We start from the raw sequence: 137,998 nt of genomic DNA, 5'->3' as shown, positions 1-137,998 counted from the left end.
CCTGAGGAACCGGCTCGCAGGCAGCTGGCAGCACCGGCAGCCGAGTCAGCAGGCAGCGGGGTGCCGTGGCCACAGCGTGCCGGCCCTCCCAGCCTTCCTGCTGCCCCAGCAACCCAGCCGCATCCAGGAAGAGCATCCGAGGGATGGGGACAAGTCGTGACGGGCTGTGCATGGCGTGGAAGGCGCCCTGGCCCTCACCAATGCCTCCGTCCTGGGGCTCCGGAGGAGGAAGGAAACACCGCAGAGCTGGGAAGCGGCTCAGCATCCGTCAGAGGGGTCGCCTGGGGGGTGGCAACAGGCAGAGGAAAGCAGTGGCCAGGCACTGAGGATGTGTCCCCTGCTCTGACACGCGGCATGTGCTCCCGTCACCCTCCCCATGGAGCCTTTGCCGTGCCCCCGGCTCGGGGCTGTCTTGGCTGGACTTGGAGCAAGCTGCTCTTATCTCTGCCCCAGCTTCCCGGCGATAAGGGTGGCATGTCTGTAGGTGAACCAGGCTGACTGTCCCCCGCCCTGTCCCCAGCTCTAGCTGTCGCTGCTCTTTGTCACCAAGCAGCCGCAGCCACAATGAATTCAGCCCGGTCTCTGCAAGCAGCCCCCCCAGCCCCTCTGGTGCGCAGGGCTGGCACCCACGGGGCCAGGTAGGAGCCCACCTCCTGTGGGCAGGGCCCGGGGAGGGGATGCATGGCCAAGCAGGGCACTGCTGGCAGCAGGAAGGTGCATGGAGGTTGTCCGGAGCTGCGGGGATGGAGAGCTGTGCTGGGATGCAGGTGGCCCTGGGCCATTCATGCCAACCTCAGGGGTCCCTGCCCAGCGTGGTGGAAGATGAGCAAAGCTCCTCTGCAGTGTTCACCCCAGTGCTCCTTCCCTACCAGGGACCCCGCTCTCGATGCAGGGGGATGCTGCTCCAGCAGCGTCCACTCCCCCACCCTGCCCAGGGGGGATCTGCTGGGAGCATCCCCGCGGGCAGTCCTGGCAAAATCCACAGCTCCCTCCAGCCCTGGGAGCACGCTGGGGTGTAAGAGCCGGTTTTGCTCCAAGCTGGGGGATTTGCTCCAGGATCAAAGCCAAAGGAGGAGACGCAGGGCGTGGGGCGCTGATAGCGGCTTCCCCTCCCCAAGTCCCATCCCACCGTGCTTGGCCAGCTGTGAGCACAGGCTCTGGCAGCTGCGATGGGGCGGAGGCAGCAGGGAAGATGCACAAAGCCCTGATACCTTGTTTTTTGGGCAGGGAAGGGAGCTAGGAGGGTGTGTGAAAGCAGGAGAGGTGTGGGGTCAGCACGGCAGCTGGCAGCCCCCTGGGATGGAGGAGCCAGGGGGGCTCAGAGGGGATCCTGGGAGATCGCCAGACCTGCCGGGCTTTGGGAGGTGGCTCCTGGGGAGGGACAGAGCAGCCGAGCCAACAGCCCCTATGTTTCAGCTGGTTTTAATACTGTCAGAGACACCCCGGAGTGGGGCCGCCGCCGCCATCCCACCCGGGCTTCCTTGGCGCTTGCCAAAGCGAACCCGCCGCCGGCCCAGCTCCACGGCCACTTCGCATCCCAGCAGGCAGGGGAAGCATCGCCGCCGGCGCCGCTGCCCGGACACCCTGCCCGCACCCCCGCTTGCCGGTGCCGGGTCTCGCTCATCTCCTACTGCTAATCCCGAGGGCTCGAGCATTGCAAGAGGCTCCCCTCCACCCCACAGAAAGGGAAAAAATCAGGTTACAAAAAGGGTCATGGCACAGCTCTCTGCCTACTGCATTTGGGTGTTTTAACCACCACCTTTGCCATCTTTTCTCTGCACCCTTGTGGCTACAAACCATCTCTCCCCCACTACCAGATTGCAGCCCCCCTGGTCGCTGCTTGGCTCTGGGGACAAGGGACCTCCAGGCACCCCAAAATGCAGTAAGGTGGGGATGGCAGCAATGCTGAGACTCGGAGGACGCTGGAGCCGGCACCCCAGGAAGGGGCATGGGCAGCGCCTGCCGAGAGCGCCCAGCGGGTAGAGCCACCAGCAATGGGGACCCGGTGGCTCTTGATAGGAGCTGTCTCATCACTCTCCTCACACTATGCGGCGCTGACACCACAGGCAAGGAGACCCAGGGCCTGGCAAAACGGGCAGGGGACAACAGCCGAGTAGGTTTTTCAGAGCCCCTGCTTGCAGCCGTGCAGGGAGCAGGAGGGACATCGGAGGCTGCGAGCCCGGGGTGCCTGCCCTAAGCCCCCCAAAACTGCTGAGCTCCAAGCCCCAGTGCAGGCAGGGGACTGCTGCTGGCTGCAGCCTCTCTGCTGGAAGCAGAAGCAAAAAGGGGGAGAAAATTTGTCTCCAGGTTTAGCTGGGAGGATGCAGCCAAGCCCTGGTTGCAGGACAGGGTCCCCCAGCAAAGCCCCATTTGCAGGATGGGGTCCCCCAAGGAAGCCCCAGTTGCAGGAGAGGGTCCCCCAGCCAGGCCCTGGTTGCAGGAGGGGGTCTCACCCCTGGCTAGCGGGGCGAAAGGGCAGAAGCCGTCCCCACATCCCACCTGCAAGGGCCCCATAAAGTGCAGTGCTGTGGCCCCAGCGCCAATGCAGGGCAGGGGAGCCCTCCCGGCCACCTCCCGAGTTTGGGGACATGGAGAGGGGGGTGTGAGGTCAGAGCAGGAGTGGGCAGGGGCGGGCAGGGCGCGGGCCAGGCGGCGGGGAAGAGCAGCCCCGTCCTTCCTCCCCGGGCGCCTACTCGTCGCAACCCAGCAGCTCCACGCGCAGGGTGATGCGGTTGTGCCAGGCCACGGGCAGGATGCGGATGAAGCGGGCATAGAAGGGCACGTCGAACACGTTCTTCTTGTGTGAGTAGTTGTCGCTGTTACCGTGGAAGATCTAGGGGAGGAAAGGTGGGTGTCAGCACTGCCGGGACCTCCCCACCACCATCCTCTCCCTCCCTACAGCAGCATCCCCAAGCCCTGGGAGGTCGCTGCCCACCTTGCCTTGCCCCACACACCTTGGTGCTGTTTGTCTGGCCATCCCGGTAGAGGGTCCAAGATGTGCCGTTGTCGCTGTAGGCCACCTTGTAGGCTGCCACGTATTGGATGTGCCCAAAGTCGCGGGCTCCTTGCGTGATGATGCCCGTCACCTTCTTCTGGTCCCTGAGGTCGATCTGGCACAGAAAGAAGGCTCATCAAGGCTCCTCGCAGGAGCGGTGCTCCCACCCCAGAGCATCCTGCGTGTCCCGGAGGCAGCCAGGGCATGCTGGCCCTCAGGGGTCAAGAATGGAGAAAACACTGCTCGACCCCCACCCCAATGCCAGAGTGACTAATAAAACACTACTGTGAAACATTTGACCCTTTAACACTCACAGCATCCCTTGAAGCAACCCAAAGCAGGACGCAAACCCCACCGTCTCAGCTCCCTTCCCCACCGCTGCCACCTCAACATTTTTTGCTGAAAAGGTCAATGTGGGAATGACAGCAAAAAATCTCAATTCAAAAAAAAATAAAGGATTCCCGGAGGAAAGGCATTTCCACTGGAAAGTGATTCTGGCTGAGAAAATATGCAGTTCAGCGCAGTCTGACATTTGGGTTGTAAGTGAGATGGTTTCTATTCTCTTTGCTCTGCCACACAGCGCTACTGCTGCTGGCACGCTACAGAGTAAACCAGCAGATGAGCTGAAAGTCTCCTTAATTTAGTTCCTATTTTATGCTTGTCGAGGGCAGTACTAGCTATACATATACACATATATGTGTATATATATGAGTATACACGTAAATCTATACACATGTACACAAACAGGCAGCCTGCAGTGTGACAGCCCGCAGTGTGTCATCCCGACCCCATCAGCAGACATCTTGATAAGCTGGTTTATTTAGGGCCACGAAGCAGCTGCTTTTAATCATTTCCCAAAATAAGAAGTAAGGCAAATATCTAAACTGCTTTGTCCTATTATGTCATGAAATCATGTGAAAAGTATAAAAACAGGGGAGGAAAGGAAACTGAGAAGGAAATTTCAAAACTATTTGTTCCCATTCCAGACTGGGAAGAGAAAAGCAAACCTGATTTTTTCCTGCAAAACAGAAACACAGTGTTCCGGGCAGCCAGAGGGTCGTGGGACGGTCACCCCAGGCTGGGATGGCGCTTCCCAAGGGGATGATGCAGAACTGGGGTGCTGTGGGCTCGGTGCACCCCACAAGAAGGTCTGCGGAGATGGTACCACCCTGTCCCTACAGGCACTGATGTTTCTCACCCAGAGCTCCAGCATCACTGTTAAAACCGGTGGCTGCGGCCCCATCCTGACCTGCCCCTGCGATCCCAGCTCAGCGAAAGCGCTGCCGGGCTACATGCCCCACGGGAAGGCTCCGGCCGCACCGTCCTGGCGGCTCTGCCTGGCCTCTCCCGTTGTGTCCGTCCTGCTTCCAGCCACCCCAGCACAGGAGGTGGCCCCAGGCACAGGAGGTGGCCCCGGGGCACAGCTGGAGGAGCTGGGGAGGAGAAATGAGATTACAAAGGGAGGGCACGGAGACCGACCTGCAGCCACTCGGACTGGCCGTTGTGGAGTGCTGTCCAGGCATTGGTTTTGCCCGTCTTGTCCAGGCGAGCATAATGGGGGTGCCAGGTAAAGGCGTCGATGCCCCAGGTCTTGAAGACGCTGGAGGCTGTGATCTGCTGGTCGGAGATCAGGCGGGATTTCATGCCCAGAGGCTCCGAGCAACCTGCCGTGTTGAAATACACTGTAACACAACGGTTTATACAGGCAGTGAAAAGGAAAGAGTCCACGGCACCGTCGCGAGTAAAAAACGCCACAGCCCTGGCAGGCGCCATCCCCACGTTCCCACGTTTCCACTGCCTGGAGCGGCAGTCAGGGCCAGGCAGGGAAAGGCTCAGCAGAGGCGCAGGGTCGCAGGCGGCTTGCCTTTTCCTGGGATTTTTAGCTCCCAGCTATTCCCTGGCTCACAGTGCCTCCTGCTGCAGGGACACATGGATGTCCCCGCGGCACAGCCCAGCCCCAGAAAACAGACAGCTTTGGCAGGAGGCACAGGATGCTTTCACAGGTGAAGAGAGCAATGCAAAGACATCCCCAGCTGAAAGCACAGCTGGCACCGCACCCACGCAGCAGCAGGACACGACCCAAGCCCCCACGGCGCCCCACTCTCACCCCGGCACGCAGGTCCCGCTCGGCTGCCGGGGATGTGCCGCAGGGCAGGAATGCGGGAGGCACAGGGAAAGGGCTCAGGCTAATCATCCCTCACGTTTCCCAGAGGACTTTGATCCTGCGGTGCTTTTCAAGCTCTCCAGCAGGAAAAGCAGCCGGTTCACAGCTCAGACAGGGAGGGAGCACAATAAAAAACCCCGGCTTGGGAAGAAGATGTTAGCAGCGTGAGAATCCAGCTCGAGCCCGGCTGAGCTGGTGGGATTAACGGCTTGTGCTCCCCAAAGGCACCCGTGGGTATTTCCAGGCATCACGTAGCCGGTGTGAGGAAAAACAAGCGCTGACAAATCCCCTGTCCCGGGGGATCAGAACCAGTACAAGGGGCAATGCCCTGCCCCGTGTCACCCCCCGCCGTGCGGTCCCTGGGGAGGGGAGAGCCACCGACATTTACCGTTCATCTCGCAGCCGATAAGTTCAAAGCGCAGCGTGCAGGCGCGGCGGCACATCACGGGGTAGATGCGGATGAACTGGGCGGTGATGGGAGGGTTGAACATGTTGGTCTGCATGGTGCCGTAGTCCACATTCCCCTGGAAAACCTGCAACGGCAAGCAGGCCTGAGTGCTCCAGCTCTCCCGCAGCCTTGTGCATGAAATCCCTTGCCCAGCAGACGGACGGACCTCGCCACCGCAAATGGCAAGAGCAGGGGAAGCTGGGCTCTGCTTTCATGCCCTGGTGCATGACCTTGCAGCAGCTCCAACACTCTCGATGGAGCTTTGCAACACTCCCTGCTCCATCCTCGCCCCACGGAGCTACACAGGCAGCAACACCCGCTCCCTCCCACTACGGCAACGCTCCTCAAATCGTGACAAGCAGAGAGGTGGCTCGCTTCTTTCTTTGTAACATGATAAACAGAGTCAGGTCATGTTTTCATGCATTTTTTCCACCACTGCAGAAACAAGAGAAACTTTTCTTTTTTTTAAAGCAAGGCAGACACTCCCAGCCATTCCCTGGATGCTCAAAAAACAACCAGGAGATACTTGCCATGAAAAACAGAGGGTGGAGAGCGCTGCGATCAATGAGTATTCCTGCTTTGAGAGTGAGACACACTGTCGGCTCATGCTTGGTGCAGACCTAGCACCAAGCTGCGTAAGCCGTTCACTAGCACTTCCAGACCATGCCCAGTTCCCACAGTGTGTCAGCGATAAAGATATTATCTGAATGACCTAAATAAGTCAGCGCTGCTTCTGTGGTTACGCTTATTATGGTCAATTAAACCGAGCCAGAGAGCGCTGCCCAGCGTTGGAACCACCTGTGCTGTCTCACTGCAAGGACAGTTCCCAACGTGGCTTCGACCCAGGTCAAAAGCACTTTCCCAAACATGGGGACAGTTTGGGATGCAGCTCACAGCCACCCCAGCGCCCGCAGCACCGCTGGGTGGGGGGTGCTGGCACGGCCCCTGCGTTGAGCATCGCAGCCCACCTTGTCTGTGTCCTGCTTTTCGTCCTTGCAGAAGGTGAACTCCCGCCCATCCAGGCTGTAGGCGACTTTGTAGGCGCGGACATACTCCGGCTGGCCCACGCGGCGAGCGCCTTGCGTGATGATCCCGCTCAGCCGCATCTTCCGCAGCAGGTTGGCCTGAGGGGGAGAGGACAGCGCGAGTGCGGATGAGGTGCACAGCTCCTGCGCCCACCAGCGCCGCTGAGCCTGCCTGGGAGGGTGGGCTTACGCTCAGCATCAGGACCAGGAAAGGGGCTGCCCAGAGCGCTGTGACTTCCTCGGGACGAAAGTCCTCCATCCCTCCAGCCTCGCATCCGAGGGTGGGCAGAGAAGGGGGGATTGCCTTCCTAGGTCCCCATCTTCCCCCTCAGGGACCCTGCCTTCTCCAGGCACATCACAAGATGCCCCTGGGTGGCACCCTGCTGCAGCAATTTAGCCCTGCTGTTGCCACCAGAAGCAGAGAAATCCCACGAGAGCAGCCCAGTAACACCAGCCATGGCTACCAGGGCTGCCTGCTACACCGGTGCTCCCAGTCCTGCCACGGGTACCTGGATCCAGGGGCTCTTGTCATAGTTGCTGGAGGTCCAGGCGTTGACGATGCCGTGGTTGTTGAGGCGGGCGAGCTCTGGCCCCCAGCGCTGGAGGCCAAGGAAGCCATAGTAGACGGAGGATGCAGAGAGCTGGGCATCAGAGATGGCTCCTCCTTCCATGCCCAGGAGAACAGCACAGCCTGGGGGCAGTGGGGACGTCAGCACCAAAGAGAAACAGTGACCAGGGAGCAAAACCGGGAGGTCATTTGCCTCTTGTCTGGGGACAGGGCAGGAGATGGAGGCCAGTGCTAGGACCTGCCTGTCCCTCAGGTGTTCCCCCCCTCTCCAGCCTTCAGCCTAAACCACACCCTCCATCAGCCCCTCTCACAGCATGGAGGTCTGAAGGGGGAAAGTGCTGCTCTGGGGCCCTCCTAGGGAGGAGATGGCATCTTCCCAGGGATGCTCCCTCCATCAGGACCAAGCTTGCTGGCTCCAAGGGCAGCTGGCACACAGGCACTCACTGCTGCCCTCCAGATCCCCTAAACCAGCTAGTGAGATCTCTCCGGGACACGCTGGCAATGAGGGACACGGCAGTGAGGAACAGGGAGGAAAGGGATTTCTGTACAGTTGGTGGCAGGGACTTACGGACGTGGCAGGTCTTCCCCAAGAATGGAGAAGGACACTTGCAGGCGTAGTCACCGTCCAGGTCCAGGCAGGTGCCTCCATTTTTGCAAGGCTGGGAGTAGCACTCGTTCTTGTCTAGGAGACAGAGTGGGGGAGCTCAGGAGGTGACCCCAAAGCCAGTCCCGGGGAGAAGACCCCTCATTCAGTGCAGCAATAAGAGGGAAGAGGCATCGCCTGAGTAAGGACCACGGCAGCGTTCCTGCAGATACAGTGGCACGGGTTGAAGCTCTAACCCAAGGAGCCACCTAAGCCTTGTCCCCGCTGACCGCAGCCACGCAGGTGCTTTGGGACACGCAGCCACAGCAAGGCTAGAAGCTTGTGTGGAGCAGGCTGAGCCTCGAGGCACCCCTTGTCCCATTACTCGAGGCACTGTGTCCCCTCCAGAGATGCAGAGCAAAGCTCAGACACTGCTGTGTCCCCATGCCACGGTCCTTTCCTCCACCCTGCAAGGTCCAAATCAGCTTGCAGCCCCCAACAGAGCCCAGTGCCTGACGCAGCCACAGCTGCAAACACTGCCCAGTTGTCCCCTCCAAGTGCTGCCCAGGGGATCCCCAAGCCCTTAGCAGCAGAGTAGCCCCCCCCAACCCTGCCACCCCACTGTACTCACTGTTCTGGCAGTGCACCCCATCATACCCCGCGGGGCACTTGCAGATGTAGTCGGTGAAGACGTCCCCCCGGTTCGGGACCAGCTGGCACTCACCGTTGTTGTGGCAAGGGTTGGGGTGGCAGGGGCCTGGGGAAGGGGAAGAAGGGCTGTCATATGGGCACAGGTGGAAAATAAGAGCATCCAGTTGGCTGTCACTCCCCAAAGTCATTGCATTCCCCCCAAGTGATGAAGGTCACCGCATCCCTGCTTGGATCTCTGCTCTGTGTGCCCATCAGCAGGGCTGGACCCCAGGACCAGACCCCAGGGCCAGTGGTGTAGGGCCATGACAAGGGCACGCTGCCACACTGCAAGGCTTCTGGCCTTCACGGAGCACCCATGAGGGGGTCAGCCCCTCACCTTTTTCCGTCTCATTGCAGTCAATCCCAATGTAGCCCTCAGGGCAGATGCAGAAGAAGGGGGTCTCATTAATCCCGGTCAGGCAGGTGCCCCCATTCTGACAGTGGTTCACGTCACAGAAGTCACCTGGAAGCAAAGCCGCATGTCACTGCAAGCCATCCCTAAGGTGGGCATCCACCAGAGCCCCACGGATGCACATGGAGGCATCCCGGCTCGACAGCAGGAACTGCTCCCCTGTGGATGCTGTGGGGCGGGGAGCATCCAGCAGGGACTGGCTGCCGTATCCTGCACAGGATCGCCGGCATTCAAGAGCGATGGTTGAGACCAGGAGCATGAGTGAGCGGCCAGGACCTGCCCTGCTCTGGCACATTAAAAAAGGGGTTTACCAGAGCCTGCACGTCAAACCAAAGCCAGGGGAAACCCAGGGTTTTGGTGCATCAAATGTTTCTGCCACTTGGCTGGGAAGTGGGGGTGGCCAGGCTGGGGCTCGTTCGGGCATGAGCAGGACAGGATTATTCAAGGGAATGGGGTTGGTCCCATTGCTTGGTTTTGTTAATGGAAGTTAGTACTCATAAGACCAAAAAAAAATCATCGTAGAGGGAGCCCGCATGCCTCGGTTCTCAGATGTTGGAGACATGTGAGGAGGGAGCACAGGATCCATCCCTGCACGATGCCTGCAAGACCCCCATCACTCTCCGAGCAGCCTCCCACAAGGCAGCCCCAGCCCACAGGCAGGTTCTCCCGGGGAACTGGTGGGGCTGCACCATCTTCCCTGCCTGTTCATCCACCTCCAGCATCTCCCATGGTATTGGGTTTACGTGGCGAGGTGGTGGTGGCAGGGGGCTGCAAGGATGCCTTCTGCAAGAAGACACTAGGAGCTGCCCCCACGTTGGAGACAGCCAGTCCCAGCCAACTCCAAAACAGACACACTGCTGCCCAAAGCTGAGCCCATCACCGACACTCATGTTGCCTCTGTGATAATATACATAAGATAAGGTAAAAAAAGCTGTGCAGCCGCTGTGGGAGAGGAGCGAGAAAAATGTGAGAGAAACAGCCCTGCAGACACCCTGGGCAGAGAAGAAGGAGGGGGAGGAGGTGCTCCAGGCTCCGGAGCAGGGATTCCCCTGCAGCCCCTGGTGAATACCATGGTGAAGCAGGTTGTCCCCCTGCAACCTGTGGAGAAGACCATGGTGAAGCAGGTTGTCTCCCTGGAGCCTGTGGAGGATCACACCGGAGCAGATATCCACACTGCAGTCCATGGAGGACTCCACACCAGAGCAGTCTGTTCCTGATGGGCTGTACCCCACGGAAAGGACCCACACTGGAGCAGTTCATGAAGAACTGCAGCCCATGGGAAGGACTCATGCTGGAGCTTTTTCATCTTCTTTTCTCCCCCCTGTCCTGCTGAGAGGCAGGAGTGAGGGAGCGTCTGGGTGGGCACCTGACAACCAGCTGAGGTCAACCCACCACATCCATCAACCTTCTGCTCCCCACTGCAGTGCTGAATCAGATTGCAAGAGCCGGGCTGCAATTCCTCCCACCCTCAATTTATTCTGCCCCAAGAGCTGCAAGACGGCAACACTCTCCATAAACCTAGAACAGATTCCCACAGATGTGGCTGAAAGCCTCAATAACTCCTCACCAAGTGCTGGGACAGCACATCCCTCAATGCCAGGCTCTTCTCTGCCATGCTGCAGGAGTCAGAACAAGGGCGGAACTCAGGTGGAGACCCAGGAATAACCCCCCATTACCTGCATGCCCTGGAGAAGGTGGAAGTTAATAAGCTGAGGGCTCGCTGCCAGACCCACACCAAACAGCACGGCTCTCATTAGCCTAAGCTACTACGTAGAGAGCTCCTACTCATTAGTCTTTTAATAGCAGGGCTCCTTTGAGTTAATCCTACTCTTCCTGACACTCCACATCTGTAGGGTACACACTGGTGGCAGACAGGCCAATGTTATATGAAGGTTTCTGAAAAGATGCTGTAGCTCCCTTAGCCCAGCCTCAGGAGGCACAAAAACTTGGGCACCAGTTCAAGTTGCTGCCTGCGCTGCCGAGCCTGTTCTGCATGACCTCATGCTCCATCAATGCACTGCCATGAGCTACAGCATGGGAGGAGAGAGCTCGTACTGATACGCGGGGATGCCTTTGCCCCACGCCCCTCCGCAGGTCTCGGGCACATCCAGCCGCCCCATCCCGAGGATCTCTCCCGGCAGCTGGCCAAGGCCCTGTGGACAGAGCTGCTTCTGTTCAGCAGCGGGAGCCGGCTGCTTCCCCAGGCACGGAGCGCCAACGAACGTGTACTCCCCAGCATCCGCGCTTCCTCTGACGCAGGAGTTTCTGGGGTGGGACACAGCAGCAAAGGAGCAAGGGCTCCTCCCACAGTTGGGACAGAAGGGGTCCCAGTTTTATACTTTAATTATCCCAAGTAACTGGACTCCCTTTTATCCCCTCCCAGGAATAATCCCTTACATGGTGGGTCTCGCTAGCCAGCCCCCTGCTTGGCAGGGAGGCACACGGGTCACATTTTCCACTGTGGCAATTAGTTTTGGATGCTCCTATTTCTTGGCTGTTTCAGGCCTGGTTTCGGAGCAGTTCAGCATCTCCATCCTCCCCACACGCATTTTTCTCCGGTCAGGGACAGAGCTGTCACAGGCTGGACAGTCAGGAACCAAGGCAACAAAGATCAGCCACCGCTTTTGGAAATGTTTGCTTATATGAACCCACAGGCTGGCTGGAAGGCAAAAATAACATCCTCCGAAAACTGGGACGGCTCATCCCAGCGAGGCTGGGGGAGGTCGGGTCAAGCCTGTCTCACGAGGGCAAAATGGGCACCTCTGCCCAGGGAGAGCGCGCACAAACAAGGCCTTCCTCACAGCACACCTTCCTGCTGCCCTTCGTCCCCTGGCCCAGAGCCCGCGCTTGGGCTTTGCTTCCCTTTTCCCTGGTCTCGCCCATCCCTTTTGGAGTCAACCACCCCAGGCATGACCCACAGGGCAACGATGGAGCTGCTTCTCCCTCCAGTTCCCCTGGCCAGGCCTGCCAGGCGCGCTGTGCCAGGCGGTCCCGGGGAAGCTGTTTACATCGCAGGCACGGTTATCTAAGCCTGAAAGCACGGGAAAGCACGGGACAGCCCGGCTGAGCTATTCCCGGCTCGGGAGCAAGGACGGGGCTGTGGACCTGAGCTCCTCTGCTCCTGCAGCAGCAGCCCTGGGGGCTGTGCACCCTCTCACTCGCCACCCCTGCACCCCGCACACGGCAGCCCGGACCCTCTCACCCTGCACCCCAGATCCTCTCACTCCGCACCCCGGATCCCCTGCACCCCAGATCCCCTGCACCTCGGGCTCCCCTGCACCCCGGATCCCCTGCACACCGGACAACCCTGCGCCCTGGATCCCCTGCACGCTGGATCCCTTGCACTCCGGATGCCCAGCACCCCGGGCTCCCTGGCACCCTGGATCCCCCGCACTCCGGATCCCCTGCACCCCGGGCTCCCCTGCACCGCGGATCCCCTGCACCCCGGCTCCCCGTCACCCCGGACTCGCTGGCACCCCTGATCCCCGGCACCCCGGGCTCCCTGGCCCCCCTGATCCCCGGCTCCCCGGCACCCTGGCACTCACCGGCCACGACCAGGAGCAGCGAGAGCCCCAGCCCCAGGCAGAGCAGCACCCGCCACCACCTCGCCACCTTCATGCTGCGCCCCGTGGAGCCGTGCCGCGGAGCCGTGCCGAGCCGCGCCGAGCCGCTCCGCTCCGCTCCGCCGCGGCGCTCGGGGCGGGGAGTGACTCAGCCCGGCCCGGCGCGGCCCCACGTGCTCCGCCGCCCGCCCCCGGGGCGGGGACCGGCCCCGCCGCGCCGGGCAGAGGGTGACCCGCGGGTCGCCCCCCCCCCCCCCGGAGAGCCCCCGCCGGGGAGCGGGAGGGGGCTGCGGGCTGGGGAGGCGGGGGATGCCGGCAGCAAGGGAGGTGCAGGCAGCCGGGGGGGAGGTGTGCAGGTAGCAGAGGGGGGCGCAGGCAGCAAAGGGAGTAGCCCAGCCACCCCGGGGTGCAGGCAGGCGGCAGGAGGGCGAGAGGCAGCGTTGGGAGACTGGCCTCACAGCCAAAGGTGTTAAAATTAGCGGCCTGGAAGCGAGAGCAACCACGGCACACTGATGGTGCTCTGGGTGCGGGAGGTTCGCCGGCTCGCCCCACGCCAGACCTTGGCCCTCGGGTGGCCGCTGGGGACTTCCTGAGCCTGGCAGTGCCCGTGGCTCCCGGCCCTGGCTGGCAGGCAGAGGGGTGCAGAGCTGGACCGGGATTCACTGGGGGCTGCCAGCACTTGGCAGGAGGAAGAGCTGTTTTGCAGCAGAAACCCCACTTTTCTCTCCCTGGGTGGGGTGAAAGGTGGAGAGGGCTTCCCCTCTGCCGGGACAGGGCACGCATGAGCGCCCCGTGCCACCCTCGGCACCCAGCATGCCAGCGGCACAAGGTTTTCCCAAGCTCCTCCTAACCAGCATCAAGGTAAACAGCTTGCAGCCAGGTCGCATGGGCACTGGAAAGGGATTGGGGAGGGACAACAGCTCTCTGCCCAAAGCACCATGCCACAAGTCTGGTGGTTCAGCCACAAACAAGCTCCTCTTTGAGCTGTGCCCGGCTGCCAAGGGCTGGAAAAGCCCAGCTGTGCTCTCAAGAGGCGCTGGTGCCATGTGGGGAGCTCTGCCCTGGAAGGCAGAAACCATTGGGCTAAAGCATATTCAGGCTAAATTCATATTCAGGCTAAATTCATATTCAGCAGCAAATGCTTTGGAAAAGAGAACGGCACAGTACGGGAATGCTGGATCATTTGACCCTGCACTGGAAATCCACTCCAAGCCCTCCTCCTAAACATGAAGCTGATTTTATCTCTTCTTGCAAAACCCTCCATTTCAGCATTAACTAACCCACCTCAGACACTTTGGCTGCTCATATTTACATGTTGACTCTGCCCAAGTGTTGCTACATTTCTGGCTTTGGCAATGCGGCCACCTCAGCCAGCAGCAAGCTGGGCAGCCCAGCCGCACGCCATGCACTTTGACCAGTCTTTCCACCTCCTGTTCGATCTCCACTCCAGCGTCCAGCTAATGCTTTTCTTGGATGCGGTCAACCAGTGCCCATGAGAGCACCCAGACTGGGAGCAACACCCCAGGGACAGACCTGCCGGCAGGTCCAGCTGCCTTGGTGCGCCGGCAATTTGGCTGTTGGTGGCATTGCCGGAGCACCAGGGCATGAGGAACACAGGGAGCTGGACACGTATTCTCACCCAGACCCACCACCCTTGCTGGTGGTGTTTCCTTCAATTAATAGCAACACAAAGGAAACTCCAGGCAGAGTTTAACTCCAGCGTAGGGAGAAACAGCGGCTGGAAAGGAGGGAGCAGACAAGACACAGTACTTGCTTTCGAATAACCCTGCAACCTCAGGGTAATTACTGCTGTGGTGTTCAGAGGAAAACAAGGTCAGGAGGAGGAGAGCGCAGGGCAAGATTCCCAGGCCTGTGCACAAGCAACTAGGACAAGGTTGTTTGTTCGGCCTCTTGAGGGGCTGCTGCCTGGATTGGTCTCAGAGAGGATGCAAGATCCAGAGGGAGCTGCAGAAAAATCATCAGCCTCTCTACAAACAGAAAGCAAAGTGTTTTCCTTCTGTCCCCGGGGGCACGAATGCCGATGTCCCAAGGAATGTGCATGGGAAAGGATATTCAAAAGCGAGTGGTGGAGGCCAGGCGGAGCTATGCTCTCCGTAGGGACAGCGCTTCCTGGAGGCACCAGTGGCTTTTTGAATGGAGACCTGCGATGGAGCAGGGGATCCCAATGAGAAACCGGGGTTGGGAAGAGCCCGTGCTGTCCCAGCTGGAAGAGGGAAGCTCTGGCTATGGGAGACAAGAGAAGAGAGAGGAGCAACCTGTCAAGGACAGGGAAGCGGCGAGGAATGGAGACAGCCCCCACAGGCAAACACCACACCCCAGGTTCATAGCCGCCAAGTTTTCGCAAGGGATGGCTCTACTTGAAAGAGTTGGGTAGGTCGAAGGTCAGGCATAATTTCACTCCCTTCTGCAGGGACTACTTAGGCCTTGTTATAGCAGGATTTACCACTGGGTTTGGTTTCTTCTGCATGGAGATCTGCCAGGCTTTGCTGTGCCGTAACCCTTTCTGAGCTGTGCAGATAGCCGATATCCTGGTTCCTGTAGCTGGGCTGATAAAGAGGAAAATAGGTGATGGGGCTGCGCATTTCTCTGATGCAATCCTCTTTATTTCCAAGCTTATACAAAGGTATTTTCCCATGAACAGGGGAGGCAAACAATACACGGCCTGCCCCTTGCTTAAGCATAAAGCCCCCATCTGCCATAAAACTGGCCAGGGTGCGTCTCACGGCTGATGAGTTTGCAGTGATGGCTCGGGTATCACCATGGTTTCGTGTTCCTTCTCTCCACTCCCTCCCAGACACTCACCTCTGACCCACGGGACCTCTCCCCCTGCCATCAGATAGCAATGACACCCCCCCAATCCCAGAAAAGTCCCGCTCAGCCCTTGCATGGATCATTTTTGGGTGGCAGCCCCTATTGTTTCAGCTATCTGTTCTATAAAGGAGTTCGCTGGCTTAGATTTATCTCAAAAGAAAGGCAGCCGTTACACCCCAGAGGGATTCCCCACCCGAAACGCTCCCACAATCCTCCCTGCAACATGGTTTTCCTCCCTCACCCCAGCATTGAGGGCCCAAAAAAACCCCTGGCAGAGGTAGCCAGCCCCATCCCTCAGAGGTACAGCTCTTTCCTAGAGCCTGAGGTTGTGGTTCAGGCCACAACACAGGTCCTGGGAAGGCTTCCTGCCCCATGGGATCAAGCCTCCCGTCCTGCCACACGTGTCAGCCACTCCAAGCGGGAAGGAGAAGCAATCTGCGGCACCGTCGCAGAGGATTAAGCCCCAGTCTGCTCCTAATCCCTCTAACAGGATAACCAAGTGCTCGGTGCCAGCATCTCTAACCTCCTGCAGCCCCAGCCAGCGTCATTGCCCGCTGGCATGCCAGCGCGTGGTTTCTAACAGCTGCAGAATACATCCACTGGCCAGGACAATCCTTGCATGTAGCTGGACTTCTCTGTTTCTTTTCTAGAGAAAAAAAAGCTTTCCACATTCTCTGCCCTTTCCACCAAAAGGGCAACAGTTTCTTTAAAACTCAGGCTTTACATTTAGGGATGCTAATGTTTAGGTAACAGGAACTTCAGGACGATCTGAAGAAACCTAGATACTGAATATCCTCAGGGCATGGAAAACTCAGTTCAGCTACCGAGTGCCCTTCAGGGTACATAAAACTTTGTCATTTAAAAGGATGAAGGCAAAGGGCAGCACGATCCCCCAGTTTTGCTCCATTCCCACTGCTGATCATGTCAGAGCTCAGATGAGATCCCAGCCTGTTTAACTTCAAGTCCTTTGCTCTAACCTCAATAACAAGATTATATCCAGCTTAGAGCTGGTGTGTCTGTGTAAGGTGCTTAATGTAAGCACCTTTATATAACCCCCTTCTCTGAATTGGAGTGCTTTGCAGTCTTTAAGGGTTTATCCATGCATATCTCCAACAGAAAAGGTGTTGCCTTCATCTTCATTTGACAGATGGGAAACCAAGGGCTGGAGAGGCTCGAGGGAAGGACATGTCTCCCTTTATTTTGTCCACCTAAAAGGTAGGCACGTGGGCACACACTTCCTCAGCAGCCAGTGGTAACAGCAGCATTTCCAAAGGTCATTCATATCTGCTACAGGAGGAATCACCCTGGGAAATAGCTGTCTCCCCACTGACGATGGATCAGCACCGACCACTAGGCAGGACTAAACCCCTGCGTTGTGGTGGTGGTGGTTCCCTGCGGTGCCCGTCTCAGAGGACTGCCCAGGATAGATGGAGCAGAGCCTACCTCCCAGACTCGCCTTGTCCCTCTCTAGCCTGTTGGTTGAAAGCACCCATCCGGTAACACGAATTGACACTCCGTGGTACGCCGTGATGCACAATCAAAACTGCTGTGGATCAGCAGCGGCAAGCGGCCTGACCGTGCCTGAGCACCGAGCAGATGCCGCAGGCAGATAAGCCGTGGCTCTTTTGTTCTTTTTCAGGAAGTTCTTGGCAAGCTCCTGCCTTGACACAAAGCACTAAATTGTGTACTTGATAACTTTATCATCGAGGTTCCTCTGATAAACCAGGTTTCTGTGGCAAGGGACGGATCCTCGTCCTGTTATCACACTCACAAGACCCCTCCTTACTCAAGCCATCAATTTGGTGTGTGTGCTTCTGGCGTACACTTGATGGAAGGTCCTCCAAGACTTGTAGGGCTCAAGGCAAGCTTGCAGCTTGATTAAACACCACGGGCCTGATGGCGCTAATGCTATATGAATATGTAACAACACTAATGAACTCTAACGAGCTGGGCCACGGGGTTTGCAAGGAGCCCAGAACCTGTCTTACCGGCTGGTGAAGAAGAGGCAGTTTGCTCATTACGGCACGCTCCCCTCCCGCCCATCCGTGCCGGGGAGAGGCTCTGCCCAGGCGGAGGCCTTATTAATTTGTGAAGTTGCCTTTTGATCTCTGTATCTCGGAGCATAATGAGAAGGTTTGAACTCTGCCCATCCCACCCTCTCTGTGTCTCCCATTTACTCTGATCCCCCAGAGCCTGGCAGGCAAGCGGAGATCTGCCACAGCTCTGGGATTCGTTTCTTCCTGAAGAGAGGCATATTTGGGGCCTTTTAAGACACACTTCAGTAGCCACATCTGTGGCTGGTTGTAGCAGGAAAGCAGAGGTCCCTGCACACCTCCCTCTCTCTCGCACAGATGCCTGACCCTGTGAGGGCATCCAGGGTGATCGCACCTCAAAGACGGCTCCTTATTCCCTTGGTTCCTGCAGCCCAAAGTGGCTCTCAGAGGCCACCTGGAGCCAGTTGTGCCCCTGTGTGGGGTGGCCGGTGACCATCAATGCAGGACGTTGGCTCCTGTAGGACCTCTGCTCTGGGAGGAAGCTCCTGGTGCCCAGTGCCTTCAGCTGAAGCTGCTGCAGGAGCTCCTGTGCTGGCAAAGAGCCATACATCCCCGCCACCCCGAGACCCATCAGAGCCCTCCCCCTTGTGATTTAAACTCTCTCCCATCCTGGATGGATCCTGCACCGCTGGCACACCAGTTGAAGCTCCTTCTCCACCGCTTCCTGCCCCTTGGGCTGCAGCCTCCAGAGCCGCAGCGGAAACCGCAGCAGGAGCTCGTTTGGCACCGCGGTCCGTGTCCAGGAGAGCCGGCTCAGCCGCTCAGTTACTCCTCTCCCATGACTCCTCCTTTCCTCAAAAGGAAATGAAAACAAGCTCCAAGCCAGACATGTGTCCTCAATGAAACCCATCTGTGAGAGCCACGGCCACGGCCCAACCAGGGCTGTTGCCTGGTCAAGGCATCCAGACCCGCCATGGAGGAGCGCACGTAGCCAGCCCCAGGAGCAGCATGCACCCCAGGGGACAGGAGGCCGGAGCAGGGGACGGTGCGGGACTGCCGGGGCAGCTGCGTCCTCCCTGAGCGCTCTGCCTGGGGCTGTGCTACCTCCTGTCTCGGCAGCAACAACAGCTCCCGGGCAAGAAGCCAGCTGATGATAGCTCTGCACATCCACAGACCTCTCCATACAGTTTCCATACACACCATTGGGAGCGGTGAAGACCTTAGCAGGCACAAGAGTGTCCTGAGGGGCAGGGGTATCCACCCATCCCCTGGCTGCTTCACAAATTTCCTCCAAAGGAGATTTCCTACAGCTTAGTTTTGTATCAGACCCTTGTAAAGTCTCCCAAGTTTTTCTCCCTCCCTGCCGGGAAGTTTATACTAATGTGTTTTTAAGGCATCAATTCTGTTAGTCATACCCCATATGTCCTCTGCAATCACCCCTCCTTCTCGGCGGGATCTCCCGCCACACCAACTACCTTGTCCAGCCTCAGCCAGAGCCTTTATTACAGCATGAACCGATTTGCCTTCTGCCATCAAACTCCCTCCAGGCACTTTCACATTTCACTGTTCCCTGTCACCTCCTTGTCCTGCACCACGGCCCAGTTGACACTGGATGCAAATCCCACCTATTCTGCATCCTCCCAGTGGTTCCTGGAGAGTTAAACAGCCCTGGCTCCAGTGCTGAGTCTCCACTTGTCCCCAGCTGGCAATGGGCTGCTGCCCTGACAGCCCCAGCAGTAAAACCAGTGGCTCTCACTGGAGACATCCAGAGTAGATACAGTGAGTGAAAACCTGTGGGTTTCACAGCCCCTCTTAACTCCTAATGGGGCTTTGCATCCTCCCGGAGCATTCCCTTCGGTCCATGTTCTGGGCCGGATTTGTTTATGCCTCCTGGAGATGTTCCCTAGGGACCTACAGACACAGCCCCAGCACCTCCTTCAGCACGCATGGTGGGGCCAGGGCAGCTATTAGGGGCTTGTGTGGTAACCCATGTCCAGTTTAGGATGCTCCCTTCCAGTCCCTACTATCCCTCCTTAGGCTCAAGGTGGAAAACAGAAGGGAGGTCACCTACATCAAGACCTGATGTGGCTCATTTCTGTGAGCAGGACTGGTTTCACGGGCACACCACACTGTACAGACACTGCTCACCTAAAAGAACCTCCAGAACACCAGAACCTCCCTGTGACCCAGAGGTAGGTGCGGTCCCTTTACGGTAGCTGTGAAATGGGGCTCCTTTGCAGTCTTCCTCCTCCTTTGTCACGTCTGCATCTTCTCACTTTTGGTAGGTTGTCTTCTGCAAGACTTAGGAATGTAAGAAAACATCTGCCTGTGCTTCCTCCTCTTCTAGCTACGCCTGCACATTTGCCTCGCCTGCTGCAGGCAGCCAGAGCAGATTTGCCAGCAGTGAGGACAGTGACCCCACAACTGCAGCTTCAGGGTGGCAGGGCTGTGTTTTGCAGAGCACGTGCAGCCCCACACAGGAGGCACGTTCGCTCTGGCTGCCTGTGGTTAGCTGGCAGGCTTTCCAGGGAGCCGTGATCTGCTCAGAGAGCTGCTTGTTTGGGAGCATGTCGTGTTTTTGCCTGGTCTTGCAGCTGCCTGTCAGCCACTGTACAAACACAGCCCTGTCTCCTGTGCACCCCCTTGCCTGTTGTGCTTCTCCTCAGCTCTGCTCTTTGCTGGGCTCAGGATTAGGCACACCTCAGCTGGGTAAACAGGCAGGAGCTGATCCTGCCCCATCAGCCGAGGGCATTTCAGCCTCAGCCACCATGAGCAAGAAGTGCTCCTTGATTTTTCTCCCAAGCAAATCTCCCTTTTCATCATTCAGCAGGTCTAAAGCCCTTAATTGGACACAGCAGCTGATGTGATCCTCTGCATTGGTTTCATCTTCTATTTTCTTTATTCTCCTATTCTCTGGGTTTGTTCCACTCAGCTTCCTTATCTTCTGATCTGTTCCTCATTTTCTCACTCCTTTTCCCCACTCCTGTCTCTGTCCCCTCCTTTTTGCTTTTTCACCCATCCGAGGAAAGCCACCCTTTCTGTATGTCACCTTCTGGGTGCTAACTAATGAGCTAGATGGGGCTGATATTTTAGTCTGAAAAAGCATTGGAAGTTGTTAGTAACTACAGCCAGCACCTTGGTCTTCGTCTCAGCTCAAAGGCAGTGTTTCCTGCAAATTTTTACCTGCCTTTGAAAGGATGCTGAGCAGGGAGAGAGGAGGACACCCATTCCCTGCAGCACAGCACCCTCTAGCCTCCGCCTGGGCAGCAGCTCTTTGCTGATCTGGAAGGAGGACCTCCACCACCATCATTCAGCCATCCATCCTCCCAGCCCTGCAACGCTCCCTCCATGTCCAGCCCTGCGTAACTCCAGCAAAATCCTCCTGCGGCATTACTGCCAAATCCAAGGATGGATTTCATGGGAACTTCGGGGATCAGGATCTTAAAGCTGGTCTGTTCTGAGCAGACGTGTGGTAAATCAGACATCATTTCCAAAAGGCTGAGACACCAGCTTTGCAAGGTGGAGCCTGCAGTGAGCCAAGGTGGTGTCAGCCCGGAGAAGTGATCATTACACAGCATCAGCAGCACTGTTTATTTCCTCCAGCCCATGCAATAATTTAACTTGGTGGCAGTACAGGCAGGTTTTCAAAAGGGTAGTGCTGCTCCTGCGAAGCCAGGTGAGGTCAGCTGGAGGAGTGGCGTGGGGTCAGTGACGGCTATAGCTCTGCAGTTGCTGTGTTTTCTTGGGAGGTTGTTCTGCAACCTGCCAGGTCCCTGTGTGTGGAAGAGGGCGGTCACCCCCAGCTCGCCTCTGGATGTGGCAGCAGACCTTCCCCACTTGGCTGTGATTGCCAGTGCATTTCCAGAAAAGCATCTGGCAGATGGGGATGGTCTGGATTATCCCTTCATCCCAGCCATCCCACTGCTCCTTGCTGCCTCCTCCCTACCTGCCTACCCCCCAAACCATACTCCCGTGGTCCCCACCAGCCTCACCCACAACCCACCTCCCCGCACCAGCATCAAGCCTGTTTCCTCTCAGCCTTGCTTTCCTTCTACACCTTGTAAGGGACTGAAAGAGCACATGCTCAGTAGATAAAGAACCATCTGGAACACTACGGTGTGTGTGTGTGTGTGTGTAACTGAAGACTGAGGACCAACGGGACGTCGCTGGATCCATGGTGGTGACTATCCTTTGCTTATCTGCCTGAACACGTGCTTCCTCCTGTCACTTCCTGCCTCTCCTGTCACTCCGTTTCTCTGTGCTTGTTCAATAAACAGCCTGATTGGCAGCGTTTGACCTCGTTTGCGTCTTATTCTCACTCTTGCGATCAGCACGAACTTTCCCCGGTTCCGAAATCTAAACCGGAACCTGACACACCTCCAGGAAACAGAGCTCTGGCTCTCCGCACCGTAACACCATCACCCTTTCCCCCAAATCACAACCGTAACCGGTTCCTTCGCACTCACTCTCATCCAAACACAGCTGTGTGCTCCCTACCTCCCAGACCTATCCCGATTCCCACTGTTTTGGCATGAGGCAGTAGCTTCCGCCTTCGCTCACTTTGTTTCCACAAATATTGCTCTCTAGGAAGAGTCTCTTCCCCATTCCTTAAGCAATACTAAAATTTGCATTTTTACAGGGGGCTGATAATCCCACTGTTTGGTTCACTAAGCATTTCAGTTTGCAGGATTGCAACCCTCCTCATGCACCACTACTTCTATGGCAACTTTTCCAGAGAAAGTATTTCACAAGCAGCCACTGAAAAAAATGTGGCTTTAGCAGTCTCCCTCGCTGGCTTTCTGAGGCTGGATAATCATAGTCTTTCCAAACTCCAACCTCAGGAACACAGTATAATGGCAAATGTCAGACAGACCACTCAGAATTAACGGAAGACAAATAGTTTCCTTTATTCAGTATGACATCTTGGAAACACTCCAGGAGCAGCTCATACATCCTTCTGGCTTTACAACATTCATTTGTTCCAATCCATCCTGCTTTCCACCAGAGATAGGTCCTCTCCCTGCTCTCGCTGCCTGCCGGATACCCGCTGCTCCCACACAGCCTCCCCTGCACAAAACCCCCCTGCTTGTGCAGATGGCTTTAGGGACAGGTGCCACACCAAAGCACCGCTTGGCTCCTGCAGCTGTGTCTTGATTTACCAAAATGTGGGATAAAGGGGCAGAAATGGCTGCGAGCAAACAAGAAGTGGCATTGGAGGGAACAGGTCTGCTCAGCCTGGCAACTTTTGGTGCAGGAGGTAGGAATTTCACCTAACTGGACTCCCTGGAAAATTCAGGAGTGTTGTGGTACAGATTCATCTCAGGGAGACACAGACGGATCCTTCCCCTAGAGCACTGAGTCTGCTTGTGGAGCAAGGCAGTGTTCAAGTGCCACGGAGCATCCAGAAGCAGGACCAGCAGCGCTGCTGATGCCGGGGCGTGTTTTTCAAAACCTCTTCCTCCAGCCAGCAGCTGTGGCTGGACGTGGGGTAAAAGGAGTGAGCTGGCTGCCGGGAATTTGTGGACAGAAGCGGCGGAGCACAGCCTGGTAAAATGCTCAGCTCAGTGGCATTTCTCTTTTGGCCTAAAGAATTTGGGAATGCAATAGCCCATCTGCTCTGAAATAATCAGTGAAGCTCCCTGTATAAGCAGTCAGAGCCCTCTTGGGTTTGGTAGAAAAACAAAAAAAAGAGAGTCAGAAAGTCTCTAGCAACCGCCTTCAGCCATAAGAAGAGACCAGAGCCTCTGGTCTACAGGGGACAGAAAGGTGGACAGCAGTAACCCAGTAGGGCTGAGATTAGTCAGTTAAGTTCTATAATTAGGAAATAAATAGCGTGCTAAATAAACCCAGAGCAGAAGCTTTTGAGGAGGGTGACAGAGCTGGAAGTTGGCAAGGAGCAGCTGAATGAGAATGTGATGGAAAAATACTGAGCAGGTGGGCCACGTGCCACCTCCCCGGCTGGTTTGTATGATGCAGCCGTTCTCCCATGCCTGGCACTTGTCTCCTTACGTTGTCAGCTCCTCAGGACAGAGGCTGGTCTATTTAGAGATCTGCAAAGTGCCCATTACGCTTTTAGACACCACTTTCAGAAAATACGTAAGAGTCCAAAGAGCACTGTGCATCCAGATCCAACAGGCTCTCAAACAGCACGGCTCTGCAGCCTGCAAGCCAATGCCTTGCTGGCACTGCAGGGAAGGTAGAGCAGGCGAAGAGGAAAAAGCATTGACTTTATTTCCATCTGCAAAGCTTTTTTGTGCTCACATGTCACTGACAGGCACTTCACTTCTTTTCAGCTGGCAATCAAACCTTGTCGTAAGAGATGTTTTCCCTTTTGCTCCTGCTACACTGGCAGAGATCAACACCCCGATGTTTCCGCCAGCAAAAAGGTTTCCTCAGAGGTGCAAAGTCCCCAAGAGACCTTCAGCACACGGCGAGTTTGCTGAGCAGGAGAAAAGCTGGGCCAGGGGAAATGAAGCAGAAAAAGAGTTTGAGTTCCTTGTGGCAGCAACAGCCAAAAGAGAGAGGGATGTGAAGAACAAAAGGTGACTGTCACCACGGTGTTGCATGGGGGTGTCTCAGGCTGGCTCAGCACCACATCGAGTTCTCTCTGCCTGGTACCTTTCCAATTGCTGAGTTTAAAAAGGTGAAATTATCATCAGCCTTTTTTTGGCCTCATTGTACAGAGGTAAGCGCCTGCCCAAAGCACAAGGCAAAGCTGTGTGTTCTTCCTGTGCCTACAGTTTCCAGCACATACATTTGGCCTCTTTTGCAGTAGCCACACTACTCAAAGAGGGATCCTCCTGTCTCCGAAGCATTAGGGTGTTCCTGGACACCCTCATCCCACTTCTCTGCAGTAACATCAGACAGAAGCATCTGCTGGGCTGGAGCTGCCAAATCCCTCCCTATGAGGCTGGGAATGAAGCTCGGCTCTTCCCAGCACCCTTCCTTTACGGCATGGTTTGGGCTACTGCTCAGATGGCATTTCCTGAGCATGAGCTGTTTGCTGCGAGAGGTACAGCCTCCCTCCTGGCTCCAGGCCAGAGCACTCCACCTACTGCACACACCACTGCTCCCAACACCAACCAGCCCTGTGTTGCTCATCATCACACCGGCTCGGCCGTAGCAACCTCAGCTCCCCGCACACTCAGAGGAAGGGCAGCTTCCTTTACAAGCCACAGCTCGCAAGCTGTTTTAATAGCCCAAAGCCAGATTTGTATTCACAAAACACGCTTGCTCCCTTCCAGCCATCTCTGCTCCCGCACCAGAAGGTGCAGCTGGAACCCCCCAACATTGTCCGGAGCAAAATGCCAACTGACTTGCAGCGGTTCCTCCTTCCCTTTCTGGAGACGCAGCACCTTTTCCACCACATCCCTTCTTCTTGCAATAAGCAGACAGCTCGGGAGTTGGCCTCCCACTGCCACAGCCACCTGTGAATTTGTGCTGCCACCTCTTCAATGTTAGCCCCCTCCGGTTCTCAGCTCTCATTCCTCACCGATGTATCTGACCACCCCTGGTATAAAAAACCACCCTATGTTTCACTTCTCAGCAAGAAGTGGGCAGCTAAGAGTTTGGTTTGCTTTGCTTTGTGACGGTGTGCTTAAGAAAGCTCTCTTCTAATAGCTGAGCTTCTCTCAGGTCAGAAAAATCTCCAACAGCCTCAAGGATTTGAAATAAAAGCCTTGCCTGGAGGCTCAGCTCCGGTTTGTGGCGTTTTCCTGCCTGGATCTGTGTTTTCCTGCCTGGACTGATGGTGAGGAGCCAAGGTACACCTGGAATCAATTGGACTGCAATTTTCTGTAATCAAATTCAAACACATTCTTCAGATACTTAGTTAAGAGGCTGATACCGGAAGTTTATCTACTAAGCTTATCTCGTAGCTTGATCACCAGCATAACTCAGCTGCCTTCAGACATAGGAAACCTCAGCCCAGCTGAGTAGCCAACGGATTTAGCAACCACCATAAACCCTGAGTATTTTCCACAAGGTTAATTAAAAGCTGAAGATAAGGAACCCAGCTCTTGTTTCACTGAGTGGTGCAGGATCACATCTGTAGCAAGCGAGGAGAAGAGGAGCGCTCACCGTGGGGCTGCTGTTGTTTCTGTTCTGCCACCCTCATTTCAGCAGTCCCCTCTCTGCCCTTCCTCAGAGCTCCCTTCTTTACCGTGACTCAGTCTACAGCAGTTAGTCATCTCTCCAGATACATAACTCTCTGGAAAATGTGACTTGCTCCTTGAGAGCCTTCTCTACGTAGGAAGCTCCAACTCCCAGTAAACAGAGGAAACAAAATGTCTGAAATCAGGGAAAGGATTTTTCCATCCAGTTATATAAAGCAACCATTAACATAGCTAGAACAGTTGATGTTACTAGCAATGTATCATGTGGCTCTTTTGGGAGGCTACAAGAAAAGCAAGTTTATAAACATCGCATTGCAGACATTTTTTATTTTATTATTTGTTTTCCTCCAGTGCCTTCCAGATGTGGCAGGCTCCGTCTACCTCCGGGCAGGTTTCACTGTCCCTGTCACACACCCCACTTGGTGGGAGGAAACCGGGCAGGCACTCCTGTGCCTCCAAGGGGCCAGGGGAAGACCCCTTCCCTCCTGCTGGTGAGGCCCAAGAGTTGATCCCAGCTTGCACCCCAGTGCCAGGTTTGCCACGCAGAGGTGGCCTGGGGGCCCATGGGAAACAAAACCCGCGTGTTGAATGCCAGCCACCATTTTGAAGGCCCTACGATATAATTCCTATATTATTTTTGATTGCAACGTGGCATCATGCAATCAGTACTCAGCACCTGCGCACACTCAGATGGATTATCAGCAGCTTTTGCCACACTAGAGAGGTTTTTGGCCCTCAGGATCACCGAGCCCCATCTCACTGAGGGCTGAACATGCACCTCAGCTGGAGCCGCTCCCCAGGCTGCCTCGCCCCCGCGGCACGGGTGTTGGCTGCGGCAGCAGGAAGCGGCCAGCGGCGAGGCTGGTACTTCACCCCCGCGTCACCGCTCCTCCCGCCGCTCCCCACTGCCCACCACGCCGTCCCGTCCCCGCTCTGTCATGGCGGCGGCAGCCACGGCTTCCCCACAGGCGCCGGCAGCCCCGCCCCGCCCGCCAATCACCGCCCTCCGCCTGACTGAGACGCGCCCAAGCCAACAGAACCGCAGTGTCCCGCCCCGCTGCGTCTCCACCAGCCAGTAGCGCCCGTGCAGCCCGGCTGGAGCGCGCTCCCACCCCCACCTCGCCACCCGGCCAATCCGCGCGCGGGCTTGGGCGGGAGCGGCAGGGCGGCGCAGCCAATGGAAGGGCGAGGGCGGTTGCTAAGGGGCCGCGCGTAGCGGGGCTGGTGCAGACGGGTGGGAGTTGCCGCGGGAGCTGCCGGCGGTCGGGCGCCTGAGCCGGGCCTGCAGGTGAGGCGGCGGCGTTCCAGGAGCTCCTTCCCCGCAGGGCTGAGGGGGCAGCGGCCGGGCCTCTCCCTCCCTCCCCCTCCTTCCCTCTCTCTCAGCGGTACGGCGCCTGAGGGGGCGCGGGGCGTCCGCTGGCCGTCCGGGCGCTGCCCCGCGACCGGGTCTGTCAGGCGCTGGGCGGTCAGCGATGCTCCTCTCGCTCCGGCCTCAGGCTGCCCGTGCCCGCCCGGCCGCCTTTTTTCTGTTTATTTTCTGCAGCAGGCTTGCCTTACGTGTTTGCTTCCCCGGGTGGAGGTGAGGGTAGCCCTGCGGTGGGGTTTGGCCTGGCTGTGGTGACCTGTGGTCTGGTCCCCTCCCGGTGCCTCTCCTTTCGGTTCTTGCCGGGGTTGGAAGGTCTGTGCAGCTTGAGGTACGATGATGGCCTTCCCCATTGCTTTGTGGAGGTGTGAGGTTGTGCAGGGCAAGAAAAACAGCAGTGTGAGCAACCTGTGCTCGGAGGGAGTGAAGGCTGAGGTGGGAAGCAATTATAAGCTGCTTGGGAGCTGAGCATGGAGCGGAGGTCCTGAGGGGTGATACTTGTGTGAGTTAGAGTAGGGTGAGTTCTGGCTGATGTCCATCAGGTCACACTGCTCCCCCTAAATGAGGCTCTTCTCTGTTACTCATGCTCCTAGGTCCTGACACTGCTACTAGCATTTTGCAACAACTTTAGATTTCCTTTTGTTGATGTGTACTATATACCTGCTTGTTAGCCTGTGTGACAGGGCTCTGTCCGCTCCATTCTACAACTTCATGTATAACTTGTGATTTACTCTGGCACAGGATGAGTAGATATATCTGTCGCAGTTGATGTATTACAGCTGGTGAAATCTCCCACCTGACACTAACTTCTTTTAAAGAGGTATGTTAGCAGTAGCTTTATTCCCACAGTTGTGGCTGGAGGGATTGCATTCTGTAGTTGCATTCTCATGCAGGTCTCTTCAGAGAATTCATAACAGCTTCCTCTTACTGTTGATGTACAGTTGTCACTGGTGTGGTAAGTACTAAAGATTCCTGTCTGCCTCTTGTAGATTGCTGTTTGGCTTCTACAGCACTGGTGCCTCCATCTGTAACAAATGTTTGTGTCTTATTAATCAGCTAACTGGTACAGTGTGGTCATCTTGTGTGTCTTGTTTGTCAATGATTATCATGCTCAGCAATGTTTGTAATATTGCTTAGGTTGGCATGTTCTAGTCCTCACTGATATGGTGTTCATAGAACACACAGTTCAGCTGTTTCCATTTGTGGTATCTCATTTTCAGACCTTCTTTGATAATGTTTATTTCCTGTGCAGGGAGTCTTGTTATTGACAACTAGTCTTTGGTTGTTCTGTTGTTATCTTTTCTTGGTTCATGTACTTCACCTTCTCTCCTAGATGCTTGCTTAGTTCTCATATCACAAGAGAAGTTTGAATAAATTCTCTTGTCTCTTCATGATGAGTGGACATGCAGCCTTTCTTATTATTCTAGCCATTGTTTCAGTCTCAAAGTCAAGAGTAAGAACAGGAAGGATATTAAAAAAGAACTAAGAGCTAATGTTTGGATTCTTCTATTCTCCTGCCTTATTCTTAAAAATAGTTGTATTTTGCTTTTGCATGGGAGGTCCTCTGTGTTACTGAGCGATTCTAGCTGCATAGAGGATGAGGCTGACCTAAGATTGTGCCAGACTGTCTTTTCTAGGGGTGGAAAAGATGCGGAGGTTGGGAATAAAACCTTCCATCTTGCAAAACTGTTTCTGAAGAAGTTAAACTTAAAAATTAATCTGTTCTACTCTTCTTGTAAAAGCTATATTTTTCTATTCAGGGAATGAATAGCAGCTTATGATCTTAGTATTTCATAAAGCTGCATTATTAAACTTGTCATGTGAAAACCCAGAGATTAACACGCTGAAATAGTCACTGTTCTGGGATGTGGTATTGGGAAGGAAAGATAGCAGAATAACATTATTTGCCCTTGACATAGGCATATGGAGAGGTTATCCAAATCTACTAAGTTCCAACTGTACTTTTAGATGTAATTTGATGTGCTATAGAAAATGGTGGCTTTAAAGCAGTGATTCAAACCTTCTGTAGTTGTAGTTTAGCCTCACTCGATAATGGAAGTGTCCTGGGTGCTGCTGGATTCACATTGCCCTGTTACCCGCCTTTCTTGCTCTCTATCTCCAGCATCTTCATCCGTACTTCCATGCTGCCAGCTCTGGCAGTGCCAGAACTTGGATTAAGCTAACAAAGAACAGGATTTAGTGAAGGCTCTAGTAGGGGTGTACGTGCTGGGGTCTTTGGTGCTTGTAATTCCTGTTGAAAGGTGCAGACTCCAGCCTGAAACTGGTGTTTTGGACTCTTCAGCAAAAGCCTAAGTCATCATAGTTCTGATAGTATATTGGAGTCTTCATCTACACTTTTGAGTTTCTCTGGAATGTCATATTTCATGATGTGTTATAGCTCTGAATTGCTATTCTTAACGTGTACTATAGATCAACTAAACTTCGGTGCAAGTATTTGCCCTTCTTCAGCCTAAATAGCTTGTGAAGATTAAGCTTATATGCAGTTAAAAATCTGATCGAACTCAACTGATTGAGTTCAGTACCAAACAGTTGATTTAATTTCAATGTGCAAGGGCAGTCTGTCCTTACGGAGAAGCAAAGTCCCACTTGCCCAACATATGTGGGTGGCAAAGATGCTAACCTAGTCAGGCAGCTATCCTAGCCTCTTTTAGCTCTAGGAAGGCTTGTGTGCCCAAGGGCTTCTCTCTTTTCTAGCTGTATCAGTTGACTTGATAATAAAGATTGTCTCTGACTGCCAGCCTTACTCTGCCAGCATCAGGCAGCAGTAATTCAAAATGCTTTGCAAAGCAGTTCGTACAAACCAAGTGCTTGAAACATCTTTGTGCCTGTGCTCTGTTAGAGGTAATGGCAGTGGAAGGAAGTGTCATACTTTGCAATGTACAGAAGATTTTCACCTGTATCTCTAGATTGACCAAGAAGTGCAGTTTCCTAGCACTTGCTCTACTGTTGAGAAATACTTGAGTTTCTCATCATCATGGGTTCAGTCTGACTAAAAGAAATGGCAATGACAACTTCCTCTACTAATATGGACAGAGCTCCTGCAAACACCAAACTCTTCTGAAACTTCTGATATACTAGTTGCTAATAATTGAGCTACAGCCCTATTCAGGGCATTGAGTACTCAGTGTAATATGGGCTCCTCATGGAAAGGGTCAGCTAGGACAAGTGACTGGCTGCTAATGAGGGTTCACTGTTCAACAGTTAGTCCTGTTTCTAAACTTATTTACATCTTCAGAGATGCTTTTGCGTAGAGATGCAGGTTCCAGAAAGACTATGCTGAGGGTATTCAAGCCTGGCTGTCCCTTAACTGGAACACCCAGTTCTGTCAAGTGTTGGTTGAGCCTAGGTGAGTATGAAAGATTGTACTAAGTGAAATAAGCAGATGCACAGTCGTTTACAGTGAACATCCTTGTAAGAGGTAAGGAGAAAACGTCCTAAGATGTGTACCTGTAATATCCCTAACCTCCCACTCAGATTCAGCAGGAGAGTGGGCAATGTAGCTCCTCAAACTTTGAGTTGCTGGTGACTGCTGTAGTGCTCCAAAACCTGTTTGTTTTAATTGGCATTCTGATAACACTTGAGTATTCTGCAGTAGTGGTAGCTTTGTGTTGGTCAGGCCCTGTCTCTTTGTATTTGGTTCTTTTGTCCTGAAATGTTGTTGCTTCATTTTTTAATGTAATTATGTGAATTAAGCTTCTCTAGTGTGAGCCTTCTATCTGTCATGGACAGACTGAGAATGACTCTGCAAATCTTCTGTACTGCTGTGGAGCAGAGCTGCTTATCAGAGGAAAAAAAAATAAGCAGGATGTTCGAAGACCTCAGAGTGAAGTGGCACCTCAGCTTTTGATCATGTTCAGATATAGGTGTTTTCAGACTGCTTGAACTGGACCAGTCTTGAATAAAGTTCTCTTAGCTGTCTTAACTTGTGGTTTTGGTGATAGATGGTCTTTCCCTGCTGTGCAGCTGGTCTGGTGGGGAGCATGTTCCCCACTTACTCAGCTGTGCACCCTGTAGCTGAGCCAACAGCTGTGATGCGCTTGGACTTTGGGCTGCTCCTCTGATATGTACATCTGAGCTCTGTGACAGTGTGGGGATGGAGGAGTTGGAGTCTGAGGGTGAATGAGGCTTTAATAGTATGATGCTGCGTTTCAAAATATAGTGAAGGAATAGAGCATGCTTGGGGGGGGGGGCCATAATGCAGTTTGTATTAGCTCACTTAGCTATCTGTGGCTTGATGCTAGTAGCATTCGCTCAACTACTGAGCATGGATTGTCAGGTTCTCTGCAGTGTGTTTATTCCACTTCTTCCCTTGAGCTTAGTGCTGCCCACTGACACAGGGTTATGTGGTAAGCAAGTGACACCTGCTAATGCTGTAACACTGTGGAAAAGCATTAGCCAGTATTTCTTCTCCCTCAGTACCTAGAAGTAAGCTTGACCTCTTCTACAAGGAGCTGAAGCTGTGCCCTGTAGTTCCATAAGGCAGCGGTTAGGGTGTGACAAAGTCCTAAGTCTCTGCAGTAATTGAATAATTATGTTTGCTTAAATAACATGAGCCTTTCCTTTAAGATAAGATGCAATTAATCGATTTCTGTGGAGTAATCAGAGCCTTGTCTTGTCTTAGTTTAATCTTGTACATCAGGTGTGTGCAATAAAAGCTAACGTAGTGTTTTTCAATCCATCTGTGACAAGCAGGAACCAGATAAGGTGACATACAGGGAGTCTACATAGCAACCTTCTTGGATAGTATGCAACAGCTGCCTGTCATGCAGTAGAACCATTTTGATCAGTTAAAATGATATTGTGAAGAAACAAAAGCAGTTCCTGTAGTTGGAAGGAAGTGAAATTCAAGGCTCATCTGACTAAATTAGCCTTTTTAGGGAAGTGAAAGACCTAAGAGTCTTTGGCCATGTTGGCTATAGAGTTATTCTCAGGTACTTTCTTAAGCAAGCTGCCTTGGCACATACACCCAGCCCTTTTAGGTGCTTGGCTTCTGCTCTGAAGATGTAGGACTTCTTGCAGTCAAAAAAGGAAAAAAGCTCCGGGTAAAGGCACCTGTCTTTCTGGCTGGGCTGATGGTGCCTTGTGCTATGAACTTTGTCCCTGTAACCTCACAGTACCTCTAAACTTAGTATATGAGCCAAGTATTGTATCTGATGAAAAGGTCAAATTCCAGTGAAGGCACCAGCCAAGAAATTCTTGTCGGAACATGGTGTAAACAGTACCTGCTGCTTTGTATACTTACCAGCCAGCTAAATCCTGGCCTGGGTGCTGGCTCTGGCACAAGATGGAGGGATTTGCACCAAGGACTTCCATGTGCTGTCCAAATAATGTTCTTTTAAACATCCTTGTGATGGGACATGTCAGTGTGCCCCCTTTATTTGGAGATAAATTCTGTCAGATGTTTGACGACAAAACTATGGTGGGCTTTGCCAGACTCCTAATGACTCTGGCGAGGACTACACTTTATTTCTCATGGCCACATCTCCTGAAAACCTAAACTTAAGTGCTTGAAGTGCTCAGCTAATTCTTGATTATACCCTTTATGCTTTGAGGTCTGAAGCTTAGTTGGCTGTTTTAAATGGCCAGGAGTACTGAGTAATACGTCAAGATAGTCTCAGCACTTGCTTCTGACGTATTCTCTTCTGAGCTACCACTGAAGACAAAAGGACGTTCTGCATGGGGTAAGCTTGGCCTGGTTAGATGCCAGTCTTGAAATAAGCGGTGTGATGCCTTGCTTTGTGTGTCTAAACCAATGAGGCATAGTACTGGTGTGGCCCTAAAATCCTTGTATCTATGTAATTTTTTGGAGACCTTAAAGTAGCAGTTTAGGCTTAACAGTTTTTTTTCTGTAAAAACAAAAGCATCTTTTATACAGAAAGTGCTGGGTAAAAGGCAGGATATGGGACTGTACAATAAAGCTTGAGGTTTTTTCATGATTCCTCTTGCACAGATTCCTGTACTCATGTAGCTTGTGTGACCTCACTGTCCTCCAGTGCTTTACAAAAACTTAGTCTGGCAGCCTTTCCCATCAAGACATGTTGCTTCAGGGAATGTATACACTGGGGAAAGACTCTATGTACATTTTCATCTGGATGGTCTCTAAACATCTTCCTCTGCATTTAAACCATTGAAAGGTCAGCAGTGTGACACACTTCTGTACACTTCCTGGAGTGAGATTCAAATAATATGCTGGCATAAAACTTGACTTTGTTTAAAAACGTTTGTAGTGCTCTGACTTTCCACCCTTTCCTTAATAAAGTTCCTTTCTCCATAATGTGGTTCTAAATATCTTACCTGGTAGTGACAGGCCTGTAACTTCTGGTTTTGCAGTGCATCTTTTGGAAGAGGCATTAGCTTTGGCTGATATTAAAGATGATGAATTTCCTGGAAACATTCCCTAAAGAACTAACTTCAGTGAAACAGCCTTCCTTCTTCCCCCTTCAAAGAGGGGGGGAAAAAAAACTTATTTCTGATCTGAATCTGCCTAGGCACAACTCTTTAAAGTAGGGTGTCTTGCTTTCCTCTTGTCTAGCAGACTTGCTTTGAGTTTTATTCCCCAAGCAGGCACTACAAATAAATGAAACCAGTTCAAGAAATGTCTGATAAGTTAGTTAATGAAGGCTGTCTAGAAACAGCCTCTTTGGCTCTTCTGACTCTTGGTGGGGAAGAGAGGGTATTACACTACTTGGCAGAAGCTGTAAAAGGATGGGAAAGGGGATTTTTAAAGGCTTTCAGTGTTGGCCAGGCATGTTCCAGTGTTTAGGTGTCCAGGTGAGCTCTGAAAGCACTAGTGAGTCAGAACGATGGCTGGTGGGAGGGCATCTAGGAGGCTTTTGTATCAAACTGCCACTCCTGGAAATGATATTCCTTCAGGATCCTTCAGTGAATGTAATGGAGCATAAAATACCTTACTAGTGGAGCCCCTTTTAAAGAGGCTGCCTTTACTCTTGTCTGTGGGCAGCTCCATACAGCTGCATCTTCGCTTTCGCCCAAAGCATTTCTAATGCTTCAGTGAAATGAGTCTGCCAGGCTTTCAGTTGCTCATTAAAAGGACCCTATGGGAGTAGCTTCCTTTAATGTGTTTGCATTTTTTAATGTTGGCTTTCCAGTATGCAGAGTCAGGCTCAGCTTTGGTATGGGTGGAGGAGCTGTAATGCTTGGTAGCCACCAAATCCTGTGTGTGCCATGTTGAGTCACAGGGTGAAGTGACTTCTGTCCCTAGAAGAGTCTCCTCTCTCCAGAAAACCTGGAACAGAAATATGTACAGTCTCAGATTTGTTGTCAGTTGTGACTTTACTTACTGTACAAGTAAATATTTTGATGATGGCTTTCCCAAAACCCAGTGTCTTTGAAATGATACATAAGCAATTTGCTGTACTTCTACTGGCTTTTGTTGTACTTGTTTCTATTCCTGTCTGGAAAGGGGAGACATGGGTTTTTTCTCATTATACTTGTACAGGTGAGATGCATGCTTAACAGTAATGCTCAAGTGTTTCCTGTAACATAATTTTCAGCTTTTTATTCTGTGATGAAAGAGCAAATGAAAAGACTCCTCAAGTCAGCACTTGCTTTCCAGTGATTGATTTTAAAGTTAGTCCTCAGTCACAAATGGGACTTAAGAATATTGCTTGAAAAGACTGTCAGTCTTTGGGGCTGTTATGCCTTAAGTGATTTTTAAAAAAAGAATTGTACACTTAAGGTGCTTCAAGATAACATCTGTGCGCCAAGAGCTTCAACTTCTTTGTGTTCCTCAATGTGGATCTCAAACCCTGTGATGGATGAAGAGGCAGGCTTGATTGCTTCCAGTAATATACTTAACTGCCTCTTGCTAATTTTGTCTAGCCTGCTAAAAGTGAATCTAGTGTTCTCTATATAGAAAAGGCCAAATGTTTGTCTGTTTATATTAATGCTGACCTGTTTAGAGGAGATTTTAGATTAAAATTGGACTGGCTCAACACTGGTTATCTGTCCTTTTTCGTAAACAGACAAGTTTATTGGGTCAATGCAAAAAGGGTTTAACAAAACAGAAGCAAGGTGACCTCATCCCTGCTCGTAAATAGGGAGGTATTTGTCCTATGTGATTAGAGAGAGAGCTCTCAAATCCATTTCAGTAAGCTAACCCTTAAAATTTTAAGAGCAGAGTTCTCTGGCTCAGCCCCTGCAAATCTGCCCTGGCTGAGACAGGTCTGTTTAGGTCTTCAGAAATACTAGACTCTCGAGGAGGTACCTGAAGTGCCACAGCTGGATCCCTAGGACATGAAGTTTACCAATCTAGTTGTCTTGGGACTAGATCCATTGCTTAGTTAATCACTGCAGACAGCTGTGCAACTGCAACAGCAGTGCCAGCTTCGTGTTAGCTGTACACAGGCTGATATGAGCTTTTAGGTAAAGATCCTGACAAACACATGAACCTCTAGCACGTGTTTGAGGTGTGTATTTTCAGTGAACGTGTATTTAGACTGTCTAAAATGGAAAAATACTAGTTCACAAGTGTCAAAGCATAATCCTGCCTACCAACAGCTGATTTTTCTGAAAGTAACTCCAAGCTAATGTGCTTTTTTAAGGTAGCGACAGGCTAAAATGAGATATAGAAGTATCAGAAAAGATGTGGTGTGTTTTGTAATCTGAAGATTATGTGCGAGAGAAGACTCAGGGAGATATAACTGATCCAACTAAGCTGTATTGAGTCACTAGTACAAAATGCTAATGACTAATCATGCCCAGTTTTATTTTTAGCAAATTCACTAATAATGTGAAAGCTGTAAACAGCAAACTAGCTTAAAATCCAGGTGGCAGGAAGGTCTTGGGTAATTTTTGTATCCATGTCTCTCTATTAATTTTCTGAATAAAATAATGAAAGGAAGATGCCACCAGAACTTCTGGGAGTTTCAGCTGGGGAAGATTTGCTTGAGCACCTGGTTGTCCTTGAGTCAGTGATTGTTCAGGAACTTGGTCTGCTCTTCTGCCGATTGTACCTTCCGTGGAGAAGCCATTGCTGTACTTTGCCTGTTGTGTACTATGCAGTTGGTGGTAGTGTTGGTGAAATCCACTAAGTATGGAAGTGAGGTAACATACTACAGCTGAACATTGTACTCAAGCTCTTCATCGAGACATGTGATGCCAAAGTAATCTTCTGATTAGAAGAATAAATGGCTTTTTGTAGCCCACTCCTCTCTCCCTTCTACTGTGAAGCTCAGAATTGGAAAATAAAAGCTTCAGAGTTGTCAAATATTAAATGTCCGTGCTTTGCTCACCCTCTGTTCTCTTGCAATGCAGACAGTTATGGTGGCAGAAACTTGCAGTTTTCCAGCATGCTGTTAATCCATAGCTGATGTCAGACTTGTTTTCTTCCAAGGGATTTTGGTGTAGCTGCATTGAGTACAGAAAGTACTTCTGAGGTTTTTTCTTCCTGCTAGGAAGAAGAGTAAGGCTTTGGTATGGCCTGTCCTGTTTGTGTGTTTTCCGAGTTGGAAGCAGCAGCCATGGTAGAGAGCAGATGGTTCTGGAGCTTTTTCCTGGAAGCTCTGATTCCCTATCGATTTGCTGTGCCTGTAGGGAATCCAGTTCTAATTGTAAATATGGCTTATGTTTTCACGGTTACAGGCTGAAAGTGCTCTCTTCTATTGGCATCATCAAATTCTTGTAACAAGCCTTGGTGCCTGTGCACTAGTGTTAATTAGTGGCTGTATCTGAGCCTCCTGGTGGCTCTCACCATTTGTTGAAGTGTGATATGTTGTAACTGCTTAAAAAAAGCAAGTGTGGGAACTAGCAGAGACTGTTTACAAGCTTCCATCTGTAGGAGTGAAGCTGCCTTGCTAAGCCTGAGTAAAAGTAACAGGAAACTTCTTTTAGACTGGCTTCACACTTCAGTAATGGTGTAGATATTGCATGAAGTTGAGAAGAACAGTAGCCTGTTCTAGCCTTCTAAATACAAAGGGATTTGGGTAGTTTTTGTAACTGGGGACAGTGTCACTGTCTTGTGAAGATGGTGACTGTGGTCTTCTGGAAGTTCATAGCTTGGCTTTCCTCTGAAGTTGCACTGGTTTTCATTATTGCTTTGTTTATCTCCACTCATGAAGGTGTGCTTGCATACTGCAGATGAATTAATATGCTGCAGGCAACTTATCTAGTCTGGAATCTGTCCATAGGCAAGGGGTTTGATGCAGATGGATCAGAGTTGAAGCGGTTATGACTGAATACACAAATTAATTGCAATGTCTGTGATGGGACCTCTATAAATTTCTGTTCTTCCCTTCCAGCTGAGATGCAGCCTTATCAGTAATAATCAATTTGCTTTTCCTCCCTTCACAGGGTAACTCAGGTAGCACGTGGATCCCGATGGTGACAGCTCTACTGAGGACTGGCAATTATTTCTAGTTTGAAGAAAGTGACGTTGGTAAGACTTGACTTGTCAGTTGCTATCACTTGGGTTACCCATGTGGCTGAGGAAAGACCCAGGTAAAAACGTGCCCCTTCAATAGGGATGAAATGTCCCTGTAATAACTGCAGCCAGCTATTTGAACCATATGTTCAAAAGAAGCTGGATCGGTTTAAAAATTTGATTTCAAGCTGAAAGGATATTGTTATATTGTGGGTTTTTTAATTCTCTTCTCTGCCCCGTTTCCTTTACTCTGAAGCCCTCGAAAGACTAGGTACTAATCTAGTCCTCCTTCAGCCGCAGAACTACGGTGAATTAAAAGAAATGCTGAACTCACTGGTACATAAAGTGACCACCTTAAATACATGCAGGAGTTAGTACTAGTATTCTCATGGAGTTGCAAAATTCAGGCTGAGGAGCTAACACAGTAGTTCTTTCAGGTTCTGCTTTTCAAGCCTGGCTTGTACATCTGGGAAGAAACACACATCCAAAGCTGCTGATATGTCTTTATAGCCCGGCTTTTCACTCAGCTTCTATTTGAGCCGGATAGTCTAGGCCAAGATCCTGAAAGTATTGACTGTCTGCAGACTGTAGGGTTTGACACCTGAGACACTGTTGCAATTCTAGTGCAGCACTGATTAGGAATAAATCTCCTTTCCAACTGATTATTCAGTTTCTATTTCTTGTGGTGGTCAGGGTTTTTAGAGCAGTACAAAACAAACTTCCTTTCATCTTAAAAGTTGCTAGTCTGAGTTGATATGCTAGGATTTTTGTAGCAGTGTTAACCAACAAATTTAGTTGATTAGCTCAGTCTTATATTTAATATGGCAATTGATATTCATATCCAACAGTATATTGCAAAAAGCTTTAATATTGGTTTTTATTTCCAGGCTCAAAATGAGTGCAATGTTGGAAACCCCTGAGCTGCCGGCGGTGTTTGATGGGGTGAAGCTAGCTGCAGTTGCTGCTGTTCTGTATGTTATTGTTCGCTGCTTGAATTTAAAAAGCCCAACTGCCCCTCCTGAACTCATTTACCAGGACTCTGCTTTGGCCCGCTTTCTACTCAAATCCTGCCCGCTTTTGACCAAAGAGTAAGTAGTGTATTTTTTCCATGTTGACCTGTTACAGGGAGAAGAGCTGCACTTAACCATTCTTCTGCCTAGTGTGTTTCTTAAACCTGAGGGCAAATGATTGTCAGGGTATTCTCTTGGGAAAATAAACCTGTTCCAAGTGAAGCATTTCATTATTGTTAGTATCCCAGGTACCTGGGTTTAGGACCAAGTCTTGTGCAGGATTCTCTGTGGACGTATGGAAAAAGTAATTCCTGCCCCTCTGTATAGTAGCTATATGCTGATATTGTACTATACCAGCACTATATAGCCCACTGTCTGTGGAAATGGGGGAGGGATGGATGCAGTCAGCACTTGTTCCTGTTCACGTACTCTCCTTTCTATCAGGGAAGAAATCTGTCAGGGCTCACAGGAGGGAAACGTTTTTGTGGTGTGTCTGTGCACTTATAATGAACACAGGGATAGCTATTAGTTTTAAAGTGCCTGCTCTTATTTGAAGTGCCTTAAGTTGATGAAGACTAATGAAATCTATCACTGAGTAGAGCACATCATCATAACTAGTTTAATAAAGTAATGACATACTGGCCAGCTCTAAGCCTGTTGAATCCACTTTCAAATTGATCTTATGTCAACTGTGTGTTTGAGCAGGCTGATCCTTGCCCTTCCATTCTAGGACCTCCAGAATCAGTGCAGCTGCCCTTACCTTCACCAATAATATGAATCATTGACTACAATTTCATGAGGCTTTGGAGGGACAAGGATTTTGATTACAGTATTTCTCTTCTGCAATCACTTTGAAAACTTGCAAGTCCTATTTAGAAGCCCTAAATACATCAATTATCTAGTAAGCGCTGAGTGGAGCTGCATGAGCCTTCCTTTTGGATCTCAAAAGTCAAGCTGACTTAATGATAGTCATTCTAGGGGAGATGAGAGGCTTTTAGCAGTGCTGTGTTAGGTGCCTTGATTACATAAGGTGGAAGATCTTAGGCCGTAGGATCTCTAAACTCTTAGAGGAAACAAAGCATTATCCGTTTTAAATTGGAGCCCAAAGAAGGTTCCCTGATGCACTCTGAGTTTGGTAGTAACATAAGCGTGTGTTGAAGCTGCGCATTGAAATTGCTTTCTTGATTATGGCTAGTGCCTTAACTGCAAAGCAGTTGCTTCCCTAAAAAATACCAGGTAACTAGAACCTCCTTAGTGTATCTTAGAAACTTGTCACCTCAGCGTTGGCACTCCAGATTGACATGTCCCTGGTCACTGAAAGAGCAAGCATGAAGCTGTGCTGATAACCAGTCTTGAAGGCATGTTATATCAGGCTAATCTTTGGAAAGAGACTGTAAGCTAATTTAGAGTCCGTTTTACTCCCATTTCAGCTCTGTTCTCATGGTATAAGCTCCTAGCACTACTTCAGAGGCATGTTTTTGACTTCCACTCTGTTGGAGAACAAAGCATTCCCAAAGGAGTGAAAATGCAGAACATGTCTAAAAATTGCAATACATCTGTTGTGCATTAATTGCAGGAGTGAAGAGCTTCTTGCAGAACCCTAGTATTGTGTTAATAGTGCGCAATCTCGGGTAGTGCGCAATCTCGGGTTGTTTGTTTTGTCTGGATCAGCTCAGAGCTCAGGCCTGCCAACTTCTCTGAAAACTGTAGCAGTCATTTCCAACGCATGGTTCTTGGGCAGAACATTGTCTGAAAGGCTTGCATGACCCCAGGAAACAAACTCAGCTGAAACAAACTAGAACAGAATGTGTCAATAGGTAGTTGTTCAGTCTTGTTACCTGTATGCCTATGTTAGGGGAGACAGGAATATAATTGCTGTTGGGGATTGAGAGGGCTTACAGGAAAGACAACCCTGTAAGATGTCGTATATGTGATTTTTTTGCTATTCTATTGATGTTATCACAGACTTTTTTCAATACAGAAATTTGAAAACAAAAAATCAAAGAAATCCTGTCTTCAGGCATGAAAGTCACCTGGAGACTAAAGGGGAACAAATATATTTAAATTCCTGCAATTATGCATGAAATAGCTTTTTGCTAATTAGTCTTACAAACTATGTGAAAACAGCTTGTGCTATACTCCACTGAAAAATCTTGCAAGGCTTTGATTACTTGCTAATTATTCAGAGTGCTAGGAAAGCTGATTAAGCAACTCTTCAAATTCTACCATGAAAGCTAAATAAGTAGCCCAGCAATCCCTCCTGTTATATCAGTGCTGGGTTTGTTGTAAGATCTGTTAGAAGACCAATTTTTCTGTACAGCTGTGAACTGGCTTTCAGACCTGGTTTCTTCAGCTCCCTTATGCTTAAGGGAGGAAGGGGTGAGGATATTGCTGGAAAAAACAGGGTGGCAGGAAGAAAGCAGAAATAAGTAAAGTTATTTGATCTGTGCAACTGTTCAAAAATACTTGGAAAAAACACTTTTGGATTTTATTTTCCCTTCATGGCACCATCCTCACCTATGGACTTACCCTATGGACTTATCCAATACATTGTAACTGTAGTGTCATTCAGTAAGCCAAGTGGTGGTGGATGAATAATTTAAGAGCTTTGGATAGTAAAACTGCCTGAGATGGCTGCATGCCAGGTACCTTGTACTTGCAGATGTTAGTGCTGCTTTTTACAATTCTCTAAACTGCTAGAAGCTTTCTATGTATCGATCAAACACTGGTAAGCAAGAGACTGTCTTCCTAGAGCTCATGTTTTCTTACCTCTTTATTTCCCTTCCTCTACCCCGTCCACCTCTGTACTCTGGCTTACTGAGTGGAATAGCATAATTAGACCCTTTTTCATTCAAAGAACTGCTTCTTGCATGGCAACTCTTGCAAATCAGCACAGCTATTGGTGCCGTCCAGCACTTGGGCCTAACCCCTGGCTGCAGCTGTCTCCTTTTCCTGTCTTTCAAAGTGGTACAGAAAGTCTGCCATCTGCTATTATTCCTGTAGAAATGCAGCACTGACTCTTTGATTCATGAGGACAAATTTGGCCAGTGCTTGCTGTACTGGGCTAGACATTTTTTGGCTGTTCCCAATTTTTTCTACCATCAAGTGCATGTGTGTATCTTTATTCTTGTAGAGGCATGGCACAAGTGTCATCCTTATCAAAAACAATTATCCTTACTGTCTGCCCACTTTTATCATTAATAAAGGTAATCTCCTCAAAGATTGAGGCAAATGTCAAACCTGTTAGTAAACACTGTCAAAGATCCAGCCTAGATCCTTCTTATCCTTTGTTTGCACAGTAACCTATACTGGATAAGCAGGCTGCCTGATACCAGAAGACACTTTTGCACTGTCATTGCTTTTCTCCTAGAGGCAAGGAAACAAGTAGTCAGAAAAGCTGGCTTCAAGCTTCTTGATGTTCTGTTCTTCCATCTAATAGCAAGCAGTGTTTGATTCCTGTCAATTCCTTACTGTTTTACCCTGGGAGGAACACTTCCAGGAGAATAATAAACTAGAAGAACAGTGTTACTCCTGAAGCTTTGGCAGGTGAACGTGTTGAGAGGTAGAGAAGAATGGCAGCTCCCTATTGGTAAGTTGAAGCATTGACCTTGGGGAGAGAAGCAGCCTCAGGGGGTCTGAGTCCTTGCTAGGTGCTCTGCTGTGGCATTGCAGCAGCCTTGTGTTCTCCAGCTCTCATCAGCAAAGAAGACGTGCTGTAGTACTTGTGCCCTGTTTTGACTAGAATATTTCTTGTAGTCACTGAAGGTTGAGGAGGGGTGTGATGGGCACTTTACTAAAAAGCTGCCTAAATTGGGAAGGAGGTGGTTTAACCAAGGAGATCAGTCTGTACTTCTAAATAGTTCTGACTTCGTACAGTTTCTATGGGCAGCAAACACTTCTACTCCACTTACGTTAGTTTCTTTTTCAGAGGCTCAGGGGACATGGAAGCTCTGTAAGCTGCTTTAAATTTTTGCTGTTACATATTTACTGTGTATTCATCTCATTGAACAGTCTAACTGAGCTGATGCAGAAAAGCTGCTTTCTACATATTTGGGGGGAGGGGGTTGAACCCTGTAGACTTTTAGATGAACTTTCTTGATTGGAATTCAAATTGCATTCCCTAGCACCAAATAAGGGACAAGGTGCACACAAGGTTTGATTTGTAAAGTATGCTTTAAATACCTCCAAACTGCTCTGTAAAGGGGAAAAAAATAACCTGTCACCTGTTGTAATGCAGACAGCAGTTCTCAGTGTCCCCTGGCATGGACAAATTGTAGGCTCTGCTTTCTTGCCATCAGTATCCGATGTACTACAGCACATTAAAGGTGATGTAAGAGTTAATGTTTGAAGTGTTAATCTCCTCAGATGAAATGAAGTAATGCTCCAGAAATAAGCCTGTTTCTGAACTTCCACTTCAGATCTTTGAGGACCTGAATGCTGATGCTTGCTAATAAAAATAGCACAGTTTTTATGTGCTTTGTGTGAGCTGCTTATACAGCTGCTGCTTTCCTAAATTCCTGCATACTGGGCAATATATGTGCTCTAAAATTATAATCTGCTGCCTAAAAGCCACTAAAACTTTATCTACAATCACATGTGGGGATTGTTTTTAATATTAAAATGCTAGGAGAATGTTTGTGAAACACCTAGGAATTCTCTTGCTCTCGGGCACTGTGGTGGACAGCTACCTGTCAAGATGTGGCCTGTGCTGCACAGCTGAAATGCAGCATTTGGAGCTAAAACACTAGCATTTGTGAGCAGATTTATGTAACTGGCTGTGAATTCACTTAGCCGTTTAAGACTGATGAACTCTACTTGTTGTGCCATATAGGTCAGCTTCCATAATAAGTAACTGGCATCCCCAGACCTGTTCTCCTGTCTGCCTTCTGTTGCAGAATCCTATTACTGGAAGATATAGGACTGGCTACTGGAAGCCATAACTAACTGCCTCAAATATTTGTATTTACTCAGAGTGCCTGATATCTATTGCAACTGACCAAATCAAAACAGGAAAGTGAGTCAGTTAAAAGCCTTTGGGTCTGGAGCAAACTGGGAAGCCATTTTGGTTTCACAGCAACTGAGATTTTTTTTTCCAGTACAACACAACTTTGCTTTCAAATCTCCTATGTTATCAGTACTTGCTTGTCTGTACTATTGTGGTACATCGTCCTTGTCCTTGTGTGGGCATGCATATGTCTTTGGCAAGAGGTCTTCCTGACTGCTGTTCACCAGCTGGATGCTCAGCTCCAGTCATCTGTAAACTGCTATTGCAGAACAGTGGAAACGCTGCTTACAGACATGGTGTCTGTGCCTGGGCTCTCGTACATCTGTGAGCAGCTTTGCTGGAGTAGGGCACACTGAGGAATACATAGTGAATCATCTCCATACAGTGAAACTTGCTGTGCTGGGATAATCTCTACAGTATGCTGCTTTTCAAAACTGCTTTGGTTTGTAGCAGGCACTTAGAGAAGTTGAAGTCTGTCATGTCCTTGAACACTTTCCCTGTTTCTACTTAGTATCAATGCCGGAGGGAAGCCACCTGCTTTTGAGTGAGGGGCCCTTGTTTGGAAGACGTGGTTAAATTTAGCAGTAGTCATAGTTTTAGCACAAAAATCTAAAGGGCAATGCTTGAATGCTCCTTAAACTGAATACTACTTAGTTGCTCAGTCTGCATGATATCTAGCTTGTGTTTCCATATATCACACCCTGCTGAGCTTGTTTTCTTAACGTGAGCCATAAGAAAAACACCCTGAGTGTATGCTCTTCTGCTTACAGGATGATTGTTTCAGAGGAGCATCTCTTTTCAGCTGTTTGCCATGAGGGATGTTGGCTTCACTACAAAACAATCTGTGCTAGCTATTGCTATCAGCACTGGATAGTTAGGTTTTTTCAGCTGGGTTGAGTATGGAAATGTCTCTGGAACTGTTTTTCACATAATAGGCTTAAATAAAATTTAGCTTATCTGATCTGCACTTTCAGAGGGTGAAGACTCTTGCACAATTCCTGGCAAGCTTTTTTCTCCTCACCAGTGTGGTGTCATGCCCCTTCATGACTGAAGAGTTCTTTCTATGCTCTCCTTTTTGAATGGTTTTAGTAAAAGCAAGCCGGAAGTCCACACAAACACTGGATAAAAAGATGTCTTGTCCTTCAATCCTGTACAGTTTTGCACTATTATGATCAGTACTTGGTCTTGGAAGTTCTTGTAGACTTTGTCTCACTGAAAGATGTAGATAGAAGTCACTTACAGGAAGACTTTCAAAAACAGATTTGTCCATTGCCAAAATGGAGGGTCAACAGAAATAGTCTGACAGACAGATCATGCCTGATTCTGCTATAGATTATAAGGATGCTTTGCAAAGTCAAACTTGGCCTTCAGCTGAGGACAGCTGTTACCGCAATGTGATGATATAGAGGCATCGCTTTGTTACTGTCAAGGCTTTATTGGGTTTTGTAGTAGGTTAAATTGGCAACTTGTCTTGGGGAATGAAAATCTAATATTTTTAATAGCTGCTTGCTTTGCATCAGTCTGGTAAGTTGAGTTTTAATCTGGTATAGTTTTTCACTGATTATGCAAGACCTATACAATCTGGGCAACTTCTTTCCCCCTCCCTGTTGAAGTCTTGTGATGTCCAGTCTCCTGGAGCCTGGATGCTTAAGGGATTTTAGGATATCTATCTCACCACAAGCCTATTGCTTAAAGGCTGATGGGCAGTAGTAAAAGAAAAGATAGGGGAGATAAGCTGCTGCTCTAACACTTGCATGTATTTCAGGGCTTTAACTGCTTTATTTTTAAGTGGAAACTGCAGAAATATACTTAACGTGCCTAAGTATGACTAAGTGGGAGTAACAAATCTCTGCATCAGAGTACTGTCCTATGCACATTACTCATGCTGGAACTGGACCTTTGAATATTTATCTAGAAGAGTGTAGTTACATGCAGAGTGACTAACACTAGCACATCTTTGCTGCAGGGAGTGTGATGCTTAAACAACTGACTGGAGTTAGTGTAAAAGATAAGCTGAGCATTTTACTTGCTTAGTTCATAAGATGCTCGGAAACACTAGCTTGTGTGCTCTGAAGGGAGCAAGCAGTGAATGCACCCTTGTCCATAGGGCTTCACACAGTTTTAGCTTTGAGGGAAATGTGGAACCCATAGGTATCATTTGTCCATTATGGATGGAGTCACAGGGATTCCTGCCTTGGTTTTAGTCTTTCCTTTAATGAAGAATGTATCAATGAAACTGCATGTGCTGTTTACCTATGTAAAAGTGGCATAAAGGTTTGACTTACTGAAGATCAGTACTTCAAGTAGCTTCCAGCTGGGTTATTCAAGGTGGGTTTGGGGTTTTCTTTCCCCAAAGAAACCAGCTGTGACCTGAGGAGGCAGGCTGTGGTAAGTAGTATGCTCTTAGTAAGCAAGCAGTATGCTTGAAGCCATTTGTCTTCATTTAAACACCAGCAGTAGTGGTGAGGCTTTGAAGACTTTTTCTAATTTCCCCTCTAACAACATTGTGTAGTATGTGCTGCTGCAGCTGCTGCATCTACTCCACTGGATGACTAATTTATAGCTGGAAACTGAACTGTAGGTAAACATGAGGAAAGGATTTGTGCTTGCAGAGATCCTTGATTTTTTTTTTATCAAGGTGGTAGCAGTAATCGGTCACAGCTGTATAAGTTAGCTGCTGTAGCTGGAGATGTTGCTTTCCTGTTAGCCCTATGGGGTAAGACTTTGGGTTTTACCTGGGATAATCTTTGATTTGAAAAGCGCTGTATAGAACCACAGTCACCAAAACTTTCCAATGCATGTCCTTAACCTAAGATCAGAAACCATGCAACAATGTTGACATCTAAGAGCTGCAAATTCTTATTATAGGTTATTTGATAGCTCTCCTCAAAAGCTGCTAGCAAAACCTATCTGCAAAGGACTTCTGTGAAAGAAGACAAAAAGCCAGTCAAGTACTGTCTAGTGTGGGGTATGGCTACTGACCTGAACTGATTGTAGAGTAAATGACTGGGCTGAAGCTAGCTGCTTTTTCTTATGCTAGAAGAGCAGTGTCTCTTCCGTCTGGCATAATAGTTGCTGTTCAAAACCCTCTGCATTGAGCTGTATGTGACTTGAGCAGAACCATTTGTAGTTCTTCTTGGGCAGCCTTGTTTACATTGACTGCACTATCCCGATGTATATCTGCTTTGAATTGTGAGAATGTATCCACTAACTACTTTCCATTTCTACCAGCAACTGCAGAGGATGAGGTTGTACAGTCCCCATCACTGCTGGGAATCTCTGCATGGCTGGCATACTGCACACTGCACCTGGCAAGACTCACCTGCAGTGCATATCTCCCAGTGCAGGGATGCTGGGCTGATAAGATAGTGCTACTAGCCTCACATAGATTCTTTGAAAAGCTTTATAGCTGAGTGATCAAATCCACGATGCACTGAGGGCTAATTTACAAGGTTACAAGTATCAGTTGGCAGCTTTTCCAGCCTTTATTGAAGTGGTATCTACTTCTATGGGAATCTATTCCGGGTCTCTTTGGGAAGTGCACTTGCAAAAACTGAGTGAAACTGTACAGTGAACGGCTGTGTTGCTTTGACTGTAAGAAGTCTCCCTTATAGATCAGGGAAGAGAACAGGGAGAAAGAGCATACTGCTGCTCTTGTCTTGCTAAACAAGCCTAGATAGTTCTTATTTTTATAGGAAGTCTTTTTTTGAGGAGTGTGTAGGGGGAACAGGGAGTTGTGGATATGACACATAAGAGCTGGCATGGGGAAGAAAGTCCAGCTGTGTGAGTAGGTAGTGTCAGAGCACAAAGGCAAGGTTTCTGTCACATTCTAGTGGATTATGGGCTTAAGTAGTAAATCTGAGTCCTGAACTGCGTAGTTTTCTGTAAACAGGGAAGAACATGATCTCTGCTTCATGTGGTCTCAAGAAGTTGAAGGGAACAATTGTAGGAAGCCCTAAAAAACACAACAGGGAGGGAGTCGCTAATCTCTCAGGATCCAAGGTGGTGTCAGCGGCTCTCAAGCTTCTTCTGGATACCCTGCTCTGTATAGCAGAGACCACAGCTCCTTAATTGGAAGCATGTCCCCTGGGACTGCTATTCTCCTAAACAAATCATTTGTGCTTTCCTGTTGAGAGCTGATATAACTGTCTTTTTCAAGGCATAGGCTCAGTCTCTCCTTTGCGGAGCGGCCAGGTGTTGTGGTTTAACCCCAGCTGGCAACTAAGCACCACATAGCCACTTGCTCACCCCTCCCCAGTGGGATGGGGGAGAGAATTGGAAGGGCAAAAGTGAGAAAACTTGTGAGCTGAGATAAAGACAGTTTAAATGGTAAAGCAAAAGCCCTGTGCGCAAGGAAAGCAAAACAAGCAGTTCATCCACCACTTCCCATCGGCAGGCAGGTGTTCAGCCATCTCCAGGAAAGCAGGGCTCCATCATGTGCAACGGGGACTTGGGAAGACAAATGCCATCACTCCAAATGTTCCCCCCTTCCTTCTTCCCCCAGCTTTATATGCTGAGCACGACATCATATGGTATGGAATATCCCTTTGGTCAGTTGGGGCCAGCTGTCCCAGCTGTGTCCCCTCCCAGCTTCTTGTGCACCCCCAGCCTCCTTGCTGGTGTGGGGGCGTGAGAAGCAGAAAAGGCCTTGACACTGTGTAAGCACTGCTCAGCAATAACTAAAACATGCCTGACTTATCAACACTGTTTTCAGCACAAATCCAAAACACAGCCCCATACTAGCTACTGTGAAGAAAATTAACTCTATCCCAGCCAAAACCAGCACACCAGGTGACTGCCATACCACTACCATGTGGGCAACAGTATGTTTCCTGTTAAACCACTTGCAGCTCTGCTTGTACTAAAAAATCCTAACAACTGAGCCTGTAATGCCTTCCAGCTAATAGCTGTGCTTCCCCCATGTCTTTTTTGAGGGCCAGTAAGCCAGGAAAAGAAAGACAATCTGCTTTGTCACCTATCTTTAATATGCCCTTGATAAGCAAACATAATTGATGGATTCCTTCTTATGTTGAAAGGCATTTATTATTCAGTGGAGTTTGGCCAATTCTGACGGGTCCTTTTAAAACTGTCCCAGCTTTAGCTAACTCTGCTTGAGAGGCAAAATCACCCTGTACTGTGCTATTCGCTTAACTGAGAAAAGCAGTTCTGTGTAAAATTGTCCCAACCAGCAAGTCGTGGGGCTTTTGGTCTTCTAGAACTTGCTATGAATCCTGTTGTTTCTGCCACCGGCTTGTACAGTCAAGCGCTTACACAAGTTCATGTGGCTCAACCCAGCAGGCTTCAGTGTTTCAATTAAAACAGATTTACAACTCTTTACAGGTTCTGGAGGTCGGTTTGGTTGGCTAGCAACACGCTGTCCCAATCTCGCTGAGGCACAGGGCCTCTCTGTATTTGGTGAGAAGCATTTGTTGTGTAGACACTTCAATATAGAGGAATGTCTGGGTTTGTGCTGCTGCTGCTATCAGTGCTGATTTCTCAGCTTTGAGAGCATATCAGTCTCTCCTCTTGTGAAGGCTGCAAAGATCGGTGCTGCCAGTTCAGTCATAGCAAAAACAATATCATATTTGTTACTGTATTTGGTAGCGAGGGGGAGATTTGTTATGGGAGTGCTTATCTGTTTTCAAGGCTCGTTAACACAGCAGGGATAAGCGATTAAATTACTGCCTCTTTCAGGTACATTCCACCCCTAATCTGGGGAAAGAGTGGACATATCCAGACTGCCCTTTATGGGAAAATGGGCAGAGTGAGATCACCACATCCGTACGGACTTCGCAAGTACCTCACGATGCCAGATGGAGCAACAGCCACCTTTGATCTCTTTGAGCCACAGTCCGAGCACTGCATTGGAGGTCAGTCAAACAGCTGCTGGCTGCATCTAGCTGCTAACTTTCATTCTGTGCTCTAGGGGATGGATGAGGACACTGCTACTTGATTTATCGGAAAGGATAGATGTTAATTCTGGTGATGGAAGGGGGCTGCTAAGCAATACTAACCAATGTGTGGAGGCTGAGGCCATCTTGCTGTATACCTGTATCTCAGACAGCAGGAAAGACCCTACTAGACTAATTAACTGTTTGTGGCAAGGGGTGGTGAGTTAAGGAACAGAAGAAATGTTCCATAACCTGTGCCTCAAGTGAGAGGCTGGCAAAAAGAATCTGGTGGTAAGCCTTGGAGTGCCCTTTGCATGTTAAGGCTGTGGGATCATAGAACAGAGGCTAGCTGCATGAGGTTCTTCGTAGCCTGCTGTGTATGGAAAAGAAACTAGACTTTATCTCCCCCTTAGAAACAGGTTCTTGGTAGTCTTTACCAACAATAGATGTTTCAAGATCTGCATGGAAACAAACTCTGTGCACAGGGTATGAAGGAGTCCAGACATGAAGACAACTCCATAAAAAAGAAAATCATAGTGATTCCTTGCAACCTTATGTATGTATATTCAGAGTGAATGTCAGCTTTCAAACTCGCTGTTACTAATAGTAACAGCAACACTTAAAACTGAGTTACTGTGGCTTGACTTCAGAAGTACAGTTTACCCCTGCAGTAGCTGATTTCACTGTAAGCCCATGACTCCCATTTGGCCTTCAGAAAAAGCAGAGTTCTTTTCTTAACTGTCAGTGTTGAGATCCTCATGGTATAATGCTGCACTAGAACAGTTACTGCTGTCTCTATCACTGAGGAGAATCTGAGCAGTGCTTTCCTAATGAGGCAAAAATTCAGTGGCTAGAGCTGCTAATGTTGGAGCTTTGCACATAAGAGTCTAATAGCTAATTCAAAGCACATATGCTAATCCTGAATGTAATTTACTGTGCTTACTTGAATTACAACAATTACTTTCTTAGTTGATGAAATGATATCTTGTTAAACTAGTGAACAGTGTCAGCAGATCAAATATTATTAGATTAGCCACAAAGCAGATGATGGCTAATGTCAGCCGATCAAAATGTCTGTGCTTAGCAAAGCTTCATTTTGAAGATCTGCATTACACCCAACTCTGGAAGGGAAACAAGGGAAAAATAGCATAGCCAGTCTGCTTGGAGCATGAAGGAGCAGTGGGCTCCAGAGCTTCCACAGACTTAGCAGTCACAGGAGGCTGTCAGAGGTAGAACATGTGTAATGTCAAGAACATCCTTCAAAGGGAAGAATTTACTCTTGGTCTCTAGGCAATGCCTGTAGAACTGTTTGGGCAGCTTTCCCTGAAGTTAGAAAACTGTTCATCTCCTGTAACATGAATTACTTTTTCACATCTGTAGCACTAGAGCTGCTAGTCTGCTGTCCCATACTGGATTTTTGGCAGACTAGTAGGATTTTTAGCTTGCTTCTGGTAGATGGTTTCCCACGGATCTGAAATGGAAACCTTCTGAATCTCTTAATTTGCATGAAGTGACATTTACTTAACTTCCCTCTCTTTCTGTGCACAGAGGATGTCACGATGGTAATCTGCCCTGGGATTGCTAACCACAGTGAAAAGCAGTATATCCGCACTTTTGTTGACTATGCGCAAAAAAATGGGTACAGATGTGCTGTCCTGAATCACTTGGGAGCCTTACCAAATATTGAGCTCACTTCTCCACGAATGTTCACATACGGTAGGTACTGTATGGCAGCTGGGGGCTTATTTTCAAGCTTGTGGAATTTCTAGGGCTTGATCAGCCTCCTTCAGCATAACACAACTGCTGTATCTGAATGCAAGTAGTTTTGTACTGTTTTAGGAACGAAACTGAACTTACACGTGAGGAAGAGGGGAGGCTAATACTGGGATTCACTTTTCCTTGTCTCTTCTCCCAGCTCTTACACATGTATCCTAATCAAGGAGGCAGTTTTTTGGAAAGAAAATTTTTGGAAAAGAAACTCTTGTGGCTACTAAGAGCCTGCGCAAAGGATTTTAGAGATGCTGAAATGCCAGTTTAGTGGAATGTGAAACAAACCTGGCTCCGAAGGATAAGCACTACTTCTGAGGCTTTGTAAAATGTAATATGAGAGGAGTTTGTACCAGCCTATCCAGAAAGTACATTTCTATCCTAGGAGGGACACATGAGGATTGATCCCTGGATGTAACAAATGTCAAGGAACAGCAACAATTCTACAGTATGACAGTAAAGCTACAGAAGCAGTAGTGCTTAACTGCCATGAGTTTGGGCTTTGACCTTGAGTATAAGGAAATCTTTCTTAACCTAGAAATTAAAAGGAATAAAGGATTTGGAACTGTTAAGGGTGACTCCAGCTATTCTTAACTGCCCTGCTAGTGAGTAACATGATCTTTGTAGAATGTGGCCTTCTTGCCTGCGACCTGATCTGCTTGTTCCTGAGCTCTCTTGAGCCCTCGTGTCCCTCTTTACTGCAAACATCTATAGGTACATTATGTCAGGAGTCAATTGTGGGCTTAGCAGACTGGTGTTAGATTTCTTTTTCTTTTTTAAACACAACTAAGATACTTACTGCTAAGAGTTTGGATTAACAGTTTGAATGTTTATCTTGAACAGTTGAATTGCCAAAATAGAAATATTGTGCTTTGAGATTCTGAGTCTGGCAGGCAAATAGGCTGTAATGCTTTGTTGTTTGTTTCATAGTTATTAAATCTACTCCTCAGTGGAAAACATTTCAGGAATACCAAGTACCTCAATTTGTATTGAGGCCCTAGGCTGTTAATGGCTTCAAGCCTACTATGTCTTAGGAACTAAGCTTGGCCTCCTTAAAGCATTTGCTTTTTTGATAAAAGTTGAGAGCTTTCTCCCATGGAGCTTTGCTTTAGACCTTAGGGAGTTATTCTGTAGTGCATCTCTTGAGACATACCTTTCCGAGTCTTTTATAGCCTTGGAAAGGGCAAGGAATGTCTAGCACTTCCTTTGAGTAAGACAGTAAATCACTTGGCAGAGTTGCTTGTTAAGTGGAGTGCCAGCAAGACCATGAGCAGACTTTACTCTGCCTCCAACCCAAATATCCCAGTGTTCTTCCAGCTTTTCCTGGATTCCTGACATATTTGTTGAGGAACAAGTAACCTAAATCTGGGATTTGCTGAATCCTCCAGCCTTTACATCAAGCTTGACCTGTTGCTATTCTAGTTTCGGATTTCTGAAATAGCTACCAGCTGCCCTCAAATCATGAAGGTCAAACACTAAGTATTTTGACTGCTGGCTTCTTCCAGAGGACATTAGAGCAATGCAGCATTTGTCATCTTGAGGAAAATTGCTCATTAAGAATGTTCACAAGGAAGTGCCCAAGCCCTGCTGAAATGGTCAGCCAGAAGCTTGCTGTTTCACTGAAGTAAACACAAACCCTGGTGCTCAGAGTCTACTTCAGAGCTCACTAAAACCTCAGTTTGATGTCTAGCAAGGATGCTACAGTTGGGGTGGGGGCACACTGGAGCAGTGTTAGGTTGGCACAGAGCAGAATCCCAACTCTTAGGGTTTATCTCCCTGGACAAGTTCCACAGGATAGAGCTGAATTTCTGACTCTGGACAGGAGTAAACAGCTGGAATTTTATTTCTGTTGTTCATGTGATGCCTCCTATGTGGTTTGCAGTCTTAAATCCAATGGAAGGGTGAACAAAGTGCATAGACGGTTGATACCAGTGTGCTAATGCCATCAGTTTTGCAGCTGCTTCTCTTCATGTTTCCTTTTCCCAAACTCAGAGGCAGGAGAAATAGCTGTAGGTACTCAGATGTTGCATATGTGGAGGCCTTCAAGTCTGTTAAACAATCTGAGGACCCCAGGACTGCCAGAAACTGGATGCCTCGGTGCCTGCAGCCTGTGGGATGCAAGTGGGTGTTAGCTGAGAGCAGAACAGATCTGTATAGAGTCACTTATCTCTTCTCTTGAAGAGGGGATACCCATATGTCTTCTAGGAAGCTGCAATATCTTTACCTCTTCAGTGGTTAAAAAGGGCTAGCTGCCTCTGCTTAAACCCTTCCCTCTGATTCCAGAGAGCACCTGCTTAGTCAGGCTCTGCAACAGTCCACTGAGAGCTCTGTCCTGACAAGCCAACTCTGCATTTCCATCCCCTCCCTGCATCAACATGGATTTAAGGATCCATGGCAGTCTTCCTAAAAGCAAAGGAGCAAGCTGCTTTCCAGACACCCCACTTAAGTTCAGAAGTGGCAAACTGCCTCAGGAGGCTAATGATGTGCGCTGTTCTTAGATAGTCATGTCAAGCCCAGAGTTGTTGGAGACTGCTTTTTAAGCTGCTTTAGAAAGGAAGAGTTTCGATTGTCAGACTAGCTGTTGCCATGATTTTTAAGCAAGTTAATTTCATCTTACTTTGGTACTCTGTCAAAACTAAGCATGAGCTAAGGTCCACAGGACTCATAAAACAGATACATGAACACATGTGTGAATCAGAGCTCTTAAATCCTTAAGGTTATTGAAAAGTCAGAAAGCGTAAGCAGCTGAACTTAAAGCACACAACTGAAGCTTGAAGTGGGAATCTAGGTATGTCAGAAGATGATTCTTGACTTTGTCCTTATTTTTAGGTTGCACCTGGGAATTTGGTGCCATGGTTAATTACATCAAGAAGACCTACCCTCAGACCCAGCTGGTTGTTGTGGGCTTCAGCCTGGGTGGAAACATTGTGTGCAAATACCTGGGGGAGAGCCAGGCCAACCAGGAGCGAGTCCTGTGCTGCGTCAGCGTGTGCCAGGGGTACAGCGCACTGAGGTAGGTCCAGAGACTTCTCCATGCTGGTCTCTTCTGGGGGTGCAGGAGGGGGTGGATCTTTGGCAGGGTGTATTTGGAAGAGTGTGGTGTTTGTTTTGCATTGAACTGGTCTGACAGACTGCAGTGTGTGGGATGCCACTCTCCTGAAGGAGCAGCCAAAGCTTTGTTGATTTGGCAGCACAAATAAGCTTTCTGTCAACAATGCAAATAAGTTTTCTGTACCTGGCCAGGTACATGCTGGCAGCTTCTGGTCTGCGTGTGTGAGCTGGCCTAACTCTGTCTCATCGCTACAGAATCCTAAGAGGAGGGATTCCCTGTGCAGTCCTGATGTAATTAACCAGGCAGGCTGGGCAGCATGACAGGCTGCTGAGGTGATGCCAGGTTTGCAAGCAATAGTTTACACTTTCTCATCACTCTGAGAGGTATCCCTTGGTGCATAATAGCTTGTCTGGCTTCAGTGTGCAGTTTCATCTGGCAGCTCTTACCTGGGGAAACTGCAAAGAGACACACAACTCATACACTGTCAGTCCATGCTCCCCTCTTAGTGTGTGTCACTGAAACAGTGCTTTGGGCTGATGAGCAGATGGAGAGGCACTTGCAGCTATGTTATACAATTTGGAAGGTGAGGAGGAGAAGGCTTAGCCCTATCTGCCTAAAATGTGAACTTGTGGTTCCCCACCTAGAAGCCAAGGCTGTAGCACTTCACGAGAGCTGTAATGGCTCCACCTAGTGCTAACACTTGCATTTTCTGATGGAGTATCTGCGTACAGCACTGCTGCTTGAAAACTCGTGGCTCAACTAATGTGCAGTAACTTCCCATGTATGCACAGGTAGTGAAGATTAAAACAGTGTAACTGGCTTTCAGTTTTTCCTGCCTGTACATATGGACAACTACTGAGGTGCAGCTGACTTTACAGTAATTTAACTGCACTTTTGAGCCTTGAGACTATTTGAAAGGCAAAAGGGGCTGTTCAGACTAGGGTATTTGGGTCAAGATCTTTTGGGCAGATAAAAATGGTGAAACTATGGCAGCCCTGTGAGGGGCTTGCTATGGAATTTGGCCTCCTGGCCTGGTCAAAGTAGCTGGAAATCTCTTGACGCTGCTGATGCTCTGGCTGTACAGGGACCAGTTTGATAGTCAGCAGTCTGAAGACACTTTTTATGGGTTAAGCTTTTACAGGTGAAAGAAAGAAGCTTTTCTGTAAGCATTAGGATGTGACTAAAAGCTTGATACGCACTTTGGTAATATTCCAGCATACCTAATCCCTTCTGAATCAGATGTGACTACTGCTAAAAGAGTATATAATCTACTGCTACATCCCCATGAGTTCATATACCCTTAAAATCTGAACAGATGCTTTCAGAAACAGTTTTTCTGTTTTGTTTCAAGTAAAATGTTCTTAGTTGTCTTGGTGTTCTGGCATGGAGCACAGAGCATCCTTTTGAGGCCAGCTTCTCAATTGCAGCTGTCAGACAGGGTTTGCAAGGATCACATCTGGCTGTGGTCCACTTGGTTCATCTTCTGCAATTATGCAATATTGTATTTCTGGTCTCCAAAATCCTATTGTGAGTAATGCTGTTCCCTAAGCTGATTTCTGTAGTAGTATGTCATGATGTGCTGGTAGAATAGCAGGGCAAGGACAACCTGTTTAACGATATTGCACTTGGATATTCATGTGGAAAAATAACAGCTGCTTGTCTGAGTTTAATGCAGGTCTTCAGTGGGTTGTGTGGATTATTGAGCTCTTGTCTCCACCTGCTGGGTAAACATCTACTAGCAAATCTCCAGTCACAAAACATCTGCTATGCATTACTGGGCAATCAGTAGGAAGGCTTTTCAGATCTTGTGTCTCCCTACCTAATATCTAATTCTGACTTAAATGCTAATTAGCTGAAGAGCTAGGGGGAAGCAACATCAGTAAAAATCTACTAAGCAAAAGACAGGATAGGGAGGGCCTTGTGCCCCTGTTTATAGAAGTGGGAGAGGAGAGGTACAAAGCACCTCCAGGTAGAATGGTTAAGCCTCAGCCTTCCTGGGCTTGGTCTGGTAGGTTAAAATAACTGCCTGCATCCCTCTGGGCTACATGAAAGCAGATTACCCAGGTAGACATGACCAGTTAGTTTACAATTCCACTTTCTTTTTTTTATGAGCTTGTATAGCCTTTATTCCCCAAATAACTTTGGGAAGTGAAGGAAAAAAGCGGTGGTGAGCAAGGTGAACCAGGGATCTGAAATATGAAAGCCTTTCCAGAGTGTTAAGCATGAGTCCCATAGATGGGCATAATAAAGTAGCAGCAATACTAGGATCTGCCAGAAGAACTTGAGACTCTTAGGTCTTAGTTTAACGAATTAACACAGAGTCTGGGGAATTTGTTTCCTGAGGCTGAACAGGGACATGTCATCTTATTCCTTAATCTCTGCCTGCACAGGCTTGATTCTGCTTCTTGATCTTGTGGAATGCATCTTCACCATAGCTACAGGCTGTGGGGAGAGTCCTCATCTTTGAAACCTGTGCAGCCCTCAAAATACCAGAAGCTGCCTTTTTTCAGTGCTTGCAGCTCTTCATATTAGGAGTACTATTGTGCACCACAGGAACTGCAGGGAAACGTAGTAGCTTTAACTTCAAACATCTTGTAATAACTTAATAGGTTTGCTTGGAAAACCTTTTGTGAAGAAAGAAACGTGCATCTGTCTTCCTTCATTCCCCTGCCCTGGCATAAACATGGTAGGTATAGTCTGGCTAGACAAAAAGATGAGGAATTTTTTTTTTAAAAATTCCATACTCCAGCATGGCTTACTACAAGAAAACATAGCTTGCTTTTGCTCTGGTAGGAGACTTGCAGGTTGTGGCTTGGGAGGTCATGCTAAATCTGCTGTAGTTCTCATGGTATGTTAATGTTTAAGTGGTAGGAGTACTTCAGTAGCTAAAACTGCTCCCAGCATTCTTAAGTTGCTCAGTAAATGATAGTACGTTTCTTCAGTAACAGCAAACTCTGCTAAGAGTAAAGCTATAACCTGCCCATGACCCTGCATAGCAAAGGAGTGCTGGTATCTGGCAAAGCTCACAGAAGTCTGGATGACTTTAATTCTGTTTTAACAACAGGTAAGCTATGAAGTGCTATTCTGCTTTGAGAATAGGTGAAGACTTCAACTCAGATGCCACTTGCAACTAGTATTTATTCATACAGCTCCTGCAAATGAAGCTAAATCAATAATAGTGTCTGTACATATTGGAAACATCTGCAAAAATTATTTCCTCTGCAGAGCTAATGTACACAATAGACAACACTTTGTTCACAACAGGTTTTAGTCCTTTCCTTGATAGTCCCATTAGATAAACTACATTCAACTTATGCAAAGGGATACTAAAATCCTCTTGTCAGTGTTGCGCATCTTGACTGATGGCTCTTAAATGCTCTGATCAAAACAGCTAATTGCATTGTGCAAAATGAGACTGCAGATCCGTTTTCTGATACTAGCAAACTTCATTAAAGTGGAAGTCGTTTCCTGGAAAAGGTTAAGCCGTGGCAGGGAAGGCCTGGAGGTTTGTTTACATAGCCTCTAGGCTGCCATAAGGTGTTACAGTGTATTAATCTGATCTTTCAAGATCTCCATTAACAGCTTTGATTGTTCTGCACTGTGTTTTTTCTAGGGCACAGGAAACCTTCATGCAGTGGGATCAATGTAGAAGATTTTATAACTTCCTCATGGCAGACAACATGAAGAAGATCATCCTGTCTCACAGGTACTGCAGTACATCACTTACACTGATAGTATTGATTTGGGTCAATTGCTATATTGGATTTGTCATCTTGGTCCTTTAAAATAGGACTCCTGAAAGATTATGCACCAGTTCCTTGCTTGGTGGATTTTAGATGAACCAACAGAGAAGGGGAGCCCATGTCAATCTCATTCATATACCGTAAAATTTACAAATAAGCTTTGGTGATCTTGTTAGAAGAAAGCAGGCTTTGTCTTTTTGCCTTCCGAGGAGACTTGCCTAATGAATAAACAAGATGAGCACAGGAAAACATTGCAATTAGACTTCAAAGTGGAGTATTCTGCATCTGTTTCACTTCTAGCCAAAGAATTCCCTATTCAAGGAGCCTCTTGTTCTGCCACCTACCTGAGGTAGGATTAATCTTCAAGATCTGCTGTATAGGGCCGCTGCTTATCAAATAAGTAAATAGTCAAACTGTAGCTCTGGCTTCTAGCTGTTCCTCTAGAAAGAGCATGTAGCCAGCAAAATACTTAGTGTTGCTCTTCTTGGAGTGCAAGTGTACTTGTAGGATCCCTGTGCTGCTGTTGTGGTCTGTGGCTCTCGCATATCAAAGGAATGTGTTTGTTAAGCAGGTGACATGCGTAATATTGTTGTTTCCTCCATCAGAAGTTCTCTGGGTGGTACTTTCTAGGGCAATAAATGTGTAAGTACCTCATCTGTATATATTTGAAGTTGCCTGACTCGAGGGAAAATGAGGGGTGTATCTAAGACCCATTCCAATTAAGAGCATGTGTCACTTGCAAACTTTTGGTTCATTGTTTACACTCCTGTGCAGTATGAAACACTTGTAGAAGGAATTAGGATAGCTGACATGTAGGGTGATCCACATAATTCATTCCAGATTGACAAATATTTAGACAACTTGACCAAATTTAACATGTGAAGTTAGATAAGCCCCCATTAAAAGGTACTTAAATACCTAACCCAGTAAAAACCAGTGCTGGCTCGAAGGTGAGTCTGTTAAACTTTTTCCATAATCACTTGTGCTCTAAGGCAGCTCCCCCAAATCAAACCTAGCCTCCCTCCTGCTCTGCCCTGCAGCTGCCTCTGAAAGGAAATAAAAAAACCCTTTCCAACTTGTGGCTTTTGTTCTCTTTGTTAGGGGAGCAGTTTGTTCTGGTAGAGAAACACATCTCCTCCTGAGGGCAATAACTAATTATGACAAGTGTCCATAGTAAATAGCTTTCTGCTAAGGTAATGCCCCAAGTAATTTCTGCTGTGTGAGCTAACCTAATATCTGTGCTGGGGAGACTTTAGGACCAGATGGTGAAGGAGGTGCTATGCCCAGGACTGCTAGTGCTCTCACCCGAGCCACCCACGGGTTTGGTCTGAAGCCAAAGGACCCTCCCTCTAACCCAGCCTCTCTTCCAAATGCTTTTAGCACTGTCTGTTCTGGAAAGATTCTTTTTAGAGGCCCCTTATGCAGTTTTTCAGTATAACAGGAAAACATTTTTTTTCTACAAAGAGGCTGCTAGGGCTTCTGTTAAGCCTTGCTGCAAAGGGAGGTGGACAAATAAGCTGTACTTGTTCCCAAGAAAGCCTCATGTATATGTAGCCCACTTCTATTCTTATCTTGTCAGACTTGGTAAACTTAGTTGTCCTTGAACAGGTCATGGCTTTGCTGCCCTTGTTATGTTGTTTGGATGTTTTCCTTGATGTTACTCTTTCAGGCAAGTTCTTTTTGGAGATAACAACATGAAGAAGCCACAAAGCCTGTCAGATGCTGATCTGAGCAAACTCTATACAGCAACATCCCTTATGCAGATTGACGATAACGTTATGAGGTATGAAGGGTGATTCTCTGATCCTATGTAGATCTCTGAAAGTACCTTCTCTTTCAAATGTTGCTCTTGCATGCCCCTTGCTGTGCCTGTAGGAATCTGCTGAAATACAGTGCTAACAACCTCAGAAACTCTTCCTTGCCTTCACATTGAATAAAACTTACCAGAAAAAAAAACCAAAACCTCACTATTGACAGTCACAGCTTCTGTAAAATCATCCAGGAGGTATTTATTTATCAGTAAGTCTGAACCTGCAGCCTTCAATAACGTAGGAAGAGGCCAGCCCTGCTGCAAGCTCTAGCAAAAAACCGTGCAGAATGTGGAAAGCAGTTCGGAACTGCTCATGAATGTCCTTAGCCCTGCTTGAATTTTGGAAAAAACCTTTTCCCCAAAAAACACTAGTGCCTTCTCAATAAATATTAGGTTTGGCTGAGATAATACAACCTTTTTTACGTGTTGTACTAACACCTAAATTAAGCTCTCTGCTTTATTAAGCAGTAGCCTGTTACGGCCTGTGTCCTTGAAAACAACAGAGCACTTTCTTCAGTGGCAGTGTTCATACCATGGCATGTTCTGTATTAGGCATTGACACCTTTTCAAAATGAAGCTGTAAACTGTCAGTTATACAGCTATAACACTTCTGGCAGACTGGGAGTATTGCTGGCTGCTTTTTAAAAACCATTCCTAGGGAAATCTCCCTACTCATCCCTCATCCCTGAGGCCTTTCTAGTTTGGGCCAACAGCTATGTTGTCTCTTATGTAAAAAAAAAAAAAAAAAAAAAAAAAGCACTTGAGTATAGGTTTACTGAATTCTTGCTTTGGGATGGAGTGCTAAGGATTTGGCAAGGAACTGGAGCCACAGTGAATTCTGGGTGGCTTGTAGGCAAGCCCTTTTGTCCAGTATGTTTGAGGTTCATAAACTGTGGTGGTTTTGTATTTGAAAAGGCTTTCAGGTAAAGATGAACAAGATCATAACTTTTTCTTTCTTCCATACGTACTATTACTTAAGTGAAGTGGGATACTTTAGCAGCCTTCAGGGCATTTCTTTTAGACTTCAACTTGCGTGTTTAACTTGCCCATGCTATTACAATGTTTGAGTAAGCACAGAAAGCATAAAGGCATGTGCTGCCAAAGGTGAGTTTTGCAGAGACACTGGGTAGAAAAAAAGCATTGTCCATGAAAACTGAGGCATCATTCCTATCTCTGCCTATATGTCCTCATTTGAAAGTAAAAGTCTCGTGGGTACTAGAAGCAGATGATTGCAATGACAGTCTTCTCTATTTCAGGAAGTTCCACGGCTACAGTTCCCTGAAGGAATACTATGAAGAAGAAAGCTGCCTGCATTACTTGCACAGGGTAAGCTCTTGCAATAGAGACTGCTCTTGTACCTTCATTTTCCTACTGGAGAGAAAATGCACCGTGGTTTCTGTTGTTGATGCCTAGACACAGCTGTCTTAGCTGGGATTTTCAGAAATAATCAGACACTATATTGGAGTGGTATTTCAGTTCTTGCTGCCTCTAATACTGGGGCTAAATGCTCTGGGCTCTTAAGAGCTTATAACTCTGACAGGAGGTAGCACCCAACTGATCTAGATAAAGCCACGCATTCAGCTGAACTGCTCTGAGTGTATAAGGATAAGGTGGGAAATGGGTGGTGGCATAGAGCCTGCAGTTTCAAGGAAGAAAGACTTACTAGATACTGTGGAAGAGACTCAGGATGCTATCTGGCAGGCAGATGCTTAGCAGACCAAAGTTTTGCAGAAGTGGAACTGGAAGATTAGTTCATCCTTGATCTACTGAGCCAGAGGATGGAGATGTTCCAAGGGAGTTTCCTGGACTTTAACCAAGGTGTCCATAACAGAGCTGGCACTAACTGCCTGATGTGCAAAGCAATACAGAGCAAAAAGGTGTAGCTATTTGAATTCTGAGAGTGGGGAAGATCTGTGACTCAATCTGTAGTTGCTCTGATGCACTCCTGCCCCTTTCATACAATTGAGTTGGGGGGGGGGGGGGATCAAGTGCTGCGAAGTACTCCATTGGTGAAAAGCCGCCAGTCTTAAATTTCGATTCTTTCTGCTTTTCTGATGCTTCTGCAGGTACAGGGCAATTCTGAAATAAGATGTCTTAATTGAGTTAAGCTAAGATGCTTTTACAGTTGGTAGACTGAAATTTAAATACCAACCCCTTGCTGTTTTTTCCTTTCCTGCCATGTTTCTTGATGCAGATCTATGTTCCTCTTCTGTTGGTTAATGCTGCTGATGACCCTCTTGTGCATGAGAGCCTTCTATCAATTCCAAGAGCTCTTTCAGGTATGTTGAAGCAGTCTCCTCCAGCTGTGCATATTTGTCCTTGCTGCTTCCTTACCACATCATGATCCATGATTTCAAAGCAGCTTGACTTGCCTCCTTACACCTGTAATCCTGTGGGATGTGTACTAAGCCTCTTTTAAATTACCAGTTGCTAGAACTAACAATGCTAACCTTGAGCAGGAAGAACTTGAGTCCTTTCTGGCACCTTCTGCTGTTTTGGCTTATGCTGATAGCCAGCAGCTTACATTCTTGAATGGAAAAATGCTTCCTCATGTCTTCATTCCTCACTGGGATTTAGTAGAAAGGTGGGTTATTATAGTGATAGTCTTGATCAAGTACAGCTGAACAGCCCCCTTTGCTGATGAAGAGGGGAGGCACATACATGGCTGTGTTATTTGGTACTGCACTAGGATCTCTCCCTTGAAAGGAGTTCTGTGAGCTGTCTATCTTCAGCCAAGAAAAAGTAAATTACCTTTAGAAGCTCAGAAGAGGGAGCTGCCTGCTGCTTCATCACACAAATAGTGGGTGAACAGGGAGGGAAGCAGGTTTCATGCTTTTCCTGGCTGAAAGCTGTAAGCAGAGACTTTATCCACAGCTGCTTCCAGACTGAGGCAAGCACAGGGATTTTCTCATGATATGTGGAACAAGGTCGCTGATGTACTGTCAGAGCTTTAGTGCAGCTTGACATGATGCTAACAGTCCTAGTTCCAGTGTACATGAGTTAAAGATGTTTATTTGTTAAAGAATGAGCATTCTTATGACAATACAGGTATTGCTGTCAGGGCTCAGCCAGCAGCATTTCTTGGGCAACCTTCTTGTACTGACTGGGATTGCTTCCTGCAGACTGTCCTGTTCTGTGAAGCAGTGGGGTTATGTGCTTTGGACTTCAAAGTAGCCATGGCCTTTGTCAGTGCATTTCTGCTTCCTACACATGATTGCTCCTTTAGTTCAGATGCTATGCCAAGGGTAGAGTTGATTATCACAACTTAAGATGGTTTCATTCTCAGCTCCAACATATTAACTTTCTGGAACTTTGTGCCTCCTTTTGTTTTACAGAGAAACGGGAAAATGTCATGCATGTGCTGCCGCTTCATGGAGGCCACCTGGGATTTTTTGAGGGGTCTGTACTATTCCCAGAACCTCTTACCTGGATGGATAAGCTTGTGGTACAGTATGCCAATGCCATCTGCCAGTGGGAGAAGACAAAGTCTCACTGCTCAGACACAGAGCAGGCTGTATCTGGCCAGGAGTAATTGACCCAAAGACTCTGGATCACTTCAGTATATCTCCCCCTTGGGAACATCTTGTTCCTTCACCTGCTGCTTCAGGTTTCCATTCTCCTTGATATATCCTATGGCTGGAGTTCGATCACAATGTTTTCCTCCAAAGTGGAGTTAAAGCAGAGGTTAATATCTGGTCAGAGCATCTTTGCATATATAGTCACTTGGGTTTGTAATTAACTGCTCTGCTTGAAGAATTAGGTTGCTGGCTGTGACTTGTTACAGGGTTACTGAGCTAAAGATTGCTTGCTTTAATAGAGCAGAAGTTTCAAATGTCAAAATAGCTTCACCTGCTGGTCAAAAACTTGATCTGCAGCATTTGTTTAGGTGTAGATGACAGGGTAACTGTGGCTCTGCTCTCCTCTGTCCTGGTGCTGGAAAAACGCTGTACCAAGCCAGAAGCCAGTGAGTGGTTCAGTCTGTAAGCCACTAAAATGTGGCTTGGAAAAACAGATGCTTGACTGCAAGTGGAGTTCCAGCCTTGTGCCACCTCAAGGGAGCCTTTTACTTCCTAGGAATGCACTTACACAAGTCAATCAGTTTAAAAATACTTAACTTTTCCATGCTTCAGCTATCTGTGGATTGGGGTGTCTTTATGCTGGGACTCCAGGTAGAGAAAAGCTACAGACTGATAACACCAGTTAATGTTTCTACATAAACATGTTCTTGCACCAAGACTAGATCAGTCGCCTTCTTGTCATCTTTGCCTCTTTTTAAATGTAGTCATCTTTTTAGTACTAGATTTTTTTGTTTGACCCAGGGCTTTTTAAATCTGGCTCTGGCTTCTAAATGGAAACCAGTGATTAAGAATCTGCAGGATCTTTCTGTGAGCTCAGTCTATTTTTAAGAATATTTCATAGAGAATTATGTACTGTTAGGGATTAATTTTTGGGGGGGAAGGTATCTATTTAATTTACTCCCTGTATGTCAGGGTAAATCATAGCAAAATTCTTCCCTTTAGCTTTCAAAGCATCAAATGGTTTTCAGACGCATGACTTGCCTTACATTTGATCGGGAACTGGATGTCTCTAGCCCTGTGCAACTAAAATGATATCTTTGCATGGCTAACTACTTCCATGTCTATGTAAATGCTGTAGGATTACTGGCTCCAGTAAGACACTGGGCTCTTCCTCACTTGAATTCCTTTTCCACATCCAGACATCATCTTATAGTTTTCATGTGTGAAGTGTGAAAGCTGTTTGCAGGAAAGATGCCTACTCACTTGTGCTTTCCCTCAAGTGGCTGTTATGGTCTGTGCCAAGATGGTTATTAAAGACTCTAGTCTATCCCCTGGAAGGAAAGTTGTCCCATGACAATCTGGAGACTGAAACTTTGTGGTAAAAGTCTTTTTTTACTGTTTGTTCTGTCAATATTGTAGTCTCATTAATCCATCCTTATGACTTCTTTATCACAGTGTCAGTGAAGTTCTTTTCCTGTCACACTTCCCACATCAATTAGCACTTTATTGCTTCAGCCTTGGTCAGGCACTTTAGTGTATAGCTTAAGGGCGAAACAAGCTGCAAGACTTCAATCTAGTAATATAGGGGAACAAGCCTTCTGGACTGCCCTGTCCCTGAACTTCAGTAGGTTGGAGAGGTGGGTTTTTGTTTTAATAAAGCAATAATTAACTATTGTAGCAAAGGTGCATTATCATATCAGGAAATTCCTTTCACTTGCCTTAGGCCAGACACCTTGGCCTGTTACAATGAACTGTGGATATCTGCACATTCTCCTTGTTAGTAAAACTAGGTTTCCTTTTTTCTTCAAAGAAAGGATGTGACCAAGTAAAGCTATAGCAAGACTTGGCCATGCTTGTGGCTGTTCCTTAAGAACTATTTTAGGGCATCAGTTAACAAGGATATTCTTAGCTGATGGATATCTTGTCTCTGTTATCCTCTTATTCATACTGCATCTGTATATCACTAAAATCTGTCATAAAAGACATTTCAGATTTTTGCTTAAGTAGCTGTTCATGTAATATTCATTGGATATGACTTAAATATCTTCTCACTTTAACAGAATGGAGTGTAAACAACACTTGTACACATCAAATAGATACAGTATAAATTTAGGTGTGTAGGGGATATGTTTTTTATCTCCAGTGGGTTACAACTTTAGAAGTGTTTCAACTTTCATAGTATACTACAGCTGTAGCTTACACAGGTCATGGTTGTCTGCCTTGAGAAAACAAAAATGCCCTTCCTGTGCTTCATGTGTCCTTCCTCAATCCAGCTTTACTGTGCTGAGACGAGTATCAACTTCAGACAGCTCTAGAGGAACAGAAGTTGTCCTTGGTACTGATACCACTGTTGAGGTGAAGAGCCCATCATATGACCCAACATGTGGATACCTATGAAAGAAAGGTCGGTGTGCATCTGACCTCCTTTGAGAGCCTTATCGAAAGCAGGGGCACTCTGCCCAGCTCCCCAAGTGGCTGAAGCTCTGCCTTCCTCCCCAGGACCCCAGACTGGCAGAACAATTCAGTTGCTGACTGGCCCAGAACATGAAAGTCAGGAGGGTGAGAACTGGCTGGGTACTGGCCAGGAAGGCTAATGCTGAGGCAAAGCAAGTGTTTTGTTCCTGCTTTTTGGCCAAGTCATGCCAGTTCCTCTGAAGGCGGAGCTTTGTCCTGGGAAGCTTTTTCTTGGGAAAAAAAAATTTCCTCCTTCCATTTTGTAAAGAAGGTCATTCTTGATGGACCAGGCTTTCAAATGGGTTTTTCTGTTTCTGAGGTATGAGGAAGCTACCTTCTTGTCAAATGTACCTTCGTTTCAAACTGATTTCACTACAGCAGATGGCCAATCAATCAATGACCTGTTTTTAAGCAAGTCTCCTAAAATGAGGTGAGCAACTAGGCAATTCTCAAAGCAGCAGGAGCTGTAGCTTTGTCTAATCAGAGATTTTTAAAGTTGGATGGTCTTTTCAAGGAATACTCCTTCCTGCTCCACAACCCAAGCCTTCATGCTTCAGAAGTGCTGATGCTGTGGACGTTCTGAAACTCTCAACTACAGAAGTAATATGGATCTCTGTCTTGCTCCTTTGACCTGTTTTTGCACTTGCATCTACAGCTGTTCAAACCACTTGTGACTTGACCAACTAGTTCTAGCCTATTTGGGGAAGAAGAGCTTTTGTCATGGCTTTTTTGTGCAGTGTTTCTGAGGTTCAGCTTAGTAAGCTTGTTGTAGGTGGAAGCAGTGGAAAAAAAAAAAACTATTCTCTCCATCTCACCCAGCAGCAATTTGATGCTGCTTTCAAAGCAAGACTCGTGGTGTCAGACTTGCAGCAGTAACTTAGAGATCTTAGGGAAGTGGGAGAGGAGAAAGTTAAGCTGCAGTGCATGTTATCTAAAGACCTTCAAAGAAAGGAATTGTGTGTTAAGTCTTGTGGCTGACAGCGACTGGCACCTGATACCTAGTGCCAATACCCCAAGATGCATGGGACTTTGTCCAATCTTAATCTGAAATACTCTTCTCTCTCAAAGTAAGGCAATACTAGTCTTGTGATGTGGGCAGGTGGTCTTCATTTGCCCAGTGAACTCAACCTTAAATGCAGTCGGAATTTTTAAGTCTTAGAGGTGAAGTCATCTTTTTCATCTCGTGTCAAGACACACGAGGTTGAAGTGTGCACTTATAGATCATCACAGTATAGTCTGATAGTGCAGTTCAAGATTACAGCATGATGAACCTGTCATGTGCTCTGTTTAGTTTCAAACTGGGATTAGAAAAAGCATTAGCAGAGTTCTTCCACAGGTGGTCTTATGTGGTATACACACCTCTTTCCTGTCACTGGATGTAAGTAGCACTTGAACATAAACCCCATAGGACTCTCTCAGTTAGATAGCAAGTTGCAGAACTATTACTCTTCGATGGTTAGGCTGGTCCAACCATCACCGTTGTCAGTGTCTGGAGAGATCTGAAGACTGTAGGTGAGCAGCTGGGACTTGCTCTTACTGAACACAAGGAACTTGCAGCTTCCACTACATCAGATCTGCCAGCATTTTTAATGGTCGCTTGGTTAGCTTCTAAATTGAAGGTGTTTCCAGATGGGTCTGGCAATGTTGTAGTTGCACTGTAAAGACAGACACTTGAACTTCCCTGCAGTCTTTTTCCTAAGCGTTTTTCTGCAGTTCCTCTTTATGAAGATATAGATTACAGAGACAGGGCATTAAGCAAAGATGTTGGGAACTATTAGCTCCAGTACTGAATTTAGCTAAGCTACCTGTGTGTCATCTGTCCTGGGTCTGTCACAAGTTCCTAGACCACAGCCCTTTGACACGTGGTGCCTTGCCCTTTTTCTCCTCCTCCCTTGACATCAGCATATCTAGAGATTTCAGTAACAGCTCTGTCAGAGCTTGTGGGGCTTTGCTTTTCAGTAAATGAATTTTCAGACATTAGGTAGTGAGACACCTCTGCTGATGTACACTGTACAAGTGTCTGCTGACTTAAAGGACCTTTGTGGGCAGCCTACAACTAGCTACAGTCTGTTTCAAGGCTTAAAATAATCAGCAGTGGATCATTTTCAGCTCTCTGCTGTAGGGATTGAGTCATAGATAGGAGGGTTTGCTTTGCTTAATATGTGACTTGGTACTTTACAATCCCGAAGTTCTTGTGTCTATTTCTCCAGCAGTGTAGCTGGAGGTAGATTGCCTAAGTGACTACATCTCAAAAGAAAGAGCAGAGAGTAGCAACTTCAGGATTTAATTGCCAAACAGTTTAGTCACCTGGATTGCTTCCAAGTTTTTTTCTAGAAATATTATGCCTGTCTGGAGCTTACTGAAATTCTTCACAGCCTTTTTCCAGGAGACCAGAAAAGGCCCTAGCCTTGTGCTGCCTGTGCAAGTCATTTGTTGTGAAGAGCATCTTCTTTCTACCTTGAATCATGCTCCATGTGTCCTTACTCCTTAGGTGGGTCTGTTGGTTGGGTAGGTCCTGAAGCCACAGTGACTCAAAGCAGTGTCTCCTTCATGGCTTCTAGGTGAAAAGCAAACAACTCTTGGTGTGAGGACTTTCTGAGTTTTCTCCAAGCTTAGAATGCCTCAGAGCAACACCAGCCCAAGGGAGGGATGCCTTGTTAACTGTACCCCTTTTATCACTGGGAGTGTCTATTACGCTGGCCTGGACTTTCTCTGCTGTGGGGGAGCTTAGGCGTAAGTGCCATCAATGAGTCAAAGCAGTTGCCAGCTTTCCACGCTGTGGTGGAAGGGTAATCCTGAACTGTTGCATTCTGAACATCTGTATTCTTGGGTTTGCTGGCTAATCAATGGACACAAACACTGCAATCCAGGGCAGGATTTATCAGGTTGGCTCTGCTGGTATTGAACAGCCTTTTTCAAGTCTATCTGATAACACTCTCCAAAAGCTCCAGCCCTGCATCACTTGTGGGTAAAGGCTTTTCTTTCCTTCTCACCTGACCCAGGTAGCTTTAATGCCAGTAAGGAGCCCGATCCCACAAGGTGGCTGTACCCAAAGTCTTTTTGCTTCTGTCTGAATGACAAGCTCGCATTGTCTATCTCCGGTCATGCAAGAGCTTTGATTAGATACAGAACTTTCTTCTAGGATCTCCACTATAGCTCTGCTGGGATGTTGACCCTTCTCATGGCTCCTGCCAACTGGGAAGTCTTTAAAAAAAAAAAAAAAAAAGCCAAACAAAACCCACTTGTATTTGATATAACCAAACCCTATTGCTTAGCCCAAGTCAGCAGCTTTCCAAAGGAGCATGTTTTCTTATTGTGTTACTTGACAGCTTGACCATAATTCCCAGTGACAGATCACTAGACATTCTTCTTGAGAAAGCATAGCCTCTCTCTCTGAAAATCCCAAGCTGAAGAGGTGTGTGGAGAGCTCAGGAAGAACAGGCCTGTGCCCTTCTTGTTTTGCCCGTGCAGCTGTGTTAGAACAGGCTGAGTGACTACTAATGTTCTTGGTGAGCAGTTTACTATGAAAATGTTTTCAAATTGGCAAAATTATATTCTGGAACCACCTCTAAATGCTGCCCTGAAAAAGCTTGTATACTGAGACACCCTCCCTGCTGCCATGTTCTGAGTCAGATTCTCTGGAGCTGACAGCTGCAGGGGAGATGATTTGCAACTAGCAATGCAATTTTTCTATATCTGCTGATGTTTACCTTTAAAATTATATATATAAATATATATAAAACAATGTCTTTGATTTTTTTCTTTAATTTTTGTTTTTCTGTGTGGTGTGAAATGGAGGTCATTGCAAAACAAAATGTAATTTTGTTAACTTTGATTCAGTGGGATTTCTTTATTTAAAAATAAAGGACTTATTGAAGTCAGTGCTACATGTAGTGACTGTGTGCAGTGTTATTGGGTGATGAAGTCAGCTGTCACTCTTGACAGGCAAAGCAGCCATGCTTTCTTACTCACTTCCTCTGCAGTGGGGAGAGGATTGTCTCATGTGGGAATATATTGGGCCAACAAGGTAATATTGATTAAAATGCAACTGGGTATCTGAACATGTTCCCTCAGTTATGAGATTTGGATTAGCTAAAGGAGGAAGAAGAGGAATCCTTTAGTGCCAGCACTTACATGTGAATTAGTATTAGTTTCTGTTCGCTAGTGCTGTCTAACATCTAAAACAAGACTGTCTTGGGGAAAGGCTGTCCTTATATCCCTGTGGTATACACCAAGGCAGGAGCTGGCTTGCTGCTCCCTCACTTCCAGACAGGACAGCTTTTGTCAGTAACTCCTGTTTTGTGAACTCTGGTGTGGCCTCTGTTTTGACCCACTAGTTGGCTATTCTAGTGGTAAATGCAAGGGCTGTAATTGTTCTAGGAAAAGTGAATAAACCCCTCATTTGAGGGAGAAACCTCAAGCTTGCACTCCTTCCATACTTCTGGGGTGGGGAGGACAAGAGGGGTGGCAGTGCTGGGGGTGTCTTCTCTACCTCTTAATTGTTGCAGCTTTTGTGCCCACCTCTCAAAGACCTGGCTCTGCTGCCCACTGAAAGCTGAAGTGAGTGTCAAGTAGATAAATGGGAAGACTGCACAGGAGCTGTATGTAACAGCACATGGATGGTGTGCCAGCCCCTGCCACCACTGTCATCTCCAGCTGGAGCCTTTCTCTGCCTCTCTGTTCCAGAGAGCAGAACAAGGACAGAGCTGCTACAGAAAGCCTCTAGGGAGAAGTCAGTCTTAATTCCTGCTACATATAGGAGCATCCAACAATTGCCCTGGCTCTTGTGTCTGCTGGGGCTGGACTTGGTGGCTAAGCATGGGGTGTCTAGCAGGCTCTTGAGCAAAGGATCATGTGGTTTTCTTGGCAGTTGACAGAGGCTGGCAGCTCAGCCTTCCCTAAGGCCCAGCTTGGGGAGCTAGCTGGGGGGGTTACTTTATCTTCCCCCCCTTGCAGCATGTGACACAAGCGCTAGTGCTACTCAAGCCTTTCCTAGTTACTTTTTGTCTTCTGGCCAAGAGTGGTCCTTGATGCCACACTGATGGAGAACGGAGATGGTATGAGCTTAAAAAACTGAATGCCTCTCCTGAAAATACTGAAGGGCTGTTTTTGCCACTGGATGGGAGCAGGTTGATGACAGTTCTGGGCCAGCCCCGAGGTTCTCCCAGGATCACTGGGTCGCTGGCTGGAGGAATCCTCCAGAGCCAGACCTACAGCTGTGCCAGGACTAAGAGCCAAAGCAGGATGCAGGGCTTAGCTGTGGCCCTTCCTGCAGCACATGGAAGGACTCTCCTCTGGGACAACAGCTTCCCTGGAGCATGCAGCAAAGCTTTTGGTGAGTGCGTTTCTGCAGAAATCATCATCTGTTATTTTTCCCTACTTGAGAGCGAGTGGATTGCCTAACCTTTCAGCTGCTGGCAGAAGAAACACGCAACAGCATCTCTGGCCAGGACACGGACATCTTTGAGCCCAGGGCGTAGAAAAGCCCTGCCAAAAGCACTACTTGACTGACACTAAGAGCTTGCTGGTGTGTGGTTTGGTTTTTTTTTTTTTAACCTACAGTCCAAGTGAGACAGATGTGGAGGGTAACGGACTGGTGAGCTGTTGGGGCAGCTGGGTTGGGCCAGGACTGTTGCTGCTCTTCCCCTGTAACAAGAACTGCTCTGTGGGCGGCAGTGTTTCAGGCTCCATCTCTAGTTTATTGGCCATTGTGATTTAGCTGTTAGATCTACTTCAAAACTCATTCCTGGCTTGGTCAGAGTCACTCTAGGGGAAGCTGAGGCTGGCATGGATCAAGCTCCCTGCTCTGTTTGCTGTGCTGTTCTCTGTCTCCCCATCAAAGCAAGCTACTGGCTGACGATTTTTCCCAGCAGTGGTGAGCAGCCACAGGGACCTCCCAAGAGCTGTGACTGTCCCAGTTCAAATCCCAGAGGTAGCAGTGTGGTGCTCCGGTCTGTGTGTATGAGGTTTTTTTGGTCTTTTTCTGTTTTTACAAGTGAGCTGCAATTGCTGTGTCTCCCAAGCAAGCTGTGCTGTTGTGTTTGCACTGGCCTGATGGTTGTAGGGTTGTCACACATGGTTTTCTTGGGACGGCTCCAGATGCTTCCCGGCCCCAGGGAGAGCACTGCACAGTAAGGAGCCAAACACAGCAGAGAGGTGCCTTTCACTCTCCCTGTGGGCTCTCACACGATGCTGGTGCAGCCTCAGGCTGGGACTAGCCATGCTGCTGAGGCTGGAGAAAACAGATTTAACTCCAGCTACCTCTACCCAGACAGGCCCCATCCTCCCCACAGCTTCAGAGCCGATGTCCTGTTTGGTTTGAGCCTGAGCCAGTGCCCTGATGAATGTGGCTCTTGTTAGCACCCTCCACCTTGGCCAGCTTTGGGTGGGAGTCTGGTCTTCTGGCTGGTGAAAGGCACCCATGTGTAGCTGCAGAGCTGAGGGGGGACAGGGCATGTTGCGGGACGAGGTTGACAGAGAAGAAGGTAACCTGGGCAGAGACCAGCAACTTGCTCCTCTCTAAGCCCTACTGCTGGCCAAGGGAGGAGAAGATGGTCTGGAAACAGGTATCCTCAGCTCCTTGGAGGAGATGCCTGGTTCATCAACCAGAACAGACTGCCTTGCCTGGGACACTGCTACTTCTGCCTCCCTCCTCCCCACCATGCTCCTGCTGACTCCACATTAGCAAGGGCTAATTAGCATTAGCATCAGGCACAGCTCTGTTTCCTAGGCAAGTACCCTCCTCTGCCTTCTGTGGTGGCTTTTGGTGGGGCTTCCCTGACTGAGCTCCCTCTCATGATGCAGTGCTAGGAGAAACATCTGTGCTGAGGCTTTTGAAGGATTTAGGAGGGTATATTCTGCTTGTCTTTTGCTGTCCTGTGGTTAAAATCCATCTCCTAGTCTTAGTGGCTGCTGCAGCCTCTGTTCCTCCTCCCTGCTTGCCTGGCTGAGCAGGAATTAGGCAGAGCCAGCTCCGCCTGGGCCTCGGTTGGGTTCTTGTTTGCATCTTTTGCGCTGTTTTCTCTTTCCTAGTTAGAGAAGATGACTGAGAATTGGGGGTCCTTGCCCAGCCAGGGGGGGGCTCGTTCTGGGGTGCAGGGAGGATGGAGGTGGCCGGTTCCTTGGCTGCTGTGCCAAAGGGCAGTCAATGGTAGGAGGACAGCACTGACGCTCCTGGCCTCCTTAGAACCAGCAGCGCAGCCAGTGCCTGTGCCCAGAAAGCTGCACCCCTGTTCCTTGCCACATGTCACAAGGGACCCCGGAGCTCTGCTGTTAAACACTTTATTTCTCCCTTGCTGTAGCCCTCCCTTCCCAGAGCAGACGTTCTCCTTGTCCTCCCACCGCAGCTTCAGGGCGTGCTGCAGAAGAGGGCTGGTGGCCTCCTTTCTCTGCTAGCTTCCGAGGGAAGGATGCTCTGCCTGGGAGGGACAGGGCTGCCAGGCAGCCTGCTGCCAGGTTTGGGGAGGGGAGGGACAGGCGTGGAGCAAAGCGCCCAGAGTGCCTCATCATGAGCAGTCATTCAACCAATGCTACAGTAAGGAGGTGGTTGGGGTTAGAGGACCACCTCTGATCCTATTTTACAGGGGAAGGGGAGCAGACCCCAGTTTAGAGAGCCGTGTCTTCAGCCTCGATGCGGGGCCCAAACAGCTTCTCTGCAGTTGCTTTGCCATCGTACTTGGGCAAGGTGCCACCAAAGTCTGCCGGCAAGATGTCAGCATCGATCTCCTGGTAGAAGGACTCCAGCTCCTCCCCATGCACAAAGACCTGGCGGGAGATGGGAGCAACCCTCAGCAGACCGGGGCAACTCTTCCCAGCCACTCTTTCACCCAGGGACGTGCCTTTGCCTCTGGGTCCCTTTCCCACACTCACCCTCTCCAGCAGTTTGCTCTTCAGGAATGGTTTGACCACGTTGTAGGTGGTGGTGAAGTACCAAGGCTGGTGGATGAAGTGGACAGCCTTGAACCGCGCTGGGAAGGAGTCCTAGGATCCCAAACCCAGACACAGATGGTTATAAAGGGTGCTGGCCACGCAGAGCTGGGCGGGCAGCAATGGACACCCCAGCACTGCTGTGGCTCCCCTCGCCCAATCTCCCCTTCTCTCTTTGATGGCCCCTTTTTGTTCTGACCCAGAGGATCAGCTGTCCCAGCCCCAGGAGGACCAGGGAAGCTGAAGAGCCTCACAGATGGTTCATTGCACCCACTCCATGAGAAGGACCACATCTCTGCTGTCATCTTTCCCTGGGGAGGGCTGAGTGTCTTTGGCCTCTGGTCCAAGGGCAGAAATCCTGGAGTGCCTGCGAGTCTCCGTCCAGCCTGGACCGGGCTGGGCTGAGAGGTTGGTGAGGAAAGGCCTCCAGGCTGTGCTGTAGGATGCTGCAAGGAGTGGTGGTACTGCTTCTGGTTGGCCATTTGAGAGGACAGGGAGCTGGGGCCAGAAAAATAGGATCCATCTTGCAGGATTTTGCCAATTAGCTGGCAAGGGAAGGAGCGTGTGCCTCTCCATGGTGCTTTCTTGTGGTGCCAGTGTGGTGGCAATCCCAAACCCTGCTAGCCCTGCCTTCACCCTTCCCTGAGATCTCTGCTCCCCCAGGGCCCACTCTGCCATTGCTGGGCACAGACTTTGCCACCTCACCTGCAGCATGTCCACCATCTTCTTGAGCTCGGAGGGTTTGATCCCTGATGCCTGCTGCATGGTGAAGCCCTTGAAGTTCTCAATGATGCAGAACCCATTGATCTGGGTCTCTTCATTTTCCAGCAGCTTCTCCAAGATAACACAATAGGCACGAAGGATCTGATGGAGAGGAGAGACAGCAGGGGCTGGTACTAGGTCTCACCTCCCATAGACCCCAGGAGGTTCCCAGGAAGACTCCCATGGAGTGTTAGCCAGGGTCTGCTTGACTCCAGCCTGCTTGTCGCAGCCAGCCCCAGGACTTCAGAGCAGGAGGGCATTTTGGGGGATGCTCAACAAACATGTTCCCCTTTCAAGGTGGGCACATCTCAGATCTGGATCAAGGATATGTTGCCACCAAATTCAGAGCTGAGTAGAAAACAGAGCTTGGAGAACTTGTGAGTTACATGCCTGGAGACCTCTTTGCCAAGAAGCCCTTTATGAGCCCTATGCCTCAGTTTCCTCCTCTGCCCTGCAGGTCCCTCCTTTCTAAAGCACCTTGATTTAATGGCGTGGTGCCTTTCTTCACCCCGTGTTACCTGGGCTGGGGGATGCACACCCAAATTTGGCCTGCACCTTGCACCACATCAGGGGGAAGGAAGGGGAACCCTTTGGGATGGACCATGCTCTCCCAGGCTCCATGGAAGGATAAATTCAAAGGGCTACAAGATTTGCTTCAACCTGGATGGCTGGAGGCTGTGCGTGGATGTACGCATATGTGTGTGTAAGGGATGCTGCGCTCAGACGTGCTGAGCAGGACAAGCCCAGGAGCAGGACCACGCTGCTCCGGGAGCGACGGCTGGGCTGGGTTGAGCTGACCTCATCGAAGGTGATCTCCTCGTAATCCCAGTTCTCGATGTTGAAGAGCATCACCACCCGGCCATACTTGTCTCTGCTGGCCAGGATGCCGGGGTAGCCGGCTTCAATGGTGCTGCGCACAGCCTCGGGGGTCAGGTTGTCGAAGAGCTCGGGGTACTGCTGGCGGAAGTTCACGTAGCCTGGAGAGAGGCAGAAATCGGGGAGGACAACGGCTGCTCGCCTGGCCTTGGGAAGCCGGGGGAGCCACCAGAGACGGGGTGGACTGGCGATGGCGAGACGTCGGTCCTGAGCCCCCTGTGCCTGGGGTCCACATGCATCAGGTCCTCTCCAGCAAAGGTGGGGAAAAGGAGCTCAGCAGCATACCAGCCCCAGCCCCAGCACGCTCGGTGTTATTCTCCCCATGCCAGGGGCTTCCCACGCCTGCCTTCTCTCCAACACCTCAATGAGCAGATAAAGTAATTTTTCCCCTCATTTCCCTTCTCCCCTTCCTCCTTGTTTGGGTGACATCCCCCATCTCCCCTCCCTTGGCACCCTGCGGGCATGAAATAAGAAATCTTGTCCTGGGAAAATGTGGATGAACAAAACCTCTCGTCTGGGAGCCAGCGCTGGTAATTACAACTCATTATCCCCCAGGCCAACACAAAGAAGAGCGGAGCCGGAGCCAGGCAGGTCCCCGCCAGTGGCCACCCCCCAGGCTGCCCTCCCACTCCCCCTCCATCCCTGCGGGTCACCCCCAGTGTGGGGAGGGGGAGCCACAAGCCCCCCAACCTGCCCCCAGCCCTTGAGGGGTCCCAGGGGTGCTGAGCCCACCAGGCACCATTCACAGAAGAATCAGGGTGGGTGCAGGACTCGCTCCTTACAGGGCTATGGAGGGGTGTGTATAGATGTCCTGGTTTCAGCTGGGATAGAGTTAGTTTTCTTCTTAGTAGCTGGTACAGTGTGTTTTGGATTTAGTGTGAGAATAATGTTGATAACATGCTGATGTTTTAGTTGTTGATAAACAACTAAGTTGTAGTGCTTATCCTAAGTCAAGGATTTTTCAGTTTCCCATGCTCTGCCAGCAAGCAGGTGTGCAAGAAGCTGGGAGGGAGCACGGCCAGGACAGCTGACCCGAACTAGCCAAAGGGATATTCCATACCATATAACATCATGCCCAGTATATAAACAGGGGGGAGCTGGCCGGGAGGGGCAGATCGCTGCTGGGGCATTGGTCAGTGGGTAGTGAGCAATTGCATTGTGCATCACTTGTCTTTTCTTGGGTTTTATTTGTCTCTCTTTTTGTTATATTCCTTTTCATTACAATTTCTTTTTTTTTTTATTTTTTTTTTTCCAATTCTCCTCCCCATCCCACTGGGAGCGGGGAGGAGTGAGCAAGCGGCTGCGTGGTGCTTAGTTGCTGGCTGGGGTTAAACCACGACAATAGGGCATGTATAGGGTGTGTATAGGGCATCGGATTCTCGAGGGGATGCAGCCCAAACCAGCTGGGTTTGCTGCACAAATGAAACAGCCTGCCACTGCCAAACGCATTTTTTTTTTCCATTTTGTCCCGTAAATTAGCAAGGAATGGGAATGTCCTGGCTTTGCGGGATGCCTGGCTCCACCCTCGTTTATTTCCTTCCCCATCCCAACTCTTTCCCCTGCATCCTGAGCCCCCAGCCTTGCCTTTTTCTATTTATCCTCTCTCCTCGTCTCCTTCCCATGCTAGGGTCCTGCTCTGCCGGCACAGCCCAGACCGAGGGGCTGGGAGGCTCCGGCATGGGGCCAGGAGCTGCCAGGAGGATGGATAACCCTGTCCTCGCCCGGTGTCACAGCCCAGGATACCTCCCCACCTTTCAGCAGGTCGTAGGCCCTGTGGACGTCAAACTTGCGGGCGCGGATGAAGCGGAGGAAGAAGGAGTCGTCCTTCCCCTGCACCTTCTCGGCCACGGCCTTGCACAACTCCTCGCCACTTGCCCGCTCCTGCACCAGCTCCCGCAGTGCCTTCACCGCAGCCTCCCTCTGCTCCTCCGTCTCGTTCAGCTCGTCCTTTGCCTGGAGGGGGAACAGGGAGGGGGCACGGCTCAGTGATGCCTCCTGTGCACCCCAAAACACCCTGGGGGTCACGTAGATGCCCAAAAGCCAGGTGAGGTGCAGTGATGCTCACTGCAGTGTACCGATGCGGGGAGGGCAGGGTCACCCAGGTCCCCTACTCTGAGACCCTCTGGAGTAAGCGCATCCTCCCCCCCAGTGCAAGAGCCCATCGAGGGTCTCCTCTGGCCCCCAAGAAGGAGCAGGAGACCTAGGCTGTGCCTGGCCCCCGCTCCCCACGGCCACCCTCACCTTCTGCAGGGTGTGCGGGGGGATCTTCTCACACCTCCCGAAGACGGGGCCATGGTCCTTGGTGGTAAGGCGCTCCAGCTTGGTGCGCAGGGCCTGCTCCTCCTCCGAGATGATGCGGAAGGTGCCCGTCTGGGGGTGAAGAGAGGATGTGGGGTTTCCCCAGCCAGTCCCCCAACTCCCTGCCCCACCATGGGTCTCCTGGGATGGGGGGCTATGGGAAGGGCAAAGCCTCCATGCCTGCACCTGAGGGGGTGCAATGGGATGGGAATGGGCTGCATGCCACCCAGCCTCCCTGCTGTAGGCTGAGAGCAGCCGGGGAGGTGAGGGGTGCACCGGGTGCGCCCCATCCCACCACTGCGGGGAAAGGATGCTCAGAGCCCAGGGGACAGGATGGCATGGGGACAGTACTCACAACAGCAGACATGTCGTCGTCTGTCCTCCGTCAGCCACAGGACACTGGGAGAGGGAAGGAGGAATCAGCAGCGGTAGGGATCCCAACAGCCTCCGCAGCCCCCCCATGTCCCATCCACTGCCCCTCTTGCTCAGGCAGGGACACCCCAACTGTCCTCATCTCCATCACATACTGCCTCTGTCTCTGCCTGCCTGCCGGAGGCTGAGCAGCTTTGAGAAACACCAGGGATGTTTGCAAAAGCAGCTTAAAAATTTGGGTATTGATCGTCTGACATCTTCATCCTTTTTTTTCCAGGTCTGCCTTTCCACTGGTGTTTGGGGGCATCTCATGGGGACCCCCAACCCCATGAGCTCACCCAGTGCCATTTCATCTCAGACCATCCTCATATGGGCAGAGGTGAGTGCCCAGCTTTGGCCAGGTGGGCAGCCGGCTCGTGCTTTTACCGCCTTTTATTTCTACTGCCCTGTTACCCCCAAGGTGTTTCCCAAACTCTCAAGTCTCTGCTGCTCCAGCCCAGAGCCAGTCACCGGCTGCAAGGCTGGACCGCAAGCCTCTCGGCATCTTTCTGATGCTGTCTGGGTGAAACATCTTGTTCCCATGCGTGAGTGAGGAGGAGGAAGCCTGCCTTCATCCTCCCTCCAGTGCCCGACCCTGCCCCTGGCCAGCCGTAGCACCAGCTCTGAGCCCAGGCTGTGTAAGAGATGCTTGGCTCCAGCTCAACCACCTCCCAGGGGCATCCTCTTCCCCACCAGCTCCCAGGGAAGGGACGGTCATCCCTTTTTTCCAGCCACTAAAAGCAATCCCAGCCTTGGAGGTGCCAGGTTAAGGGAGGTCTCTGATGCAGTTATTTCAGGTGGAAGAAGTCCTGGATACTCACCAGGGAGAGAAAAAGCTGAACCGTCCACAGAGGGTCAGTGCACAGGGCCGAGGCGGACACACGGACGGTGAGGCCGGAGTGGAGCAGGAAGAAAGCCGGGCGAAAGCTTTGTAGAGTCACCGGGTTGGGATTAGACCGTCACAAGGCATCAACTCACTGCAGCTTTGTAATTAAGTCAGCACAACCCAGGCAAGCAACCCCATTAAAACATTACAAAAGGCAGCTGAGGAGAGGGAAGGAGGGAGCCAGGGCTCCGCCGGCCAGCCGGAGTGTGCGTGGAGGGGCGGGCTGGGATGCCGGACCCGATTAACGAAGTATAAAAGCTTCTCGTTGTGTAACTCGCTCATTAGCACAGAGCAGGGGCAGAGGCAGGCTGTGGGCAGCCTGCCATCCTGGCCTGCTCCCCTGGGGCACGCAGGCCAGGTCTCTTCCCTGGCTTCTGCCCCGAAAAGCCTGGCAAGGTTCCACTGTGAATTTGGCCACGTGGGCAGGGTCCGGTTGCGGGGAACGGGTCCATGGCAGAGGATGCTCCTGGGGCTGGTCCCACCTGGGGCTCTCCAACTCCTCCCCAAGGAGGCCACTTAAACCGGCATCCATATGAGGTCCCTTTCAGCTTTTAAAATAAAAAAACATGGGCAGATATTATTTTTTTTTACGATGCCCCCGAGTGATGGTTGCCTACTTGGAACTTTGGGAACTGGAACCCAGTCCACCCCCGGGGTGATGCTGTGGACCCACAAGGGAGGGAAGCCCCACGATGTGGCAGGGACCACGCTGAGCCCGTGCGTGGGTGCAGCAGGACAGCAAAACGAGTTTTTTTGGGACATCCACATCCCAGCATGCTGAAGCCACATGGGGCAGGGGAGCCCTTGCAGCCTTAACTCTTTTTGGGCCCAGGGTTGCAGGAGCTGGGTGAGGATGCGGTGAGGATGGGGCTGTGCACAGCTCTTTCCCCAAGCCCAGGAGAGGAGCTCGGCTGGGCTCTTACTGCGATGGGGATTTTGGGGAGGTGGTGGGACCGGGCTAAGCACCGGAGCAGGACTGAAGTGGCTTACACAAGGCATGTTTTGTAATGCCACGGGGATTTACAGATTTGGTTTCCACGGGGCTGCCCTGCAAACAGAGCCGAGACCCCACTGTGAGGGAGGGAGGAGGGGGAAGGCACAAGACTCCAGATGAAGGGCAGGGGGAAAGCGGGGAGGGAAAACTCGGACCTGCGCCAAGACCCCGAGTGATGCCGCTGTGGCCAGGAGCACCACGCACTGCTCTCCACGGGAGACCCCCCGAGCTCCCCGTCCCCTTCCCACGCCAGCCCTGGCACAAGGCTCAGCTCTCTCCTAGAGCTCGATGGACGCTTGTCTGCAGCCCAGCAAGCAAGACGGTCTGTGACAGGGGGACATTATCAGCATGGGGCTTCCCGAACAGACCCAACAGCCCTGTGTGGGGGTGGCAGAGGGGACCTGCGCTCCCCTGGCCATCTGGGCATTCTGGCCATCAGGCTCATCACAGATGAAATTGTTTTGCAGACTCACGCGCAACCCCTGGCATCACCGAGCAAGTGCTTTGTCCCGGGAAAAGGCGTCTTGGGAGAGGTGGCAGCCTCAAGGGGGACCCACCCCAAGGCGTTGTGGCCGGAGCCCTTAGGGGATCTCTCGGTCAGGTCCGGTTATCCCCCTCCCCATGGCCCCTGGCCCTGGGTGAACCTGCTCCCCCTCGCTCGGCAGCGTCAGCTCCCGCTCCCCGTGAGCATAGGGCTTGCGAAAGCTCCCACGCTGTGCTGGCACCGGATCCTCCAGCTAAATCCTCCTGCTTAGAGGCGGGCTAAACCTCCTCGTGTGCCCAAGGCCACCCCTCGTGCCCCCCGGAATTAAGGGGTTTACTTGAAGGTATCCGCACCCCACGTGGGTGGCACTCACAGGGGCTGGGCGCTGCTGCTGCGGGGTGGCCCTGAATGGGCACTTTGTCCCGAGCGCCCCAGTCCCCCCCTGGCTGCCCGCCCCACGTGCCTGCAGCCCACGCTGCCTGTACTCCACACCACCCTGCACCCCATGCCATCCTGCACCCCATGCTGCGCCCCAAATGCGTGCACACCACACCACTCTGCACCCCACGTGCCTGCACGCCACACCACCCTGTACCCCATGCTACCCTGCACCCCACGTGTGTGCACCCCACGCTGCCTGCACCCCACACCACTCTGCACCCCATGTGCCTGCACCCCACGCCGACCTGCACCCCACGTGTGTGCACCCCACGATGCCCTGCACCCCACGATGCCCTGCATCCCCCATGCCTGCACTCCGCGGGACTCGAACCCGCGACCTCCCGGGGCGAGCGGGGAGGCGGGAGCAGCCGGTGGCGGGGAAGGGAAGTGAGAGCTCGGGGGCGGGAGCTGTTGCCCGGGTGACGGGCGGGCACTTCCGGGCGGGAATTTCGGGGTGACGGAGCTGAGGCCCGGGGGGCGGCGGCCGCCGGCAGCGCGTCCCCGGCCCAGCCGGGCGGCTCCGCGGCCCCATGGCCCAGCGCATCCTGGCGCTGGCGGCCGAGGAGGTCCCCGAGCGGCTCCAGGAGGCCCTGCAGAGCCTGGGGGAGGGCGAGGTGCGGGGGTGCCCCGCGGGCTGGGCCCTGTGTGCGGGGAGGTGGGGGTGCGCCGCCAGGCCCTGTCAGGCGGGCGAAGGCGGCTTCTCCTCGGGTGAAGCGCAGCTTGCAGCGTCCCCTTCTCTTTGCAGCTGGGCGATATGGTGACAAGGCAGGCCCTGAAGGGGAGGGAGACGGCAGCTTTGCTAAGAGGGATCTTCAAAGGTGAGTGACCTCTGAGCTGTGCTTTGGGGGGGGGATAGGGAGGGGGACTGTGGCCCCGGCCCGGCTGACTGCCGATGAGCCGGTGGGTTACAGGCTGGCGGGGTGCAGTAAGTGGTCAGCAGCACAAGGAAGTGTCACTTTTGGTAAAAACCAGCTAGTCAGGGCTGTCACAGGGAAACATGACATCCGAAAATAGATATGGGGAAATAAGAAACTGAACTAATATATTTTTTAATGAACCTGTTGTAAGTGGGCTTTACTTTTGGGAACCCGTGGGTACCTTAGAGTAGAACTGAGCTGGCCAGCTGAGACTTAATTGCCAAGCTGATTCTTCTCAACATTTTGACACTTCTGATCTCTGGCAGCAGGTTGAGTGAACCACAGGGTGTGATAACAGGGTTGAGTGCTTCAGCCGTTTTATCCAAGAGATTCTCATTTCCTGTGCTCTGTTTTTTATCTGTCTTGTCAGATAGATAATATACGGAGTTGCAGTCAGGTGACAGTTTAGCCCTGCTAATTTCCTGTTGTTTAGCAACATGTTGTTACTTAAATACCTTTTTTTCTATTCTTTGTTTTCTTTATTTTCTTGTTATAAGGCTCCCCTTGTTCCCAGCCAAGCGGTGTTCTCAGGAGGCTTCAGGTTTACAAGCACTGCGTCCCGCTAGTGGAGTCAGGGGACCTGCATTTGGGCAAGGTGTCTGAAATCATAGGACTGCTGATGCTGGAGGTAGAAGCTCATTTGGTCTCACTTACCTGGGCTCTGCTGTGTATCATTTCGTATGTAGATTGAGATACTTCACTAGGCCACTGAGGAAAATGAGTTGTGTCTTTTCCACGGATCTGCCTTGGACTAAGCTGGTGTTGGAATTTGCTCTGTGTGAATGTGATTATCTTTGGATACTTAGACTCAAAACTCCAAACTTACAATTACATCATCTTGATTTACTGCTCTGTTCTATAAAGGACAGTACAAAATAGAGATCTCGGGGCTGAATTCCCCTTTTCTTACAGTGAAATGTTCCCCTAAAAGTTGTCCTTTGCTGGTTTTTCTGACGGTTTGGACGTACACGTGGAATTCTCCTGTGCACTGCCTCAGGCTCTTTCATGTTGTATCTTCTCCCAGGCTCGCCAGCTGCCAGGCGATGCATTGGCTGAGCTTGCCACCCTGTTTGTTGATGTTATTAAAGGCGGCAGCCTGTCTAACGGGAAATCTTTGGAGTTGTTTTCCACTATTCTCACTGCATTGGCCAGTTCAAAGGAGAGCCTGGCTTATGGGAAAGGTAACCCCTCTCAGTTCCTTCTCCCCAGCCTGTCCTCCCTTCGTCTGGAATCGGCTCCTAAAAGACCTCTGCTTTTTCAGGTGAACTGAATGGGGAAGAGTTTAAGAAACAGCTGATAAATACCCTCTGCTCCAGCAAGTACATACATCTCTGCCAGCTCTTAGTTACTCAGCAAAACAGTGTGCTTCATGTTGTGCTTTGAAAAAGACATCTTGATGAGCTGGATGTCACTGTCTGTGTCCTGTTCTATCATCTTTGAATCTGTGCCCTCCATGATAGTGTCTTCTCTGGCTGGGAAGGCAAGGGAACACCCTGTTCCCAGATCCTGTAATAGTGTTGCATGAACTGGTCTCAGGAAGTGCTTGTTTTTATTCTTTTCTTGGTATTTGTTATTGTGGGGGCTGGGGCAGTTCAGAACCATTATAAGTCTGGGTGGTTAGGGTGGCGGTGGTGATTTCTGGTGGAAATCTGGCTTCTAATCTTAATATCGGAACGTAACAGGGAAATGGTGACATTGAATAATTGTGTACGAGGAGGGAAGGGCTAAGTGATAATTCTGCTTGCTCTCAATTTTCCAACATATTTTCGTTTTACCAGGTGGGATCCTCAGAGTGTAATACATCTTGCCAACATGTTCAGGTAATTCTTTTTCCCTTCAACGTCAACACTTTTTTGTGCTGTGGTCATGTCTGTGTCCTATTTCACGTGTAGTTTGGGGCAAGTACGAATAGGAGGTCTGACCATACCAGGCACAGCCCCATGTTGGTCGATGAACATCCACATTGGATCCGTTTGGATACAAAACACAGCTGGGCAGGCATGCCCCAAAGACTGGGCATGGCATCATGGTTTTTATTCCATGTGTGAGTGAGCCTTGGCAAATTAACAATACGTTAATGAACAAGCATAATGTGGAGGAGATCTAAGCACCAAAGGTTGAAGAGTGTCCTGGGACAGTGGTAGGGTATTGAGAGATCTGTGGCAACTGCTTCTGGTGAGGACTTTGGCAGCACTGGCTGCCTGTCTGTACATTAGGACCCTTTGTCTAGTTATGGGTTGAATCTGCTGTGGGATTCTGAAGGAAATTAGTGAAAATTATTAGGCTGCATCTTTGATTCAACAGGGATATTCCACTGTCGGGAGAGGAGCTGCAGTTTGTGGTGGAAAAGGTCCTTAGGATGTTCTCCAAATTAGACCTGCAGGAAATTCCCCCTCTGGTCTATCAGCTGCTGCTGCTTTCTGCAAAGGTAAAAGCTCACAGGAGCTGACCTCCCCCTACGTATATACCATGAGAAAAAAATATGTACAGACTGAGCTATAGGCTGGATTTTGGTGGGGATTCTGATTGTTCCCAAACTGTGCTGTGGGGAGCAGGACACAGCAGGACATCAGTAGGTTTTTTCTCTAACTCCCTCTAGCCTGAAGAAGCTGACTGCTCAGAGGAAGATACAATCTTGATCTTCCATGTGGGGAAAGAAGGAAACTTTTGGGAAATAAAGGATGAGCACAGACCTAGCAGACAGCAGAGAGGATTGGTTTTTTCAGTGTTCTTAAGTATGGTTTTGCTCACTCTCTCTGGTCTGCATGCTATAATAATAGCTCATGCAGTATGACTGTCTTCTGGGTTGTAGTCTGACTTGTACTGGAAATCTCGTCTCTTGTGCTCTTCCTGCAAGCAGAGGCTGCCAGTGACATCTCTGCCCTTTGACAGGGTGATCTGGCTTTTTTGCTTGCTTCATTTGTGACCGAGTCAATGCCAAAATGATCCAGTCCACAAAATTACATGTGTGTTACAGGAGATTGTTTGGATCCACTGGCCAAAATGTGATGATAGATTTAAAGTTAGGAGTTTGAAAGCCTCCCTAATTGTTTATAACATAAAGGATCCTTTCTAATTAAAAATAACTTAAAAAAAAAAACAGCTGAGAGCTTCAGCTTCTTCCAACTCTTCAATAAGTGCAGTCAAAAGAGATATGCAAACTAAACCAGAGTCGCTCCGTTTGGAAATGAGCCACACAGGAGCCCTCCTCTACCTCAGCGATTTATGAAGGGAAATGAAGGATACCGTGACATTTGTAATTGGTGTGGGAATAGAGTGTAGTTCTCTGGGATACTGCAGACCCTGCAGCAGCTTAATGTAATGGCCTGCCTTGCAGGGCAGTAAGAAGACTGTTTTAGAAGGAATCATCAGTTTCTTCAATCAGTTGGATAAGAGACAAAAGGAAGAACAGAGTGTTCCACAGTAAGTTCGTTCTCTGTCGTCTCCTTTCTTTACTACGTGGGTATTTGTAGTCACCCTGGTCCTGCCCAGGGCTCCTTCAATTTGAACTGTCAAACCTTGTGCAAGTACATCCTCCTTAATACATAAGAAATTATTTATAGCATTGCATGGCTTGTTTTTTTCTGATAAATCTTACAGATCAGTGGACCTTGAGGTAGCCACAATGCCCCTAGACCAGCTCCGCCATGTGGAAGGCACCGTTATTCTCCATATCGTTTCTGTTATCAACCTGGATCAGGACCTAGGCGAGGAACTAATCAGACATCTAAAGGTACGACAAAGATGGAACAGGCACTGTTCTTGAAGGTGTTGAAGCAGGGTTTTTAAAATCAACTTAATTGGTTATCTTTAGAAGGGATTTAATCATTTTTATGATCGCAGTCATGTTCACTTTAGCAAGTGCTATGATATGTTTGAAGAGACATGTTTCTTTCTGTACCACAACAACAGTGTGATGTGGGCCTGATAGCTTGCCTGAACTTGCAGGATGCTGCAGTTGACGATAACAAGCTTTGTGACTGTTGCTTGCTATTTTCTAGACTGAGCAACAGAAGGACCCTGGTAGAGCCCTGTGTCCCTTCAGCGTGGCCCTTTTGCTATCAGTTGCAGTAAAACACAGACTGCAAGAGCAGGTATGTGGGTGATAAGCTTGCAGAGAGCTTCCATGGGGATGTACACTGCACTCCTTGTAAAGGAAAGGAAGCATGGTTAAGTCATAGTTCTACGAGAATTAGGCTTAAAATGGTTTCAGGATGCTCGTGGGGAGGCAGTTAGATCATTGGTATGCTGTAGTTTACTGAACACTATAAAAGAGCAATATCAGAATTTTCCACAGTCGTGGTTCCTGCGGGTTGGTATTGTGGGATGAGAAGAAAAGCCATGTCTTCTTTTTTTCTAATGTTTTGGCTCTGTGGTGGCCACCTGAAGTGCATCTGGCAGCAAGTTACCCTCCTTGAGGCACTTAATGAGGTTGGTGTATTTGTCCTGAGAAAGAAGCGAGTTAAGATTTTTGGCAGGCTGTACTGGAACTTGTGCTCTGGCTGGTGCTCTTACTGGAACATACCCAAGACTATACAGGTCCCATTTCAAAGATCATTTCCTCACACTCAATGATTTTATGTTCCAGATATTTGATTTCTTGAAAACATCAATCATAAGAAGCTGCAAGGACCTGCAGTTCCTTCAGGCCTCCAAGTTTCTGCAGGATTTGTTTCCTCAACAATATGATGTAACTGCTGTAATTCTGGAAGTGGTGAAAAACAGGTGAGTTGTTGCCACGTGCTGCAGAAGGCTCAATGGGCTTTGGGAGCAGGAGAGTTTCAGCCTCACTAGAATGCTCTGGGATGCTAAATACTGCTAACCAGGTGCCGGCAGGGAACAGTGTCAAAATCTGAAGTTTTTATCCCAGTTTTATATTGGTGAATTAAAAAAAAAAAAGGCAACAAAATGCAGCTGTATAAATCTGCCCCCTCTACCTCAAATCTCAGCATCTGGTGGTAAAAAGGATTAAACTGATCAGGACCCTATCTGTTTCTTACTGGTAAAGCAGCTGACAGTATGCGTCATGCTGCCGGCTGTAGTTTGTGTTCTGATCAAGGCATGAGTGATAGGTTCACTGTTTTCTTCCCTCACATGTTTAGTCCTTTAAACATCCTGTGAGATAGCTCTGTGATCTGTCACCAGTTGTCCTTTAGTCTGATGTGAGGCATTCCTCTTCTGTCTTCCTCTCTGACTGTAAGATCTCAGGATCAGTAGAATATTTGTGCATCCCGCCTGTAGCCTACTGTCACATTCAGATCAGACCTGAGTGTATATCATTCCCCAAAGCGAGGAAACCTTTGGACTGGAAAGGAAGTCTGATGGTTGGAGAACGAGGACTGCAAGACGTGTTGTGCTGAGCACCTGTCCGTCAGCCTAAAGACAGTCCTGGGGCTGTGAGGGATGTCACCTTCCCTGGAGTGATCAAGCATCTCTCACTGCTGCTTTGGACCCTGGAGTGACTGCAGAAGATTTTACTTTAGACTGCTCTAATCTAAACCTTTTCTGTGACTAAGTTGTTTCTTTCCTGGTCTGTTTAATGTCTTCCTCAGTGCCTTTGGCTGGGACCACGTTACTCAGGGCCTGGTGGATCTTGGCTTCAGCCTAATGGAATCATATGAACCAAAAAAGCCCTTTGGAGGAAAAGCTGCTGATACCAGTTATGGCCTTTCAAAAATGCCAGCCCAGCAGGCTTGCAGACTGGGCGCGAGCATCCTGCTGGAAACGTTTAAGGTAGTGTACATTTTGGAGAGGGTTTTTTGTGGGGGAGAGGGCACCCTCTTCTTATTCTCTCTTGGTAAGTGGTGTCAAAACCTTGCCTGCTGTATCCATCTTTGAGTGTTTTACAAACAATACTAGATTTAGTCTCTTATTTGCCCCTGTCCAGCTGGAAGAGGTCATCCTCATAAAGACCTAATCCTAATCTGTTCAAGCTACCATGATACTTGTGTAATCCCTATTACAGTTTCCGAGAAACTGCCGAGAAGGTAGAGAGATTCAGAGGTACAAAGAAAATCTGTCAGAGGTGGTATTGAAACCAGCATCTTCACTGAAGTGGTAAATTTGCATCCCACAGACGATTTGACCCATTATGTTCCAAGTGTGCTGTGTGTGCCTCTCTGATGTGCTGGTTCTGATTGGCCTGGGATGAAAGCTGAATCAATCTGTGTGAATTTAGCTGAAAGGGAACTTCTGGCAACTGGTCCCAGCTTGTCAGATCTGGATTTGCTTTGTACTGCACGATGCCTGTGCTGTGAGGTACAGGAGTATCCTAAATTTGTGTAGGTTTTGATTTTTATTTATTGTTCTTTCTCATTTCAGGTTCATGAGCCCATCAGAAGCGATATTCTTGAGCAGGTCCTGAACAGAGTCCTCACAAAAGCAGCATCTCCTGTCAGCCACTTCATAGGTAACAGGAAAGAGAGAGAAATGTGTCCTGCTCTGTGGACACTCAGAACGTAGCTTCTCAGAACAAGTTATAGAATCATAGAATAGTTTGGGTTGGAAGGCACCTTTAAAGGTCATCTAGTCCAAACCCCCCTGCAATGAGCAGGGACATCTTCAACTAGGTCAGGTTGCTCAGAGCCCCGTCCCACCTGACCTTGAATGTTTCCAGGGACGGGGCATCTACCACCTCTCTGGGCTACCTGTTCCAGCGTTTCACCACCCTCATTGTAAAAAAATTCTTCCTTATGTCTAGTCTGAATCTACCTTCTTTTAGTTTAAAACCATTACCCCTTGTCCTATCGCAACACTAAACTAAAAAGTTTGTCCCCATCTTTCTTATAAACCCCCTTTAAGTACTGAAAGGCCACAATAAGGTTTCCGCAGAGCCTTCTCCTCTCCAGGCTAAACAACTCCAAGTCTCTCAGTCTTTCCTCACAGGAGAGGTGTTCCATCCCTCTGATCATTTTTGTGGCCCCCCTCTGGACCCGCTTCAACAGGTCCATGTCTCCCTTGTGCTGAGGACCCCAGAGCTGGATGCAGTATTCCAGGTGGGGTCTCACCAGAGCAGAGTAGAGGGGCAGAATCCCCTCCCTTGACCTGCTGGCCATGCTTCTTTTGATGCAGCCTAGGATACAGTTGGCTTGCTGAAGTTCCTGCTGAAGTGACCTGAAGCCAAGAAAATCAGTTGTTCCTTCCCCTCTTACTGAGGTGTTAGCTGCATCAGATTACCTTGTATTCATTGCAGGTGCAAAACATGTTTGCAGGCAGTTGCCATGGAACAGCTGATGCACAGAAAGTTGGTATCCATCAGTCAGTAACTTGTGACATGTTCCTTGCCTTGCCTTCCTCCTTGTCCTTGGGCAGGTGTTTGGGAGTCGCTGGGGCTGCCGAGATGCCTATGCTGCAGCCTCTTCTCTTATACCTCAGTGCCCTCTGGTGGGGTGAGGCCCTTCAGCCGGGTTGTGAGCATTTTACACTTTGTGCCTGCAGCAGAGCTCAGGTTTTCGATGCGCATTCTATCACAACCTCTCCATGCAATAGAAGGGCTTTGATTATTCTGTAATTGTTAGCTCTATAGACATATTTTGCTCAGACTTTTCTGGCCCCTTCGCAGCAGCTGCTCCTTTTGTCCTTTTATTTTTCAGACTTGCTGTCCAATATTGTTGTGTCTGCTCCTCTTGTGCTTCAAACTTCATCCTCCAAAGTCACAGAGACCTTTGACAATTTGTCCTTTCTGCCCATCGACACAGTGCAAGGGCTCCTCCGGGCAGTACAGGTAAAGCTTTGCATTTCTCCATGAATATCCTTGCTAGTTCAGTTCCAGTGACAGCTCTAGGCCACAATTATGTGCATGATCTAAAAATAAACCTTCATATTCTGCTGTAGGTTGTTCGGTGTAGCATGGAACTGTTCTTCAAGCATGAATTTGCATGTGCCCTTTAGCAAAAAGCATATGGTGTGGTCTGGCATGGTACCGAAACTGCTCCATGCTGACCTTTCATCTGGAAGATGCCCAGATGCTGCACACTGTAGAAAACTAAGTGTACAGTGTTTAGCTGAACAGCTGTAGCTGTCATGTTGATTTTTCTTCTTCCAGGCTCCATGACAGTATTTCTCTTTGCCTGGGCTGAGATATTGCCCTGGTGTTAAACTTTTACCTGCTTCGTCCAATCTAGGGATAACAGTTCTTTTCCCAAACCCTTGTACTGTGTCCTCACTAACCTGCTAAGGTGTCTCACTGCTATAGCTCTCTGGGTTTAATTTTGTATTGTTTTAAAATGTTTTGGTTCTCCTACTGTACTGATGACAGTATTGGAAATGCAGGGCCAGATGGGCCTGAGGAAGATGAGCTCATATGCCCCAAGGGCTTGGCATGCCTTAGTGCTTTTCTCTCCAAAGTATATCTTCCTTTCCAGCCTCTGCTCAAAGTCAGCATGTCAGTGAGGGACTCCCTGATACTTGTTCTCCAAAAAGCTATCTTTTCCAGGTAAGCTGGGAAGGGGATTCTTTGAAAAGATTTCTACAACTCATTTATGTTTTTGGAGCAGAAGTATTTTTTGTTTGTTTTGGCTAAGTGTCTTCTTACTATGTTGTTCCCATAACTAGGTGGTGACATCTCCTACCCCTTTAGCCTAGGACTGTAGTACATTCACAGCTCTACTGAACCGAGACACAAATCCCAAGCCCCAGCTGAATGGGCTTTGGAAATTCAGAAAGCTGTTGGGAACTCCAAATAAGTAGGCAAAACTAAAACCAATTTCAACATGTGTCTACACAGCTGAGTATATCCAGATGCTATGGAGAGTCTGAAAGGAACCACTGATCAGAATGCTGAGCTGCCACCTTCCCTCTGATCCCTTTCAAGGTGGTAGAGAAACAGGCTTGTTGTCTTGGTAATGCTTTGAGCAAACCATCCTGCTGTCTTCATAATGCTGTGATCGTAGACTGGATTTTGTTGGGCAGTGGCTGCCTGGTTATGAATACAGAATTCATAATTTAGGATTATTATGCAAGGCAAGGGACTTGGGAAAGACCCGGGGTTTCAGTGAGCAAAGCAAAACATCAGCTTTTTGTGAGGAATTTTCCAACCCTGAGCTCTGTGAGACTCTCCCATTCCAGTTTTCAGGGGACATTTAATGGTTGGGTCTTGGCCTGGGGGTCTCCCTCAGTGTGAGCATTGCAAGGACAGAAAGGAAATTGAATGTTGCGAGAGTGTAGAGCAAGGGAGTTCCCAGCAAACTGGCAAGCTCTTAACTACTTGGGACTGTGCTGCCCTGTTGGGAAATAGAGTTCCACTGGGCCCAGTCACTCTGTATTTGTGGACCCTTTTTCATTGCTGAGTTGATCTTGTATTTACTTCTGAGCTTCTTGCTTCCATTTTTCCTTATGCTTCTCTTTTCTCCCCCTGACTCGCAGGCAACTCGATGCTCGTAAAGCTGCGGTTGCTGGCTTTTTGCTTCTGTTAAGAAATTTTAAGGTTCTGGGCAGCTTGTCCTCTTCCCAGTGCAGCCAGGCCATTGGTGCCACTCAGGTAAGTGCTGTTCTGCAGTCCCTGGTGTGGATATATGAGACAGTCTTGTGTCTAGTATGCACTGTTTGAAACAAGAGTGGAGTGTTTCCCCAAAATGGAAATATAACTTCAGTAAGGATTAGTCCTGGAAGGAAAACTTTGGGGAATGCAATGTGCAAAGAGAAGCTGGCCTAGCGACGTTGCTTCTCAGAGTCATTCTCTCTTACAGCACCAGTATTCTAGGGAGCATTCACACTGCTCCATGATGATGATAAAGAGCCTGGCAGCACACTAAGGACTATTTCAGTGATTGTTTAGGGGCCAGGCCCCTTATCACCTTGCTTCTGTGTTGTGATATTTGAGAATTGTAACCAGTATAACGTGAATAATATTCCCTCTCAGGTCCAGGCAGACGTTCATGCCTGCTATAATTCTGCAGCTAATGAGGCCTTCTGCCTTGAAATCCTGGGCAGCCTGAGGCGATGTTTGAGCCAGCAAGCGGATGTTCGACTCATGTTATATGAGGTAAACATGGTTTCTTCAGTCTCCTTTTAAACAGCCACTAGCTCTTCTGTAGCCTGGTTCTACTGTAGCCCCAGGTAAATAATGATCACGTTATTGTGGAAAACAGCCTATCATCCCAGTTATGTTCTTCATGGGACATATGTACCAAGGACTAGGTTGGGGTTTTTTTTTTTTCAATCCTTCTGTTTCTTTTTATGTTGAACCATTATAAGCCCAACACATTGATGTATCTTCCTCATCTCATGCATTGCTTAAGAGCAAAAATGCATCAAAGTCTCTCTTCCTGTGATGTGGCCTAGGAAATGGGAAGCATGTTTGATGCCCAGTGAGGAGGAGTGTTATAACAGGTATCGGATAGATGCAGAGTTGCTGGGAGTTAATGATGGGCTCCAAAGAAAACCCTGACTGGAGAGTATGGGGAAACTTCCTTAGAGACTGCATCAGGGATCTGTCTGTTCTCCTCTTCCTTTTGCAAGTTTCTGTAAAGGCTTGTCTGTCCCTTAGATTTCTTGTGACAAATGGCCTAATATGAAGAGCCATTTTTGGGTGCGTATCTTAGCTCCTAGGGTAACCATGGGGTACTACCTTGAGAAAAAAAACTGTTCAGGTCAGAGAGATTTTGTTTCCTTCTTGACTTGCTTGGACTGACCTTTGGTGAGCTGCAAGTTTTGGGTGTGTTCGTCACTGTTGCTGTAAGACTTGTGCTTGCTTTATCCATCCACTGAGTTTTCTCAGTCTGAAGGATTTTTTGCCTCCTACAGTTTCCCCACTGGCTTGTTTTGCCTTTGAAGCAGGATTTCACAGTTTGAAGTTGGATCTAGTGCTAGTGTTAAATAGCAGTGAAAGTCACTCTGGGCTTGATGCCACCGCTGCTAGGGAGATACAGCTTGTGAGAGGGCCCCTGTGAGGAAATTCATACTCTTTCTGATTCATACCTTCTTTCTGTGGTGCCTTTGCTTTGCCAGGTATGGGGTTTTACACTGAGCACATTTGTTACTTCCTCATCGTTCCTTGTGGTGCCAAAGGGTCGTTGCTGTCGTATGATGCCAACTTATTATGCACGTGGTTCATTTTCTTTGTTGTGTAAGCCAATATGTCCTTCCTTCCTGTCTTCAGGGTTTTTATGATGTCCTTCGCAGGAACTCCCAGCTGGCCAGCTCTATAATGGAAACGCTCTTGTCCCAGGTAAAGTACTGCTGTGTGGCGTGGCTGCAGAGACTCTAAGAATTCTGCACTGCAACCAGTATAGCAAGCAATTCAGGTTAAATATCGGGAAAACAGTTCTCTCTTACACTGGAAACATGTTTAAGTGCTGCGGCACTTCTCTAAGGAGATGTTCAAATCCCTGCTATGTTGAGAGAGCAGACTAGGTAAACATCTGGAGACTGGTTCATATCCTGTCACAGAGTGGAAGAGAAAGGATCTCTTGGAGCCCTTTCCAACCCTTCAGTTCTGAGATGCTGTGAGAGGTGTGAGCCCAGAGAAGTGCTTTGTGTGCTCCCTCTTCCTTAGCAGTGCACAGCTGTTACCCTCTCATACTTCCCCAAGGATGTGTGCTGACACAGTCATTATTATTGCTGTCCTCCCATCGGGAGAATACCCAAGTCCACGTAGGATCTGGGAGGGTTAACTCATCCCCCAACAGTGTTGCTCATGGCAACAAGACAATCACATTTCCTCAATCCATTGGACAGGCTGTGCTTTCTTTGAGACAAGTAATTTTCTTCCCTTTAATCATCCGTAGAGTTCATGCTGACTAATTCCAGCTTTCCCATGACAGTATAGGGTCTGAGAAAGGAACATGAACAGAGCCAAGGCAGCTTTTGGGTAGCAGAGGGCACTTAATGGGAACTTGGTGTAAATGTATAAAATTTTATAGCATCATTATATACATAACTTTCCCTATTCGGTTCTGATCCTATATCAGGACTCAGAGCATATCTCCTTCCTGTGGTATGCCAAACAGCCAGGAATTGCTGTAAGCATGGTGTCTCATGGATTTGTTTTAGTGCCAAGTGTAGCCTCCATAACTGCACCCTTAGGCCAGGGAGCTGGATGCCATAACAGGGCCAAGCATTCAGTATGGATGACGGGCAGCAGAAGCAGTTACTTTTCCTTGCTGTTTAATGGATGGGTAGCACTGCAGGTGATGTTGCATGTTGAGGCAACACAACAGCAAGTGGTCAGATAAACTTGTTTTAGAGCAGTGACGTGTCCTGGCTGAGAGGTACATAAGCAACTCAAGAGGGGATTTTAATTGCTAATAGAGCAGATGACATGGCTCATGTACATGTACAGTCCCATTATTATAGTGCCAGTTTTCACTCTGTAGAATGGAGTACAACGATTATCATATTCTGTTTTCAAACAATCTAAGAGGCTCAGTTACCAAGTAACTAGTTATTTTTATTTCTTGTTTTCTGTGACAGATAAAGCAATATTACTTGCCCCAGCCAGACCTCCTGCCTCCACTGAAACTTGAGGGATGTATTATGGCTCAAGGAGATCAAATCTTTCTGCAAGAACCACTGGTAAGAGCTATACTGGCTGGCCACAGCTGCAAGCTCCTCTGTTCCATAGCATTTTAGTTGTGCTGCTACATGAGCTGAATACCTTGAGTTTCTTCAGCCTCTTCTAGCCTGGAGCAATTCTTTTAATGACAATAGAGCTGTGCATCTCACCCCTGTCTCAGGCTATCTATTAGAGCTCCACTAGCATAGTGGTTTAGGGGACCTGTGTGAAAAATGCTCTAGGAATACTGTAGTTCTGTTATCCTCTATTGAGCTCACCCTGGGGTTTTTTTTCCCTCCTTCAACTTAATTCCACATAAAATAGTTGTGCAGTGTGTGTGTAGCAGGGGGAAGAATCTGCCCTTTAGTTTTGCTCCTTTGAAATTTTTGGAGATGAGACCTCAACAATTCATTGGATTTCCGAGGGAACAAATTCAAATTCATTGCTTTGTTTTCCCCTAAGGAAGCTTCCATGCTGTGCTGCCGTATCACACCCAGGAAGGGAGCAGATACTTCAGCTAGAGTGAGAGCCCTTTTGAAAATTCCCTTTCCATCTCCTTCAGCAGTTGAGGTAGCTGGGTTGAGGGAGCAGTGGGAGTTAAGTCTTTACATCCCATATAGGCAAGCTCAGGCGGACAACATTGTCTGAAACTAGAACTGGGTAGCTGTGTGTAGGATTACAGATCCCCTCATTCTGTGAATGAGGCATATTCTTGAGACTCACGTGAACCTCTGAAGGCAGCTATGGCTCTTTGCATCCAACTATAATAGTCCGGCCTGTGTCTACTTCTGCCAGTGACCTCCAACTAGAAGGCTGAGTGTGATTGTGTGGCTGCTTCCTTCAGGCCCATCTGCTCTGCTGTATCCAACACTGTCTTGCCTGGTATAAGAGCACTGTGCATCTATGCCAAGGAGCTGAAGATGACGATGAGGAGGAGGATGTGGGATTTGAGCAAAACTTTGAAGACATGCTAGAATCTGTCACACGACGAATGATCAAGAGCGAGTTGGAAGACTTTGAACTGGTAAATCAGATTTTCAGTTTGACTCAGTGGAAGAAGATACTGAGTTCTTGTCAGATTTTGAAAATATTTTTCACTTGTTTCCTTTACCTCTTAGGATAAATCTGCAGATTTTTCTCTGTCTTCTGGTGTCGGTGTAAAGAATAACATCTATGCCATTCAGGTGATGGGAATTTGTGAGGTCCTGATTGAGTACAATTTCAACATAGGGAATTTCAGGTAAAACATCAAATCTTACCCTCCAGCACTAGCTGTGCTATACTGTGCCTAGCTGTTCAGAGTACAGCCTCATTGCAAGCACAGGATAATAGTGCCAACACAGAACCAGAATGTTGTTTTCTGAGTGTGAGTGCTTTGTGGCACAGACATTCACAGAACCTTCCGGAGTGTCTTCCTTTTGAATGTCATGTGTTGTAGGAGATGGGATGTGACATTTTGTAGAAGAGCAGGTCAAGGAGGAATGGATGAGGTATACACTGTTAGGGAGGTGGGGAGATGTCATATGTCATGGTTTTATCATTTAGAAAGTATCATTGTGTAATTTGGCAACTGAAGCTTCAAATGGGAAACTATAAGACTGGGTTTTTGCCGTTAATGCTTTCTACTACTTTATTGCAGCAAGAACAAGTTTGAGGATGTCCTAGGCCTGTTTACATGTTACAACAAACTCTCTGATATCCTGAAGGAGAAAGCTGGAAAGAACAAATCTACCTTGGGCAATAAAACCGCACGGAGCTTCCTGTCCATGAATTTTGTATCTACTCTGCTCACAGCTCTGTTCAGGTGAGAAGCTGTCACATCTGGAGTAGCTTTAAGGCCTATTCACAAGCTGCTTTTGTGGTGTCTGCATGCTGGCTGTCTTGTGCACTGCATACACAGTATAAGCATTTTCATTTCTGTACGAAGCATGCGTGGTAACAGCACTTGTTCCCTGGAGAGCATCATAGTCCAGGCAGGAACCATAGCTGTGCAACTCCTGGTATTGACAAAACAGCTTTCCTGGACCTTGCTTATGACTTGCAAGACCTCGGAGAGTCTCTGCTCTTCCAGTTCTGGGCCATTTCCCCAGACAACAAACTCCAGTGTTTGAGCTCCAGTCCTCTATGGAACAGAGCCAGACATCAATTCAAATCATGTCTGTTAGTGTATTTGGAAAGGCTGGTGGAACTCTATCCTCTGAGTGTTCACTACAAGCTACCAAAACAAAGGGTCTTTTCCACCCTGAATTCAGCTAATGATTTTATTTGTAAATGCATATTTAGATTTTGAATCTCATAGGCCATCCCCATGCTTTTTCAGTGCATCCTCAATTCTCTGACAGTGCTCTTGATTCTTCAGGGACAATGCCCAAAGCCATGAGGAGAGCCTGGCAGTTCTGCGCTCCAGCACAGAGTTCCTGCGCTATGCTGTCAGTGTAGCTCTGCAGAAGGTGCAGCAGCTGGAGGAGACAGGACAAACTGATGGACCAGATGGACAAAATCCTGAGAAGATGTTTCAGAACCTCTGCAAAATCACGCGGTGAGTCACTGTGGCACGTGAAGACATCAGCCCTAAAAAGCAGCAATGCATTTTGGGGATTTTTGATTCTCAGGTAGGGTTTTGAAAGAATAATGCAGTCTATAACTGTTTCAAACAGTTGTTATTACTGGGTTGAGATTATTGCCTTTCTTTGCTCCTGAGAAATCAAGTGGAGGCACTACAGTTTCTGTGCCACAGTGAGTGATACAGCTCTAATAACGGTACTTGGCCTGGAAGAACCAAACGCCATCAAACTCTCATTTTCAGCCTCTTTCTGGCTTTTGGTTCATCACTCATTGTCACAGAGGAGGTAGGATGGTTACAGGCTGGATTCTTGAGGCCTCTGGGATGCAATGAAGTTAAAATTCACTTCTAGCTACCGTATAAAACAGATGTAAGAGGGACACAAGCTTCAGAAAACATTTGTTTAGGACTTTTGCAAGATGCTTGAAGACATTCATGCATCTAATCCTTTGGAAATCCAAGAATGTTAACCATGTAAATGTCTTTTGGGATCTAGGTCATATCTGCATGGGGTCTTTTCAGATCCCAGTCAGCAGAGAGCACAAAATGCAAATTACCGCTGCCATGAATAATGCCCGTTTTGTGTCTCGCCCCAAATAATAGAGGCTATTTTGGTTGCAGTCAGTAGGACTACATGTGAGCTACATGTTTTGCGTGATTGGACATTGAAATAGAATAAGATCATCTGTGCAGGCGACAGAACTAATGAGAAGAAAGGAAAGGGAACAAAAAAGGGAAGAAGTGGGCTTAGGGGAGCAGGAAAAAGATGTTTGCCTACAAATAGAAAAGTCTCCTTTAGGCCAAACAATTTTGCTTTCTTCAAAGCTTTTCACTTTGATTTGCCTGCATTTACCTTTCTGATTTTATTTATATAGAGCCCTATAGTAATATCTGACATTTCACAGATTCAAACTGCCAAGAGAAAAGCTCTTTTTGTCACTGACAGACTTGCCACCAGTAGTCAGTGTTTGGGTAGTCTGAGACAGAAGGAAAGCCGTGTGGAAGAAATGAGTGTGTAAAGATGGACTTGAAATGGGATTGGAAGGTCCCTTGGCACCTGGAAAGAATTAAATTATTTAGCTGTGCAGGAAGAACGCAGTAGCTGTTTTGCTGACATTGACACAAAATCTCTTAAAAATGGATCTCTTCTCCCTCCACTTTCCTGGAGGAAAAAGACCTTCCAATTTAGTTATATTAAAAATACAATCCTAAGAGCAGAATCTGTGATTAGCCCTGTTCTAGTTCTTGCACTGTGCAGCCAGCTTTACTGGAGCGTGTGATGTTAACTCATCTCCCATCCCGTAGGGTTCTGCTTTGGAGGTACACTTCAATTCCCACTGTTGTTGAAGAGTCGGGGAAGAAGAAAGGCAAAAGCATTTCACTTCTGTGCTTGGAAGGTTTGCTGCGGATCTTCAATACGGTGCAGCAGCTGTACACTGCCAGGATCCCCCAGTTTCTACAAGCCCTGGGTAGGCACATGGTACAATTCTGCTCTGGTTTCTAGCCTTCGTGTTCCAGCCCATGTGTGGGCAGTTAGGGACCCAGTGCCCTTTACCCATAACTAGGGAGAGAGGGGTCTGGTCTTTAGTCTCTCAGTAACAAGGTGGGCTTAGTAGCATTGATTTTTCACACCAGAGGCAAGTTCCAGAGATATCTTTGCCTGCTTTTATAGAGCTCTCAGTCTGTCAGCAGAGGATAGTTGGGGTCTGATATAGCATTCGTCTATTTGAAGCTTGCCTTTAACACATTTTTGTGCTCACCACAGTTTTGCAGTCTGTATTCCTCCTCTAGCTGTGAGCAGTTGCAGTCTTTCCCACTTTTGGAAATAAATCCTGTATTCTGCTCTTGGCATTTAGCTTTTTTCTGCACCTCTCTGTCTCTGCCAGATATTACTGATGGTGACGCAGAAGAAACAGATATTAATGTCACAGAGAAAGCTGCCTTCCAGATCCGACAGTTTCAGGTAAGTACCACTGTGTGCTGCAAGTGTTCCAAAGCACTGGTAATTCTGGCAGAAAACGCTGCTAGCTCTCTGTTGCTTGACCACAGGATTGAGTATGTGATAGCAACGGTGACACTGATTCACTGGCAGTTCAGAAAAGTTTCTGATCCCTAAGGAAAGCTTCTTCAGGGTGCTGTGCAGAGCTGGATTGAAGTGCACATGTATTTACAGAGCTATAGGGTCCTTCAGTGCAGCATAAACTTACCTGAGTATTGTAAAAGTCACACTGAATCATATGCAGGCCTCTCTGTAAGCACTCATAACAAAAACCAGCACTTGCTCTTTAGAAGAGTCCTCTTTTTATATTCTTTGTCATTCTCCTTGTTCATGATTCCTTTATCTGCTGCAGCTTCTGGTTATTTGCTTCTTAAAATGGCCCTGCAACAAGCATGCACGCTCAGGGACTCTTTCTTTCCCATGATCAGAGGTCCCTGGTGAACCAGTTCAGCAGTGATGAAGATGACTTCAACTCCAAGGAAACGCAGTCACTCATCACGGTTCTCTCCACTTTGTCCAAACTCCTGGATCCAGCCTCTCAGCAGGTACTTCACAACCTTCATGGGGTGGCAGGGATGGGTGTTGTAGCCATAAGCGTGGGAAGAAGATTATCAGATTAAGTTGACGTCTGAGGGCTCTGACGTGTGTACGTGTTCTGCCTTCTCTGCCTTCTCCTGCAGACCAGACCATGACAGTTTTGTTACGTTACAAGCACGCTCCTGTCAAACGCCTGCAAGGCCAGTTAAGAACAAGTTGTCTTCCCACCCCACTCCTGCGCATTCTGATCCTGCCTTTGGGCACCTGGAGTCTGAATGACTGTTCGCCTGAGCAGGGACTCATAACAGAGCCTAGTTGTGGCATGGCTTCCACATGGGAATAGAGCCAAAAAAGCCCAGTAGACTTGTGACGAGTCCAAACTGGCTGAGTGCTTAATTCTTTCCATGCAAGGAGGCATTTTCTAAAGTGCCCCAATTTTACAAGCTAGGGACTGCACTAAGTGTGCCAGAAGTCTGGAGTCATCATTTACCTTAAATTAAATGGAGTTGTTATTCTGTCCAAGGGAATGTATAGCCATTTCCCTGTCCTGGATCTCAGCTTTTCACTTGTTAGTAGGTTAAGTGTCCCTTGTGGAACTTCACAGAGCATGGCTGGGTGCCTTTCTGCCAGAAGGGGACTCTGCTCATCAACCTTTGCTGTGATTCGTTGTCTTGAATTTTTTTATTATTATTAGTTTTGTGCTTTGAATCCTGTGTCAAAGCCACGATATCTTTTCTCCCATTATACAGTTCCTTCAATTCCTGACTTGGACAGTCAAAGTTTGCAAAGAAAATGCTCTCGGTAAGTAAGCTTTGGGGAGCATGTTTAGACGTCATGTGTCAGATCTGATATTAGACCTTTAGATGCTCTGCTGTTGTCTGTCCTGTTTTTACCTCTTTGTTACAGATACATTCAGGTCCCATTCTGTGGCAGATTGCCATGACATTGTGGTTATTAGCATGAGTATTAGGGAAGAAACTCCATCTCTATAAATATTAGCGTTGCTGAAGAAAGAGAAGCCACTTACTTACTTGGCTTTTCTCCCTTCTTATTTAGCACATCTGTTGCTCAAATCTGGATTTATATTCTGGAAGGATATTACTCTTGCCAGAGTTTGTATTGCACTTCCTCAGTGCTTCTGGTCATCATTTTTCTATGAGCTGAGGGCTCCAGCGTGCCATACTTCCCCTTGCAGTATTACATGGGATGCCCGATGTTGTAAACTCTGCTTTTGTAACTGCAGTATTTTAATAGGATTTTCACCTACTGTGTATTGTTTCTGGGAATGCAGACTGTTAAATCCATGCTGAATCTGAGACTTTCCCTCACTGGATGTCTGATGTTCCTAAACAGCTAGGGGAGCTCTGCACCTGGTAATGTGTTGTTTTCTTTTCCCTTCCCCACAGAGGATATCACTTGCTGCAAGGGTTTGCTGTCTCTTCTCTTCAGTGTCCATGTTCTGTACAAGAGTCCTGTCAGTCTGCTGCGTGAACTTGCACAAGACATCCACGCTTGCCTGGGAGACATAGATCAGGTATGATGCAGAAGCAGCCTAACTCTTCATCACTTAGTGCTGTCCGGGCAGAATTGAGTGCATCTCTGGTGCAAAGTATGTGACAGCAGCTAAAGTTTTACTCACCAGAATTTGTGTTCTCTCCTCCAACCAGGACGTAGAAGTGGAGAGTCGGTCCCATTTCGCCATAGTGAATGCCAAGACTGCAGCCCCTACTGTCTGTGTGAGTCAAAATAGTGTGTGTGGAACAACCTGTAGTGTCCAGGGCTACTCTGCTACAAGTGGCTTGTAGATTCCTGTTGTGCCAAACTCCTCCAAAAACCTGTTTTGTTATTGGTGTTTCTGTCTTAGCTGCTGGTTCTGGGTCAGGCAGATAAGGTCCTTGAAGAGGTGGATTGGCTTATCAAGAAACTCACCAGTCTGGGATCAGACACACCAGGTAACAAAAGTGGTCCATTTCTTACTGTTACACCTTTGTCAAAAACAGATGAAGACAGAGAGCAAAAGATGTTTTGGGATTTTGAGGCAGCATCATCTGAGGGCAGGTTAAACTATCCCTTGAGCTGGTTCAACATGAACAATGTAAGATAGAAAGCGTTGTCACAAAATCCCTCCAGTGATTGTCTTCCCTGTGCCACACTGGTGCTTTGTGCACCAGACACAAAGGTGGTCTTTTGTGCCTCCCACCTGCATAATTGGATTCATTAGACACACATTCACCAGCTATTCATCTCTTTCTTCTAGAAGACTCTTCTCAGGCATCAAACCAAACTCAGGCTCTGGAGAAAGGTGTAATTCTGCAGCTGGGAACTCTACTGACAGTTTATCATGAGCTGGTACAGACAGCACTCCCTGCAGGGAGCTGTGTGGACACACTGCTGAGAAGCCTCAGCAAGACATACGCAATTCTCACCTCCCTCATCAAACATGTGAGTGCTGCTCTGCTGACAGTGGGCTGGCTAGGATCTAAAAACTTTTTCCCCATCTGCTGCAGCAAGCTCACAGTGACCCCTGGCAGCAGCTATGCTCAGGACTGGGCTGTTGATCTCTTGCAGGAGTTGAGTCCTTATTCTGTTGGCTTTCAGGCCCTCAATTTCATGACCTTTCTACAGCAGTGATAGTTGTACCAGTGGAGATAAAGGAAAGCTGCTCTCCAGCTGAATTTGGCTGTGCATGGCTTGCAGTGGCTCTTTCCAGTGTATCTTGTAGGTTCCTCTACACAGCAGTGTGCCACAATGAACGACACTAGCGATGTTCTCTCAGTGCTCAACAATCCTGCCCTTGCCACTTACTCCTGTCTAAGGCTTGAAGCATTGGACCTGGGGGAACTGGGCCGTGAAAACAGGCCAGTGGAGCTAGTTTGAGACAAGGTGGTGAATTCCCTTAGCTCTCTCACAGCTCTGGAATGCAGACATGGCACTTGGGATATAGTAAGCCACTGGGAAGGACAGTTCTTGCAAATCCTGCCCTCCCCACTGTTCTGTTTGATGAGCTGCTTTGAGCCTTGCCTGGCATACCTAGAAGAAACTCTCTTATTTTTTCCATGCAGTATATCCAAGCTTGCCGCAGCACCTCGAATACGATTCCAGGAAGGTTAGAAAAGCTGGTGAGTGTGAGCAAATTGCTGGAGGAAAAGGCTCATTGCCTTGAGGTGGGAGTAACACCAACCTCTCTGCTTCTTTGCAGGTGAAGCTCTCGGGTTCCCATTTGACCCCACAGTGTTACTCATTCATTACTTATGTACAGGTAAGGCCTAAATTAACTGTGGCAAAATCACAGTTAGTCTATCTGATGCTGAGTGGTGTATCAGCTGCAATACATGGGCACCTTTGGGGATTATTAATCTTCTTGACATGATTTGAGTTTCTTATATTTCAAGCTTTACTATGTCAAATAATAGTATAAGAGATTTCAGCACCATTGAGACCAAGCATGTTGATTTCTGCTTGAGCAGGGAAGGAAGAGTGTTTGGGGAGCTGATTTTTAGCTTTTATTTTCCCCCTTCTGTTCATGTCAATTTTTTTTGGATGAGATTAATACTGCTGTTAACCACAATGGCAAATAAAGGTCAACAACACTGCAGTCATCACAGTGTAAAGTAATGTGGGTGCCAAAGACTGCAGTGCCAAAGATGGGATTTAGCTGTTTGGAGAGGAATTGGGTGCTTGAGTGAGGAACTGTAGAACAGACAGAGCGTATTGGGGAAGGTGTAGTGGTGTGCAGAGCTACCACTCCTCAGGACTTCTCACACATACATATTTCTGAATGTATAAGTTATGAAATTAGTTTCTTCTTCCTTCTTTTTTTGAGATTAGCCCCAATTCCATCCTTCTTGTATCACTACCTTTCTGTCATCTAGCTGGTAATGCTGTTAGCTGGCCAGAGCAAAGACTTCTCTGGCCTTCCTTGGCCGGCCTTTCTTCCCTGCTTACCCTCTAATGCCACATCTTTTGGCATCCTCCTTCAGAACATCCACAATGAGAGCTTAAGCTTTGTAGAAGAGAAGAAAAAGAAGAAGAAAGAGGATGAATCTGCTGCAATCTCCACAGTCATGGTAAGATTGACTCACTCTATTAGAACATGGGCTGTATTTGAACTTGGGATCATACCTCAAGGCTTGTGTTACCTGGTGGCTTCTTATAGATCACCAATGACAAATTGTCATTTGGGCCTTTAAGTAAAAATCAAATTTATTCTACCTTAACTTCTGAGAAAAGTCTAAAGAAATCCAAACAAACAAATAAAAAACCAACCAAAAAAAGCCACCTTCACTAAATGCAGCCTAAAAGCTCACAGACATGAAACAAAGGTAAAATCTGAATAGTCTGTCTTGTCTGATATTTTATTATTTGGGGTAAGCTGTGAAATTACAGAAACCGTGTAATTTATTGGAACCAATACTGCACTCTGTTTAAGTGTTTCTTAATTTTATCAGTACATTTAAAGTAGTGGATTCCACTAAAGTAAGGCAGTTGAGAATGACTGGATGATTTGCTTGGGAGCAAGCGAGCAGGCTGGCAGGTTCCTGGTCTTTTATGTCCTTTGTTTGTGCTCCCAGCCAGCATTTCCTCTGTCTCGTCAGTTGTCCCAGACGTTCCTGTGATGTTAAAGGTTTAAAAGCCACAAGCATGATCTTCCTAGCTGTTCCCTGAGCGTATGGAAATGGGCTGAAATGCTGCATGTCCTTTACTGCTCTATCACCATGGGGAACAAACATCAGCGGTGGTAAATAAATGTGCAATGGGCAAAAATGTGGTGAAACAGCAATGTGCTCATTGCCTGGAAGGTGTACGCTTGTGATGCCTTTGCAGAGCTGGAGCAGAGGAAGTTTTGCTCTGATGGCTGTCAGGCATATCAGGGCTGTGGACTGCAGGCAGAGTACAAAACAATAGACGGGAGAGCCTCACTGCAGAACCATTGTGGGAGTCAATTTAAAACCAGTAACAAACTGGCAAGGCTTGCTGGGGCAGGACTGGTATGGAGCAAGGCTACTGAAGACACTTTTCTAAACTGGAGTGTTGTGGTCTTCATGTAATGCTACAGCGTCATTGTTCCTTTCCAAATCTGACCTATCGCTCTCCTTTCTGCATTTCAGGCTAAGGTGCTTCGGGAGACCAAGCCAATCCCAAACCTGATTTTTGCAATAGAGCAATATGAGAAGTTCCTTATCCATCTCTCCAAGAAATCAAAGGTAATGTAAAGCAGAGCTCTTCCGTGACCTGAACTCAGTAGAACAGTGGGATCAATGGCATGGTGGAGGGCTATTGCTGGTCCACCTTTTAAAGTCTCTATTAATGTTCCAGTTAGGGAGATGTAAGAACCTTGCACCTCTTTCAACCTTTGCCCAAGCTTCTGGCCCAACACTACTGAATTGCTGTCACACTGATACCAGCAGGTGTCAATGGCAGTACTGCCTCTGACCTAACATCATATGGTTTTTGGTTGAGTAAACATTTACACACCTAATGCCAGCTTTTCTCACCCCTCTCCCCCAGTCTGTTTCATAAGCAGGAGAGAAATGTACCACGATGAGGTACTACATGACAGTAACTAGTAATCACTTGGCTTTTAGGAAAACATAATGGCTCACTGGATTGCATGGGGGCAGGTGCTTTTTCACCTAGCTTTTGCTTCAGTTCTGCATCATTGCTGTGATGGACTTAGTCCCAGTGCTGTGCAAAGGACCAGGCAGGGTACAAAACTAAACTAAGATGCTAATAGAATAGTGTCCTCTCCACCTGGTTTCACCTTGGTTGCTGCAGGTGAACTTGATGCAATATATGAAGCTAAGCACCTCCCGGGACTTCCGCATCAACGCATCCATGCTAGACAGCGCGTTGCAGGAGCGTAACACAGAGGATGCTGAAAATGAGCCAGACAATGACCAGGTCAGAACTCATTCAGCTGCTTTTACTGATAGGTTTCGCCCTCTTTTGAGGCCAACTGTGTTTGTGAGCTGTTCGGGTATATGTGAAATGGGGACAGTTTGTCTTCCCTGGGTTAGCTCTCACTTTAATATTAAGCTGATGCAATGGAGTGAACAGTTAGTCTAGCTAATGTCCCCTACACTCCAGCCCTCTGCCTTGAGTGACCTTTATTTCCATGCACCAATTGTCTGTATCTCTAGTCTTAGGGAAGTGAGACTGCTCTTAAGGCCTTGTTGTTTGCCTCAGCAAGCGGAGAGGTCTATCAGCATTACCTCTGAGGACCTGCCGGCTGGCCAGGACCAGACCTTTGCAGCATGATGCAAAGTGGTTTTGCATCCAGGTTAACGTTTGTAAATAAACAGCTGGCAGGGCAAACTCTGCAAGGCATCATTCTCCTCAGACCCGTCTCCTCTACTAGATAGTGCTGGTGAAGGTAGCGCAACCTGTGCTGGATAAAAAAAATAAACAATTTACTTTGCTGATTGTCCAGGATTTTATTGGTGCTTCTGTCCATATTTTCCTGAGTGTTTCAACAAGCTAAAATCCAGCACAAACAGTCCCTGTCCTGTGCCATTCATAACCTGTGGTCTAAGTTCCAGCATGAACTGGGGGGGGCTACAGGGAAAGGTGCAGTGGGTGAGAGGAGTCCCATATTCGGGTCATTTTGTTAGGGAGGAAAAAGAGCTAAATCCTGTTCTGCACATCTGGTTTCTTGCTTTAGGTAAACATTCCTTAGACTAATCACACAAAAACAATCACACTCTGTACTGCTACTCCCTCCTTCCCTCTCCAGAGCAGCACCGCGGAGCAGACAGATGAGAACCAGGAACCCAAAAAGAAGAGACAGCGAAAAAAATAAAGCTGGGGTTGCCACTGCTGCCTCCTCCTACTCCTACAGTGCCTGTTCGGTGGCAGACTCGCCTTGGTCTTGGAGAACTGCATGTATGGAGATGATGGTTTGTTGTTTCTCTTGCCATATACTTATGACTTCTTCCTTTGTGCCTGTGGGTGTGCAAGCAGCAACTCTGGCCCCCGTCTCAGGTTTTACAGCTGGCTGCTGCCCTTGGAAGCGCCTCTGCTATTTGAATGTGCTGCTATCAAAATCTTCCCCAGAAACATCCCGTCTTACAGCAAAAAGGAAACAGAGAGACCAGGATCGGTCCCTGCCAAAAGATCTCCTTCTGAAAGGACAGCCAGGCGCTGGCACGCAATCTGGACAATTGTCATTCTGGCACTCTAGCGTCATCATTTCTTCTCCAGCGAACCTTTGGTGATTTCAATTAGCTGATATATATCCAGTGCTTCTCCTGGAAGACAATGGGACAATCAGTTCCCTGCATTCTGCAGTACACTCGGAGACCATGTAATGTAAGAGAGTGACGGTCATGATTTGCTTTAGTTCAGAGCGTGTAGCACAAAAAGCCCTAAATTTATTCAAACTTCTGTTTTGTGTGGTGGTGTGAATGCAGGAACCAGCACCAGTAGGAAGCTGGAAACACGAGCTGTTCTGCCTTGGAGTTGAAGCTTGCTGCTGTGTGCAGCTCCTGAGAAGCAGAGAGGCGACAGCTTCCTCTGGCAAGGCTGGTTTTGCTGTTACATTTTTGCTGACCCTGATGCGATGCTCTTGTTTGATTTACCTTGGTTTTGGTGAGAACAGAAGTGTCCTTTTTCCCCACAGAACACAAATCCTGTTTCTAAAAGCACCCTTTGCCTGTAAGGCTCCTAATAAAGGTTACCTAAGGGTGGAGCGTCTGATGTGTCTAATGACTGAGAGAACAAATCTGAGGGCAGGTTCTTCTTATCTGGGAAAATGCTGCCGCACATCGAGGAGGAGCTGTTGAAAGCAGCTCCCAGCCAAGAGTTAAGTGTTTGCTTGCAGCAGTTAGAGGGTTATATTGAGTGCAGACAGGGATGACTATAGGCCTTGGGATTGTTGGGGAAGAACACAGCAATGCCAAGGCAGTTCTCTGAACAGAGCTGTGCTGCACTAAGGGGGAGTGGGGAAGGAGAGAAAGCACCGAAGGCTGGAAGAGTTTGGGTTGAGGCACCTCATTTCAGAGAAGGAACAATTCAATCTTGGGCTGTGTTAAAAGCGCACAGGAGGGCTCCTCTCTGAGGGGCACAAAGTAAACGTGTGCGTGGGATAACAGAGCCAGGCCCAGCTCATCACTATCAGAACTATTTGGAAGCAGCAGCACGAACTACTCGGGGACTGAGAAAGGAAAGAGGGGTAGAGAGGGGCTGGCTCCAGGGTGGCGGTTGCCCTGCAGGGCAGACAATGGGTCAGGAAGCAAGGAGCTCACGAGGTGCCTCTGCCAAATGGAGGAGCCCTCGGGGAATGACTGCTTAGGCCAAGTGCTCTGCCGAAGCTGGGGAGGCTTGTGCAGAGGGGATCACAGCAGGGTTAGCTCGCACAGACGCTGCTCACCTTGAGGGATGCCGTACTTCTTCTCCATCCCGGTTGGATTTGATGGCGTCACGCAGTTCATGGTCACCTCTTTCCTTAAGCACTGGTCAACATCCACTGCGCTGAAGAAAGCCACTGACTGTGGCAGATCCTGGAGGCCCAGCTTGTAGGCAAACATGCACCTGGGAGAACAAGAGACCAGGTGGGACGGTGCTACACATCACCCTTCGCCTTGTCACACCTGCCTCTGCTCAGCCACAGCTTCACAAAACATTGGCCAGCCATCGCTAACTGGTTACTCTGCACCCATGTCACTCAGCAGCTGGAAGACAAGGTGCTTTAAGTACTGGGTAGCAGGAGGGTCAAGTATTGCTCAAGTGGATGTGGGAGGAACAGAGCAACGGTATGTCGAGCCTCCTTGGAAGAAAGGAAGAACCCAGCCCTTCGCTGCTGGCTAATCCTCCCAGGCAGAGCAGATGCTGGATATTCCCAGCAGGAAGCCCTGCGCTCGCAGGAGCCGGCACAAAGGCACAAACGTCAGGGCATCTGCCACCGCCGCGCCTGCTGCACCGGCACAGAGAGGCTGTTTGCTGTATCCCTGCCTCAGCTTGGCTTTGGCCAGCTCCCATGTAACCAAATACCCCACAGCGCCAGGAAGGGGATTTGGCAAAGCTGGCTGTGCTGGAGCCAGATTGAAGGGAGCCCTTTGAGGTCAGGAGCTTTCCAGGCTGAGCTTAACTTTGCATGGGGCAGGGAAGCAGCAGGAATGCCCCATGCTGCAGAAGGTGCAACAGCACTGGTGCTTGCAGCAGAAAACAAGCTGCGCCCCTTGCTGTCCCCTGAAGGCAGCGGGGAGACGAGGGATGGGGACAGTTTCAGGCTCCCGGCTGCTCAGTCAAGCCCAAGGGCTGCTGCCACGTGATGGCCACAGACCTGAAGGGAGCAGGAGGCGATGCGCTCGCATCCCAGCAGAGCGGAACGATTGGTCCCGTCTCTGCAGGAGCCAAAAGCTGACGATATCCCCCTCTTGCCAGCACATTAATCCTGAAAATCAAAGCCGAGCTCCATTTATAGCCACCCGAGTCATGCATGGAGGAACTGCAACCTCCGGCACTGCCAGCTTCCCTTGAGCAGAAGAAAAAACTGCTCTGCACCAGCTTGCTGTGGGCAAAGCTAACGCCTTTGCTGTCACCCCAGTCCCTTGAGCTTGCCCTGTCCCACCCCAGAGGCACTGGTGCTCGTCCCCAGGAGACACCACAGCCGTCACATCTCACCTTGTGAGGAGGTTGGTGATCTGCAGGGCCAGGGCTGCCCGGTAGCGATCTTGCTGCTGGACCAGGTAGCGCACCTCGTCATGGATGCTGATGCAGAAGCGCCCGTTGATGTCAAATTCCTCAAAGAGCCACTTCATGGCGACCAGCATGAGGTGCAGGTAGTCGACGGCTGAGCTCTGCACCACCCAGTTCACCCTGCTAGTCAGAAACTGGTGAAAGGAAACACAGACAGATGCTAAGAGAGCATTGGGGTCCAGGGCCTGGTTCCAATACAGCAGAGCTCCTGGGAGAAGTCTGTTAAATTCAGGATTGTTGCATTTTCTTGATGGCATGCAGATAAAGAAAAGGGGCAATGGGTTTCCTGCATGGCTCCAAGAGCCTACGGGGTCTCCAGCATCTAAGAAGGGCTGAACGTGGGGTTGCCATTTTGGAGAAGACAAGCAAAACTGAGCGCTCAGCAGCACAGAGCCGCATCCTTACCTCCCCCTTGGCCACGGCAGGCTCCAGGGCCCTACTGATGTGACAGCCCAGCACTGGGGTCTGCGGGGAGGGGGATAAGGCAATGCTCTCCAGCTTGTTGAACATCTCTGACTCGGTACCTCCAGCCCACACTCTGTGCTCCACCACGTTCCACTTCTTCCTCCGGGACCTGGTGGGGCAGAGGGGAGGTTTGCTGGAAGCGTGGGAGGAGGCTGCAGGCCCCATTTGAGAACCTCAAACGCTCTCTCCTGGTTTGAGGCAGCCGGATGAGCCCCTGCAGCCTCCTGCTGCTCATTGCTCGCTGGGAGAGACAGAGCCCCCAGATCAAACCTACTCAGCCCTGGGGGAGCAGGGAGGGAGGACTGGGACTATCCAGCCCCATCTCCCTTCTCTGCCCACTGCCCGTGGGGCTGCAGCTCCCTCCGCCTCGCACCCCGATGCCACCAGAGCCGTGCAGGGTCAGAGCATCTCACCTTTTCATGGCTTCTCTCTGGAGCCACTGGACATCCTGGGCTGACACCGATCCATCCTCCGCCCTGTCCACAGCCAGGTCCAGCTCCCTCACCAGCCACTCCCCCTCCTCGGAGAGATGAAACCTGGAGGGGAGAGTGACCCATGCCCAGGTCCCGTAGGACACCGCCACCATCCCTGTCCCCGTTCACCCTCCGCCTCTCCAGGCAGCACCCACCTCCGGACGCCCTTGGTGACTGCATACATCTGCTGAGCCTTCTCGCGCGCCTGCTGCTGCGTCAGCCGATGGTTGAACTGCATCAGCAGCCGCTCGGCGAAGGGCTGCCCGGCCCCGTAGATGCGCCCGTAGTTGAAGACTTTGGCATGCTCCCGGCTGATGCCCACCGTGGCAGCCGTCTTGCTGTGCAGGTCTGTCGCGTTGCTCTTCTTCCCCTGCAGAGTCATCCAGCCAAAGGCTGTGCAGCCTGCCAGGATGGGAGCAGGGGTTGGACACCAAACAGGACCGGGCTCAGGGGGTCACCCCAATACCCAGCAAACCCGTCCCCCGCGGCGCAGCCCCGGCTCACCGTGCATGCCGGCGAAGTGCGCCTCGCCAAGGACAGCGGCTATCCAGAGCTCCTGGGAATCGACGTCCGCGCCCACCAGGGAGTAGCCGGGTGGCACCTGGACCATGGCTTTCAGCTCACTGCCCACCCGGTCGGCCTGCGGGACACAACGCCCAGCTCAGCGCAACCCCTGCACCTCCCTCTCCTCCTTGGTGGCACAGGGGCAGCCTTCTTCCCGCAGCTGCGGCACGGCGCTCCCCATGCCCCTAAATTTTGCTCTGAAAGTCAAAACCGGGTTTAACGCACGCATGGGGCATTACCCACTTGGTTACTCCCCCTGGGCTCCTCCAGCATGGAAGAAGGGGAGCTTGGGGAAGGACAGAAACCGGTGCTTCAGTGTTTTCTTCTCCTTTCACCAAATTTTGAAGCTCAGGAGCCTCTGCTGACTCCTTCCCCTCTCGGAAAGTCAAAGCACATCAGCAAGAGTAGGGCCCCAGCACTAGCCCTGCCACCTCAAACCCCAGCATCCAGCCCCAACTCCTATTTCCAACCCAGGCTGCTCCCACCAGTCCAAAACACAGAGGGTGCCCCAAAACACCCCCCAAGGACCCGAGCACGGCCGTACCCGGGCGTTGCTGGCTGTCAGCCACGTGGGCTCTACTGCCCGGCGGGTGATGGTGCCTGCGGTCACCACCTGCGGCAGGATGGCTCCGTAATCATCCTCCTCATTATAGTCGGGGTGCCTGGGACAGAGATGAGGGTGAGCATCATCCTGTGAGAGCACTCCCGAAGTGGCATAGAGGGGACCATCGTCCCGGCTGGGGCTGTTCCTCCCCGTACCTGGTCACCACACGAGGCAGCTCCCCTTTCTTCAGCCACACCACCATCTGGGAACTGGGGGGACACACGGCAGGTGAGATGCTGAGCCTCCTGCATCTGCACAACCTCCCCTGGCCGCGATGCAGCCTCCACCCGCAGGGATGTCGCGATTCAGCTGAAGGCAGCTGCTCACCTGATCCGCTTGTGAGCGTTCCTCCAAAATGAGATCATTTTGTTAATCTCGAGGGCTCTGGTCCCATGGGTGCGGCCCACGGCAGCCCGCAGAGTGCCATCCTCCATCTGGGGCAGGAAATCCTTGGCAAAAGGGCTTCCCACATTGTTATCGTTCCCGTCCTTTAGCAGCAAAAGAGGTGCCAGGGCTCAGCATGCCGCCAACTCCATATCAATAAAGTTCTGTACATCCTCCTGCCCCAGCTACAGAGATGCATTTCCACCACCCAATCCCATGGGACAAGATCACGAGGGTTCCAGGAGTGCCGCAGCACCAGGGTGACAGGCAAGGTGACAGGGCTGTGCAGCAGGACCAGGGAAGCTGGGACGCAGGGTGGCCGGGAAGCCCCCAGGAAGAGCCCCAGGAGCACCCAACTTGCCTTGTGAGGCAGCTTGAAGAACCAGCACCCAGGGATGTTGACATCGTTGTAAGGACCATTGCCGTGGTGGTACAAGGGCTGGCTCCTCGCCTCCATGGGCTCGCACAGCTCATCCATCTCCTCCTGTAACCAGCAATGCGAGGTGATGCCGGGAACACCTCCAGGCAGGTCGGGAGGGGGAAATCGAGGAAAGAGGGACCAATCCGCCACCCCATCCTGCAGGAAACCCCCTTTACCTGCGCCAGGCTCTGATCCACTCTGCCCATTTTCTCCTCCATGTCCACCTCCAGCTGGCTCATCTCCTCCACCTGCGGCAGAGAGGCACCGCGGGGGAAGCCGAGTCAAACACCAATTCTCAGTGATTTAACACTTATTAAAGGAAAATTTCTTACTTCCAGCCCCTGGAGCCGCACACGGGGCTGGTTTTCGCATGCACACGGGAAAAAGCCCAGCCCCACATCTCCCTCCCACAGAGGGACCCTCCCTCCCTCCTTCACCTTCTGCCACATCGTGCTGTTGTCCATCACCAGCAGCTCATCCTCCACGGCAACCTCCGGCCCCGGGGGCTGCTCCTTGCCTTTCTCCAGGCAGTGCTGCCTGTACAGGTACTCGATCACCCTGGCAGGGGAAGAGGGCACGGCTCACGCACCCACAATGGGGCCTGAGGCTCCAGGGCAGCACCTGGGCAGAGTCCCAGGGAGCTCCCAAACCCTCCCATGGGGCAGCCCCCAGCTCGACACCCCACTAGATCCCCCTCACCTGTGCGGGCAGGGAGGGCCCTCCGCCTCTGAGGGGGCTGCCAGCAAATTGTCCTGCCGCCCCGGCACCAGGTAGCCCCAGCCGTGCTTCTCCGAGTAATGAAGGGGGAAGCCATCCCAGGCCAGGCGCATCAGCTTTGGGGTCACCCTCATCTGCAGGCTAATGAGGCTGGGTCCCGGCACCCACCCCGCCTCCTCCAGGCGCAGGCACAGCTTGCGGTACCAGCTGGGGAGCAGCAGAGATGGGTCAGAGAGCGCAGGGTGAGCCCTGGGGACACCCAGGGTCCCCAACTCACCCCGGGTGGCCCGGCAGGTGCTGGATTCTCTTGGGTTGCAGCACGACCGTCTCCTTCAGACGCTCCAGGCGGACCTGGCTCGCAGGGGCTTTCAGCTCCTCATCCTCACCAGGGGGACCAGGGTCTGGTGGGGCAAGGAGGACTGGCTGGCAAAGAGCCCTCCGTGCTGCTTCGCCAGGGACGGGGACCTCAAACCAGCCCCCCGCCACGTGCCCCAGCACGGGGACACAGGCCAGCGATGCTTCACCCTGCCAGCACCAACGAACCAGGTCCCTTCATCCGGGCGCCCGTGGGAAGGCATCCCTCGAGCACCCCTCGTCCCCAGGGGACCACCTGTGCTCACCTTCCTGCCACTCCTGCGTGGACCCGTCTGTGCCCGCCGCCGCCGCAGGGGCTTTGCTGTTCCCGTCCTGATCCTTCTTTTTCTTCCCTGGATTCTTCTTCTGCTTAAACTCCTGCGTGTCCCACTCGAGATCCCAGAGCCAGGGGTCATCCTTGTACCTGCCGACACATCGTTGTCACACTGCAGCTTTGCTCCCATCCCCAGCACCCGCCCACAGCCCCCCGTGGACCACTCGGCATCTGGTCTCTGTCCTGTGAGCATACCTGTCGTCGTGCAGCAGCTGGCAGGCATCGTTGGCCAGGTTCATCAGGGACTTTTTCATCTCCTTCTGCAGCTCCTCGTAGATGCCCTGAGCATCATCCAGGTACCTCTTCCAGTTCCCATTGACCGGCAGGTAGGACACCCCCATCTCCAGCATCCCTGCAAACGTCACAGGGTGGGGGCACCTAGGGCCCGAAGCAGCAAGGAATTAGATGTCTGCTGGAGCAGATTTGCCCTGGAAGCACCAGACTACGACAGACACGAACATGTCTTCACCTAGAGTTTCCCAGCCCTGCACAACCCTCGATGTTCTTCCCCTAAACCCATAAGGATCTCTGTATCTTCTGCCTGCCCTGCACATAAATTGCTGCCTTAAAAACAACCCTGTGCAATAACCCCAAAGCTGTATCGCTCCGATCTGCCTCATTACGTCTGCTTGCCTCCTCCAACCACGCTGTGCTGCTATTTATTCCTTGTCACCTACAAAATGTGGGTCTGAAGTCCCTCCTGAAAAGGGGTTCAGGGCCCCCCAACCTCCTGTCGCACCCCAAGGACAAGAGGAGCCGCATCCCATCCCCAGAGGGACCACGATCCTCCCCACTGCCGGCAAAGCCCGCAACCCCTTGGCCAACACCAGCCAGAGCTCAGCGGTTCTCACCTCTCCATGAAGAGCGGCAGCTGCTCCTGAAACACCTCATGGGTGGCCTGGACATCGCGGGCACAGTACGACATCAGGTCCTGGGGGCAGAGGCAGGTGAGAGCAGGCAAAGCAGCCACCGCTCTGCCAGTGCAGGGCAAGGCACTGGGGCTGCAGGAGGATGGGGGACGTCACAGCCCCACGCACACCCAAAGCCCTCGCAAGAAAGGGCAGCAAAATGGAAACTACCCCAGCAGCTGCTCCTGCCCCGCTCCCATCTCCGGCTCCCGCTGCCCGTCGGATGTTGGGATGGCCGCCCGCACCTGGAAGTGACTCCTGATGTCGGCCATGGTCCCCTTCACAAAGAGCTCCCGCGCCTCCTTCTCCAGCGGCTCCCCCCCGACGTAGAGTGCGTGCACGTCTGCCAGGTTGTTGATGCTGCTGACATTCACCCAGTCCCACGAAGTGACCTGCGAACAACAGGGAGGTCAGATGGTGCAGGACAGGACCAGCTACGGCCGAGATCACGAGGGGTAAAGGATGCCGCTGCTCCGTTTTAAACCAAGGCCACCTCACCTGGAAGGTGCTGGGGAGCTTCACCCAGCAGAGCTGCTCCAACAGCTCCTACTTTGCCAGTATAGCAGCAGATGGTCCCGGTACAGGAGCAAACGGTCCCATTACAGGAGCAAACGGTCCCCTGCCACCCACGCCACTGCCAGCGGCTCAGCTCCTTTACTCACAGCTGGCCCCTCTGTTTTGCTGCGCGTTTTCTTCATGTGCTGCTTGACCTGCTGCAGTCCTTTCCTCTTGCCGTGCTTGGCAGCCATCCAGAGGCTGCGCTGGAAGCCCGTCAGCCCCGAGATGGCCATGTGCATGCTCATGGTGTCCAGGAAACGCACCCGGGAGCCCTGGCACACACGGGGGGCGGGGAGAAAAAGAGATGGTTTGGGACACGCTGGAGGAGAAACGTGCTGCCAAACGTCCTGCAGCTGCCAGCAAGCACCGCCCTGTGTTACAGAGCTGCAAGTCCTCTGCTCAGGTTGCTTTTGTCAAGGCAAAGCTTTGCCTCCCGGCACCCCTCTTTTGAGGGCCAAGAGCATCCCCAGCGCAGGCTATCAGCTGCTCAAAGGCTCCTGCCACGTCCCCAGCTGCAACCCTGCAGCCTCCAGCTGCTTTATGGGGTGCAAGAATATCTCCCTCCAAAGGGATCCAACCCCAACCTGTTCTGCAGGACCAGGCGAGCACAACGCTGGGGTATCCATGCAGAATGACATCTACCAAAATAACCCTGAGAAGCCAATGCAAACGATCATCCAGGTAATGAACTGCAGCTGCCGGCACAAATCAACAGCACCACAGATTACCTGGATGAGGTACTGCTCCTTGATGAACGCCCGGTCGAAGGCCACGTTGTGCCCCACCACCACTCTCTCTGGCCAGTCCTGCTTCCCGGCACAGCCGGCGCCGGCCGGGCTCTCCAGGGGAATGAGGTCAGCCAGGGTGAGGTGGGTGGACCAGGAGTACCGCTGCTCCAGCAGCCGCTTGCTGCACCACGAGTACCTGCGGAACCCCACAGCAGTAAAAAATAAAGTAGGGGCTCCAAGGACCAAAAGCACCCGCTGTGCCACGGGGTGTTGAGCAGGATCCCACCCGTGGGAGGGAGGCAACCGACCCCAGGGAGCGCTGTGCTTGCTAACCAGAACACGTCCCACATCCCAGAGCCACACTTTGGGGCTGCGCTATGTTTTCCCTGCAAGCCAGCAGTGGTTTGCAGGAAGAGGCTCCACTCGGGAGCATCCCCATCCTTCCCGAAGCTGTGACACCCCCCCCCCGCCACAACCCCAGCGTCCCTGCTGGCACCGCATCTCACCAGGCGTGTGGCGAGACCGCCACGGCCAGCGTCGGGCAGTGGCCATCAGCCACGCACACCTCCACGTCCAACACCACCGCCCGCTCCTCAGGGAAGTTGACAGCTTCTGCTTGCCCGTCGGGGCCGTAGCGGGTCCAGCCGAGCTGCCATGCCCACTGCGTGGGCATGGGGGGCAGCTCGCACCGCAGCAGCTCGTTGGCCGCCTCCAGGTAGGGCAAGCTCTGCTTCTGCGCCAGGAGGCGAAAATGCTCATCGATGTTGTCCCCGTACATGCGGGGCAGCTGCAGGTCCACTTCGGGCAGCGTGGAGGTCTCCTTGCCCCACAGGTCGTGGCGTTGCAGGTGCTCCACGCTCCTCTGGATCTCCGCTGCTGAGTAGCGTACCTGGGCCCCCCGGAAGATCTGCTCGTGGAGGGTCCTGGACAGCATCTGGATGTTGAGGGGGTTCATGCGCCGCTGGCCCTTGGCAGGCTCCTGGCTCGGGTTCTCCGGCAGCGGGTGGCTGGCGGAGGAGCTGGAGGTGCATCGCTGGGGCTTGGCACCACGGGCTGCAGCGCAGCCCCTCACCGATCTCCTCCAGAGCAAGCACCTCATCTCCTCCCGCTCTAGGGATGCACCTCCAGCACGGGCTGCTCCCCCCGACCAGCCAGAGCTGCAGGGAGAGAGCAACAGTGAAGGGCGAGCTCGGCACCGCTCGCTCAGCCCCGCCACGGGGCAGCCCTGCCCGCCACTACGGGCACGCACGGCCGGAGCTGCCCAAGGCACCGCACGGCCGGGGAAGGCCGGGCTGCCCGGCTGCACTGCAAGCCCCCGCAGCTGTGCAACGCCCCCGCAGCCGTGCGCACCCTTCCTGCAGGAATGCACCCCTCCCAAGGAATGCACACCCCCCCGCAGCCGTGCAACCCCCCCCGCAGCCGTGCACACCCTTCCTGCAGGAATGCACCCCTCCCAAGGAATGCACACCCCCCCCGCAGCTGTGCACAACCCCCCCCGCATGCATGCAACCCTCCCGCAGCCGTGCACAGCCCCCATAAATATGCAACACCCCCCCACCCCACCCCCGCAGCCGTGCACCCCCCTATACATCCGTGTACTCCCCTTATACCTCCGTGCACACCCCCTGGCACGCATGCACCCCCTCATGCAGCCGTTCCCCCCCCCGCAGCCGTGCCCACCCGCGGCGACGCGCCCCTCTCACCCCGCGCACCTCCCCGCTCCCGGCGCGCGCCGCCCGGGCCTGCTCCAGAGGGCGGATCCAAACCGGGGCGCCCGGGGGAGCTTCCGGCCACACTGACGTCCCGTCCCATCCCGTCCCGTCGTCCCCCCCCCGCGCGCATGGTACAGTCCGCCGGCGGCGGGCTCAGTAGGTCGCGCGGGAGGGCGCAGTAGAGGCGGCCGCGTGGCCTAATGGATAAGGCGTCTGACTTCGGATCAGAAGATTGCAGGTTCGAGTCCTGCCGCGGTCGGCGGTAGCGCCCGCCTGGCGCTGTCCGTTTTGTTCCGCCCGCCCGTGCCGTGGCCTCGGGGCGGGAGCCGGCGGCGGCCTGGGGCTGCTCCCTCCCCGCTACCGGCGCTGCCGACACCGGGGTCACCGCACTCACGGCTCGCGTTTTGCCCATGTTTTTACCGGAAAAGGCGGGGGGCGGCTCCGCGCACCGGAGCCTGAGACCCATCGTGTTGGTACCGGGGGCGGCGCAGGGAGGTCCCGGGGCACAGCCGGGGAGAGCAGCCCCGCTGCGGGGCGGGGGCCGGCACGGTATCGCCCTCCTGGTGCGGGTGCACAGGCTCCATCCTCCTCCTCCTCCCCAGCCCCGGGCTCCCAGGGGAGGGGCAGGGCCGGCAGCCACCATCCTGCTCCCCGTCACCCTGCGGCTCCGCAGCCACCCCTCTGTTCGTGTCCGCTACTTACGGGGCTCCTTACAGCCCATCAGCACGGTTCAACGGCAGCCAGGGCACCCACCCGCACCCCAAAACCTCGCACCTTAAAGCTTTGAGGCCTCAAGGGTGCCTTGGGACGAGCGGTGGGGTCCAGGGTCCCCTCACCCAGCCCGGCCGGGGTGGGTGGTGGGTGGCCGCACAGATGAGACCGGGGCATGGGGTGTGTGAGGGGGCAGCAGGAGCCCTCGGTGCTGGGGCGTGTGACACGGGTGGGGACGGCTGGGCGAGTGGGGATGGAGCAGTGGCTAGAGAGCCAAAGATGACCACGGGGTGTGGGGTAATAGTCTGTAGGGTGCAGAGAAGGGGTCGTAGGGTGCAGGGAAGGGGATGTGGGGTGCAAGGTAGAGGTTGTAGGGTGCAGGGGAAGGGGATCAGGAGGTGCCGGGGTCAGGGCAGGTGGGTGCAGGCTCCCTGGCCCCCACAGGGGCTCTTCTGGCCGGGAAGGTGGCTCCTGGCAGAGGCCAACCTGGCCTTGGCATTGTAGGGTGCCGTACCGTGCCGAGCCATGCCAGACCGAGCCGTGCCGTGCCGTACCGAGCCGCCAGGTGGCGCTGCGGCCCCGCCGTGCCGGGCCGGTTCCCACGGGGCCGGGGCCGTCGGGGCGCGGGTACCGCTCCGGGCCCATCCCGCTCCGCGCTCCCGCTGGGGCACCGGACAGGGGGCACTGGGCACTGTGACACACACACCCCCCCCCCGCCCTTCCTGACCCCTGCGGAGGTCCAAACCCGGGGTGCGCTCCCCCCCCCCCAATCCTGCACCCCCGAGGGGAGGGAGCTTGCGCGCTCCCTCCCCTCGGGGGTGCAGGATTGGGGGGGGGGGGGGGGTAGCTATGCCCCCTCCTCTCCGAAAAGACAACACCAGCATGGGAGGGGTGAGGAACGCACCGGCCACCCCCCCCCGATGCTGTTTTCTGCGGCTTTGAATGCATTTCACAGCCCTCCAGTGCCCCCCAAAATACCTGCTCCCCCCCCAGCCTGGGATTCGATGGGGGGGAATGCTTCACCCTGTTTCACCCAGCAGCGGAGGGCACCCGGTGCCTTCGCGTGGCAGGATCCGGCCCCACGAGGAATGCCCGTGCTCAGCCCCCGCCTCCCCATACCGGGGCCTTGAGGTTTCCCGGTCCTTCCGCGGGCACGGCAGGGAGCTGGGGGTGCGCGGGGTGCGGAGCCAGCGGGGAGGGATGCTCCGGGGCTGCGGGTGGTCTCGGCGGGAGGGAAGAGCCGTGAGGTGCGCTGGGGCGAAGCGGGGAAGGGTTTGGGGACCCCCTGCTATGGGGTGGCTCTGGGGAAGGACCCGGCTGCGAGGGACTTGTTCTCCCCTCCGATGCATTATGTTAACGCCGATCTCCTCTTATTTGGGGTCTTTGATCTACTTATTTTTATCGTGGTCGCAAAAAAAAAAAAAAAAATTTAAAAACATCCAAACCCGCCCCACCGACCCCCCCCCCCCCCAAGCGGAAAAAAAATTTAATTCTCCCCGAAATAATTGTCGCCGCTTTATTTCTGAAGCTCTCCCGGGCGGCAGCGCTGCGGGGAGGGTTGATGGCAGCACGCCCCGCTGCCTTGGCCGCAGGCAGGACTGGGCCAGGGCTGCCTGTACCTCAGGCGGGTGCGGACTGGTTCGGCAAGGCACGACACCCCTATTAAAAAAAAAAAAAATCATCACCATAAAAAAACCCCACGAAATAAACCCAAAAATCCAGCCGTTTCAGGGCTGGTTGCAATGCATACGTCGGGATGGGGTGTGTAGAGTCTTTTTTTTTTTTCCCCTAGGCTCTTTGTTTGTCTGTCTGTCTGTCTGTCGGGGAAGCATCCCCATCCCAGTACGCCCCGTCGGGGTCTGGTACGGGTGGTGGGAGACGCGACTTCCCCCCCCCTCTTCCCCCTTGAAGACCCCACTCCCCTCCGGGGGCTCGACGCTGTCGGTCGGATAATGGGGCGGTGGGACTTTGTTTAACCCCGTTGCCCCCGGGGCCAGGGGTCAAGGGCTTCCTCTTCCCCCGGGGCAGGGCGGAGAGGCCGCCGGTCGCACCGGGAGGGCCGCGGCGGGGAGGGGGGGGCGGCTGCAGCCGCCCCCCCCTCCCCGCCGCGGCCCTCCCGGTGCGACCGGCGTGGGATCTCGTAAACCCCCATCGCCCCCCGGCATCGAAAGGCTGAGGATGGCTCCGGGTGGGTGTTTTGGGGGAGCAGGGGGTGGCCAAACATCAACCCGGGGCGGGGGGGGGGGGGTTGGTGCGGAGAAGCGGCCCCTGCCTTCCAGCATTCCCCGGCTCTGCCTTCCCCTCTCGGCTAGAGGAAGCCTGTTTTAACGGGGTGCGGTTTTAACGGGGTTTTAACCCCCCCTCCGCAGGCAGAGGTATCTCAGCCCCCCCCCCCCCCAGGAGCCAAGAAACGGAAGAAACGGGCAATTTTTATAGGTGACGTACGGGCTTACGTGGGAATCCGTGCCCAGCACCGCTCTTTCAGCTTTTTTTCTCCTGAAATAACCCTTCCCTGCAGCTCGTACCCCCCTTTTCCAGCTCGCACCCCCTTTTCCAGACTGGGGAAGGAGCCAGGAGCGGGGGAAGGAAAAGAGAAAAGAAAAAAAGCCCCCCACACCCCGCTATTTTCCTGCTCGGGAGACGAGCCCTGGAGCTCCCAAAGTGAGCGATGGAGAGGGCGAGGGGAGGCAGGCGGGAGTCGGCTCCGGGGTGGAGGGGTCGGGGGTGGGATGGAGGGGTGCGGGGGAGGACCCTCCTTTTCGGGATTAAGGGAGAACCGGCGAGGGAGGGAGGCTGGCGGCACCGCGGGCATCCGAGGTAAGTCCCCCTCTTGCCCGCAGCGGTGGTACCGGAGCCCGGGCGCTACTGGCACGGGCGGTGCCGACGCTGCGGGGGGGGGGGGGGAAGGATGCTTTGGGGGTGCAAAGGACACCGATCCTGGGGGGTACCCAGGCCCGGGGCTGCCCCATCCCCAGCCTCGGGCCGGGCTCCTGCGGGCGCTGCGGGGCCGGGGCTGCTTCGGCGGCTGCGGCTCCTGGGGAGATCGGTGCCGGTTATCCCGGCCCGGGGGCTGCAGGCAGCCCCTGCCCCGCGCCCTGCCCGCTCCCTCGGGGCTGGGCCGGGATCCCCCCGGGCCGAGCAGCCCACGGAGCCCGCTCCCAGCCCCCGGGGCTCCTCCCGTGTGTGTCTCAATTCGCTCAGGCTTGACTTGGCAATAAGCTCTCTCAATAGGGTGACAATAGAGCCCCGGTGGGACCCGAACAAAGAATTTGAAAGTAGTTAAATTGCAGGACACGTCCATCGCCTGGGTGCTTGAATTAAGAAAAAAAAAAAAAGAGAAAAAAAAAGAAAAAAGAAAGAAAAAAAATCGGAGAAAAGAAAAAGGAGAGAGACTTTTCTTTGGGCTGGTGAGAAAATGCTCAGGGTAAAAGTTGGTTTGGCGTCTTCATTTCAGCGACAATGGAGCAGAGCTAATTCAATAGGAAACGCGGGGATTTTTTAATGAAAAGACCGCCAGGGTTACACCGAAGTTAAGCTCTTGTGAATTAATTATTAGGGCAAATAAACTGGAGGGGGGGGGAGCGCTCGGGAGGGAGTGTTGCAATTTCTTAATATTCTCCTTTTCGTGTTTAACGACAATGCCATTAGGTTTTCGACTCTGGGTGAGCAAAAGGATTTCTTACACTCCCCGGGAAGAGGAGAAGACGCTTTTTTTTTTTTTTTTTTAAATGGTTTTAATTGCTTTTAAAATAAAATACTACGGAATTTGGCAACGAGCTCCAGTTTCTGCTGGCGGTGGCATTTGGGGTTATATTTCCTTTCGTGGCAACTCGCAGATGCAAAAAGGAAAATAACGGGGGAATTTAAAAACACGAATGTAAAGGCGAGGCGGCGTGTTCGGCTGTTGCAGATCTCTCGGGCTCGATCGGTTTATTTTTTCCTACATAGAAAACCTGTCTGGGGATCCCTGTGTATTCATCGGGGCGGCGAGAGACTCCCCAGAGCCGCTCCGGGGCATCGGTGGAGTGAATCGGAGATAAAAAATAGGAGCCAGGTTACACGCAGGAAGGAAGAGGAGGAGAGGTCGGAAGCGAAGTAAAGGTGTGCCAGGAGGGGTTGGGGGGGGGGGGCTTGGTGGGGTTCTGGGGGGCTTTTCTTGCCTTACTGCAAAGGCTGCAGGCGATGCAATAGGTGTGTAATTCTGTAAAGAAGCTAAGGAAGATAGAAATGGAGGGGGAGCGGAGGAGGGAAGCGCAGGCGGTACCTGCCGTGCCCGCGCCCCGGTTCCAGCTCGCTGCGGCCGCCGGGGGCTGCGCTGCGGCTGTCGGGGCGAAGCGGTCTCCGCGGCTCGGCCTGGCCGTCGGGGCGGGGATGGCACGGCTCGGCCTGGCCCGGCCCGGTTCCAGGAGGGACCCCCACCTCCAGGGCCGGGGCCGTAGCCCTGGGGCAGCCGGTGCCCCGGCTCTGCCCGACGGCTGCGGGCGGGTCGGGCCGGGCCGGGCCCGGCCCGGGAGCCGCGGGGACGTTCAGCATTTGGACAGCGGTGCGGAGCCGTGCCGGGCCGGGCCGGGCCGTGCCGGGGCGGGGGAGCCGGGGGAGGCGGCCGGGGGCCGGCGGTGACATGCCCGGGCAGCGGAGGGCCGGCGACGGCGGCAGCCCTTTCCCTGCTCGCCGTGGCGAGGGGAGGGGGTCCTCAAGGGAACGGGGACACCACCGAGGGGGGTCCCGGGCTGCCGGGGGGGTGGGGGGGGGCCGGCCCCGGCCCTCCTCCCGGAGAAGCGCTCCCCGGGGCCGGGGGGCAGAGCGGGGTGCCCGGCGGGGCGCCCAGGTGAGCGGCGGCGGCCCCGCGGGAGCGGGCGGCAGAGGGTCTCACCGGGGGGTTGGCGGGAGGGGGGGGGGGGGAACGGCCCCTCTCCCCGCGCAGCCCCGTCCTCGGGGGGTAATTAAGGGGTGAGGCGGAGGGGCTGCGCTTTCTGCTCGGCGGAGCCTGCCAGCCACCAACCCCCGCCGCCACCGCCGCCTTCCTCCCGTCCTCCTCCTCTCCCCCTCCCTCCCCCCGCCTCTTCCCCTCCCCCTCTCCCTCCTCCTCCTCCTCTCCGCCATGGTTGGAGTGAATAGGAGGCTGCCGGGCTGACGTCAGTGCGGGCAGAGCCTGCCGGCGGCGGCAGCTCCTGGCCAGCAACCAGAGCCGGCACCGGCAGCAGCCGGGAAGACGCAAGGAGCCCGGGCAGAGCCGCCCCTGCCGCTCCCGCCGGCCGGTGCCCGGGGCTGGGGCCGCGGGGGCCGCTGCTCGGCCGGGGCCGGCCCTGCCCGCCCCTCTGCCCCCCCCCCCCCGCCCGCCCGGGGGAGGGGAGGCCCCCGCCGCCCGCTTCGCCCGGGGACCGCCGTCCTGCCCTCGGCACGGCAGCAAGAGTGAGTGTCGCGGCCGGGCATCGCCGCCTCGGCGAGGCGGCCCCGGGGAGGCGGGAGGGCGGGGGGGGGGGGGATTTTTCCCCCGGGGTGGGGGGGAACACCGGCTGCCGGGGGGGAGGAGGGAGGCGGGGGGGTGGGGGTGGGCGGGGGGGAGAAGAAGTTGGGCCGTTCCCCGCCGGGAAGTTGGGCGCCTCCAGGTGCCGGCACCACGCGGGACCGGGACCGGGACCGCCCCCCCGCCGCACCCCGGCCCCGGCCCACCCGTCGCGGGGGACGAGCGGGAGACACGGGGGACCTTTTGCTGCCGGGGACGCGTTGGCTCCGGCAGCCTCTCCCCGGCTGCCCGGGACGTTGCAGCTCGGCAGCGGGACCTGGGGCGGGCTGAGCCCCGACGGGGCGGCGGGGAGCCGGGGCCGAGCGCTGCCGGGGGGCTGCCGAGTTGCCCCCAAACGTCCCCGCTCGCCGGCCGGAGAGGCGGCACCGGACAAAACGGCTGGACGAGGCCGAGCCTCCCAGGGCGCCCGGGCTTTAGGCCGCGGGAGAAATCCCGGGCTCCCGGGGAAGTTCTTCCTCCCGGTGCAGCGGGGGCTGCTGCGGGGCCTCGTTTCGCGGGGGGGGAGGGGGGGGTACCGGGGCGGCCCGCTCCCCTGCTCGGATTTACCGCCGAGGAGCAGCAGCGGGGCCTCCGTTGCCCGTGCCCCGATCTGCCACCGGCTTCTGGTGCTGGAGAATTTATTTTGTTTTTCATTTGCTGCATCTTTTTTCTTTGCTTTTTTAAAAAATTATTTTATTTATTTCATCCTTTTTTTTCTATTTTTCTTTCTTTCTTTTTTTGTTTTCTTTTATTTTTTTGCTTTTCCTCTTTTTTTCCACCCCATTCATTCTTCCCTTCTCCTCCCTCCCTTCCCGCGAACACTTATTTCCTTGGGGTTTGGTTGGGTTTTGTTTGTTTTTTCCCCCCCCCCCCCGTATCTCCCTGGAAGTGAAACGCATTTTAGGCCTCAGCCTTAAGGAAACCCGAATCATAGCATTGCAGGTGGCCTGAGAGCCTGCACCTGGCCGGATCCCCTCGACGTGCCTCCACCCCCGGTCCCCGGCCGGGCAGAGCCTCGCCCCGCCGAGCGAGGAGGCTCCGGGACCGTCCCCGCCTGGGTCCCGGCCCCCGACGGCCGGAGAGAAAAAAAAAGAGCAGCCGGGGGCTGGGACGCCGCTGCTTTTGCCTTTTCAGCGCCGGGGCTTGCTCAGAGGCAGCTTTTAATTGCTAAACAAAGCGACGCGTTTCCTTCACGCCCGTCGGGAGCTGCCGCTTCTGTGCGAAGCCGGCGAAGCCCCGATTGTGGGAAGAAAAGCAAAAAAAAAAAAAAAAACCAAAACCAAAAACCAAACCACCCCCCAAAAAAACCCCAAACAATTAAGAGAAGATGCAGTTCGAGGCGGCGAGGCGCGGGGGGTTACTCCAGGTTGGCTAAAAATAACTTCTCCTAATTAAAGAAAAGTGACGTCAGACGTGCAGGACGTAGAAGAGGGGAAGGCAGCGGACTCCTTACAGGGCGATCACGTTAAGTAATTCAGGGGCGGCCCGGTGACCGGGCGGGCGCTGGGCAGCGGGGCTCTTCCGAGGTGCGGCCGGCGGGGCCGCCCGCCCTGCCCGGCGCCGGGGTCACCCGAGGAGCGAGCGGGCGGCGGGGGCCGTGCCACTCGCGGGTGGGCGCGGGAGGTCCGCGGGCGCGGCGGGGCCGGCGGGCGGTGCAGCACCATGGCCAGAGCCGCGCCGGCACCGCCGCCCCTCCCCGTCCCGTCGGGCCGCCCGCAGCCGCGGGTTGTTTTCTCTCGTGGGTGCGTGCAGAGGAAGGACGGGCCCACGGTCCCCACGTCCCCCGTGGGCGGCCCAGGTGAGGCAGGACGCGGGCTGCCTCCGGGCGCTGCCCGCTGCGGGCGCCGGAGCTCCGGAGCTCCGATTCCTCCCCAGGCTGCTTGCTGGTGCTTTGCGCTATGCCAAGGAGCCATTTTGTACGTATCCTGCTAAAATTGCGCCAAAAAAGCCCCCAACCCCCTCAAAAACAAAACAAAAAAAAAATCCAACGCCTAAAAAAAAAAAACCAAAATACCTCAAGCGCAAGGTGCAATTTTCTCCCAGTGCTGGGGCTCTGCCTGCACGGAACAGGTCGAGGCGAGGGCTCCGAGCAGAGCAAGGCATTGCCGAAAAGGAGCAGGGGGGGGAAATAAATTACGTATATTTCTGCCAAGAAAATCGCCTCCTTTACCCGGCAGAGAGAGGGGACGCCGTCCCCAGCCCCGAGCAGCCCGGCGAGGTGCGGTGCTTCACCCGCAGCATCCTCGCCCGAGCGACGCGGCGGCCCGGGAGCTCGGCACGGCGGGCGGGAGACCTCGCACGCCGGCAGCCGGGCAGAGCTGCGGCTTGGCGGGGCTGGCTCTGCCCGCCCGGGCCCCTTCGCCGCTGCCGCAGGGACGGCGGGGCCGGAGCGGGGCCGCATCGCCGCCGAAACGGCCCCGGGAGCGGGGGAGGCTGCCGGAGGCGCCCCACGCCGCTCCCCGTCGCCGGGGCCCCGCGGTGAGTAACGGGGCCTCCCCCCGTGGGGGGAAACTGAGGCCGGGCCGTGGCCCAGGCGAGCCCCCGTGTCCCCGTGTCCGCTCGGCACCGCCGTCCCCGCACCCCCGGGCTGCCCCTCGGAGGCGGCGGGGCGGGCGGGCGCCTTCCCCCGCCCCAGCCGGGGAGCATACCGACAGCCATCGCCCTCACAGCGACAGCGATAAATTAGGAGAAAATCTAGGGCCGGAAAATTAAGGAGATCCGATTCGTGGCAATTTTTTCCCCCCCCCTCTCTCCGGGGCAGATTGAAATAAACCCCGGCCAAGCCCCCGCCCGAGCGGCTCCGGGCCGCGGGGAAGGCACCGAGGGGCTGGGGACGCAGCAAAGATTTCTCCCCACCTTCCCCAGCCCCGTCGGGGCGGCCGGGGCACGCCCGGACCCGGTTCTCGTTAGGCAGGAGGCGGAAGGGAACCGGCGGTGACCGGGAGCCGGGCAGGGCGGCCGGGCTCGCCTGGGCGCCGGGAGCAGCACCGGCTCGCAGCGGGGCTGGCAGCAGCGCTGATCCTTTAGCTTTTAGCCTAATTGAGCTCGTAGGTTTTATTTATTTCATTTTTAATTTTTTTTTATTTTTTTTTTTTTAAGGGGATGGCGGGGAGGGGGAGGCGAGGAGAGGAAGAAATAAATAACCCGAGCGGAGCTCGCCGAGAGCCGGAGCCGGCGGGACCGGCAGGCTGCGCTCAGCCGCGGCTGCTCCCGCCGCGATCGCTTCGTTTCGCGGATCTCTCGTTTTGCAGCAGGTCACATTTTACCCTCGCCTCGGATTTAAAGGAAGGCGATGTTTAGAAGCGGCGAGGGATTACAATTTTTATTTTTTTATTTTTATTTTTTTTTTTAGTGCGGAGTAGGTCAGATAAGCACCCCAGATAATCATATTTACCTCCTGGCATTTTATTATTATCGTTGTTGTTGTTGTTATTATTTGTCCGTGCCGGATTCGTCGCTACACGCATATCGCGTTAAGAACCTGTGCGCGAAATAGCAGAACCTGGAGGGGAAATAATTAAAACAGGGGGGGAAAGGGGAGCAGAGAGGATCGGTGCGGGATCGCGGGTGCGTCCCCAGCCCCCGGGTGCGTCTCGGGACGGGCGGGCCCCGCGTCTGGCTGCGGGGAAAGGGGCCCTTCGGGCTGCCCCCGGGTGCGGAGGCCGGACGGGGCGGGCGTTGCTGGGGGAGGAGAAGGTGTGAGCGGGGTGCGCTGGATGGGGGTGTATGGCGTGGGGGGGACCGGGGAAGGGCAGAAGGAAACGGGTCGGGAAAAGGGAAGGAAAATGGACGGAAAGGGAAAAGGAGGGGGAAAAGGAAAGGCCGGAGAAAGGGAGAGAGGAAAGGGAAGAGAGGAAGGGGAGGGGGGAAGGGGAGAGGGAAAAGGGAGAGGGGAAAGGGAGAGACGGGAGTGCCGAGGAGAGGGAGAGGGAAGTTAGTTGCAGGTGGGTCCCCCCCGCCCCGGGCTGTGCGGGGGTGCTGCCCGCCTCTCCCCCCTCGCCGCCGGCCCAGCGGAGCTGCCGCGGGGGCACGGCGGGGCGGGAGGAGGCGGGGGGACAGAGCGACCCGCGGCGCAGCCCCCCCCCCCCCCCCCCCAGCACAGGCCGGGAGGCGAGGCACGGCGGGCGGAGGGAGACCGGTGCCGGGGCGCCGCGGGGGGGGGCCGGTCCCGCCCGGTGCCGTGCCGTGCCTTGCCGTGCCGGTCCGCCCCGTCCAGCCGCGGGGGCGCGGCGCAACCCGCCGCTCTCTGCCGGTCGGGCCGGGGCTGGAAAGCGCGGGAAAGGGGGCGCTGATTTAAATGCGGGGTCGGGGATTGGCTGTGCGCGGCGTGACGTCACTTCCCAAAGGGGGCGATTACCATGCGAGGGGAGTAGAAGTTGGGCAGCGGGGCGGGAGCGCGAGTGCCGCTCGCCCGGGCCGGGGCCGCGACGGGCTGGGCACGGCTCGGCTCGGCTCGGCGCCCTGCAGCCCCGCACAGCCCTGCCCGGCTCGGCTCGGCGCGGCCCGGCTCGGTACGGCTCGGTACGGCTCGGTTCGGCTCTCCGCAAGCCCGCCCCGAGCCCCCGCGGCAGCCCCGCAGCCGGCGGTGCCGCCCGCCTGCCGTGCGCCCCTTGGCTCAGCCCCGGCTCGTCCTCTCCGCCTCGTATTTATCTTTTTCTCTATTTCCTTTTTTTTTTTTTTTTTTATGTGTGTGTGTGTGGTTCCCGGTGGCAGCTCCCGGCCGCCCTGCCCCGGCCGTGCCCGCACCCTGGAGCGGACGGACGGACGGACGGACGGATGGCCGGCATCCCCGACGGAGGGATGTTTCTGTCTTTGGTTATCTAGCTGTATGAGTGTTGTGGAGCCATCATAAAGCTAGATAACCGAAAGTAGAAATGACTTCCAGACCTGCTCGCCCGGGGGAAGCGGCCGCACCAGGACCGGCGGTGCAGAGGCGACCCGACTCGCCGCCCTCGGGGCTCCAGGTAAGGGCTGCGGCTCCGCGCCCTCCCCGTCGGGCCGCTCCGGGCAGCGGCAGCCCGGGGCTCTGCCGGCAGCAGGCGGGAGGGCCGGGGAAAGGGAGGCGAGCCCTGCGCGAATGCTTTCATTGCCAAAGAAAGCTGGGGTTTAACACTCGGTTAAACGCACCTCGAAATTCACTCCTGGGCTGCGGGGTGTCGCGGCTCTGGGAGGATGGAGGGAGCGAGCGCCTCCCCAGATAAATGCCCCTCGTCCCAGCCTGCGGGTCAGACCTTGAAAAACCCCGGCTTTTGGATGTTTTCCCTTTTCTCCTCTCTCCCTTCCTCTCTCTTTATTTTTTTCGGCTTTGGGTTTGATCCTGGCCTCCCTTTGGAAGGTCAAGTTGGTGATAATGTGATCACTTTTCTTGTGCGGTGGCTGTTGCTTTTGTCCGTAGCTGGGGGGGGGGGGTGTCTCCGGGGAGGGGGATGCCCAGGGAAGGGTCCTGCTGCTGGGTACACCCTGCCGCCGTGCAGCCGCCCGGCCCTGGGGCTTCTTTGGGAGCCGAGCGGTTGGCAAGGCACAAAGCCTCCCTCACCTCCACCGCAAGCCTGAGAAGTTGAAACATAATATGTATTACAATGTCTGGCAAATAATAAAAAAAAAAAAAAAAAAAAGGAAAGAAAGAAAAAAAAAAGCAATTGGCAAATCTGCATTCCGTTCCCATGGCGACACAAAGCACCGCGCTCTCCACCGAGCCTCCCCGGCACGTTTTCCCAGCTGGCGTGGGGCGAGCGCCCCTGGCCAGGGCCGGGGTCCCCCGGGCCCCCCGGCACCCTGGGGCAGGGCGTGGGGCATCGCTGCCAGCCCCTCGCCCGGTGCCGGCGGTTCGCATCCCGCAGGGATGATCCCCGCGCTGCCGCGAACCCACGCGGGCCGTGACAGCTCCAGGGAGGCTGCAGAGAAAAAGCTTCCCGTGGCTGGGGTTGCGAGTGGGCTGTTTGCTGGCTCTCTGCCCCCCGGGAGATGCTGCGGGAGATGGGGAGGCGGGGGAAAGATGCCGCCGCGGTCCCACCGCTCGGAGAGGTGGAGTGCGGGTCCCCTGCCCCATCCTTTTCTCTGCAGCTGGGCATCCCTCGCCGAGGGGAGAGGGTAGCACCGCAGGGCTGAGCCGCCCGCGCCCACCGGCGTGCGGGGACGCGAGAGGCGGGAGCCCCGCGCACCTCGGAGGCAGATTTTCCACCTTCCCTTGCACGGGGTAATGGCGTCAGACGCCACGTAGGCCCGCAAAGCTAAATATGCCTGTGCACCCTTCCAGGGCCAGAAAAGCACCGCCATAACCGCAGTAAGGAAAAAGGATCTCAGCCTGAATTTGGCTATACCGGGAGAAAGAAAAGTTCTGAGGAGCTGTTGTTATTATATATTCTAATGAGAAGTCATTGGAGAAATTAAAAAGGGCAGAGAAAGACGAAGACGCCAGCACTAATTCCGCAGGAAGCCTCCCAGGGAAAAGGCTGTGTGAGTGTGAACGCTGAAAAGCATGAAGGCCTGGAATTAGACTATCATTTAGAAAGCGTTACTAATCCGAAGTTACAGCAGTAATTCCATGATTTGCTGGGTCCCACACGCAGCGCCAGAATTAAAGATACGGATTTTCTAGAAATGTAACTCAACTGTGGCACCGAGTCTCGGCGAGATCCGAATGAATCATTCATTTCAAAGGCAGCGAAAGACGTGTCATTAAGAACCAACCTCCTTCTCTCCAGCCCATCTGGAATATGTATGCTCGATGCAATCCCAGAAATTGTGGAAGAGATCGGAGGTGGGGAGGAGGGAATGTAGTCCTTTCCCTCCTTTATTATGCTGGTTATTTTTAAGAAATAATTTTCCAATTATTTCCACAATATTGTGAGTGGCACTCAATTCTTCTCCTATTTATTTTTTTTTTTCCCCCCTTCTGTACGCTAGCATGGAGTCAGGTGCAAACGGTTTCAGTGGAGATGCTTTAAAACTAGACTGAACAAAGCAGAAGGGAACTGAGCAAGGTGGTTGATGAATGCATTTATTCCGGAGTAATGATTTGATGGGGGATGGAGGAAAGAAACATTCAAATTCCTAATGAATATAATTCAGGAGGAATCATTCGACCAGCGTGTTAGAGAAAATCTGTTTGGTGGGAGTGTTTCTGCACTGGCAGAACCCAGGAGGTATTTCTGTCCCTGGCTTTTGTAATTGCGAGATGTGAAAATATAAAAAGAGGATCTGAGGGGAAAAAAAAAAAATATACACACATATAATAAATGTCTTTGTGTGTGTGTATATAAATACATACATATATAATTTTATGAAATAAAATGGAAGTGTGGAAATCCGTGTCTACATGTGAACTCTTACAAAGGATCGATGCAAGCTTTTTCACCTTGCTATTCAATCAGCTGGTCAGAAACCGCCTTTGACTCCTAAATTTTTTTTCTCCCCAAAATCACCTGTTCTGAGCTGATTTTTTCAGGTGTTTTTTCAGGCCGTGGGCTTGGTTCGCTTATCCCAGAGCAGTTCCCCCCAAAGGGGATTGAGGCAGGGACTGAGCAATTTGGCCTTTAGTTTCCGGGAGAGAGAAACCGCGGTTGAATTTTTACTGGCGCTTAAATTCTTCATTTTCGCCCCCATTGTTGGCGTAAACCCACGGGTGTTTGGGGGAGGCGTGGAGGCGGCCCCCCCTCAGTTAACGAGGGAGGTGGCAGCGAGTGATGGGGGATGGTGGTATGAGCATCCCCAGCTTGTGCGCGCGTGGGTGGCAGGCGAGGAGGCCGATAAAGCCCCCCAGTAAACCCCTGCTTGTGAAATACCCGCTGAATTTAGAGAGTCCTTGGCAGCCCACTGTCAGGTCTCTGCTCTCTGTCTTTTTTTTTTTTTTAAATGCCGCGGTGGAAGGAGGGTCCCCAAGGGTCCGTCTTTGGGCCAGGGATGGATTTTGGCTACCCACGGGTCCCTTTGTGGCTTCGCCCTTTGCCCTGTTTGCGTAGCTGTTGGCTTCGGATGGATCTTTTCCCCTGCGCTGCCCAAACCCAGAAGGGAAGGCATCTTTTTTGGCAGTGCTGGGAGGAGAGCCCAGGTCCCGGCATTCCCGGCCCTTGCCGGTGGCTTTCTCTTCTCAGTGGGACTCTCCCAGCGGAGCGGTAGGATGCAGCATAGGCCAGACGTGGGTGAGGTTTCTGGAGCGGGGCTGTGATGTCTTTGTTCTTCAGGCAGAGCTGGGGATGGTCAGAGGGAGCCAGAAACGGAAGAATCGGCGTGTGCCATTGGGGGATAAATAGAAAATGTTGTTTGTGGGTTTCACCCCAGGGAAATGATGCCCTGGGACATCACGTGCTCCAACTCATTATTTCTCATCTTTTCCTAAAACTTGGCCGCCGTGCAGCGGGTTTGGCTTGAGGCACAAGGTGAAAGGGGTTTGTACCAGATACCCGGGGAAGCCAAACCTGCCCAGGCTCGGGGTAGGTGGAGAAGGGGCTGTTCGGTCCCTGCCGTTCGAAGGAGCCACCTCAGGAGCCGGGCCATGCAAGCCCTCCCGCTCGGTTATGGATGAAATCCCATCAATGGGCATTTTTGCGGAATCGCCTGGCAATGGCGGGTTCGATGCTTGAGGCCGAGCTCGGCCATTTCTTTTGTCTCTCTCGGCTCCCACCCCCTCCCCGCACCCTTGACGCAGGCAGACGGTGCCTCCCTTTACCTGCTGCTCTACCCTGGCTTTGTCCCTGCTGCCGGCGAAGGGCCAGAGCTCAGAGGCTTGGAGGGTCCATCCTGCCTGTGGCTGCAGATGGGTGCTGCTCGTGCACCGGGGAGGGATCGCAGCTGCGTGCTGGAAACACGCTTTCTCGTGTCTCGGTGGAGGGAAGGTGCTAATTTGGCATCTGTGCAGGTGATGGGAGTTTCTCCCAGCTGCGAGCGCCGAGGTGCTGGTGCCTGGCACGTGGCGGTGCACGCACACCGTTCGTGGCTTGGGTACCGCGTGTCACCCCTGCCGCTCGTGCTGCCACGTCGCGGCCCCTCGGTCGCCCTGAGCCTCTGGAAGGCTTCGGGGGCCACAAGCGTAAGATGGCCGCGTGGCTGCCTACGCTGGCTTCCCTGCTACATGATGCTGGGAGTTGTCCTTTTGCAGGTCGGGGATTTCGTCGTTTTGTGCCCACGAGCCTGGTCGCCTCAGGAAGGCGTTTGCCAAGAGCCCAGCTGGAAAAGCATCGTCTCAGGCTGCTCACCCTTCCTCCCTCCCTCCCTCCCTCCCTCCCTCCGGGCGCACGTGTTTGGGACCGGAGCTTGCACCGGTGTACGAGGCTGAGCCATCATGCTGCCCACGGCTGGGCTGCCGGCATCTGCAAAGAGTCGGGACGGGGCTCTGGCTTTTGCGTTTTCAGGTGCCGTCTAATATTTATTCAGGGGCTCAGGTTTGGTTAGGAGCGTTTACATCGAAAGCTCAGGAGTGGGGGTAAAAAAAAGAAAATGGGGGGGAGCAAAAGAACACAATCTCCGGCAGTTAGCTGTCTCTTGGAAACTCGGCTTGCTGTTCCTATAGAGGCTTTCTCTTTTCCTTCACCCTGGTCTGGCCTTAAGTACCACTTTAAGTGGGCTTTGCTCATTCACATCCAGGCTCCTTAGAGCAATTGAGCCCGCGGGGGTTTGAAAAGAAGGGACAGTCCTTCAATGGCAGGACCTTGGGCCAGGCTAATTGGTTTTGGTTCAAGGGGATACTGGATTTGTGAAAAGCCCAAAGACATCTTTCCCACGCCAAATCCCGGCTCTTCAGAGGGGGAAGTGAGGGGTGCCGGGTGGGGAAGGGAGCCGAAAGAAAGAAAGTTGAGGAACCTTCGTCATGACCTGGACGCCCACCAGCCTCGGCAGGGATGGGTGCAGTGGGGGGCTGCGCCCAGGGCGGCACGGCAGCGGGGGGACGGGGTCCCTCCTCCTCGGGGCAGGTGGACGGCGGTGGCTGGCTCCCGGTGGCACGCTGGCGGCAGTGGCCTGGTTTCATTAAAACCAGGCTTTTCCTGTGCACGCCAGACTCCCGTGGAGATGCCAGGAGCAAAGGAAGGATGGGACCTGGGTCCAGAAACCAGATCGCTTCTGCGTGCTCGCCTGTGCAGCCGGGGGGGGAATTTGCTGAGGTCTCTTGTATCTCATTTTGATCTAGGAATTTATTTATTTTTAAACATTGACTCTCTCTGGCACCGTTCCAGCAGTCCCACGACCTTTACTCTCCCCGATCCATAAAAATCACTTAATTATTGGGCTGAAAATCAAGGCTTGGAAACAAAGTCAGCTTATGGGACCATCATTTCTTGATATATTTCCTGAGAGGACATATTTCTGGGCACCTTCAGAGCAGAGCACGCAGCTTGTTGGATATGAGATATCAAGGCATTATTTATTGAGGAAGTCTTCACACTCCTTCATCTGTTATAATTAACTGATGACATTTTTTCTTAGGTTCAAAATATGGTGAAAAAGTATAATTAGCACGAAGCCGAGGCACTGCATTAAAATGTCTCCTATAGTTAATGTAGGATAGTCGTGCTATTTATTATAGGAGGAGCTGGCTCTGACCCCTGTGTTGCCTAACACTTTTTATTGTAAAGATTCTTGAACTTTTTTTTTCTTTTTGAGCACCTCTGACACTCCCATTGTTTGCTGCGGGCCCTTGAAATTCGGCCGGGGGAAGCTCTTCAGCTCGAGAAATGCCTATTCTTTGTCCCTTAAATTCCTTTCAGGTTTAGCTGAATTATGAATTGTTCGGAATCATGATTTCCCTTCGGTTGCCTGTTGGGGGGGGGGGGGAAATTTAAAATTTATTGTTTCTCTGGAATAATAATAACAGACCACGGTCAGGGTGAAGCCCTGGACTCCCACCACTGTATTGCAGAGCTCTGGACCAGCCAGGGAAGGTGGGAGGACAGTTACGGCCAACTCCACCACCCCCTTCCGCCTCTAGCTCATATTCTTCCAGCACGGCCCCATCTCCTGGGAGAAAACTCCTCCGGGTCCTGGCGCCTGGAGAAAAAAGTGTAGGGGGGTGTGGGTGCGTTGGCCTGGGCACTGCCAGCCCCAGCGGTCCCCCTTCCCCGCCGGCCCCCGGAGAGCAGCCTTCTGCCACTGCCAGATAACATTAGTCCTGTATTTCATAGTGGCAGAAATCTGTGCCGAGGCTTGGGGCTTGAAATCGCTCTGCCCGCGCAGGACGAAGGCAGGGATGGGTGCGGGGTGGAGGGAGGGGAATTTGTTACACTTGCCTACAATTGTTTTTCTTTTTGCTTATATAAACAATCTATTATTTATTAGCTATAAATAATGCATTTTTCTGTATGTTTAGAATGCACGTGATTTCTGTATATTAAAAATGTACATGGTTGAAGGCACCAAAGCAAGCACTGGCAAGTCGGGGGGTACCCGATCTCAGTTTGACTGTGAGACGTTAATTCAGCCTCTCTCCGCCTGTGCCCTTACGAGGCTGTAATGACACGGTCACAACCTATTTTTAGCTCGCTCCCTCTTTCCCTGGCCAGGGTGGCTGCACAGCGAGGTGGAATTAAGGTTGCACAGACAGCCATAAATTGGACACTTCCTAACTTTGAAGTGCTTGACCACGCAATCTAAACGAGGGCTCTTCAGGGCAGTATTTCTGCATGTGGCATTAACTGCATTGGTCGGGGACGGCAAATACAGGGGTAGAGAAGCCGTAGAGCAGAAAAGACCTATCAGATTATTGAAAGCGCTTGTTTGAATAGATGAGGGAGTCAACAGAGCCTACACTTGATCTGAGCTAAATGGCCAAGAAGATGTCTCCAAGCTGAGAGGGGGAAACCTTTGTTCCTTCAGCCCCAGCCTTGATGTTTTCTTTGCCTTTGGTTTTGCCTCGTTCACTCCCAGGGAGGTTTGGGCTCCTGGTCTTGAGGAACCTTTGGCTTGCATAGTGAATTTGTGTGCTTGTGAAAGCGAGGGTGTCCCTAGGAATGTGCACACGCTCCTGTCATCGCACCAGCAGAAGCGTGCTACCAGCTCACAGATACTTGCTGATTGGCGTCCTTGCCTTGCCTTGCCTTGCCTTGCACACTCCCTCTTTCCAGTGTCGCTAACAGGAGCCATTGCACATGTTGGAGGGAAAGGAGAGGCCTTTGTGTATTACACAGGAGATCCAATCTCTTTTTTTAGCTGCTGGAAGAATTACTTCAGAGGTGATGACATGCAATGCAGATTTATCTTTGCTTGAAATGGCCTTTTTTTGTTTTCTTTTTTCTTTGTTTACTGGGGGGTTTCTCCATTCTGGCTTTCAATAAGACATTTGGCTGTCTGTTTTCTAGTGGAGTGGACTCTGGTTGAGCAAATTTGTCTGGGGAAGTAAGCAGTCTTTTGTTTTACTTTCCCAGGTGTAATGCAGTCATGGCCCCTTGCACATACCTTGTGCTAATACCAGAGCATTTTCCCCTGGCCAGCAGTGTATTTGCTCTGGGTTATAATTATTTGACCTAGCGTTTTTGCCTTGTGAACCCCTGGAACCTGATACCTGCCTGGGGCTGTTCCTGCATTGGCACAGGTATCTAGGTGTCCTACGTCTGGGCTTCCGTCGTCTGGGTATGGGCTTCTGTTTCACGAGCATCTTTTTGATAACTTTCCCTCTCTCTCCTGCATCTCAGTTCAGCAAAGGGCCTGTCTATCTGGATGCAGGCAATAAACATCTGTTCTCACCCTGACTTCTGTTAATGAGATAGAGACAGGTAAGCATCACACATACCAACTTTCCTGCTCTCAGCAACATCAAGGAAACGGTGACAAGCTATTAATGGAAAGTGATGGTCTGGGTGCTAATTAGTGCTTCCTTTTCAACTTTTACCTACATGTCTGCCGAGATGCCCATCCCAGCCTCTCCTTTCTCCTTGCATCTCTTTGTTCCTAGCGCGTTCCTTGTTCACCGCGCACATCCCATGTCGAAGAGGCTTCTCTCTTTATTTTTTCCCGACCAATCACTTTCTGCATCTCCTCATTCCCTTTTTGTGCCCTTTTCCCCTGGGTAATTGCTGCCTGCACCCTCATTCTCCTGTGGTTGTTCCCAGGAATAAGCACGATGTTGTAGTGGGATCTGAAAGCTTGGGGATGGGGCACATGAAGTCAGTCAGGAGTTTCTCATCTTCATCACCAGGTAGCAATATTCGCTTGTGGCACCGGTGCACGGGGTCAAGTTACCCTGGGGACATGAGGTCAGAGATCTGTCTCCTCTTCCCACAGGTAATGCTGTAGGGAGGCTCCCAGCAGCTCACAGGTCTTGGTCATGGAGTAATTAGTATTTAAAGCAGATCCTCTGGTGATGCCCAGAGACCAAGCAGGACAGGCCTCCGCAGTGTGAGCCTGCAGGAGATGACAGGTCCTGCCCCAGAGAGCTTGCGGTCTAAATCCTAAATGATTTTGCTGTCCACCAGACCCCGTTAATGGCTGGTTTTTGAGATCCACCCCAATTTATGCTGCTGCAGCAACATGATGCCTGGTCTCAGCTTTGTGCCCGGTCTCTCCCGTTTCTCTCTCTCCTGGTCCCGGGGCTCTGCCCTTCCCCAAGGACCCTAATCGTCCCCTCCTCACTTTTTTTGCATGGGCTGTGGGTTTCTTGCTGCCAGGCTTGTGTCCCAAGGAGCTGCCTAATCTGCCCCTGTCATTCCCAGTCACAGGCTCCGCACACACCGTAGCTTTATGGGGAATGCTTGCAGGGCAGTGGGAAGAGGCAGCCATGGTTTGCACATTAGCTAATTAATTTTCATGACTGAACGATGCTGCCTGGTCTCTTGTTTATACTCCTTGCCGCTCCCCTTCTTCCCCCTCCTCGCTGACACACACACAAGACGACACATCTCGTACGAACGTCAGCATCCTTCCACAGCCTTGAGACGCGAGCGGTTATTCTGTTGGCTTGTCAAACGCGGGTTTCCCTGCTTCATGGTACACAGGGGCCCTCTGTTTCACATTTGCTGATTCTTATTAGACCCAGCGCGCCAGGGCCCTGTCTCTCCCCGCAAAGCAATGCGCTGCATCCCATCCATAAATCCAACCCTGGAACAAAGCCTCCTCTACCCTGCCCCATATTTCTACCCAGCCTGCCCGCTTTCCCCTCTCTCTCTCTCTCCCCCTCTCCCGTGCTGAAGGTTTCCTAGTGCCAGGGAGATATGATAATTCTTGTGAAGAGAGCATGAAATGCCTCTGCTCTTTGTGTCTGTTTAATTCAATGAGAATCCCAGCCCCAGATGTCATGAATGGTGGGCTTTGTGCTGGCCCTTCCTAAGCCCTAACCGCCAGCCCTGCTCTCTGTCTTTCTTGTTTCCCACCACTGGATACTGATTAACAAACTAAATTATTTTTCCTCCCTAATGATGTTTTCCCACTTTGCCCACCAGGCTGGAAGAGGCCACGGGGAGGAAAGAGTTTGTGCAAAGGATGAGATAGCCAGGGAGAAAATTAAAGAGACAGTGTTGCTCTCTGGGCTCTGGCAACGCAGGTCTGCTCAGCTTTATTTCCTTATTAGAGAACGAGGTCGTGTCTGGCTGTATTTTACGGGGCTGGGTGTATTTCAGCTGAGGGGATGAGCTTGAAAGCATCCGCACAAGGTATGCTCTGAAGCATGCCAAGGTCCGTAACTCACTCGCAATTGTGTGTGCGAGTTTACACGGTCCCGAATTTAAGGTCTCTTTTCCAGCCGTGAGTGACATGCGGTAATTACTTGACATCCGTCCATGCATATGGGAGCCTCTTTCTAATTGAGACAAATTCTCTTTTCCTTAATCAGACATGACTGCGAGTTCGTGGAGTGGGATGCCTTGGGAAGGGCTGGGACGTCTCCACCTGAGCAAGGAGAGGTGAGTCCCTGGGAGTCTTGCTGAAGGATCGAGTCCAACTCGTGCATGGGA

General features: G+C 51.2%; 5 protein-coding genes and 1 non-coding gene across 10 annotated transcripts; 3 read left to right on the top strand and 3 right to left on the bottom strand.

Annotated features, from left to right (window-relative positions):
• Positions 1-1,406: 1,406 nt before the first annotated feature.
• On the bottom strand, positions 1,407-12,555 carry MFGE8 (milk fat globule EGF and factor V/VIII domain containing). Of its 3 annotated transcripts, none has more exons than XM_050903404.1 (10): positions 12,431-12,555; positions 8,811-8,936; positions 8,415-8,540; positions 7,769-7,882; positions 7,142-7,323; positions 6,576-6,731; positions 5,548-5,692; positions 4,475-4,677; positions 2,955-3,110; positions 1,407-2,833 (listed from the first exon to the last, which is right to left on the bottom strand). In XM_050903404.1, exons 1-10 carry the CDS (start codon positions 12,501-12,503, stop codon positions 2,690-2,692), a joined length of 1,425 nt encoding a protein of 474 aa, XP_050759361.1. In that variant the 5' UTR covers positions 12,504-12,555; the 3' UTR covers positions 1,407-2,689. The 3 variants fall into 3 exon arrangements, with proteins under 3 accessions (XP_050759361.1, XP_050759362.1, XP_050759364.1); XM_050903405.1 differs by having other exon boundaries at positions 4,475-4,659; positions 12,431-12,554; XM_050903407.1 differs by lacking the exon at positions 8,811-8,936.
• Positions 12,556-26,641: 14,086 nt separating this feature from the next.
• ABHD2 (abhydrolase domain containing 2, acylglycerol lipase) lies at positions 26,642-69,296 on the top strand. 2 transcript variants are annotated; one of them, XM_050902953.1, is made up of 11 exons: positions 26,642-26,676; positions 37,084-37,168; positions 38,041-38,241; positions 48,863-49,038; positions 50,608-50,775; positions 53,656-53,839; positions 57,492-57,584; positions 59,291-59,404; positions 60,688-60,757; positions 61,626-61,710; positions 62,767-69,296. In XM_050902953.1, the coding sequence occupies exons 3-11, from the start codon at positions 38,048-38,050 to the stop codon at positions 62,961-62,963; spliced, it is 1,281 nt and encodes a 426-aa protein (XP_050758910.1). In that variant the 5' UTR covers positions 26,642-26,676; positions 37,084-37,168; positions 38,041-38,047; the 3' UTR covers positions 62,964-69,296. The 2 variants fall into 2 exon arrangements, with proteins under 2 accessions (XP_050758910.1, XP_050758911.1); XM_050902954.1 differs by lacking the exon at positions 26,642-26,676 and adding an exon at positions 27,689-27,706.
• Positions 69,297-72,671: 3,375 nt separating this feature from the next.
• Positions 72,672-78,650, bottom strand: RLBP1 (retinaldehyde binding protein 1). The gene is made up of 8 exons (XM_050903546.1): positions 78,498-78,650; positions 77,621-77,664; positions 77,209-77,337; positions 76,719-76,920; positions 74,890-75,068; positions 74,035-74,193; positions 73,273-73,383; positions 72,672-73,167 (listed from the first exon to the last, which is right to left on the bottom strand). Exons 2-8 carry the CDS (start codon positions 77,630-77,632, stop codon positions 73,009-73,011), a joined length of 951 nt encoding a protein of 316 aa, XP_050759503.1. The 5' UTR covers positions 77,633-77,664; positions 78,498-78,650; the 3' UTR covers positions 72,672-73,008.
• Positions 78,651-81,011: 2,361 nt separating this feature from the next.
• FANCI (FA complementation group I) lies at positions 81,012-105,789 on the top strand. Its single transcript, XM_050902964.1, has 37 exons — positions 81,012-81,095; positions 81,227-81,299; positions 81,896-82,026; positions 82,423-82,579; positions 82,660-82,717; positions 83,177-83,218; positions 83,703-83,826; positions 84,736-84,821; positions 84,999-85,131; positions 85,400-85,492; positions 85,987-86,123; positions 86,951-87,131; positions 87,720-87,807; positions 88,991-89,121; positions 89,762-89,832; positions 90,762-90,876; positions 91,258-91,380; positions 92,497-92,565; positions 93,810-93,911; positions 94,736-94,915; positions 95,010-95,131; positions 95,531-95,695; positions 96,251-96,430; positions 97,760-97,923; positions 98,341-98,417; positions 98,882-98,998; positions 99,740-99,791; positions 100,397-100,524; positions 100,658-100,726; positions 100,855-100,942; positions 101,248-101,432; positions 102,053-102,109; positions 102,190-102,249; positions 102,971-103,057; positions 104,099-104,194; positions 104,766-104,891; positions 105,724-105,789. Exons 1-37 carry the CDS (start codon positions 81,012-81,014, stop codon positions 105,787-105,789), a joined length of 4,017 nt encoding a protein of 1,338 aa, XP_050758921.1.
• Positions 105,790-106,162: 373 nt separating this feature from the next.
• POLG (DNA polymerase gamma, catalytic subunit) lies at positions 106,163-116,329 on the bottom strand. Of its 2 annotated transcripts, none has more exons than XM_050902966.1 (22): positions 115,703-116,329; positions 115,197-115,392; positions 114,573-114,740; positions 114,156-114,302; positions 113,854-113,933; positions 113,198-113,380; positions 112,935-113,092; positions 112,592-112,715; positions 112,297-112,521; positions 112,035-112,155; positions 111,765-111,845; positions 111,538-111,660; positions 111,120-111,280; positions 110,948-111,001; positions 110,733-110,850; positions 110,129-110,264; positions 109,780-110,026; positions 109,565-109,687; positions 109,092-109,260; positions 108,612-108,820; positions 107,359-107,519; positions 106,163-106,237 (listed from the first exon to the last, which is right to left on the bottom strand). In XM_050902966.1, the coding sequence occupies exons 1-22, from the start codon at positions 116,293-116,295 to the stop codon at positions 106,176-106,178; spliced, it is 3,639 nt and encodes a 1,212-aa protein (XP_050758923.1). In that variant the 5' UTR covers positions 116,296-116,329; the 3' UTR covers positions 106,163-106,175. The 2 variants fall into 2 exon arrangements, with proteins under 2 accessions (XP_050758923.1, XP_050758922.1); XM_050902965.1 differs by having other exon boundaries at positions 111,774-111,845.
• Positions 116,330-117,094: 765 nt separating this feature from the next.
• TRNAR-UCG (transfer RNA arginine (anticodon UCG)) lies at positions 117,095-117,167 on the top strand. The gene has a single exon. It is a non-coding gene; the product is annotated as a tRNA-Arg (tRNA).
• Positions 117,168-137,998: the final 20,831 nt, after the last annotated feature.

The sequence above is a fragment of the Gymnogyps californianus genome, chromosome 11 (assembly GCF_018139145.2).
Source record: "Gymnogyps californianus isolate 813 chromosome 11, ASM1813914v2, whole genome shotgun sequence".
NCBI lineage: Eukaryota > Metazoa > Chordata > Aves > Accipitriformes > Cathartidae > Gymnogyps > Gymnogyps californianus.
The sequence above is the reverse complement of the archived record's forward strand: the minus strand, read 5'-3'. Positions and strand labels throughout refer to the sequence as shown.

Bases quoted from the DNA above. Each gene is read 5' to 3' on its own strand.
- RLBP1 (XM_050903546.1), bottom strand. The intron at 74,194-74,889 runs GTCAGCTCAACC...CCTCTCCATCAG, and splicing joins AGGAGATCACCTTCGATGAG to ATCCTTCGTGCCTATTGTGT. The intron at 73,384-74,034 runs GTGAGGTGGCAA...TTGGGATCCTAG, and splicing joins AGATGGTGGACATGCTGCAG to GACTCCTTCCCAGCGCGGTT.
- ABHD2 (XM_050902953.1), top strand. From the start codon at position 38,048: ATGAGTGCAATGTTGGAAACCCCTGAGCTGCCGGCGGTGTTTGATGGG. The intron at 57,585-59,290 runs GTACTGCAGTAC...TTACTCTTTCAG, and splicing joins AAGATCATCCTGTCTCACAG to GCAAGTTCTTTTTGGAGATA. The intron at 61,711-62,766 runs GTATGTTGAAGC...TTTGTTTTACAG, and splicing joins AATTCCAAGAGCTCTTTCAG to AGAAACGGGAAAATGTCATG.
- FANCI (XM_050902964.1), top strand. From the start codon at position 81,012: ATGGCCCAGCGCATCCTGGCGCTGGCGGCCGAGGAGGTCCCCGAGCGG. The intron at 82,580-82,659 runs GTAACCCCTCTC...CTGCTTTTTCAG, and splicing joins GAGCCTGGCTTATGGGAAAG to GTGAACTGAATGGGGAAGAG. The intron at 93,912-94,735 runs GTAAGAGCTATA...TGCTTCCTTCAG, and splicing joins TCTTTCTGCAAGAACCACTG to GCCCATCTGCTCTGCTGTAT.
- MFGE8 (XM_050903404.1), bottom strand. From the start codon at position 12,503: ATGAAGGTGGCGAGGTGGTGGCGGGTGCTGCTCTGCCTGGGGCTGGGG. The intron at 8,937-12,430 runs GTGAGTGCCAGG...CTTTGCTTCCAG, and splicing joins GCTGCTCCTGGTCGTGGCCG to GTGACTTCTGTGACGTGAAC. The intron at 4,678-5,547 runs GTAAATGTCGGT...GTTGTGTTACAG, and splicing joins TATCGGCTGCGAGATGAACG to TGTATTTCAACACGGCAGGT.
- POLG (XM_050902966.1), bottom strand. From the start codon at position 116,295: ATGAGGTGCTTGCTCTGGAGGAGATCGGTGAGGGGCTGCGCTGCAGCC. The intron at 112,716-112,934 runs GTGAGCACAGGT...TTGCCCCACCAG, and splicing joins CACGCAGGAGTGGCAGGAAG to ACCCTGGTCCCCCTGGTGAG. The intron at 112,156-112,296 runs GTGAGGGGGATC...TTCCCCTGCCAG, and splicing joins GGCCCTCCCTGCCCGCACAG to GGTGATCGAGTACCTGTACA.